General features: G+C 37.6%; 8 protein-coding genes across 13 annotated transcripts; 4 read left to right on the top strand and 4 right to left on the bottom strand.

The window, feature by feature from the left end:
- The first annotated feature begins 15,986 nt into the window (after positions 1-15,986).
- LOC115921620 lies at positions 15,987-21,926 on the top strand. The gene has a single exon (XM_030979240.1). The coding sequence runs from the start codon at positions 16,589-16,591 to the stop codon at positions 18,686-18,688; it is 2,100 nt and encodes a 699-aa protein (XP_030835100.1). The 5' UTR covers positions 15,987-16,588; the 3' UTR covers positions 18,689-21,926.
- Positions 21,927-31,010: 9,084 nt separating this feature from the next.
- LOC115921616 lies at positions 31,011-33,790 on the bottom strand. The gene is made up of 2 exons (XM_030979232.1): positions 31,324-33,790; positions 31,011-31,100 (listed from the first exon to the last, which is right to left on the bottom strand). Exon 1 carries the CDS (start codon positions 33,782-33,784, stop codon positions 31,838-31,840), a length of 1,947 nt encoding a protein of 648 aa, XP_030835092.1. The 5' UTR covers positions 33,785-33,790; the 3' UTR covers positions 31,011-31,100; positions 31,324-31,837.
- A 9,717-nt stretch (positions 33,791-43,507) lies between these two features.
- Positions 43,508-56,685, bottom strand: LOC115921605 (dnaJ homolog subfamily C member 16-like). Of its 2 annotated transcripts, none has more exons than XM_030979219.1 (13): positions 56,463-56,685; positions 55,247-55,313; positions 53,912-54,227; positions 52,928-53,115; positions 51,658-51,921; positions 51,119-51,249; positions 50,511-50,700; positions 49,063-49,248; positions 48,226-48,314; positions 47,293-47,376; positions 46,587-46,655; positions 45,703-45,855; positions 43,508-43,934 (listed from the first exon to the last, which is right to left on the bottom strand). In XM_030979219.1, exons 1-13 carry the CDS (start codon positions 56,624-56,626, stop codon positions 43,565-43,567), a joined length of 2,271 nt encoding a protein of 756 aa, XP_030835079.1. In that variant the 5' UTR covers positions 56,627-56,685; the 3' UTR covers positions 43,508-43,564. The 2 variants fall into 2 exon arrangements, with proteins under 2 accessions (XP_030835079.1, XP_030835084.1); XM_030979224.1 differs by having other exon boundaries at positions 45,703-45,852.
- A 1,864-nt stretch (positions 56,686-58,549) lies between these two features.
- LOC590177 (protein DDI1 homolog 2) lies at positions 58,550-70,622 on the top strand. The gene is made up of 9 exons (XM_030979208.1): positions 58,550-58,688; positions 59,350-59,654; positions 59,993-60,217; positions 61,726-61,852; positions 63,614-63,741; positions 65,305-65,433; positions 66,299-66,402; positions 66,799-66,979; positions 68,214-70,622. Exons 2-9 carry the CDS (start codon positions 59,402-59,404, stop codon positions 68,459-68,461), a joined length of 1,395 nt encoding a protein of 464 aa, XP_030835068.1. The 5' UTR covers positions 58,550-58,688; positions 59,350-59,401; the 3' UTR covers positions 68,462-70,622.
- Positions 70,623-74,553: 3,931 nt separating this feature from the next.
- On the bottom strand, positions 74,554-89,692 carry LOC756509 (something about silencing protein 10). 2 transcript variants are annotated; one of them, XR_004062996.1, is made up of 15 exons: positions 89,578-89,692; positions 84,946-85,147; positions 84,349-84,583; positions 82,780-82,898; positions 81,982-82,083; positions 81,377-81,433; positions 80,443-80,561; positions 79,381-79,477; positions 78,654-78,813; positions 78,237-78,292; positions 77,845-77,957; positions 76,842-76,914; positions 76,229-76,336; positions 74,933-75,079; positions 74,557-74,726 (listed from the first exon to the last, which is right to left on the bottom strand). XR_004062996.1 is itself a non-coding variant. In XM_030979168.1 (14 exons), the coding sequence occupies exons 1-14, from the start codon at positions 89,589-89,591 to the stop codon at positions 74,990-74,992; spliced, it is 1,545 nt and encodes a 514-aa protein (XP_030835028.1). In that variant the 5' UTR covers positions 89,592-89,692; the 3' UTR covers positions 74,554-74,989. The 2 variants fall into 2 exon arrangements, 1 of the variants encoding a protein (XP_030835028.1); XM_030979168.1 differs by having other exon boundaries at positions 74,554-75,079.
- LOC593925 (leucine-rich repeat-containing protein 34) lies at positions 89,688-102,472 on the top strand. 4 transcript variants are annotated; one of them, XM_030979178.1, is made up of 11 exons: positions 89,688-89,757; positions 90,225-90,382; positions 92,778-92,795; positions 94,687-94,720; positions 94,880-95,035; positions 95,757-95,840; positions 96,387-96,515; positions 97,123-97,373; positions 99,767-99,922; positions 101,183-101,309; positions 101,715-102,472. In XM_030979178.1, exons 2-11 carry the CDS (start codon positions 90,270-90,272, stop codon positions 101,883-101,885), a joined length of 1,239 nt encoding a protein of 412 aa, XP_030835038.1. In that variant the 5' UTR covers positions 89,688-89,757; positions 90,225-90,269; the 3' UTR covers positions 101,886-102,472. The 4 variants fall into 4 exon arrangements, with proteins under 4 accessions (XP_030835038.1, XP_030835057.1, XP_030835045.1 ...); XM_030979197.1 differs by lacking the exon at positions 92,778-92,795; XM_030979185.1 differs by lacking the exon at positions 94,687-94,720 and having other exon boundaries at positions 94,846-95,035.
- A 2,197-nt stretch (positions 102,473-104,669) lies between these two features.
- LOC593931 (peroxisomal membrane protein PEX14) lies at positions 104,670-114,252 on the bottom strand. The gene is made up of 8 exons (XM_030979162.1): positions 114,162-114,252; positions 112,236-112,367; positions 111,390-111,474; positions 110,923-111,075; positions 110,130-110,239; positions 108,932-109,034; positions 106,606-106,786; positions 104,670-105,645 (listed from the first exon to the last, which is right to left on the bottom strand). Exons 1-8 carry the CDS (start codon positions 114,183-114,185, stop codon positions 105,297-105,299), a joined length of 1,137 nt encoding a protein of 378 aa, XP_030835022.1. The 5' UTR covers positions 114,186-114,252; the 3' UTR covers positions 104,670-105,296.
- A 14,749-nt stretch (positions 114,253-129,001) lies between these two features.
- Positions 129,002-141,543, top strand: LOC100891226. The gene is made up of 5 exons (XM_030979010.1): positions 129,002-129,915; positions 134,120-134,228; positions 137,915-138,028; positions 138,419-138,497; positions 139,782-141,543. The coding sequence occupies exons 1-5, from the start codon at positions 129,002-129,004 to the stop codon at positions 139,871-139,873; spliced, it is 1,308 nt and encodes a 435-aa protein (XP_030834870.1). The 3' UTR covers positions 139,874-141,543.
- The last annotated feature ends 2,636 nt before the right edge of the window (positions 141,544-144,179 follow it).

Here is a 144,179-nt window from a genome sequence, read left to right as displayed (position 1 = left end):
TCTGATTCGTGTATATCTCGAGTCTGCGGCCCGGGTTGTCCGGGGTCGCGCCATGGTCATATTGGTACGTAACGCCATCTAGCGGTAATTGATTGTGACCGTCTTTTCCTTCTCTCATTTCCTATGTTCAAGTCACGTGGTCTTACATTTGCTTCCCGCCTTGATCACGCACCCCTGCGGAAGATCCTCAGGCATTGCAACATGATTTCTGAAAAAACATGTTCTTGGAAGAGATAAGGTTTTTTGGAGGATAATTTTGCATGAAAATATTTATTGGGAGCTCAACTTCTTTTTATTATATAATTATTACTTGGTTTGAAAAGATAATCATATTTTATATACCGGATTAAACATAAGTTCAACTACTTTTAAAGTAGATATTCATTGATTTTAAAAACTAACTTTATTTTCATTATTGCAAAGTTGAAACTTTGATTCGACAAGGTTATCAAAATTCAATGCTTGGAAACATTCAAAGTAATGATTATTATAAATTACAAAACGCTTAGATACAGCCCCGGCATAGCACCTGAAGAGCTCTCCGAACGCTCCTGTGATGTGTGAGATCACAGTATGGACATGACTTGCACAAGCAGACGATGTCCCATGACATCTCACACATTTCCAGTGCCTGTGTTTTCATCTTCTCTTGAGTTCTTTCTCTTACTTCACTACCGTCAGGCTAAATGTATAATCTATTGTCTCACTATAAACCCCGCACATGGTTTTATTTTGATAACAAATGCAGCGATACAAAAATAAAGGAATCTGTCGCTTGTAAACATAATGGCCCGAATTCACAAATAACAAACCTCGGTTTGTCGACGCCGTTGTATTTTCAGCTGCACACACCGTGGTATGTTCGGCGTTTCAAGAGGGAAAAAATGCCGTCCTTAATTTCATTCCGGGGGGTTTTCAATTTGAAAGTCTGTTTTCTTTGATTGTTAATTAACCCCTATCCTGTGTATTTACAAGCAAATGATTTTAGTTATCAGAATTGGGTCATATCCCTTTTTGAATGGTTTGACATGCCATATAAACTAAACTCATTATAATTTGACAAATAATAGCTTTGCAATTATGTTCATTCTTTATGGGATGTCGTCTGCTTGGGCAGTATTGGTCCATATAGTGACGTCATTAAAACATCGTTATTTTTCCGGCGAATCTCTCGTATATCCCAGCTGCTATGGAGGTGGTTGTACATGTATTTGTATTTTTATAAAAACCCGATATGTAGTTGACCTAAAACTTGCATGGTGGCCATCTGTTAGCCTACCAGTTTCTAGTGATACATTAGTTGACATATTTGTGATTTTCTTTGAATTTCACCTTTAAGACATCAACTAAAAGGCAATTTCAATTACTACGACTACTCCTACTACTACTACTTCTACGACTACCACTACTACTAGTACTACTACTTCTACTTCTACTTCTACTACTACTACTACTACTACTACTACTACTACTACTACGACTACTACTACTACTACTTCTACGACTACTACTACTACTTCTACATGTACTACTGTTACTATACAACTTGTACATCTACTACCAATACTACACTGTTGATCATAATGGTGGAATAATTATTTTTACCCCAATTTATTGAATGATTTTGACAATTATTTATACCTAATAGATCTCGATAATAGTATACATTCTCAGATTTTATTGAATGACAATTGGGGAGTGTTTGTTTTGCGTGACTGCTAAAGCATGTGTGTGCTACTATGCTAATCAAGTAGGGGACCTACGTCCTTAAGTCATAACTGACAGTAATGGGGATTAGTGCCTCATAAAAGGGCACTAATATAGCACATCGACACGTTTTGATCGTGGGGGCTCACAGTAACGAGGCCACTGCTTAGCCAATGAATCATGACTGTACGCAGCGGGCGCTAGGGTACGTCGACGCCCCCACAAACAAACAAAAATTCCAAACAATAAATTTTCAATAATTCATTGCATTTTCCCCCAGTCCCTCTATAGGACCATGCATTATGGTTCAATGCATGCCCACATAGAAGGTTTTTTATGTTGGGGGTGGTAGTACTACTACCGTCCGTCTGAACTAAGAATTTGGTTCTTATTAATTAACATGACACTTTACTTTAATGAGTTTGTAATGTCTGAGATGACTTATTAACTAAGCACCAATGTAGCAAACTAGTTTCCGCCATAGCACCACATAAAGTGTTATTAGGATCGTATGGGAATAACTACGTCTAGTTTTCTCTTTTCACATATACAGAGTGAGTCAAAAAAAAGTTTACACCTAGAAAATTGCTAATTATTCAAAAAATCATAGATGAACATTAAACTGTTATATGTCTTATGAAAGAATTTTTTATCCCAAATCATTTGGTACCATTTTTGTGTGGTATGTGTTCACACTTGGATGAACAGGAGACATTGTTTGCGAGAGTGCAAAAATCGAATTGCGCCAAAGTTGCCTATGTGATGTTTGAATAAAACAATTGGGATTTGGGTTTTGATTCGGTCTTTGCATATCCAAATAACACCCCTAACAAAATTAATCATGTCACACATATCAAATATCGAATATCAAATATCAACAAACATTTGTGCGCGTGTGTGTGGGTGTGTGTGACTTTGCCCTTTGCAAAAAACGTATGCAATGCATTTCATTTGATACATTCAATACATTCTCTCAATCCGCTAATCCCAACATAATTCATACTGAAGGCATCACTTTGGCGCAAGTTGATTTTTGCACTCTCGCAAACAATGCCACCTGTTCATCCAAGCGTGAACACATACCACACAAAAATGGTACCAAATGAGTTGGGATAAAACACTTTTTCATAAAATGTATAATAATTTACTGTTCATAGATGATTTCTAAAATAATTAGTCATTTTCTAGGTGTAAACTTTTTTTGACTCACACGGTACATGCTAGTAACAGCACAAGAAACGAGGACTCAAAGTTGCCCCTATACTACATCCTCCCGCCGCTCCACTCCCCGTTCTTTCGGAATCACCCCCCCCCCCCCAGTAAGTCGTGTTGACCTTAAAGACTCCCCCATAATTCTGCAAACACTTATAGATCCTCTGTTTCCTCCATTTTGTCACCAAAACTGAACTCATCACAAAACACACTTTTCCTCAAATATCCCATATCACACTATCATTTTTTTCGACAGACCTGATTGGAGAAAAAATCATACGCCTGCCTTCTTAGTCAGAAAAGAATGAGTACAGGACCGAAATTCATTCCTTCACTATAAATAATTTGTTTTAATGTCAGTAGAATTACAAATATTATTATAGTAAAACTATTTATGATTAAGCTGTTTCCAGTCCTCGAATAAGCAGTTTCAACAAAGGCGTTATAGACGTTCTGAAAAGAAGAACAAATTGGCATTTAATAATAAAGTGCAAGAATCGACGCGCTCTATTGATTATGCCAATGAGAGGTTCCACTTTTCTTCCTTTTTCTAATTTCTCTTTCATTAATTCACACAATTTTAATCCGGCGCCCCCCCCCCCCACTCTTCTGTACCCCTTTCTCTTTGTGGTCTGTCTGTTTGTATGTCTGACCGTCTCTCTGTCTTTTAGATGTCTCTCTCTCCCCCTCTCTCTGATATCTCTCCTTCCTATTCTACTACATTGTATGATTGTATTACTTTTGTTATACTATTATTCGAGTTAAATCTATTTCTTGTGTACTTTGTAAAGCGCTTGGAAGATGTCTGATATAATTGTCGCAACTTTCACCCAACTTGTCCCCTTCCGGTGTATTACCCTTCCCCCTCTGACTTACAGGGGGCAAGGGGGAGACGGGTCGCGGCTAAAAATAGTCTGCGGGGGCAGCTCAGAAATACATTTGTCTTTGGTGACAATTGTTCTTGATGGTTCCGATGACTAACTGGGGATATCAGAAGCGGGAGAGTACTTTATCCTCCCTGCGGAAGTTACATGAATCGTGTCAAGATTCACGATGAAGTATGTGAGCATGTTCCTGTCTGGGACTGAAGGACTAAATATTTTCAGAGATATATAATCATTATACATTTAGTCATCCTGATTTTGATATGTTTGATGAGTGATATAAAACATTTGCAAGGTTGTATTTATAACAATTTCTTTTCAACATGGAAAACTTTTGTTGAAGAATTATGATTATAGAGATATTTAAATATTTAAAGATATATAAAGTATGTCATACAGTTTGCTAATTCCCCAAAGCTTAAGATAATGTAATATGGGCCCTGTCTCATAAAGAGTTTATATTAATCGCAAATTATTTGCATCTATTCCTTTATTTATATATTCATCTACATATCTTTCCATCTATCTGTCTGTCTATCTTTGATAACTCAGGCTTTCCCCGTTCCTTCACAATCACTTTATTTCTTAAGATTATCAAAGGCAAAACAGACACAATCAAATTATATCTACAGAACCAGGAAAGTCGTTCAAGGGGTAATAATTCTTATTCTCTCAAATAACAAGTATTGTAAAAAGAAAAAATAACGGGCGATGTTTCAAAATAACTATGACCAGATGTTGAATTTGCGGTATAGCCATTGTGCGTGAATAAGGGACTTTTATGAAATAAACATTGGTCGTGATAATCATATTCCGGGTGTATTTGAGAGTCACGCAGTCGTAATTCAATATAATAATTATATGTTTATGATTTTCATATTTATGATTCAACTATTGTGTTTTTTCTGGCACAAAGGTTAAGTCTGGGTCAAGAGATTTTGTTTTGTATTCGCACCTCCATTGAATTACGAGATTCAGGACAAAATCAGACTCAAAGAAATATGAATAAATTAGTTAATACACATGTAACAAACTTCAATTTATTTTTTTAGGGGTCATAATGAGGAACAATTTTTCATGGCCTTGTAAAAGATAGGTCTTTCTATCTCTCTAACATATCCATATCAGTATCAACAAGATTGCGAAGAGGTGGACGGATCCCGGATTTTGTAAATGGGGCACACTATAGGCAACACCCCCTAAAAAAGGGGATAATTAATAAACGAATGAATAAACAAATAGATAAGTATTATTCTAAATGAATGAATAAATAGTTTGATAAATAAATAAATGAATAATTAAATGAATGAATAAAAAGAATTACACCTTTGGGTTATAATTTTCTCGAATAATCTCCAACAAGCAAACATTATGATATTCTTAGGTGCCTTTTGGTCGGAAATTTTGAAGGGTATCATATTTTAAGGTTGTATACCTAAAGTGTATGTCAATTGGGTTTTAAAAGTAAGGGCACAGGCTGAATGAACCCCCTATAAAATATGTGAGTTATAAAAACAGAAAATGGGAGGAAATTATATTAAAACAGCCTTGTGTGAGGTTATCTTTAAGATCTAAGGATGATCTAACCGAGGATTTAACAGTTGACACCAGTCTCGCTCCTATTGTGACGTCGCCTCTGAAGATGTGACAGCCAGTCGTTTGGAGAAAACCCACAAAGACGTATAGACGCAAAAAGAAAAGAAGATTCGCGTGAGACAAACTGCTCAGCACACCAAAGAAGCTAAGATCGTTATCTTTAATATGACTAAAATGTTGAACTTTTAAACTTGTTGCTTGCGTTCCTTACGAAATATGTTTGAATGTGCGTTTCTAGTTAAGTATGCGTAAATGAAAATGCTACTGCTACTGCTGCTGCTGCTGCTGCTGATGGTGATGATTTTTACGATGATGATCGTGATGGTGACGATGACGATGACGGAGTATTGTGATGAGCAGGCGACAGTTGCGTGATGATAAATATCGATTACATTTTTGCGAATAAACAAGATGAATAATGATGATGACGACGACGACGATGACAATACTCATAATGATCAAGAGCATGAAAATGATGCCGACAATGATGGCAACAATGATAATAATGGTGATGATGATGGTTATAATGGTTTTGAAAGTTGTGAGGGTGGCGATGATGATGATAATGTAACAGTTGACACCAGTCTCGCTCCTAATTTAGATGATGTGTCAGCCATTGGGAGACAACCATGCAGGGAAGACGTGACTACAAGCAAAAAAAAGGGAAAAAAGAAAATTCTTGTTATAAAAATATCTTCGGCAAACCTAAGAAGAAGAAAAAATGACATTTTATGACTAAAGTTTTGCACTTTCCAACTTACAGCTTGCTGTTGTTGTTGTTTTTTTTTTTTTTAAGTTTTCATTTGTAAAGTATGCCCTAAAGAAAAAATAAGGATGATGATGATGGTGCATGATGATAATTTAGTTTTGTTGTCATAGGTTTTCTATTCTCTTCTCTCACAAAGGAAATTTTACATAATTTATAAGATTTTATACAATATTACAAATAACCTGCACATAGACCTAAATCAATTTGCAAGTGAACTTTAACATTTCCATACAAGGTTACAAATAAATGTTCATATAACAAATATTTGCAAATGAAGTCACACGTTTACAGAAGAAACATATTGATAGATATCGATTACATTGTTGCGAATAAACAAGATGAATAATGATGATGGTGATGACGACGATGATAATGATCAAGAGGATGCAAATGATGGTAATGATGGCAACAACAGTAATAATGATGATGATGAGTATGATTAAGACGATGATGGTTTTGAAAGTTGTGAGGGTGGCGATGATGATGAGAATGTAACAGTTGACACCAGTCTCGCTCCCAATTTAGATGATGTGTCAGCCATGGAGACAACCATGCAGGGAAGACGTGACTACACGCAAAAAAAGAGAAAAAAGAAAATTCTTGTTATAAAAATATCTTCGGCAAACCTAAGAAGAAAAAAAAAAGACATTTTATGACTAAAGTTTTGCACTTTCCAACTTACAGCTTGCTGTTTTGGTTTTTTGTTTTTGTTTTTAAGTTTTCATTTGTAAATTATGCCCCAAAGAAAAAATAAGGATGATGATGATGGTGCATGATGATAATTTTGTTTTGTTTTCCCAGTTTTTTTATTCTCTTCTCTCATAAAGGATATTTTACATTATTTATAACATTTTATACAAAATTACAAATAATCTTCACATAGACCTACATAAATTTGCAAGTGAACTTCAACATTTCCATACAAGGTTACAAATAAATGTTCGTATAAAAATATTCACGTAAACAAAATTACAGTTTCACATTTCAAACAAATCGCACATAAAGTTTTTACAATTTCGTCGTCCAGCTTACATATAAATGTCCAATTATTTCTTTTCGTTTCCACAATAATATTTCTAAATTTTCTTCAGAGAAAAAAAGAAGGTTATAATAAAAAATAAGGATGACGACGACGATGAAGATGATGATGACTAGGATGATGAATAAGAAGGCAATTGTTTGTGATTATGTGATGATGATAAGATGTTAATGAAAAGGTTGATAATAATTATTATGATACTTAGACTGAATAAAGGCAATATTCTTGTTGAAGTCTGTTTTCTTCCTGACTTTGAAGTCGATCCGGGGGGAGGGCTATCGGGGCACTCGCTCCTTCCCTATTGAATACCGAATGCACATTGTATGCTTTAGGTTAATCTGTTAACCATCACCGCTGCCCCCTCCCCCATCCTCAAAATAGATCGACCCTTCCCCCCCCCCCTTCACCCCCCCCCCCCCCCCCCCCCCATCGTGATATAAATGCATTTGTAGTCTCATCATGGCATCACGTTTCCTCTAGGCAAACGTAGAGAGAGTGTGTCTAATCGTTAATATCCGCTAATTAAGCAAAGGCTTTCCATCTACACGGGTGATAATCACATTCGATGAACACAGGCATAACTTGAATGGTACCATACTGCCAGACAACATGTAGGCAGGGTTTAAAGGGACCCAAAGGGCCCTTGATATCAAGGATGAATGTTTCTTGTGGGCAATATACAGGCTATTTCCGTAATGTAACTAATTGCATACGTCTTTGTGAAGTGTATCGACACTAATCACTTCACTCACCTGTTATGAATAATTGTATTTTGATATAGTCAGAATGTAAAATGCATTATGACGTGTTGTTAAGTAGGGGGATTCTACTTAGCAACAACTAATGTATGCAATTTGAATTCTAGCTACTGGGATAAAAATTAATCGTAACATGTGAATTAAATAATTCGTATCCATGTTTACAATTTGGTTACATTACAAAATGGCCTTTTGTCATACATAGCGTGGTCAAAAACAGTGTTTTGTTCACAAGTTGATGTCTCCTCAATCGCGTATAGGCATATGCGTGTTTTTCGTAAATGACATTGGTAACGGCAAAATTAACGGTCAAGAATATTTAAAGGAGAACTAGCCCCAAAGAATAAGTTTAGGTATTCTGAAAAGGAGATTTATTCCTGCCCTTTGATGTACAAATCCCTTACGAAATAATATGTTTTCTTTATGGGAAAATGTGTACGATTTTGTGACATGGCAAAATATGATAAGAATCTGGAATCGGTGAAAGGCGAACGGGTTAAGCTTTGAGTATGTCATCAATCATTTGTGATTTTGAAAGAGCTTCTACTTTTTACATTATGCTTCATGTTCTGAATTTCCAGCATCTATACATGCAAGCCTGTGAAATTATTGAATGATAGTGCTCTGCTCTGTTCTATGTCATTTTGCCAAAATAATGATAAGATTCATAATTGTTAACTCAAGTACTATATAATAACTTATCCTTCTCAATTTCCAGCCTCCATATTATATGCAAGTCTGTAAGAATGTGATGGGGCTATTCTCTATGGGGCTATAATAGTGATAAGATTCATATAAAGGCTCTAATCATATTAACTCAAATTTTTTAGGGAAATTATGATAACATTTATATTCATGTACATGTTTATGAACTCAAATACACTGAGATCGTCCATATAGCTCATACACACTGTCACGTGTAGGTGCAAGTAGCAAACGACCATAGGTACCGGAGCGTAGGGAAGACGTTCCTAATTCTCCGGATTAGTGGGGTCAGTCAGTCCCGTGTGTTGATGCCACCACACCCAGTCTTCAATAATTAGTATGCTTGCTTCGAGACCGAAGGGTGATTCCCCTTTAGTCGTAAAGTCGGTGTTGAATTCTAGGAATAAATATGCATCAGTACATAATGGTCATGTTCATGTTCAATAGTGTTATCCTTTGTTTGTTTTGTTGTTTTGTTTGTTTGTTTGTTTTTCTTTTTTTCTTATCGGTCAATGCGTATTTGTTGTGAGTCACCTTAATGCCTTCTTAAATGGCTCAACCGGTGCATTACATGTCCTTCTTTTTATTTGTGTTTGTTTGTTTTATTGGTTGGTTTCTTGTTGATGTTTGTCCTATTTCGTTGTCTGTTATTTTGATTGTTTACATATGTTGAGATTTTACTGCGTCCTGTTTGATAGAAAATGAGGGAGATTTGGGAGAGGGGAATTTAAGAAAGAAGGTGAGCGAGGAAGAAAAAGAAAGATATAGATGGAGAGGAGGAGGAGGAGGGAACGAAATATGAGAATTAAGCAATTCAGAGACAAGAAGAAGAAGTATCTATATAATCTTGAGAAATCTTTTAACTGCTGCAATTGAGGAAAATTGAGCGTCTCCTTATCGAAGTCGTCCCGGAAAAATCAAATTGATGTAAGTTATTCTAAGACGAAGGCGTGGCAGTGTGAAGTTCACACGTTCATTATAGCTCCAATGAAAACGAACGTCTGCGGAACTTAAGATAAATTAGATAAAATTAGACAGAAATGAGATAAGATTATATAAATTGATGAAGAGGCCGTATGGGTGAAACTATGCGTCAGGGATAGTATGGAGAATAAAGTAGTATAACTTGGACTCGATCTTGATAGCAAGTTGTACTGATATCAAACAGATGAAAGAAAGGAACGAATAAATGATTGAGACGAATTAGACAATAAATATAACGAACTTATGATGTTTTTCATTGAATTAGTTTGTTCTGAAAGTAGCAAATTGGTCAATCTTGATAGCAATTAAGTTGTATTGATATCAAACAGACAAAAGAAAGAAACAGATAAATACTTGACACGAATTATACGATAAACATAACGAACTTATGAATGTTTAAATTGAAGTCATTGAATTAATTTGTTCTGAAAGTAGCAAATTGGCAACTGTTTATAAATACCTTTTGTACAGTATGTTGATTAGGACGTAATGAAAAAGGTAGATTTTTGATTAAAATTCATTATGACCCAAACAAAAGCTAATTATTCGTTTTTAATATATTTATTTGATCTTTCAGCCATGTTGCAAAGCAAAGCAATTAACCCGTGTGATAAATTAGCCATATTATAGTATGGTTCTTAGTTCCTAAGGCGTTACAGCTAGAGGAAGTTAAACGGTTATACTAATGGCTGGCAACAATAGCGGTGACACCAGCAGTGACTATAATTATGCTAATACGTCAATCCTTGTTATGTTTACTAGCTTTCGCAGTTCATATTTCGGTGTTATTGTTGACGCTGTTGTTGTGGTGGAATTGTTGTTGTTGTTATTGTTGTTGTTTTTCGGTATTTTTTGTTTACATGAATGATGTATTTTTATTAGATCGGGCCCTGTTTTACAAAGACTTGCGATTGATCCAAATCGATCGCAAGTCCTCTAATCAATCGCAAGTTTGCAATCTCTTATCTCTTATGTACATAGTGGCGATTGATACCAATCGCAAATTTGTTGCGATTAATATCAACTCTTTGTAAGACAGGGCCCAGGTGAAGATGATGTGACACGGTAGAGGAGCGGTTCCGAAAATGCATGTTAGAAGCACCTGTCTATAAATTATACTGATTGGTCGATAATGTAATGCATAGGAACGATATTGTATTGTGAGATTTTGGAATCATCATGATCAATGCAAACTGAGTGAAACTTTGTGAAATACAAACAATGAAAAGCACAGTACATAAAGCTACCAAACATGAAGCATCACAATTTCCCCCAAATCGTTGAACTATTTCTAATCATAGCTGAAAGCATTTCAAGATCAATCATATTCATTGCTTCTCTGATATAAACAAAAAAGACATGGAAGAAAGTAAACGTTACTTTGAACACGAATTTTCTTCCACAGGAGCATAAAAACAATAAGTTTTAATTGTTTTACCTATAGGCCATGTTTTTCAAAACTCGAACATCTTTTTATATCAATACCTCTAACAAAAGACAGAAAAGTTAGGGATCACTTAGGAGACATTCCATTTCGTCCACATTCTAGTAGATAATGATTTAAAAATGGACTGCCTTTTTCCAGATTTCTGTTGTCAGTTTAATTTAAATAATCCCATTCTTGGCGCATTATGTTGAAATACCTTAAGTAACAAGCGCTGGAATTAGCAATGGCCTTGTCGAAAAACCTGAGAAATTCTAAACGTCATCGAGTCTTTGGAGTAGTGCTTCTGTGAGGGATTTAAGCAGGGTTTCAGGAGCTATTATTGGGCTCCCAAAAAGTAAAAATACCCTCATGTTTGAACTTGTGTCGGATGTGATCAATTAGTGAGATATGACGAGTTGGGGAACACAATGGTTGTTTGTCGCTATGTAGGAAAACAATGAACATTCTCAGGCCAAGGATGCATAAAGGGAATAAACAATGTCCAAACCCGTTCCATATTTGATCTAATTTTATCATAAAGGACTTTATATAGACTTTATATAGATAGATATGATCGAGTTTTCATTCAGAGCAATAAAGATCAGACCGCCCCCCCCCCATCCTTTTGAGGGTTTTATTTATTTATTTACTTCCTTATAATTGATTTCTTATTTATCTATTTGTTCAGTGTTTTATTTACATATTTATTAATTTATTTTTCTAATCATCTATCTATTTATCTATTTATTTATTTGTTTGATTATCTATCTATTTATCTATCTATTTATTTATTTAAATATTCAATGTTTAATTTATTTACCTATTTTGTATGTTTTTAATGTTTCTCCATCAATAGAAATAAAAATTGAATTGTAAATAAAATGAACTTATTGATCAAACTGTATATAAATTGAACAAAGATTTATGTTTCGCAATACAGTTAACAAACGGTTAAAAAGAGTCTCTAACACATGTTTCTGCATTTCATTTTCAGTAACATAGTGTTCAAATATAAATAGTTTCATATGAATAAAGTACAAAACGAGTGTGGCGGAACCTATTAAAATCCTGCATGAATGTCCCTTCCAAAGCATTGCGTTTTAATATGCACGGAAATATTGCCAATTATATACGAGTGACTCATGTAAATGTTAATCGCTGGATTATATTATAAGTGCCTCAACTCCAAACAACTCCTATAGGTTAACGAAAATATCCGAATCGAGAGTTGAAGATTTGATTTGTTATTTGTAATTTTAAAGAAATAGTATAACAATTATTATTAATGTGAGCCACTACCCCCGTAACTTTATGTCAGTAAATGTAAGATATTGGAAGACAAAGGTAACGATACTCCGTTCTACTTTAATTCATATTTTGAAGAACTACAGTGCGGTGAATTGAATTTAAGGAAAAAGAGAGAGGGATTTTGTTTTGTAATGGTACACATCAAAGGCCTTTTCCCTCAGTAACAAAAACTTCAAAGATGATTGAGATGAATACGAGACGACAGAGATCAAAACATGAGACTAATGTAAGATATTGGAAGACAAATGTAAAGATACTTCGTTTTATTTTTATGAAGGACTACAATGCCTTGAATTAGATTTAAACCTTCTCCATCAAGAACAAAAATATTTTTGTTTAATGGTACAAATCAAAGACCTTTTTCCTCAGTAACAGAAACTTCAATGATGATTGAAGCATGAGACTGATGAAAACAAGTATGGTACAGTGAAGAGCTTGCTAAAACAACAGGGAAACAAGCAAGACGTTAAGAAGTTTGGGAAGAGACAAGGACCATTTGTAGACCATTGCAGACAGAGACAGAGATACAGATACGGATACAGTACAGTGGGACATACGGTCGCATAATATCGGCATACTGAAAATAGCTGTAGTTTGATGTACAGGGAGAGGGGAAGAGGAGGAAAAAGGTGGTAAACTTGATATTATCTGAGCTATTTTTGTAAATGATTCCAGTATCAATCATTTCCCAAATAATTAGCACTACTAATATGTTACAACATTCATTTCCGTGTTTATTTTGGGTGGGGTCAATCTTATTATACTATAGAAACAATGACCAATATGTGAGGCTAAAACGTAAAATGCGGTATACCGGTATGTACATTTAAGAAGCTTCTTCTTACAAAATACGCTATGGAACTATACCAACAAGATAAGACGTTGCCTGATGAACAATGAGCTTCAACTTGAAAACATAGTAGGCAGCGTAACATATTTGTGGAAGGAAACAAACAAGACATTAATGGCCAACAATAGGGGACACACGCCCCTGCAAGGCGTTCAAACTCTGCGGTATCACCATGATGCGGTTGTGGCGTTTTGTCTTCGGAGATTATGGATTGTCTTCTTTGCCATGTCTATATGTCCGCTTTTTTGGGGGAAGGGTAAGGGGTAGGGGATAAGTTAAGAGAGAATCGAGTGCCCAATTGATCCTTCTTTCTAAATCGATTTTTACCGCTCTCCATCGAAACCTACGTTGCCGTTTTATAATTAGGTCCTCCTTGACATTGAATAGGGAAACTGTACAGTACAAGAAGGACGCTTTAATAGCACCCATCACCTTTAAAGGTATTAACATAGGGTGTAGGATTACCTAAGCATTTTATGCATATATTTTCCAATCATATTACAAAGCACTTGTAACCTTTTAATTCTCAAGGAGTTTATAAAATACAAGCCATGCTGTTTTTAATAGACTCCTCCACTTTATATCACCACTGTGCCAATCTAAAATTATTTATTTGAGTATCATTTTCGTATCTTTGGTTAATAATATGTTATTGAATTTGTTATTCATTTAATGATGTTATATTATGTGGACAAAATAAAAAAAAACTTTGAAACCTTCCCGCAGGCCAAAGAAAATATAAGAATGTACGAATACATTACAACATAGTAGATGATACCATGTAATATCTCCCTGTCCGAATGGAGGAACCGGAAACACGATTTTTCATGGAATAATCCACTGTTGGATTTCAAATTGTCTTTTAGACGGGGCCGGAAATATTATTTGTCTATAGCCATTATACAGGGCGTCGACGAATTCGCATATTGACAGTGTAACCAAGAGGATTAATTCTGATACAGAGGTTTTTTTTAAATGTGCCCCTCAATTGGCGCTCCGAAATCATGTTCAATCACTATTAAAGTTCTTTCGACATGACTAATATTATGATTATTGTTACCACATTATTACTACCACATTTCTTTATGTTGAAGAAAAAGAAAGAGGTGAGCTCTATCTTTCAAAAAGGCCATTGAGGCGTGTCAGTGATGAACCGGGGCGAGGATGCTCTATTCTCTCCTATCTTGTTGTATGCATTGTTTGATCTTCTGGGAATCTTTAACGTATTAACGTTCATGAATCGACTTCCATTTTAGGCAATCCATTCGAGCACATTGTTAAACTTGCGAACAATAGAAGACAACGATAAGCTGATAGGAGCTATACATGTATACTCTGAGCTTCTGGAATATGCCCAAGTGTAAAGAAGACATATCGCGTAACAGAGAAACGAATACTTGTTCATCTTCGTTAAGAAATTGATATATACTTTTAATTGATAATGTTCTTGGCTATTGTCTGCATTTTCTTCGATTGGTGTAGATGGCCAAGACACTTAATTCTAAACATATTTCATCAGATATGTCTGTACAAAATTGGCAATTTCCAGTATAACCGACCCAAATAATTGGAAACACATTATAGTGGGTGGCTACTGGACTAGACAGTAAGTGACTAAAGCAAGCGTTTAGATATATTGGTGGATAGACAGTAAAGATTTCTACAGACAGACAGACAGTTAGATGTATAGATAGATAGATATATACCAGGGGGGGGGATGTTTCACAAAGATCCTAAGTTGAACTTATCTCTAAGTTGGACTAAAAAATTATGGAAAGCCATTAGCATCTTTGAAAATATTTTGTAAAAGTTATTTTTAAAGGCATTAATTGTTTAATCAAATCATTCATATTTTCTATCATCAAGGAGATTTCATGTTCTGGATGTGGAATTTATAAAAAGTTTAAAATACTTGAATTTCTGCTGTTGAATATATTTCATTTTAAGACTCCAATGGCTGTCCATAATTTTTAAGTCCAACTTAGAGTTAAGTTCTACTTAGGATCTTTGTGAAACACCCCAGGTAGATAGACGTAGAGACATTTGATGATTGATTGATTACGTTATGTAGGAATGTAAAGAACAAGAGATAAGTACATTATGTTGAAAATTTAAATATGTTCTAGATTTACCGGACTATTATTTGTCTAGATGAATTTTAATACGACTAGTGAATGGTTTCAATAACAAATCAATTGAAAAATAATAATGATAATAAATAAATGATAAGTGGTATTAATGGTGTGATAATATGGTGATATTTCTTGGCATATAGATGTATAAGTAAAATTAAAAGTGAAAGCTCGAACGCACTTTCAACATTAACATTCCCTAAATGAACAAAAAGTTGGTTAAAAATATGTAGTGGAAAAACCTACAGAAATACCAACTTAAGACAAAATTTAAGCAACTCTTGCTTAAACAAGCTAGATATGTACTTTCATTCGAATTTATTTTATACTGAGTGTAATTTGAATAAAGCATTGAAACATTTCCGTCTAGATATTTTCATATCAGACACGTTAGTGAGAGAGAAAGAGAACATGTCATAGAGAGAGAGGGGGGAAGAGAGAAAGACACTGTAGCATATAAAATACATTATAGACTTCAAAAGTAAATCATAGTTACAGGAAAAACATTATATAACGCAATAAGGCTGTCAAGGGCGCCCCAAATTTGCTTGCAAAGTTACCCTTGCAGAGAGTGAGTCAGTCTCTTTCAATAAGGGGAGGGGTAACAGCGCGGAGAGCACCATAAGGAGCTTATCGAAAAGGGGGTAACAAGATTGTTTCTTCGAGCGTTTCGCGATGAGTAATACTTTGCTGACTTAACCGTGCGCTTTATAATGACCCGCCGAGGGTGAAATAAATCATTAAGCCATTTTGCTCAGCTCTCGTCGGTGGAAGCACACGCTGTTCTCATTAACTCCCCGCACATTTGAGGCGACAGGGACCTTTTCAGAAATATTGTCAAGCGTCAGGAAACTATCTCAGAGACATTTTCTTCACATTGTGTATAGTTTGTACAGAATTCGATTTGGAGCGGTTTCGTTTGTGTTCCGGAGAAGATAACAAGTGCTGGATTTTATCTTAAGAGTTTTGGGAGGACTTGTACATGATTCGCTCTCTAGAAAAACGATCATTTTACCGATGAGAATAAATTTGAAGCAGGACAATTACTGTTGAAGCTGGAAGTGTTGAAGTGTGCACTTTATTCCTGAATCAAAGAGTTTTATTTCTGTGTTTCCTCCTGGATTTACTGGAGAAAACTTAGACTATTTCAACCGGGAGGCGGGATTTCAATATTGTGCTAATTTTGACGAACTTGGAAAATACTTTGAGGAACCAACCATGATTACCAAACTCGCTGCTCATGCAGCGCTTTACATCACGGCGCTTTATTTCTCACTCTACGCTGTAACAAGTGGGAATGCTCAGTGTGTCGAGAATGGAATAAGTACAAATATTAGCAGCGAGCTAGTTATAACAGGAGGGAGTGTGTCCCTTTCCTGCTATGTGTCGGGTGCTAATGGACAAACGATATCGTGGGTGAGCCCCGCTGACGATCTCCTCTCCGTTGACGCCGCCATTTCAGCGAGCGCCGTGTCGAGGTTTACGATCAGCGCCAATAATGCGAACCCGGACTGCGGGGTCTATAACCTGACCATCACGAACTTGACCATGGCCGATGCGGGAACGTACTCCTGCCGACCGACGACGGGTATGAACCCGATATCGACCGAGATCGTTTCTTTCGGATACGAGCCGGCGTCGACCTATCCGGAGTGTCGGGTGACGGGAGGTAGTACCCTTGTGATGGCTGGAGACATGCTCGAGTTCATCTGCGAGACAGAGCCTGGTTTTCCCGTATGGGATCTCGCCTGGGAAAGCTCACAGTACGGCACGATCACGCCGGCGCCCACCACTTCCAACACGACCAACAGCGAACTGAAAAGTATCATGTCGTCTCTCAACGCCACCACCGATGAGAATGGAAAGATAATGACCTGTATCGCTAGCTGCCCTGATCCCGAGTGCTTAGATAAGGTTGAGCGGAACTGCAGCCTCGGGCAAATCGTCGTCGTCGACAATCCCGTCGACGAGTATTTCTTCGTTACCAACCCTTTGGTGTCGGTGACGAAGGGTGCAAATGCTAGCATCGAATGCCAAACTACGCTACCCGGGACGGAGCTGCAGTGGTTTCTTCATGAAACTGTGACAGAGAACTACGTCACTGAGACGACACCTACCGGGCAATCGGCGACCATCTACATCACGGACGTTTCGAACAGAACCGTCGAAAACCCATTCATCTGTTCCCTAAGTATTAATGGAGCTATCATCTCAACGAGAAAAGCGTTGCTAACATTCGATCCCCCGCCGACCACGGACATGCCGACTACGGTGATGCAAACAACGATGTCGACCATGGGAGGGCCGACGGCGGCTTTAAATGCGACAGAATTTGCTCCAATGAACGTAACAGCTACGCCTAGCATGTTGGTGAATACGACACTGAATGCGACAAGCCAGCAAGGTAACATGACAACGACTCCACCTTCAACCAATGTGACGGCTACTCAAGCTGTTGGTAATACGACGTTCGGAACGACTGCCGGTCCGACAATGAATGCTACGGCAGCAGCAAACACTACTCAACAATTCACCACACAAGCGCCTTTGTTGCGGACGAACACAACCAGTCTGAACACAACTCAACAGCCACAGAATACGACGCTGCCATCCACAACGATGCAGGAAGGCGCTAATACGACGGCCGGATCAGACAACACTACAGGAACCATGCAGCCCGTTAACCCCACCATCGTTCAACGCACTGTGTCAACGGTCCAATGGTGGAATCCACTGACAACTCTCTTCCCGCAACAAACCATGTTCCCTCAACAACCTACGAATGTGCAACCACGAGATCCGTCAACAGCCGCGTCAACAGCCGCGTCAACAGCCGCGTCAACAGGCGCTCCGACAACGCCAGTTGCGTCAGGTCCGACTAGCGCCATCGCCGCATTCTTCACACTCCCAGTTATCATGGGAATCGCCGCGGTCGGTGGTCTCCTCCTCATCTTCATCGTCGCGGCTATCGTCTGCGTCCTGACGTCGAGGAATCGACGCGGCGGTGGGCACGACGTCGAGGAACTAACCGAACTATCCAAGCGAACCTCCAAACCGATCCGACTTGATCCGTTTGAGGTTCCCGCCAACAGGACAACCGCATCCGATCCGACTTTCGCTGCTTTCGGGAAGGGAACGTCAACGCAAGACCTTATCAACATTGGAGATGAAAATCCGTCTAATGCGCAACAGAATGGTAGCAACAACGTTGGGAGAGGTAACAAGAACAACGGAAACGCCGACACAAGGCCACTCACTGCCAATGATATGCTCAGTAATGGTCTCGATAACCACGGAATGTCCGATTCAATTCTCTAATCGAACAATGGCAATATTTCAATTAATTGTACTCTGCCTTATTTCAAAAGATGAAGAATGTTATCTGCTTCTTTTAGAAGAAATGAGCTTCCAGTTCGAGACGTATTAGTTTCCTGTGCACAGGGTGTTGCCCTGTGGTCTAATTGTTTATACCCCAGTCACATTGACGAGACCGATATAGGATCGATAACAGAACGAACCAAAATGCATTACATCAGCTCGCCAATAATATCGATCTATTTGGAGTTAGTGTGGAGTAGGTTTTGCGCTGTGACTGAGTTGATATATCCCAGTCACACTGCGAAGTCGACTCCTCACCTAATCCAAACCGATTCATTCTTGGCCTTTCGGAGTATTGAAGAAAACAAAATCTGTCACTTGTCGTTCTGGTGTCGGTCCAGTTGGTATGACTGGGGCATTGATTTATCATGCAACACAATATCATTTAGTATCAGTCGTATGATATGACGAGTTTTGAAAAAAATCAAGCCTTTCTTTAGAAATATCACCCAATACATTTGTGAGCATTATCAGATCTTCCATTTTCCTTTAAACTCTCACAGTAATAAATCAATATCTTTTATTATCATCCGCTCATCATTATCTATACAGGGTAACCGAATGCAGTAGAGAGTATTGTATACAAAATGTATTTTTTATCAAATTTCTAAGCTGCTCTTTTTATAGTTAATCATTGATTAGTTAGTCTATAGAAGGTGTTTTGACAAATTGTTCCTTTAATTAACAAACGTTACACGTGGACATGATCAATTTGTATACATCGTTGATTAACGTTGTAAGTTAATCATCGTGATTTTGATGACTGATATCTCATCACTGTATAGTCAGAGAAGAATTTGATCAAAGATGAGATACTAGATAGGTAATTTGCAGTTGCGTATCTATAGCATTGCTTCGAATTCATACCTTGCTCTATATCATATCGAAAATCTATTACTCTTGGCCTATTTGATACAAGGCGTTAACACAAAAGAACTGATTCTAATTGCCTAAGGAATGGTACACAAAATACGATGTTTTTTGACAGACGAATACAAGAAAGGTATAGCTGTACCTCTTAATTTTTGCTCCTTAATGGGAGGAAACAGTTCCCTCATTAATGATGGATGTAATAAGTCATCTTATTTTTCATAACACAGCAAAGAACTTTCTTTTTAGGGGCAAGATATTACATCCTCAAACAATGACTCTTTTACTGCCAAATGACGGGGAGGAAATAGGCTTGAATGGTTTCTTGGCATGTTCGTCATTGTGATAATGGATCAGAACATATATTGGATTCCTTTAAATCTCGAGGTTAGTTGCAAAACATTAACTCAATTTTGGAAGAAAAAACTCTTATTGATAGGTATATGCAAAACAGATAGATAATCCTATGTCCTGATATCATGCATTAATGCCTTTGTCATTGATTGGTGAAAAGCAACAATATTTTTAACTTTTCAAGCAAAAGCTTTTTTCTTCCGATGAGGCATTTTCGCGACATTTCAACGGGTGTCTCACCTGTTTCATAACAGAAATATACTTGGAAAAAAAAGAGTCACGTTGTTAAATCTTTTGCCTCCCCCTTCCTCTTACCCTTCATCGTACCAACAGACAACTATGTTTATAATCTTAAATCGTATCGTCATCATGACTTGACATAGCACAAGGGGCCCGGAGGTATATTGCATAACATTTGCTAAAATTCGTCATGAGATGGTCGCTAACTTCCTTCTGTTTTAGTTGCTAAAAATGACTTATGTGGTTTGGTTTGAGTGTTGTCTAACAGCTGTCACGTTCACCTTTCCACCTCTCCCCCAACTTCCCCTGTCTCTTTCTCTATTTATTTCTCTCCCTCTCTCTCTCTCTCTCTCTCTCTCTCTCTCTTTCTCTCGACCCCATGATTTCGACGGATGACACACGCACACACATACACGTTGTCATATTTTTGTGGGGAAATTAATCAATTGGGTGTTTGTGTGAATATGTCAGTGTGTAACATTCTTCTTTCAAACTCTTTTTTTTTCTTTTTTTCTTGCTCACACAATATTTAAAGGCTACCTTATTTTTTGCCCAGGGTGGTTTCCCGACAAAGCAGTAGCCTGGATGTATCCAGGTCCCTAAACAAAAGATGATATAGATGAAACATGAACAGCGAATGATGACAGAATTAACCCCACAAAATACAAACAGTTGAGCAGGCTTGACTTATGTTTGACTCCTGAACTTTTGTATTCTGACCAAAAAAAAGTTTTGTTATTCATACATGTTTTCTACATGTTCTTTGTGTGTGGGTAGTTATTTCTGACTTTAGTCTATTAGGAACATTTATATGGTGACTTCATCCATTTGTTTATTGTAAATTTGATATATTCAGAAGATCATATTGTAAATCTCATCCTTACGCAAAAAAATGATCAATAACAGACATTTTACATGTTAGTTATCTAGGTCCTATTTCAACAAATTGTTCGCTTAATTTCATAACTTTTGCTTGATGATTATTACATCGACGACATTGTCGTCATCATTGTTCGCTGAATCACATTTTGATTAGATGTTATCATTTGAGGGCAATTTACATTCGTTTTATTTATATTTTAATTCAATTAAATCATTAGGTATTTACCTATCACTCACCATGATCATCACCGATATACTGATCAATTTGATAGATTATCGTGATAATTATTATTATGACATCACAATACCATCTTGTCCGTCAACGGTGCCACGATGTTTCATCTTCGTTTTACATCCAACAACTCATGCTTTCCTTTCCTAAAATTCATCATTATACATATACTCGCATTTCATTACTTTAATATGTTCAATCCATGATTTTAAATGTGTCTTTTTTATTGATATTGTCGTTGAAGATGAATTCTTAATTTGTAATGGATAATGTATGTTATGATAACGATAATGGCATTGTATAGCGCTCTTACGGTTGTTATATACCAAAACGCTTTGTTTTTAATGTTCTATCATTTGCACAATGAAAGATACGTTAAGAATTTGTTTAATGTATCTTTCATGATAACTGAATGCGATGTCGACATTGCGTTCAGTAATTATGACTTTATATCGCATGAGTTTGTAAATAGCTTAATCTAAATTTATCTTGCTATACAAGCGTTGTAAATAAGCAAATTGTACTGTATTTCGCAAATTATGAATCGAGATTTTGATGTAATATTTTTCATTGATTAAAATGTTGATATCGATGTATAAACAAGAGTCAAGTGTAATCAATTATTCATACTATGTGATATGTTAACAAACCAAGAGAAAATGAGATAGAGTGAGAGGGGCGAGTCGTGTGTGTGAGAGAGATGGGGGGGGGATAGAGAGATGATAGAGAGAGGAAAGAGAGAACGAGAAGAGAGGGGATAGAGAAACAGAAGAGAGAATGAGAGAGAGAGAGAGAATTAGAGAGAGAGAGGGATAGAGAGAGAGAGAGATAGAAGGGGAGATAGATAGAGAGAGAGAGAGAGAGAAAAGAGAGAGAGAGAGAGAGAATGATTAAAAGTTAGTGGGGTGGTTGAGACACAATAAAGGGAAGAGAGAGAGAGAAGAGAGAATCAGAGAGAGATAGAAGGCGAGATAGAGAGAGAGAGAAAAAAAAAGAGAGAGAGAGGGAGAATGAATAAAAGTTAGTGGGGTGGTTGAGACACAATAAAGGGAAGAGAGAGAGAGAGAAGAGAGAATGAGAGAGAGATAATTAGAGAGAGAGAGAGAGAGAGGAAGAAGAAATAGAGAGCGAGATAGGAGATAGATGAGGATAGAGAGGGCGTGTGGGTGACAGGAGGAGAGGGGTTTTGATCATATAGCGAAACAGTACGATTAGATAAACTTATGAACACAATTTTGTTATCCTGATTTATTATGGTAGTTGTACTCACTGAAAAAGTCAGAAATTAATGTGGGCGTAGACGAGTACGGGCATCAATACTTATATCTTACGGAGAAGCATAAGTAGAAACAAGGAAGTTGAAATTAAATGAAGGAATATAGCGTCAACATTGTTTTGGTGATTTGACTGATTGATTGACTGACTGACTGACTGGTTGATTGATTGATTTACTGATTGATTGATTGATTGATTGATTAACTGGTCGGTTAATTTGACTGATAGGTTAATTCAATACCAAATTAATTATCCCATTTCAACTCATGCGAATTGACATCCAAGTCATTATTTTATCAAATTATACAAGACAGACGTGGGCAAGGAAAAAAAAGGGGGAAAATAATAAACTTCGAGAAAAAAGAATTGAATGGTATAGAGTATAGATATAACATATAAGATATTTTTTTTTTGTGGGTAAAATGTAAATTAGGAATAAGGCCTATATCTACACCTATATTTAATTTTTCTGAGGTTTTCAAAATTGGTTGGAATATTGATAGCTCCCCCCCCCCCCCATCTCGATGCACCAAACAAACTCATTAATATCATTCGTATGTGATCTATGCATCGAAAACATGTTAATTCACCTTTCTGTACAAACGTGAGAAAAATCAGCTGGTAACAAGTGGTGCAATGCAATGTCTGCAGATCGAAGCTCTACTATAGATCGAAATTCTTGAATATATAACAATGAAACGCCCTTGAAGCATTGTCCACCCCCTCTCGGCCCCCACCCCTGAATAATGAGTGGGGGGAAAGGGGCTTAGTTGTCCTGCTTTTGAAAGCAAAAGGGGATATCCTCATTCCATCCATTTGGAAAGATGTAGACCGTACTGAGTAAGTCTACTGATGAGGTCATCCCTACGTCACAATGGTCGATCGATTGGAAAGCTCCTTCCCATTACAGAACAATACAGATGGCAGTTTGAAGAGGTGGGCGAAAGCCTTGGATGGTACGGGACTTTGTTCCTGAGACACCGTTTTTAACAATACTGTATTGTGACGTCACTGTAAGTAGCCGAACGCCCAGGAAAGTTTATTCAACCTAATTTCAGGCCCTTGTATTATAGACCGCCTACTTCCGGGGAACTACTTCTAGTAGAGTTCATAGTATGAAGTCCATTTTATTATTTAAATTCTTCCTTTTCTCCTATAAAATTCGCTTATAACTCGGTCTCATTTGATCACAATTTTCAACCGTAATTCCTTCTATCCGTTCTTGTTCCCATTCCCGCTTTCTCTATCTACGCTGTGCATTGTACAATGAAAATGAATGGTAAAATATTGCACAACAAGAAGGCAACATTATGTCCGACCAACTTCTGGGTTGTTCTAGTCGATGTTTTTTCCCCTTCAAACTCTAGTAAAATGTGATCGTGATTGGGCAAAAAAATATATACAAATTGAGGATAAATTTGGCCCAAAATTGAACGGACACATAAGTGCTCTCATGTTGGGCAATTTTTCCCATCATGATTGTATTGATTAGAGAACGTACTCATTATACTGGATAGAATTGTTACTTTTTTCTAATTCAATACGTTTGTTCAGAGCTTAAGCCTATTAAATGAAAAGATAAAAATGTTATTGCATAATTATCAGGGGAATCCTACAAGGAGCCCCTAAAACTTTCCGTGCAATGTGTAATTCAATAACAAAACACGGACCTTCGAATAATTCAAATAGTTACATGACTGTTAATCTTTATGACGTGCTAATGAGCAAGTCATGTTTTAGTCATGTTATTGGTGTGTATCATATTTTCAGCGACTCATCAGCTCGAGCGTATCAACTTTGGAAAACAGGAAACCCTCTCCCAAATCCGATTTTAATCTGAGAGATCTCGATTTCTATTGTGTCTTCAGCTTCTTCGAGAGCACGAAAATCATGCTTCCTGATTCGGAAGCCTCTTGCAATATCTAAGGTGCATTGAGGCCTAAGATCGTGTCACCAGATTGAAGAAAATGTTGATAGAATTGGCTATGGGTAATATGACGTTGTATGATAATACTGCGAGATATAAGGCAAATAAGGTGTTCTATCGTTACATCTACCGGTATATTATTTAATGTAATTTTTTGAAATCTACATTTTGTTGCATTGCAAACATACATGTAATCAATTATGAATAAAATAAAAAAATAAGATCAAATTTTTTTCTTTCAACATGAATGTTTTTATTCAATCAATATCCTAAAAAGTACGTCTTTTCTGATTTGTTTAAATGATTAAAAAAACAACAGCAAGTAACGTATAAGTCTAGCGCATATCACCTACACGTATAATGCCTACTTTTTTTAAAGCATTCGTATGGCCTCCTGTAAGGGGGAGGTAAATGGAGGGGGTCTCCCACAATTATTTTGGCATCAACTAAATAATAAATTGATGTTAAGCGTATGAGTCCGATGATAGTGTAATTTCGGCATTTACCCCCCCCCCCCCTCCCCCACATCTACAAATTAATCCACCCTATCTGCAACTCCAGAAGACTCAGACGAATATTTTGGAGGACCAACCAACCAAGTACCAAGCACTCCCACCAACCCGTCATTAGGGACTTTTAGATTTGCACAACGGAGAACGTGGACTGCCCTTTTAAGGCACTGGCAGTGACGTCACATTGCCTTAAAAGGGCAGTCCACGTTCTCCGTCGTGCAAATCTAAAAGTCCCTATTGAGGTGGATTGACATTCCTGTCCTTATCCTATAATAGCTCGAACATTATTTTTTAACGCAGTATACTTATGTACATGTATCATCATTTCCTTTGCTGATCTTCAATTACCGTGAATCCAAATATCATTGTATTCAAGTACTTAGAAGTGATGACTAATCCTGCAAATATATTAAGTCTGTGGCCAGAGGACTTAGTCCTTTTAAATTACAAAGAAGAACAGAAAATGGATAATAGAGAAAGAGAGTATTATGCCATTGTGATTATAATACAATGTATTGATTTCTTAATCACGCATTGATCTTCAAAAAGTTAATAATATTAATCGTATAAGCCATTGGATCATCATGTTTCATATGAGTCATGCATATTATTAACTAAATGATTGGATTGTAATATAGAATAGCAATTTAAATCCATTCTTCTTCACATATTGTTACAACAATCGCGTGGCATTATGTTCATAGCAAGCCTTTACAATAATTCGTTTCATGTTTATCTTTGTCCATAAATGTTATTTGACAATAGCGGATATTCAATTGAAGAGATATAGAAGGCGATTCCACCCCGGGACTATATGCATGAATCATGAGGTTATTTGAATGGCACGTCGCTGTGAAGCCCCCAACCGGAAGCCCTTACACAACAAAGTCAGTTATGTGTATTGTCTTGTCTTTAATATCCATCATCTCCATTCATCATCAATGGAACAATCGTTAGAAGATATTGTTTAATATCTATCTAAATTGCTTTCTTTATATCCGAGATATATCATTTTATGATTGAAAAAGCGTCCTGCCGCGTATCCATGTTGTTTTATCTCTTTTGGGGAGGGAATTACTCAAAGAGTAAGCACTTTCTTGCGAGAGGAAGGAGGAGGGGGGGGGGGGGTGAAAATTCGTCATCCGTAATGGAGCATTAAAATATACGCACGAAGGGACAAAGTACATAGATTTTGTTGTTGTTGTTGTTGTTGTTTTCTTTTTTTTGGGGGGGGGGAGGTGATAAATGATACCGTATGCACTTCTTTTACACATATTTGGGGGCATCTAAGGGCACTGAAAATATTTGGTGGGGGCGTGTCTTCAGCATCTATGGCTACACCAAAGAGATTGTCAGAGTTGACCATGTTTGTGAAAGCAATGCTAATATTATGTATGATGTTAATGTCCATATTAATGAAGGACTGACGATATTCACTGTTGCCCATAGGCAAAGTTGGAATAATGTATCCTAACTCATTTTCATGAAATCATTATTAGTATCACTATAGCGATATCATTTTCTATAAATCATTATGATGATAACATGTATTATTGATAGATAAAGTTCACATAGGCCTATCTTCTCAGAACTTTATAGATCAGTAACAATATAGATCATACAATACAGTTCTGAAAAGATATAACACTCATCTAGTTGGCGTTTAATTCAGTGGACCCACACGTAATAAGCCTAGATTTTAAGTAGGTTCACTTTTCATTTCTGTATTTTAATGATTAAAAGAACATTCTTTTAAGTTAGTATTTACTATTATTCAGGATATTTACTTCCATGTTACCTAAAGAAATAGTAATGCTTTGTAAAATGTATTATGCTTTGTTAACTTTTCATGGAATATGAATAAAAACAACCAATAAAATCAAAATCAAAATTTATGGGTAAAAGTGTACTTTCTTACAGTAACCTAAAGTAGAAAACACACTTTAATCCGAGGAATTCGTCCTTTTTGTTAATTAAAAAATAATAATAATCAAGAGTGAAGCTATCTTGTATATTTCAGTTGTGAAAAATTCATGGCACAACTCCTCCCTACGTGATTTATTAAGTCGAGCAGAGAATAAACAAGCATTTCCCATAGCCATGTTAAAAGCCAGAGCCAGGGGGCCCTTGATTAACGGAAGTGACGTATTCCGGTCACGGGATTAAACGTTGACAGGGGTCAACTCATTAAATACCCCAGTCACATCAACTACACCGACTCCAGACTGACCTGAGACCGAACACAAAATTACATTACCCCCAGTAGGCAAGAATCGGTCCGTTTAGAGTCGATATTTATGTCGTTTGGGCGGTGTGACTGATGTATTAAGAGACCCTTTCTATTCTGAAAGCTCTGTCTAAACATAAAAGTCGGCCGGATTTTAGGTAAGACGTGTATACTGAGTATGTCAGTCCCCCTTTGACGGTGCCTCACATCATCATCACTAATTAAGGATATTCAGCGGCAAAGCGAGGACATAGTTGCAATGAGGGGGCAACGGCATTTAATATGAGGTGGTCTTTCATAGGCGGATGATTAAATGAATTAAACTATGTCAACGATGAGGAGGAAGGTTTGGGAGGGGTAGTACCATCTCCTCCCCTTCTTCGCTGCTCTCCCGTTTCCAATTTCGTCGTTCGAGGGAGGGGTGGCCCCTGTACCTTCTGTAGCTACGCCATGCATGAGGAGACTGTTAATTATCATGCTTAGAGATCATCCTAGCATTTCCCGCTGAAACAATGCGCGCTTGCTTCGCCTCATTTCCATACAATAAGCTTTGGATTTAGTATAATTTGGAAAAAGAACGTGCCTTTCTTAACGCATTATGGAAAAGAAGAGAAAAGACTTGACATGATTGAATATATCCCTTTAGAAAATACTTACAATACATGTTCTTGCTTATTCTTTATTGCTGTTGTGAATTTATGTTCATGATTTGTTATTGTTATTATTATTATTATTATTATTATATATATTTTTTTCAACTATTGTTCCTCTTTATGTTTAAAAGGGCCTCATTGGAAGACCACTATTATTGGTGATAATGAGTCGCCCTGTCTAAATATCATAAATGAATGAATGAATAAATAAATAAATAAATAAATAAATAAATAAATAAATAAATGAAACCTGAATATGTTGACATTGTTTTACTTCCCAAACGGAACTCGTTAAAATGAAGACAGAAACTGAAGAACCAAGCAATCACACCATCATTCAAAAAGTAATATTTATCAAGACACGTCTTAAAATACGTCATAATCCCTACAACCTTAAGGATCCTTGGACCTCAACATTTATAAAGGTTCTACACTTGCCATGTGCTTCTTTAAAAAAATTAGACTTTTTGAGATAATCTTGGCAAGGATAAGTGACCTTTGATAAATTAGTCGATAGCCTAGAAATCAGTAATCTTGCATCAGCAAGGGAATGTCAGATACCCTTACCAAGATTTGTAATTTTTTAAGTATGTAAAAAGTGGTTTGTCCCGATTTATGTTTCTTGAGAATGTGACATATTAAAGTTTACATCTATAAAAGTATTCGGCAAAGGCCCTAATTCAACCAGACCATCGTTCATTCTTGAGTTACGAAGAACGCCCAAAACAATGATTTGTCCCGATTTATATTTCTTGAGAATGTGACATATTAAAGTTTACATCTTTGAGTATTCAACAAAGGCCCTGATTCAACTAGACCATTGTTAATTCTTGAGTTACGAAAAACGCCCCAAAACAATCAAAATTTGAAAGGGGTATCAATAATTTAGTTGTTAACTATATCTATTGAGATAATTTTCTTTATATGGACATCTTTGGACTTATTTATTTGTGATACGTTTTTTTGTTGCTCTATGACAGAAAGTATGTGGAATCTTATCCATTTTACAATGGACTTTTCTTAGTATGTGGCCATCTATCTGATACTTATTCTCAAGAAGAAAAAAGGAGACGTCAGTTTTGTTCTTCTTATTTGTTTGTTTATTTCTTTTCCACTTTTTATTTTTGTTATTGTCTGGGAGAATGATCTGGATGAATGTTTTCTGTATACAAGCTATACGGATCTTTAGCGTATGCTGCTTTACGGTTGCTTAGCTTATAGTTATGATATTAAGCATTATTAAGCATAAAAACAAATTAAAAATTTAGTAGTTATTGCACAACGATGAACGATCATTTTATATGTGTAACCTAAGCTTCCTATAACTATCGAGGATATTGGTGGAAAATTGCAAGTGTGTATTTTTTGGTAGCAGTTTCAACAAAATATCATTCTGTCTGACATGTGAGAGACGGTAGCAGAATATTTGTTTGCAATTTCTGTTAGGCCTCAATTAGCCTTCAAGTATGTAATAAACATTCACAAACACACAACAAAAAAGACAAATTTCGAAACATTTCCTCTTTTTTTTCTCTCTCTCTCTCTCTGTCTCTCTGTCTCTCTGTCTCTCTCACTTTATTTCTCTCTCTCTCTCTATTGCGTTTGAAAGTGAAGGCCAACTCTGTCTTCATTCAAAGGCTGTTGGACTAAAAATAACTTTGGGTGATTAAGACGATTGAGGCACATGGAACATACTGATTATAAGCTCAATTCTGATGTGCAGAGAATTTCATAATCCTCGTAATCCTATTGCCTAAGCGGGAGAAACTGAAAGTTCTGCTAACCAATATCAAATGCGACGAACGTTTGAGGTTCGGGAATGGAGTTTTAAAGGTACTTTTGATCAATAAGGCAAGAAATTATGATTGCACATTGATTGACTACAAAATAATGAATGTTCAGCATCATGGAATGATATACAGCCCATCCAAACATGATACATGTACTTGAAATGGCTATCGCGAGTCTGTAGATCTTTTAGATCTGTTTTCTTTTAGATAATTTTGTTCGTTGTCATACTCTCTAACCCCTCCACCCCACCCCTAGAAAAATCTCTCTCTCTCTATTCATCGTCCCTTCTTTCCTTTTTCCACACCCCCTATTTCATCACTATCTCTCTTTATTTTTACTTTGACACCCGTCCATCCTCTTTCCCATCCCCTCATATCTCTCTCTTTCTCTCTCTCTTCCTCCCTTCCCTCCTTTCCCATCTTCCCTTCCCCCTCTCTCTCGGCTCTCCCTCTCTCTATCTCCCACCTTCCCTCCTTTCCCCTTCCTTTCTACTCTCTCTCTCTCTTTATCTCTCCCTCCCTCCCGCCGGCCCTCTTCCCTTCCACTCTTCATACTCCACTCCTTTAATTCTTTCACAAGTTTTCTCCGTCTGCACCCCCAGGTTGCTCCCCACACGCCCCCTCTTGACAGGGGTAAGATGCCGTCTGTCGGGGGTTAGCGGAACGTGCAGCTCTTACTCATGCTTTCATTAATCCTAGTCAAAGATTATATTCCCTCAACATGAGCTGGAAAACAGCTAAAAATAGACCCCAACATATATGGTTTACACAGTTTTTATATTCATTCCACGGTACCGGTATAATGGCGCTATAGTTTGCCGTTGTTTAGGTATGTGATTGGTAATACTGATGTAAACTAGAAATGATATACAAGGAAGATATCAACTTCCAAGCATAAATTCAAGTTTTATTCCGCAATTGCATTTACTACTGCAACTTAGTATTTGTGGGTTTGTATATAGTATATATTTTCACCTACTGCGCTACTGCCACTATTACTACTACTACTACTACTACTACTACTACTACTACTACTACTACTACTACTACTACTACTACTATTACTACTACTACTACTACTACTACTACTACTACTACTACTGCCACTATTACTACTACTACTACTACTACTACTACTACTACTACTACTACTACCACCACTACTACCACTACTACTACTACTACTACTACTACTACTACTACTACTACTACTACTACTACTACTACTACCACTACTACCACTACTACTTCCACTACTACTACTACTACTACTACTACTACTACTACTACTACTACTGTAACTGCCACTTAAAATGAGGGTACCAACGTATAAACGGATGATGTTGAATAAGTTATGAACGATGTTTTATTCTCCAACAGTGCCGTGAAACTGTAAACAAACAATGCACAGAATACAATAAAATCAATCAATCAGATCAAAGTAGGATCTATGAATAGTCTATACAAGTTATGTAACAAATCACTTGAAAGTATTATATACTGATATATTATACTGCGTATAATAACAAATATAAATTCTACATCTCATCTTAACTGACATTGTCTTGACCGAGTATACAGACAATCTAACAATAATATTTCTCTTGACTTACCTCGTTGGCTGGACATTATCACTTTTAGGCAGCTAAAAAGTAAATTATCAATGAAGAGGGCAAACCGAACGAAGAACATCTTAACGAAACACAAATCAAAAAGCATAATGAATTAAGAACATCGCGTTGCTATGGTTGCGCGCATGGATAGGCAGAAATTAAAGCATACTTAGCGTATATCATACACGCGCATCCTAATTAAGGGCACGCTTACAGGTATATCAAAATAATTATTGTCAATAACAATAATAATAATAACAAAGCTTCTCTATCAACAAATTATACAAATCTTTTAAACTACTAAAATGACTAACTTGTCATTTTAAGCCGGCGGCAGCCACACTCCCACCAAAAATCCTTTATGATTTTTCATATTCGATTCTTCTAAAATAAGGCCCCAATTTGCCTATGATCAGTCAAAAGTGGAATACTCCTAAAAATAAAATACAATGAAACTACGTTCAACAGTCACCAAAAAAATGGTGTGAAAACTAACGAAACATCAAAGATAAAGTCAAGTATTGTAAGTATCGCCATCTCTTCCGCTGATAGAGGTCTTCTCTCTCAAATTGGTAGACTGTGTTTCTTGCTTATCGTGTTTTCCTTCGGAAGTTGGCTCTTTGAACGTCTCGTCGTGAAGACTAGTTGGATGGCACTTACTGCATATTTTGCATTCACTCCTCTTCGGACATTCCTTTGATATGTGACCTCTGCAGAGACACCCAAAGCAAAGTCCTCCCTTCTTCACGAATTCTCTCTTTTGCTCCATTGATTTTCGACTGAATTCACTGCACTCATCCAACTCATGATACTGTCGTTCGCAGAAGATGCAGGTCTTCTGGGTAGTGCTTGTCTTGCCAGCTGTGGAGAAGGTTATCCTTTGTTGCCGAGATGCTGCTTCTTCGTTTTCATCCTGTATCTGGATGTGTTGATCTCTGTCTTGTCCTGTCTTTGTTGCCTCGTACGTCACATGAGGATCGTTTGCAACATCAGCTTCCTCTGCTAGAAATGAGACAAAATCTTCAAATGATGGATATCTTCCACTGCCTTTCTTGAGCTTCGCTACTATGCGATTCCATCTGTGTACAATCCAATCGGGAAGTCTCGTGCAAATCTTGCTCATCTCCCGCATGTCGTTCAGGATGTCCAAGTCTTTGATTTCTGATGAAGCTATAATTATAAGACATTGTTGTAGGAAATCTGAGAGTTTCTGAAGGCCCTTGGGATCCTTATTTCCAATTCTTGGCCATGTGTCAAGCTTTGATCGAAAGGCTTCCGAAATAGTGAAGGGGTTGCCAAAGCGCTCCTCGAGCACCCTTCTGGTCTGTTCGTATGCTTTCTCTGACCTCAGCAAGAAGAAACCGCTGACAGCATCTCTTGCTGGCCCTCCGATGTATCTTCTGAGGTAGTGTATCCTTTCACCGACTGGGATTCCTCGACATTCGATTAACGTTGTGAAGGCTGACAACCAGTCAGGGTATTGGAGAGGATCACCCATGAATATAGGTGGCTCAGGAATGGGCAACCTACTAAGTGTCATCGTCCGAGCAAGCGCCTCTATAAGACCGTCATTCTGTTGAGCCATATTTGAGGAACAAACTGGATGGAAGACTGGTGTCTCAGGATTCAAGGCCTTAGTCTTTGGCGATTTCTGATCAGAAGGGAGTGGATCATCATCGGCTCTGGAAATTCCATACTCTTGTGAGTTTATTTCCTTTACGATTGTTGCACCGTTTACATGTTCAGGTGATCGAATCAGCTGCCTTGATGATCTCATAGTAACGGATGACGCTCCATCATCTTCTTCCTGTTCATACGCTCTCATCATAGCCTCTTGTGCCTTCAGTTGTCCTTGTAGGCGTTCCTCCTCTATTTCCCTGCGTAATTGTTTCATCTTGAATGAAGCCTCTTTCCTGCGAGCATCTTCATCCATCTCAAGGCGCTCTAACTCACTCTGACGTTCATTCTGACGCCTCTGAGCAGCAAGCTTCTCGTGAAGAGCTGCTGTTTCGGCTGCAACAACTGCCTTCTTAGAGGAGATTGTGGATGTCTTCGATATCTTGGAGGCAGTTGATTTCTTCGAGAAGGATGGCTCTTTAGTGACAGATGGTTCCTTTCTAGAAACAGCAGTTACGATTTTTGAAATCATGTCAACAATAATTGGGGAAAGCTCATTTAGATGCTTAGCTATGTCCTTATTCGTTTCTCCTTGGATTTCTTCAAGCTCATCTGCTACTCGTTGGAGTGAATCGAATCGTGCAGAGATATCAGATTTTCTAAGAGAAAGTTCATCGTCGTTTATGGGGACTAAAGACAGCAATTTGTCAGTGTCATTTAAGATTGTTAGAATGTCAAGATGCTCTGAATAGAACCTTCCTTCTAAGTCTTCTTCTCTGTTTTCCATTGCTTTTTCTGTGAGTTTCCTTGTACGAGTGGAACGACGCACATCCTTGACAGACATAGTTTAGGTCTAGACTACTATCAATTATGTCTTTCTGAATACAGTATATCAATGTTTCAAGTTGCCGATCAGGTTCTGTGTTGCGCCTGACTGCGATGGCGTGAGGTTTACCAAGGTTTCAAGCCGTCACTCAGTTGCCGATTTCCCTGTGTTGCGCCCGACTGCGATGGCTCAACTTGAAGGGAACGAATGCTCTGGTTGACATCGAATGGCTTGCGTCTTGATCGAGGTTTACCAAGGTTTCAAGCCGTCACTCAGTTGCCGATTTCCCTGTGTTGCGCCCGACTGCGATGGCTCAACTTGAAGGGAACGAATGCTCTGGTTGACATCGAATGGCTTGCGTCTTGATCGAGGTTTACCAAGGTTTCAAGCCGTCACTCAGTTGCCGATTTCCCTGTGTTGCGCCCGACTGCGATGGCTTAACTTGAAGGGAACGAATGCTCTGCATGGTTGACATCGAATGGCTCAGCTTGGTACGAGTACGACGATCATCGACTGGCTGTTGGACAGGTTTCGATGTCCATCGAGTTTCACTGTAACTGCCACTTAAAATGAGGGTACCAACGTATAAACGGATGATGTTGAATAAGTTATGAACGATGTTTTATTCTCCAACAGTGCCGTGAAACTGTAAACAAACAATGCACAGAATACAATAAAATCAATCAATCAGATCAAAGTAGGATCTATGAATAGTCTATACAAGTTATGTAACAAATCACTTGAAAGTATTATATACTGATATATTATACTGCGTAGAGTAAAGTACCCGGTAATCGGTCAGCTCCGGTTTTCGGCCAATTGGTTGGATACATGGTAAAATCACTTTAAAATACATCGCATAATAGCATAACACATATCCCACACATACCATACCATGCCAGTGTCACTGAAGAACCACATTTGCAATGAAAAATATATCCTAAAATATCACATTTTAGCGATGTAATCGGCGGTCCCGCTACCCAAATCTGAAAAATCAAGTTTCTTACGCGTGTATGTAAGAAATATGGGTACCATAAAATGAGCTTTATTTCAAGTATTTTTCAGATATAGAGCCCGATTTTGTGCTGGTCGCAAGCTCAAAAGTATCTCATCGCATGTATTAAATCAATGCAGCCGTTAATAACAAATATAAATTCTACATCTCATCTTAACTGACATTGTCTTGACCGAGTATACAGACAATCTAACAATAATATTTCTCTTGACTTACCTCGTTGGCTGGACATTATCACTTTTAGGCAGCTAAAAAGTAAATTATCAATGAAGAGGGCAAACCGAACGAAGAACATCTTAACGAAACACAAATCAAAAAGCATAATGAATTAAGAACATCGCGTTGCTATGGTTGCGCGCATGGATAGGCAGAAATTAAAGCATACTTAGCGTATATCATACACGCGCATCCTAATTAAGGGCACGCTTACAGGTATATCAAAATAATTATTGTCAATAACAATAATAATAATAACAAAGCTTCTCTATCAACAAATTATACAAATCTTTTAAACTACTAAAATGACTAACTTGTCATTTTAAGCCGGCGGCAGCCACAACTACTACTACTACTACTGCCACTATTACTACTACTACTACTACTACTACTACTACTACCACTACTACTACTACTACTACTACTACTACTACTACCACTACTACTACCACTACTACTACTACTACTACTACTACTACTACTACTACTACTACTAGTACTGCCACTATTACTACTACTACTACTACTACTACTACTACTACTACTACTACTACTACTACTACCACTACTACTACTACTACTACTACTACTACTACTACTACTACTGCCACTATTACTACTACTACTACTACTACTACTACTACTACTACTACTACTACTACTACTACTACCACTACTACTACTACTACTACTACTACTACTACTTCTACTACTACTACTACTACTACTACTACTACTACTACTACTACCACTACCACTACCACTACTACTACTACTACTACTACTACTACTACTACTACTACTACTACTACTACTACTCCTCCTCCTACTACTACTACTACTACTACTGCTACTACTACTATCCCTAGTATAATTGCGGTGATATAGTTTGCTGTCATTTAGGTATGTGGTTGGTAATACTAATGATGTAAAGTGGAAATGATATTCAAGGAACATATCAACTTCCAAACATAAATTCAAGTCTTGTTCCGCAATTGCATTTATTACTGCAATTTAGTATTTGTGGATTTTGTGCTACTACTACTACTACTACTACTACTACTACTACTACTACAGCTACTACTACTACTACAACTACTACTACTACTACTACAACTAATACTACTACTACTACTACTACTACTACTACTACTACTACTTCTACTACTACTACAACAACTACTACTACTACTACTACTACTACTGATGATAATAATAATAATCGTAATAGTAATAACATTAAGGAGAAGAAGAAGAAAAACAAGAAGAAGAACAAGAAGAAGAACAAATAGAACAAGGAGAACAAGAAGAACAAGAAGAACAAGAAGGAGAAGATAACATAACGAAGAAGAAGAAAAAATAATAATCATAATGAAAATTAGCACAAACCAAAGTCAATATAAATAACATATAAATTCACATTTATTGTGCATGAACTATCAAATTCCTCGAATTTCATTAACATATTTTGCATTAAGACATTTTTCATCAAGTATTTACAGACAGATACCCATTATAAATACATATTTATGGTGAAGTTTTCATTCACGAATTTCAAACCAATAAAGAGATTACATCAGATAAATATTACCATATCACCAACTTCAATTGTGCATTGAAACATAAGGCTGTATTAACTTGAAAATGGGAAAATGTAATATGTAAAACCTTGTATACTTAGCAGATGCATTTATTGGATAGAAGGTTGTCAAATGCATATATGTGCCAACTGATGAGCAAGATTGTAATACAGATTTTTTTAAATCTCATTCTGAACTAATTTCCAGCAAATAAACAAGCCAGGCCAACCCCTAAAACAGATCTTAATAGCATGTTGTAAGATAACTTGAGAATTAAGATTGTCCTTTACAAGTTAACAGAAACGTGCCTCAATTTGATTTTCTGATGTTGATGATGCAGCTGAGGTGTCACGCCCTTTTATTTAAAGGTAGTGTATCCCTTTTGCAGCCAACATCTAATTCTGTATAATTTTGTAGGAATTATGAATATGTCACGTATGTCCTTTCTGTGAAATTTAAAAGTTAGCAGTGTCCTAGTATTCAAACTGGGCAAGGAAACCTGTTTACACTATTGAGTGACTGACTGACTTCTTTTTTTCATTTCGTAATAACATGTATAAAATGAGCTGTAAAGGGTACATGAGCATTTGTATACATCAATAACCTAAAACCTAAAATTCCCAACGGTCGATATAATTTAACAGTAAAGACAATTACCAATTCTAAACTTTTCAGGGGAGTTTTTAGTTAGTATTATCTCTTGTTTATCAAAGGATTCACCCAAGTTTATATTTCCAGCCTGCAAAAGAGACACACCATATTTAAAATAATCAATATACACAACTTACAAAATTCCTCAATCTTTCCAATCTTTGTACTCAGAACTTGGATATTTTCAATTTGTCCTTTTTTCAAATTATTGCTGTTTTCTCTACCTCAGACAATCATGTTTTTATTTACATTCGTTTCTCTTATTTTTCTTCAAGAAAAATATATTTTTCAGTAAATAAACTAGGACTTGAAAAATTGAGGTAAATTCTATAGATAATTAGACTTCCTTATTACATCTGATATAGCAGTGATTACATCTTGATAAGAAAAAAGAAAGAAATTATGAGAACTTGACTTCTTGGCAAAAGTGAAACATAACCGAAAACAATAAGAGGAAAGAATGACATAATACCAACTAACAAGATATGAATTACCAACCAGACAAGATAAATAACACATAATGAAACTGTGAGAAAAAAGTGAAACATTTTTTAACTTACAAATAACCCACTTATTGCATTTGCAAGAAATAAATCATCTAGGAAAGACAATCGGAATATCATTACTACAGAAAGAGGATAAAATAGCAACTAGCGATCAAAAAGTTGACACCAAATGTTGCATTATCTGTTACTGTAGTTATATCTACAAACGAAAAAAAGGAAAACACTAACAAAAGTACTTCAAAAGTACTTCAACTAGCAACTATTAATCTATAAGTTTTAAAAACCAAATGCTGCATTATCTATTTCTAGTTAGATCTATGAACAAAATAAAGGCAAAAACTATCAAATATACCTTAAAATCCCATTATTAATACCCTAAACTAACTACTCTGCACCTTTTTTTTTCAAGAAAAATACCGCTATACCTATGTGAAAGGAGAGACAATAATTTTGCCGTGCTTGTGAAGAAAGAGAAATGGCACCTAATGGATCTTACTCTAAAGTGGCACAAATTGGCCATCATTTTTTCTATTATATTGCACATGACAAGGTGATACACAAAAGAAACAAATCTACCACCCCAAAACCCCAAGATATTTAAAGATAAAGATGAATTAATCCAAGCAAAAGAAATGGGTAGATGGATGAAGGCTTTCAAAAAGTTGTTTTAAAGAAGAAAAAAAGGGTTTCTCTGACCCAACATGTTCAAACCATTCAAATTTGCATTCACTTCATTGACATGATCTATGGCAATGATTAACATATAGTTTGCAGTACATGATCATGTTTCCCTTTAAAGAAATTCTGCATAAAGTTTTTTTCTTTCAGCTGCGAATTATATTAATAATAATAATCTGGGTTAGGTAGCGCTTAATATGAATACCGTCTCTAAGCGCGCTACAGATCTTATTTCCCCCATCATTGAATTCATTCACGCACAATGTGCACCATCTCCACTCCCTGGTTAATATTCCTACTGTATGGTCATGGGCAATTACTAACACAAATGCTTTCGTCATCCTACCGGGTCCCCATTTCTCTCTTGGGTATTGAGTGGCAAATGTAGATTAATGACTTGCCAAAGGACATTAGTGCCGTGTCAGGGATCGAACCACGACCTTTGAATTTCAAGTCACGTGCTTAAACCACTCGACTATGAAACTTCTAACACAAATGCTTTCGTCATCCTATCGGGTCCCCATTACTCTCTTGGGTATTGAGTGGCGAATGTAAATTAATGCCTTGCCAAAGGACATTAGTGCAGTGTCGGGGATCGAACCACGACCTTTGACTCTGTTCAGAGCCAAAAGGGCTTTAACTCTGTGTTTAAGTATATGAGTTAACACCCTTCTGGCTCCAAACAGACACACATGTACATACACATGTACATGACATACTGCCAGGAGTCAAAGGGTTTAGACATCATTTATTCTTGAAAGCGGACTAACTTTAGTCCCTGGTTTAATCTACGGACTAAGTATGGAATGCCAAGTGTCTATGTGCATGAATATATTTTCTGAATAATTTGATATGTCCCTAAATTACCATAATAACATAATTATATCATGGTTATATTGTTGTTTATTAATTATGTTATTACATTTTATTTTAATTTAGTGACAGATTAAATTATTCAAAAACATATTCATATGGACACATGGCATTCCATACTCAGTCGGTGAATTAAACCAGGAACTAAAGTTAGTCCGCTTTCGAGAATCCACCCAATGGGTTTAGAAATTTTTCATCATAAGCACCAAGAGTTGAAAAAAAAAAAATTGTTAAACAGAAATGAAATAATTTACTTCTTTTAAATCTCAACCTATACATTCATTGTGTGTGCATGTATACCCACAACAAAATAGTAGAAAAATTCACCATTACAGTAAATATCAGAATCGTAGGATAATCTTAGTGATGATGCTCTTGCATATCACAATTAGTCACCGAAAGTTGTTACTACATTGACAGTGAATACATAGGAATCCTTAACGAGTCATCAAGTTTTCATTTTTCCCCCCCTCAGGCAACTGCTTGAACAACTCAGTTTGACGATAGATACATGTAGGTCAATTTAATCTTCAATGTTGTTTTTCATGACGAAGGGTTACAACTGTTCACAATCGGTTGAATCCACCCACATTCAAATGGTTGACACATGTCATGTCCCGTTTATTATCATCCACACACGATAACAGATAACAAGTAACCCTGATCGCCTCCAATTTGAAAACTAAATCTACCAATAACATTGTTAAGAAAATTCACACTTTCAGTGCCATGGCTGGCAAATCCTGCCGAACGATTTGAGCATTGAAGAATCTCATTGCATTCACTACCTCGAGTATACCAACGAGAGTGACCCTAGACCCGACAAAAGAGCAAAAAAGGATTATATTACCCTAAATGACTAAGAATCATTTGGTTTGTAGTCGGTGTGGAGTCAGTTTAGCTCCATTTGTCTACTAGAAACAGATTTTTTTAATAACTCTATCAACTGAAGTTTATAGCCTGGAGGAAGCTATGATTGCCAATAAAATGAAGCATTTTCAGTCAGAATTTTACTCTTTAAAGTTCATTTATGACAGCTGTCTAAAGAAAAGCACAAAGTGGCCTAGAAGGGGAGAAGGAAACACCTGAATCACCACGTACAAGGTACGGTGGGGGGGGGGGGGGAGGGAACACATCTAATTAGATGACTTCATCTGACTAACATGCTTAGTCATTCACAAAGTCAGGGAAGAAATACAGTACAGACCTCTTAATATCAAGACAATATCCATGGAAGAGGCAGTCACATTTACACCCCAGTCACGCAACAAGCCCGACGCCAGACCCACAACAGACAATAGAAATAATTACATTACACCCCACGGCCAAAAGACCATCGCTTTGGAATCAGTCTAGAGTTGGTTTGGTGGTGCGAATGAGATATCAAGTGTGTCCTGAAGAAATCTTTTTTTAATGAAAGCAATTAATGGATCAGGGTCCCATTTCATAAGACTTGCTATCAATAACAAGTGCTATTGTTCAATTACAAAGTCGCTAATACCCAATCGAATGTAGTTATTCAGTAGCTTATAACAGTTATTTAAACTTGTTATTGATAACAGATTTGTTGAAACAGGGCTCAGAGTCCCACTGAATTCAAAAATATTTCAGGAAACAAATAATGTAAAATTTGTGTAATATGCAATACAAATCTTTATAGATAGATTCTGCTCAGACACATTCATTGTTGCTATGCCAAGCATGTTTTGGGCAAGCTTTTGGAGTATCATGATCAACTTTACTTGAAGAAATAGGCAAGAATTTAAGATTCCTTAGCCAATTGGTCCCTTGCGTTTTCCGAGTAGAATAACCCAGCCATTATGAAAACTTGTGAGACATATCTTAACAATTTGCCATAGAGATTTAGCATTTGTTATTGATAACAGATTTTATGAAACACGGCCCTGCTTTTCTTGGTCAAGCAGCCATGGAAGGTTGCAGCTGTCTTCATGGCTGTACACTCATCTTTCTAAACAGGAAAACAATATATCTCTTACATTTGGTTTTGCTGCGACAACAAGTGTAGCCATTAAAGATTACCATCCACACAAACATACACACAAAAACAAGAATAATGCTGTTGAAGGGACAAGAAACTGACAATGTGATACAATTTACCAATCATCTACAAATTAATATTCAGTATCAAAATGTGTAAAAAGAACATCCTTCATGCTCTCAGCTGTCTAATTGAAAATTAGAGATAACATCAAATTATAAACGAGTTGTCAAATGTACATCAATTGCTATGCATACCTCAAAGCCTTCCGCCCCGCTTATTGATCTCCTTTAGTTTACTATAATAATAATAATTATTATCATTATTATAATGTCCCTATGTGCTTTTAAAGAGCTTTGGTAATTATTAACCTAGCTTTAGCTCTGGCAGCCGTTATCTGTACACAGTGTATTTCAAGGAATAATCCTAAGGTACCCATTTACCTGACCTGGGTCGAGTGTGGCAAATGTAGATTAATGTCTTGCCAAAGGACCTTAGTGCCACAGTGGGACCCGAATCGCGAACCTTGTGAACCACAGTCCGAGGACGTATCCACTCGACCATGACAGTTTTCATCCAGAGCAGTTTAATGTCACCTCTTTGTGACATTCTTTTTTCTTCTTTTGATCCAGAATGCTCTGAATTACAAATCGTACATGAGCGGAAAGTTCAAAAATTGCTGACATTTTAAAATCCATTTCTGTTGCAGAACATCGTGCCGCGTACGAATAAGAACGAATAAGAGCGATTTAATAGAAGATGATAATTGCACTCTCTAAAAAGGCAATGCGTTATTGACAATTCATATTCACTATTTTAAAGTACAAATGGGTAAGTTCTTGTTGATTTTTTGTCATTTTCATTTACACTGTTGATTCCATATAAATTTTCATCTTTTTGTTTCAATATGAAAGAGTAAAAATACACCTTATTGTTGCCAATTTTAGGAGGAACATATGATAATTTGACCTTTTGACCTTTAGACCTTTAGAATACCCTGAACATGCACTCTCTCTCTCTTGAGAATGCCCTGATTCACATCCGAGCAATATTAACAGATCCTGCAGGGTTGCCCAGGGGAGAATTTTTTTTTTTTTTTACACCATCAGTTTACAACATATTTGCGTACTACCTAAAATACCTCCTCAATGCAACATTCTTGTTCAATAATCCTATGCTGTTGAGTTAAAATACCATGTATTTTGTGTTCCTTCCGGGGGCAATTTTGTATTTCGTATGTAGGAACAAAGCTGTGGAATGATCTGCCAGATGAAATTAGATTAAAAGCATCAAGGTTATCTTTTCGGAGACATCTTTCCACCTACCTTCAATGTAAATGACGTGGGCTCAATCCCATCCCCCTTCGTATTTTCCTTTTATATTACTTGTCTTCCTTTTATATATGTATACACTTCCTTGTTAACGATTATAGCGGCCTTAAGCTTTTACAGGATTTGTGCATGTACGTACATGTGTATGATTATTTTTATTAGTACATCCTTTTCATTTTTATGAACACATTGATGATTTTATTTTTTCAAAGATTTGTCTTCTTTCATTATAATGCTTTAACGCTTAAGCTTTTTTATTTTTATTTTTTCATTTTAGTAAAGAAAAAAAGTTACACGATATTGTATTATTTTGTTGTATATATGTAAATACAAAACAAACAAGTTTTACATTCATATGGAAAAACAAATTAACAGAAAAAATCTTGCCAAAGAATGGAACTAGGCTCGACTAGCACTTGTGCTAACTTCTAGTTCCCATTAACAACTTCACCTCTTAGAAGTACAATAAAACAAAGACAGTGGATACAATTTTCACAGAGCTGTTTCGAGGTTACAAGATTTTTTACAGTTAACACCTTAATTATTCAAACCCCTTGAAAATTGGATAATTTTTGCGTGTTTCGAAACTTAAGAATGAGCGGTAGTCTAGTTGAATTAAAGCCTTTGTTGAATACTTTTAGATGTAAACTTGAATTCTCTGTCACATTCTCAAGAAACATAAATTGGGGAAAATCAATTTTTCACATATATGTACTTAAAAAAATTACAAAACTTGGTAAGGGTATGAATAATTTAGTTGTTATCTGTATATGCTTTTTGATTTGACCATCAGTGACAACAAGGCACAGCCCTGTACACTATTAGGAACTTTAATGATGTTGCAACCTCATACCAGTATTTGTTGACACATATTGGCACCTGGGTTGCAGATCGTTTTCAATTGCACACACTTTACCTCTTAGAAGATACAAAAATCTGACAAAATTCAGTCCATGTTTGGCCATTCCGCTACGTCCATCTTCCGCAGCTCTCCGTCTTGTAAGCGATCTAACCATAGGCAGAACCCGTGAAAGATATTCACCCCTCCTCCTCCTCCTACTCCGTTCCTCCTGGCCCCCTCATCGTCGCTATCGTTGAAACCTATAAAGTCTGTATCCATTTCTCCGCTGTCGCCGTGACGATGCCGGAGGTGAGGGTCGCGGTCCGAGGAGGTTTTTGGCGCAGTGGTGGGATGGAACACGGAGTATTGCTTCTTGGAAGGTCGGATGGCAAGAATGGTCCCGACCTCCTTTCCAGGGACTAGGGTACGATACCAGAACGTCTGCTTGTCGATGCTAACAAAGTTCAGAGGCAAGCTGGACGTAAAGTGGAAAACAAAACAGATAAGAGGATTAAAAACAGTTTGTTTAAAGGTAAAGACCAGTTTTCGAAATGCCCCCCTCTCAAAAAATGAAATGGAAGCTCTTATTACCAATCATGTGAAAGAATATGTTTTGACTAATACGTGATGATACAAATTTTGCCGGGAAACTGCCTACTAATTGATATATTTGGTAAATTATCATATCTATCCGGCCTGGATAGATATAGCGTAGTCCCATATACATCTTTCTGTGTACAGTGCTTCACCAAGACTGGGCCAAATTTCTTATCATTTTGATGATTCCAGAACCTTGCAGTGCACACCAATACTTATATGCTAGATGATCAACCTTTTTTGAACGTTTCCACAACGTTTCTTTCACAATGCAATAGCATGACCAGAACTGGTCTATACCTTTAAAGTTACAAGGAAGGACAGTCTGTAGGAATATATATCTTATAACACAAACTCTTTCTTCAGTTTTGTAAATAAAACAGTGCACCAATTCAGATATAGTGCATGTATAAAATGAAGGGCAAAGGCATCGGCAACAAAATATCCTCGAACAATGGATGTTCATCCCAGATGACTAGCACCTAGGGAGGGCTAAAAGTTACTGGAGTGATCTTTGAACTCACAAAAATCTGAAATTTTTATTTTTGCCCTGAAGAAAATTTGCAGTCAAATATGTTTTTTTACCTGTATAAAACAAATCTATTCCATTATAAAAACTAAGAAAATGAAAGTAAATGTTATTTTCTGTACAGCGCGAATGGGAGAGGAGCTCGCAAGATACGTCACAAAACTGTCAATTTGTGTTTAATTGGTCGCAACTTAAAAAATAAGAACTTTTTTTTTTTAAATTCTGATTTTGCTCAACTTTCCCTGCTGACTTGTTCCTCTTATTTTCTGCTTCTATCAAAACCAACTTAATATCAGGGTGGAGTTCCCCTTTAAGGAGAAACATGTAATTGTCTGAGGGCTGATTATTTAATTTTTCCTGAATTATTATTGACACTGTATTAAATTGAACCTGATGAGAAAACCGCTTGCCCATGGAAGCGTTGTGGTCTAGCAGATATGTCACAGGACTGTGGATCACATGGTTTGTGGTTCGACTCCCACCGCGACACTAATGTTCTTCGGCAAGTCATTAATCTATATTTGCCACTCCACCCAGGTCAAAATGAGTACCTGGTACGAAAAAAAAATTACTTGAATGCTTTAGCGCCTTCTAATGGCAGCTCAGCTACATACAAGGTAATAAACATAATACCTTGGTATTAAAGTCATCGTTTAACAATGTTAAATCTGAGATGCATGACCCTACACATGTTATTCGTGTTTGTGATATGGTGTAATATTGAAGCTCTAAAAAAATTGCCATACTAGACTCATTTTCCCCAATAGACTGTAGTGTTATAAAAACCGTTAGGAAAACAAATTTTTGAATTTCAATTTCCAATCATAAATATCTTGATAATCAGACAGGCGATCGGCTTGTAAAAGTCAAGGGGTTCCTGACTGACCTAAAGGTTTATAATTATCATTGCAGCATGAGCTAAATCCAGGATTTTGCTCCAGAATCTGAGACAAAGTTACCTAATCCCTTTAAGCGCAGTAGAATATATTCATGTAGTAGCTGCGCTACATAAATGGACTCATTATTATCAATCAAAATCCTTGTCTCCTATGAGTATCTACAAACAGGTACATGTAAGGTTTAATATTAATAAAATGTACAGACATTGATGACCTACCGTAACGGATAACTTCCCAATTCTTTTGAAAGCTGTTGGCAGAGTGATGATCTCGAAGAATCTTTCACCAGCAGGATGAGATGCCATGAGTTCCTCTTCCTTTCTATCAGGTTTGCGTACTCGTGTCGACCAAGCTCTTTCATTGAAACACTCCTGAAATACAAAAGAGTTCAAGGTCAAATTAAGAATAGCAGCAAACAGGGACATTAGAATGAACTTCTTGGGTAGGTCCTCTTTTTGTGCCAGATGTATTACAAGATAAATATACAGTCAAACCTGCTTTAGTGACCACCTGTCTACAACAAGCACATTTTTGTTTCCCTTGAAAATGGTTTCTCATTGAAACATGTACTAAAGGAACCTGTCTACAAAGACCACCTGTCTACAACAAGCACATTTTTGGTTTTCCTTGAAAATGGCTTCTCATTGAAACATGTACTACAGGAACCTGTCTACAAAGACCCCCTGTCTACAAAAAGCAAATTTTTTATTTCCCTTGGGCGGTCGCTGTAGACAGGTTTGACTGTATATATAGCAGGATGAAATACAAAGAATGAATTGTTCAGATTAACCCATTGGCTAAGGGGACCAAGAGGGTTCCTGTACTAAACCTATGGGAATGACATCATTCAGTAGTCAATGGGGTAAAGTATGGCAGCAAAGAGGATATTAACATTTTTAGAAATTCATATTTTCGCTAATTGTACCATATAATATGCATAACAAGATAACCATGTACAATGAGCTGAATTTCTCTGCCTGTCTGTCAGGTTTGTGTACTCATGTCGACCAAGATCTTTTATAGAAAGACCCCTGATATACATAGCCTCTGAAACGTGATCACAAGCAAAATACCAAGAAGGAAGGTTCAGCATTCTACTCACCGCTTGGCTCGTGGCTGTGACCTTTCACCTCCCTCATTGTTTTCTTGGCTCGCTTCCTTTGGTTCTTTGCTGAAATGCAATTTTGGGGAATTAAAAGTCACTGCAATATATTGTTACTTTTTTTTTTAAAGCAAGGAAACAGATTCAATTGAACAAGCTTCACATTTGCAAGGGACACACACGTCATGCTGATGACACACTTTTTTTATTTTCTTCACCACCCCCTCCCCCTCCCCTCCCCCTCCCCTCCCCCTCCTCCTCCCCCTCCTCCTCCTCCTCCCCTCCCCCTCCTCCTCCTCCTCCCCCTCCCCCTCCCCCTCCTCCTCCTCCTCCTCCTCCCCCTCCCCCTCCCCCTCCCCCTCCTCCTCCTCCTCCTCCTCCTCCTCCCCCCTCCCCCTCCCCCTCCCCCTCCCCCTCCCCCTCCCCCTCCCCCTCCCCCTCCCCCTCCTCCTCCTCCTCCCCCTCCCCCTCCCCCTCCTCCCCCTCCTCCTCCTCCTCCTCCTCCTCCTCCTCCACCACCACCACCTCCTCCATCCTTCTGACTGCCCTCATAACTTGCATCCTAATTGAAATTCCTATCTCCTTCTAAAGAACTTGAATAAACATTACCAAATTGGCTTCATTCAACAACTCCCTCACACCAATCACAGTCATCAACAGCACCAAAGTCATCAACATTGACATCGCCATGGTAATGTTCTCTTACCTTCCTCCAAATAGACCAAGGAAAGCTAAGACAAAGCACCCGAAGTAGATCACCATCATGAGCATCAGAAGACTACTGCTCTCCCTGTATGATTGAAAGAAAATACTTGGTGATTAATATCAAATATCTTATTAGAGTCAGTAGGTAAAGTACATTCAATTATCCCCCATTATATCACTCAGTCAATCATGTTTTTTCACTTTTGTTTAAAGTAATTCTTTGTTTCGTTGTTAATTGAGGTAAATATGTCTCTCCTGCAGCACACAATGTGGATTGTACTGTACTGTATGTAGCGGTTATATGCTTCAGAAGAAACTCCAGCTACTGTTTGTCAAAAATAAACATCAATACAAATTTTATAATTACACCAGATTGAAATAAAGATGCTGATAGTGGCACTGAAGGGCTCAACATTAATAATCCGATCAGAAAACCTTATAACTGCATTTGGGAAACTCTCAATTTGTTTGTGCACCTTACTGCATTTCATCAAACTGTGGGGCATCACTATATGTACGTAAATACTTTTAAAGGCATCGTTTAACATTGTTAAATCTGAGATGCATGGCCTTACTTGTTATCAGTGTCTGTGATTTATTGTAATTTTGAAGCCCTAAAAAAATTGCGCTCCAAAATGATCATGAAGTGCCTTAAAAAAATCTTTGAGTGATCGGTTTTGCCATACTCATTTTCCCCAATAGACTGTAGTGTTATGAAAACTGTTAGAGACAAATTTTCAAATATCTTGATAATCAGACAGGTGATCGGCTGGTAAAAGTCATGGGGTTCCTGACTGACCTAAAAAGTTATAATTATCATTGCAGCATGAGCTAAATCCAGGATTTTGTTTCAGAATCTAAGACAAAGTTACCCAATCCCTTTAAATACTAGCAAATGTACTTATGGATGAACATCACTTCAAAAGCTGCTTACCAGGATGAACCAAATATGAAGTTATATGCTGCGTTATACAGGTCCGTCATCTTTTGCGTTAACTCTCTGAATTTCCGAATTGGCCAAGCCTGCAAGATAATACAAGACAGAATAGAAGTTACATCATCATATCACATTTCACCATGGAGGAGATGTTTCGTAGCTCTAGTACAATACTTAGGAGCCTATTTCATGGATAACACTTTTTGTTTTTAATACGTCAGGAGGGTGGAAAGCAAGCCCCTTATAGTCCTGATTACTATTTTGTATTGGTATATATGCTGAAAATAGCAGACACATGCAATTAATTTGGGAATATTCATGAACATTTACAAGACTCAACTTTCTGGAATACTCATGAACAAGTACAAGACTCATCATTCTTGAATATTCATGAACAATTACAAGACTCAACTTTCTAGAATATTCATGAACAATTACAAGACTCAAATTTCTGGAATATTCATGAACATTTACAAGACTCAACTTTCTGGAATATTCATGAACATTTACAAGACTCAACTTTCTGGAATATTCATGAACATTTACAAGACTCAACTTTCTGGAATATTCATGAACATTTACAAAACTCAACTTTCTGGAATACTCATGAACAAGTACAAGACTCATCATTCTTGAATATTCATGGACAATTTACAAGACTCAACTTCCTTGAACTATTTCAAGAACTGGTGGTTTCGATTTGGTGTCAGGGGGCTCATAGAGGGGGCACATTTATTTGTGTGCAATTTGGATTTGAAAGGGGGCACTACCCCCCCCCCTTCCCCCCTAATCCACCACTACCGGTAAAAAAAACCTCTTGAACCCCTCATTTACCGGAGCATTTTCATCGTTGAACTGTGGTAGGATCCCTTTGTGGGCAAACTTGGAGGTGCCATCGTTGAGTCTGTAGAGGAACTCCTTGATCCCTCTTCGCTCCATCGTGATGTCTTGGCCCTCCCAACCGTCGGGGAGCCAGGCATGGCGGATCTGGTTCCCTCGCTGTCTCCAAACAATGGCAACCTAGAATGAAAAGACAAATTATTGAGAAACATGTAGATGTTGGCAATTTCCATTTCTTGACAGGTGTGTCTGTAATCCAGCTAAAAGTCGAAGTTACAAACTGATTCAGCCGAGGACGCAGGTTCGAAACCAAGTCACGTCTTTCGGATGGTAACGTTAAAGGTCGGTCCCGAGACGTAAATAATCATATCTGATTGATACAAGTCTGTAAAACCTAATTACACACATAAATACGCGAACAGCTGATTAATTTCATCTTTTCTAAAGATGCACACAGCTACTCTTAGCGTCAGGGGAGTATATGAAAATAATCTTTTCATAGATATTTGGTGCACCTAGCAAGACCGCCTGGAGAAAAAAAAAGAGGTCATCTAATTGACCTTCTACTGATAAAGAAGGTTCTATTGATACAAATTATATACCAGTCCAAGGACCTTCAAAACATGGATGCAGAAGCAATCAACCCAGGTGATGTAAATGGTTACCTGGCTGGAATTAATTCCTTGAAATGCTAGAGCACCGTAATGGCAGCACAGTTAAAGCCGGGGTAATGATCTCCAAGTTTGGAAGCACTTAAAGACCTAATTGTAATTCGCGCTTTATAAAAGCTGAGTATTATTATTATTATTAGTATTAAACTTGCCTAATATGTGTGCTAATCTGCACATGAGGCAAGTCAGTTCATGTGCCAACCGGCAATCAAACTGAACACATAAAGAATTAACTAGTAAAAAATTAATCTATGGTTCATTAAAATACAGATTCTGGCTGAATTACAATCAGTTTACAAGATAAAACAAACTTCACTTGCATACCAATGTAACAACTACCACACAAACTGTTTGAACATTCCAAAATAATACAATATACAGACAAACCTGCTTTAGTGACCACCTGTCTACAACAAGGACATTTTTGGTTTCCCTTGAAAATGGTTTCTCATTGAAACATGTACTAATGGAACCTGTCTACAAAGACCACTTGTTGTGTTTCCCTTGGGCGGTCGCTTCAGACAAGTTTGACTATAGTAACTAAAGTAATTAATTATTCTTAAAATAGGTTCAAAATATTTTAGGACTTACTGGAACAGCATGTAGGACCATGTTGGTCCCCCATGATCCTCCTTTTCTTATCTTAATTGAGAGCTGATTTGGTGAGGTAACCACCTGTCCGTGACATTGAAGGGAGGTCTAATCCCCCTGGCAAAACTAGTGCAGACGGGCTTTAACGTATAATGAATGAATTAATAATGAAGGACTTACTGGAACTGCATGCAGGACCTCCACCATTAACCCTTCCATGGCTGCTGCTACCTGCTCCTGATTCTCAAACAGCATGTAAGTCATCTTGGCTTCATGGGGCCATGAGGGTGTACTCATCACCATGTCTCTGAACGAAGCTCGGAACGGCTCGTGCTCTGGAGTGGCCTTTGTGATCTGGATGACGCACAATCTGAAATAGAGACACATTATTTTTTAAGGCTGTGCACAACAGTGTAATGAGGTACCCGAGTACACTCCCAGGCTTACAAGCGAATACTCGAATATTCGGACGCCATGTTTTTTTATAATTTTTTTGAATTTTAGCTTATAACAATTACCATAACTTGTTTTTTGATAACAAGTTTAGTGAAACAGGGCCCTGGGCAGAATACAGCCAACCTGTTATTAGCTTAGACCTTACATTACGTTGTTCCATTCTCAATAGGACACCAATCTATGAGTTTCCACCACTGTCTTGGGATTTTGACTTTCACTTTTCACCTTCGCTACATTATCACCCTTTGAGTTATAACTACTTTGTACTTCTACTGCTTCTATACTAATAAAAACTTGTGTGCCGATTTGGAAAGGACTGATGCAGTACTTACTTTCGTCCTACCAGATTTGGAGTCTCTGGACACATTTCTTCAAAGAGAGTTTGGGAGGAGAGCCTCGGAAGGTAGAGGTATTTGTTGTAGTTCAGCAAATGAGTCAGTGCTTCCAAGGTCATATGTTTCTCCTGTACAGCAAGAAAAGTATCAAAAGTCAACGTTACTATCATATACGGCACTAATGTCCTTTGGCAAGATATTAATCTACATTTGCCTCTCTCCACCCAGGTGTTAAATGGGTACCGGTAGGAAGGAATTCCTTGAATGCTGTGAGCGCCGAAATGGGGCCCAGGAGTCAATAATATTAGACACTGTATGCCACAGACTCCTGAGAACGTTTTGTGTATCTATGAGTGCAAGACCAGCGTAGCATTGAGCCCTGTCTTTATACATGTACAAGGATTTAAGAGGACTGTTGCTGAGCTAGCACCATGAGCGTCCCTGGACGGTGTGTGCGCTCTATAAGTTTACACTATTATTATCATTAATATTATCATTATTAATAGCGTTATGGTAACGTTAAATAATGATATTACCTCAACCATATCCACACTCTCTTTGATATTCTCCTTAAACACCAACACCTTCCCCGTCCTGTGCTGCACCCCAACGTGCTTTAGAACCCCGTCTGTGTTGGAATACTTGGCAGAGGTAAAGCCGAACGTCTGGTGCTCCCTGAAGGCAAAAGCACCGACCTTGAAGATGATGGGAATGTCTCGGTTCCGGGAATAGAGCAGGACCCGGGGCTTGTTCTCATTGTAGAAGTTGGCAAAGAAGTCTTCGTAGTTGTTATTATGGACCTGTAAATGAGAAGAAGTAGAAATGTAGTCTGTATTCCGTGGTTATGAAATAAATCACTGCACTACAAAGACGACACAGAAATTTATAGGTTGTTGCCTTTCTCCTGCTATAGAGTACCGAAGCTGTGACGTCATAAAAAAGAAACAAAATCAAATTTTAGAATTACCATCACGAGCCAGAGCAAATAACACTGAGTTCCTATAGGAAATATATATATTCAGATGGTCATTTCTCAGCCAATACTTAATATATTCAATTGGTTAATGAGGTTTGGACATTATTTTTGATGCTCTTTTGGAAAATGAAGAACAAATTGAGAATTTCTAAAACTTCACCACTCTTTACATGCATGACTGAAAGACAACACTTTTTGTTTCTCTTGAACAAAAATGTTCATAGAAACTTGTCTATTAGAAACCTGTACATAAAGACCACCTGCCTATAGAGAACAATTATCTGACTCTGTTGAGTGGTCTTTGATTTCACTGTTATTATAGAAACCTGAACATAAAGACCGCCTATCTGTAAGACCCACATTTCTTTGTTTCTCTTTAATGGTCTTTTACACCGGAGTGTTGGCTCAGTCAGTAGAGCGTCTGCCTCACAACCGGGAGGTCGTGGGTTCGAACCCCGGCCGCGTCATACCAAAAGACGTTAAAAGAGGGGAGTTGCTGCTACCTTGTTTGGCGTTTAACAATAAGGGATAGAGCAACGTCAATCTGGCGCTGCTCAGTGGCTGCCGGGCTCACGATCAATTGGGGAAAAAGAATTCCCGTTTCGGTTTAATAAAATTTGGACTGGACTTTAAAAGATTATTATTATAAGCAGGATTCACTGGACAAGAAATACAATGACACTATGCCTCTTGAACTACATGTAGGCTGCTTGGTAACAACCTGAAGATAAAGAACAACACTTCCTACAAAGATCAGCTTTCTCATATCCCTTGAGTGGCCTTCATAATTTTATAGCTTTTACTGTACTAGAAATAACATGAAGACATACCTCTTGAATAAGGCTGCTTGGCAGCAACCTGTCTACAAAGTCTCTCATGGCCTTCAAGGTCACACTTCCTTGACCATAGTCCGTCACTTGACCGTTTATGATACCCGCAATGGCTGGACGATGACGTATACCAAGCACTGAGGCCAGCCTGCGGTCACTGTCAATGTTGACCGATCCCACACCGACACCTGGATTGTGCATCAAAGTAAGCAACAAATTCAAAAAAATTAGGTCTATATATATATAAAGAAAGAATTGTCTAAATACATTGCAGGAAAAGCCAAAGTAACTGAAACTTACTCAGCAGGATATACATTTACAGAGATGATAAGTATGTTGACAGTGGAACAATCATTTAGTTCAGTATGCCATTTTTTATCTGATTGTATATTCTTCAATACAAACATGAATGCAATCAGGTGATGTACAGCTATTAGTCATAAAAGAGGGACCTCGACCTTATAATCAAGAAGTAATGCCTTATGAAAGGACACTTGTTCATACACAAGCTTGGTTTATAATAAAGTAAGACGACTGGGTTAGGATACCACTGGTTTATCCATCCATGTCCATCTAAACAATGTAATTTTATATTGCGATGGATAAAACCCTAAACACCTAATGTAAAGCCTATCTTGTTTATTCTCCTCACCCGAAATGAGAACTCCTACTCACAGTTCAAGTTTTTGTTAAAAAAGTTTCTGTTTTCAACATATTAGTTTGCTTAATTATGTCTTACATTGTACTACCCTTTAATATATATCTTTTATTATTGTAATATGCTTTGTATTGTATTGTTCTATTATTGCACATTATGTCCTGAAGTATGTTAAACTTTAACTTATGTGTATTTAATTTCTTTCTTAAATTACTTTATGGTCGTATGCCCACAATTATACAATTTCCACACAACTGTGTCAGGAGTGTCATTTTTGACAGACATGGCGCATTATAAATGTTCACTATTATTATTATTATTATTACCCCATGACTCGATTTCCGGAGTAATGTCGGACCACATCCTCTCGATGTTCATGCAGTTGAAGCAGAAGCTTCCAGTCACAAAGATCAGGTAGGGTTTGTCTGTGCTCTGAGGCAAGATGCCATCCTGCAGCCTTGACAGAGTCACCCGGCGAGGGTCGTTGTTTCCAGAGTTGTGGAAGTTGAATCCCCCGCCAAAGTTGTTATTCTGCTGGAAAAATTGGTCCGCAAACGGATCGCGTTGCCTGCGCTGACTCTCCTGCGGATCCACTATCCCAAACTGGTCATATTCTCTCCGCTTTGCTTCGTCGGACAAGATCTGTAATCAAGACACAAACATGGTCATGAATGATGCATTTACCTTCTAATTGAAACATTTGAAATACTGAATTTAGAAGCTTGTTTACATACACTGTAATAATGCTATAATATAAGATAAAAAAACATGCTTCCCTTTCTTACAGTGCCTATTTTTTTTTTTTTTCCTGTCATCTTCTTCAATCTCTCTTCTTTTTGAACATTTTTGTTGCTGAACAGTTAAGTTAAATTTACACCTGTGACATTTTGTTGTTGGATTTCCTGATTGATATAAAGATCTTCATGGGAAACAAACAGCACTCTAAATAAAATATTGAATGGCATAGAAGGTAAGGCCCATCAGTTGGGGCCACAAATGTAAAATCCTGAATTTCTTATTTATATGGCAGTGGAAATTATTCATAGTGTTTATTCTCATAGTATAGTCATTCCTTTCACCAATCTACATGTAATTCCTACAATTTGTTACTTCTTCATGTGACATGCCACGCTCAATTTGATCTTAATTTGAATTATATTTAATTAATAGTCTCTCTCTCTCTCTCTCTTTTCATTACAATTCATTGTATTTAGTACAATTTAATTACATGGTATTTACTACAACAATACTCACTAGTGCAATAACCTATAACTTTGATATCTATCAGACAGATCATGCAGTGTGTGTGTGTATGTGTGTGCGTGCGTGTACAGGAGTGTGTGTATGTGAGTTAATGTAAGTACATTATTTAATTTTTACTCTTTCTACTAAAAAATGTTCAGTAGTAATTAGTATTCTGTTATTTTGATATAATCACTGGAGACAGACTTTTACATAAGGCCCGGCCGTTCTATTTTGTCTCCAAAGCAAAGACTTTCTTTAACGTTCTTGTTCTTCTCGTCTTCTCTGCTTATATTATTCTCATGCAATATAGTGATAGTATTTTGAAACTTTTATATGTTTGTTTACCTATAGATATGTATATTTTTAAGGAAATTATTGAATAAAGTGAACTGAACTGAACTAAACAGCATAGTTACCTCATATGATTGCTGGATCTTGATGAATTTATCGGAGGCATTAGGATCATCACTTTTGTCTGGATGCCTAAATTGTGCGATATAAGGAGAGAAAATTTAGAGGTAAGTCAGAAGAGCAAAATTAAGAATATCTTTAAAAAATAAAAAAGAAGCAGATTTGACTTGCAGTATGACAACACTTCTTACACCATGTCAAGCTTAAGATTTCTGCAAAGCAATCAAGCCATATCGGAAATGACTCAAAAGACAGATTCTTTAAAAGATAAATGATTCTACTTACTATAAAATATATAATTTGTTCTCTTTATTATAAATGCAAAAAATAATAAAAAATATCATATTTGAGTTCAATATTCCATGAAAGGTTTAACCCCACAACAACACTACAAATGCCCATCTTAAGGGTTGTTCCCCTTTTAGTCTTTACCGGTAGGGGAACTGGTCCGAGAATAAGGACCGTCCGCACAAACGACGATCGTCTTCGTAAACGCGGACAGACGCCCAGCAAAAATAAAGATCGTCCACATTTTTGCTGACGACTCTGATTTCTGATCCGCACGTTTAGCGATGCTAAGAAAATGGGTTTCGCTATGATTTTCTTGATGCATTTTACATGGACTTTGAACAGAGACAGTCACGTTATGAGCGATAAATCCTCAGGAAGATGGACAACCTATAAAAGTAGAGGGTGAAATGGGGGTATTTTATTACACAGAAACTGTTTTTTGCATCGCCAGTGCTGCAATGCGCTGCCAAAGTTTTTTAAAAAAAAGTCCTTATTTTCAAGGACGCGTTTTGTCCGTGTATACAAGGATATCCTCATTTATGAGGTCGTCTATACAGACTAGATCTACCTCAAATGATGATGCAAATGATAATGTCAATAATTTCAAATTTGATCCTTTGCTTTGCCTTTGGCTTTGTCTTTGAAATACTTACAAAGTCTACTCAGCTCAGCTTGATAGAGGCACACACAATTTGTAATTTAGCAGTCCACAGTCAGTGGGCATAGCTTAGCTTGGGCCTTATGACACCTACCCCCCCCCCCCCCTCCCCCACGCACACATACACACACCACTAAAACTACACTTAACAAGCCACCGCCCCAGCATCGATCGCATCAGCATCATTAATCGTCACACAAAAACAGGACAAACCTCATACACACACGATTATGAGTACGTGGGACAACAATAAATGGACATGTACACATTACCATTCGCGAGCGAGCTTCTTGTAAGCTCGTTTAATCTCCGGCTGAGATGCTGATTTGGAAACAGATAATGTCTTGTACGGATTTAGAGAGCACTCAAACAGACCAGCAGATACAATTATCAAAAAGAGGATGAAAACCGGTGATTTCGCCATTTTGTTCCGCATTATTCGTAGATTTTCGCAACAATGACATCAATAAAATAGTCTCATTTACAGTCGTTTTCTAGCAATTGGCCTTATGTACGGGGGCGGGGGGGGGGGGGGGATTCCAGCGATGTAAACCTTCTTTTATGTTTTCTCCTGTTAATTTATGCAAAATCAATGACTTGAGGGGGGATTCCAATGACGATTTCGAAAATTGTCTGAGGCCAACTCCATTGTTTACTATATAGTCTAGTCCTATCTAGCCCCCGGCCCCCCTCTCCCGCCCCCCCGCCCCCCTGCCCCCCCCCCCCCCCACCCCACCCCAAAGTGAGACGCTTTTTATTATTTACATGCAATGCGCGGGTGGATCCAGGAGGCAATCACCCCCACCCCTTCAAGACTCATTAAGGCCTTCCAAACATTACTACAGTCCCTTTTTCCTCCCTCCCCCCCCCCCCCCGGCTCTCTCTCTCTCTCTCTCCCTTTGAACAGCGGGTATAATGGTGGGCCATCGGGTTTCCAGAATTATAGGGGGCTTATAATTGGGGGCTCCGGTACTTCTAAAAGGCCAAAATAACAGTAAAATCGTGAAACTTTCTAACAATTTTTGATCACATCTTTTCTAACAGTTCTCTATGATTTGCTAGATTAAAACCAATCAGAGGAAAACATTTCACTGGCCAGTGGAAACAAACCGCAGTTGATTCCATTTTAAGAATCACTCCATATGAATATAATTGGAGCAGATTCCATAATTATTTTTGAGTGACTTCAATTACAAAGAAAATGGTCTTTTTATGACTCGATCATGGCAGTGGATTTCAATTTCTCTGCATCAATAAACAACAAATGAAAAAGAAGTGTTAGGACTACGAAATAAGGACTACAAATTCCCACTATAAATAATTACCCATTCTAAGTGAATGGTCGGGGGAGGGGGTCAATTATTTAATTTTGGTTTGTTTCTTTTTTGTTGTTGCTGTTACATGTTGCATTCTAAGCTGTCCTTTCTTGTATATTAGTCTTTCAAATCAGAAGTGTGCTTTAGTAGTACAAATTAGATTCCATGCATGATTTAAACAAGCTCGTGCGATCTCGATGATGAATTGTTGAATATGTTATTTAAAAAGTAGTCGCAATATGATGTACATATTGAATTATGATAGTATATAAACCAGAAGCGATTTATTAGGGAAGAGGGGGATGCTCAAGCTCAGCCCTACATTTTGCCCTCACTCCCCCCGGCCCCCCCCCCCCCCCTCCTACCCTCAAATTAGTCTTCTAGAACCGCGCTTCTGGCCTGTCCCAAATTCTTGGTGGCAGTACTGGCAAATATATGTTCTTTCACAGTGAATTATCAATTCATTAAGCAACGCTTACACTCCACTTTTGGTGGACGTTTCTAATATGTCATCCTCCGCCCCCGCCCCCGCCCCCCCCCCCCCATCCCACCCCTTATAGCGGCCAATTGTATTTCAGTTTATAAAAAATGCCAACATTGATCCTATCCTTATTTATTATCGTTTGTATCATTTTTAGTATTCATGTTATTATTACTATTTTTATCATTATTATTATTATTACTATTATGAGTACGCATCACCATCATCATCATCAGCAGCATCATCATCATCATCATCATCATCATCATCATCATCATCATCATCATCATCATCATCATCATCATCATATCATCATCATCGATCATCATATCATCCTCATCACAATTAAATATGTAGACGTTCAAATTATATGCCTAGCTCTCTGAGGCCAGGCCGTATGGTACTATGACAGCAGCTTTTTTTTTGTAGGTCTGTGTTTTATTATTATTTATATCTTCATAATCAAAGATGAAATATCGAGAATGTTATAGTAAGTTGTTCGATAATTTGTAGAACTCCCTTTCATTAGCTTTGTAATGATCACATGTACTGCCCTCTAGAGGCTAATGTCACGCAACTCTAGCAACTCGATTCGACAGTACAGATATTCGGCAACAACATAACTTACACTAAGTGCAGTCATATTAGTATTAAAATAACAGTTAGACTTCAGAACTGATTCAGAAAAGTTATCCTAAGTTGTGAGTATACCCAAAGTTCCATTATTATTTTCACTTTCATGACATTTAATTGCTAGGCTCCGATTTCGCTCATGAATTTATTGTGACTGATGATGAGGTGAAGTGATTCATTCCGATCGTGCGTGAATCAGCTGAATGAATGCGAGAATGAATGCGAGACTACAGTCACTAGCTTGGCCTGGTCGTAGCTGAGCTGAGCCGAGCGCTGATATGCCGCTGAATGTGGAAATGCTATATTATTGCATGGAAAGCCAACAGTTTGAGTGAAAAGAAAAACCTATATGTTTTGGCTTTCCCGTTTTTTAGCGGAAAAGAAGAAGAAGTGGGAAAAGAAAAAGAAAAGGAAAAGGGGAGAAGGCCGAAGGAGAACAAGATAGAGAAGAACATAATTTTATTCTAATGATCATCATCATGTCATGATGATTCATGAATGAAGAAAAAGAAGAAGATTTTTTTTTTAAATGGGGGAAAAAGAAAACAGGAAGAAAATGAATTCATTAGACTATAAACAAGAACAACTGGACAAAAGAAAAAGAAGAGAAAAGACCTTCCCTCAACAACACGAAGCAGTCTTTGTCTTTTGAAAGTTTGAACAACAAATTGAAATTTTAAATTTAGGCCTCTACAGTGTTTCTAACTTGTTTTTTCTTACAAAACACAGACATTGCATGCTAGTCACAACGGGACTGTAACACCACAACAACAACAACAAAATGAAGGTGAGCGTGGCTAATTTGGAGGGCGCCCTCATCAGTCTTGAGGTGAGTCCGGAGATCGAGCTCGAGAACTTCAAGGTCTTGGTGGAGATGGAGGCAGAGCTCTCGTCGAGTCAGTGCGTCATTCTCTACAACGGAAGGCCCATGTTGGATATGAAGAAGACCTTGAGCGGGTACGGTGTTGCTGACGGTGATGTCCTCCTGCTCCAACCAAGGATGATGATGCCCCCACAGAATCCGCAAGCACCTGGTAAGAGCAAGACCGCCAGATCGCCTTTTGTTTCTGGAGGCTTCTTATTTTCATGTGTATACTATTTGTACAATCTGATGTTTTATTTGATGTTCAAGAATAAAATGATTTTGAATTGAATTTTTGGAAGTTGATGCCTTTGTTTGTAGAGAGTGGTTTTGTTATTGTGAAGGGTTCTTCTTGAATAAACTATTAAAAAAAAAGGTGATTTCCTTGTGACAATTTTTATGTACCCTTTTTGAGCCTTGAGCTCTGTTCTATTTTTTGCTCTGGAGAAACATAAATTTGATTGTTCCCTTAAAGATCAATTTGTTCATTTGTGTTCACTTCCTCAACAGGCCAACTGCCAGACTTTAGCAACATCAGAATACCAAGACCCTCCGCAGCGCCTGCGCCGACTGGGGCGGGGCCATCCAGTGGAGCGGTTCCAAGACCTGGAGGCGGAGCCATCGAGGAGGACCCAGCTAGACTGATGGAGATGCTGAAGTCCAACCCAGCCGAGAGGGCTATCCTGAAAGAGAGGAACCCACCGCTAGCAGAAGCCCTGGATGAAGGCAATCTACGTAAGTTAAACAGGGTTGCTTTTGCTGAATCTGAACAGTTTTATTGGTAGAGCAAGGGATGAATAAAGGAACAATATATATTCTTGTATTATTTAAAGCCCCACTGCACTACTTATAGCTACTGCGCCCTCTATACAGTAGGCCTGAGTCAAAACGGGTCCCCGCCTGGGCCCCGACCGTCGGGTTTCGGGTTTTTCAAAATTAAATTTCACACTGATATTTTGAAATATAGAACTAAAAATATGCAATTCACAAACTTATATTTCAATATAATCAAATAAATATGCTTTATAAATAAATGGATATTGTTTCAGTTGACGGTAGGTGTTTTTATCGCTCTAAAATTGAGGCTGCAAGAAAGGAATCACGCTTCGAGGTACCGATCGAGTGCGTTCAGAAACGGAAGTGGAAATAGATCTATGACCCACTGAAGACAGAGCAAGAAAGTGCCACACACAAGACTGATCAGACTATTGCAATTAAATCGTAATACTAAAGGCATTAATTTAATTGTCAAAATATATCCACAACATAATGGTTTACTCTTGATAGTTTCATGAAGGAAAATAAATTAAAGCTCTTGAATTAACATCGAAGTGCCTTTCGTTCGTTCTAAAAATGCGTGTATAAAATTAACGGCAAGCAGAAGTTACGAGTCAAGCTTGATATGCATGTTTACATCCCTACACCGTCATCCGACCTGATCGCAACAATAAGCATTAAACCAATTAAAAAACATCACGTAAGACTTTAAGGGACTCCAATTCAACAAAATTACCGTAAAATAATTATTTGCTTTGACAAATAATAGTATAGATATTCATAATATCTTACAGAAATAATGATATTTCATGAGCTACGTACTCGATATCGAGTTCATTTTGAAATGAGACGTAGTTGTCATGCAGAGAATGCGGCAGCTCGCAGAGAGAAAAAAAATCACGTAATAGGCACGTAAATATCACGTGATCTCAGGCCCGCGCTTTTTTCCTCTCTCTGCTGCATTACCGCCCTCTACAGTCTACTGCATGACAACTACGTCAGGGTGGTCTAATCCCTTCATGCCAAACTAGTGCAGAGGGGCTTTAAAGCGCAAATGTGAGAAAACATACTATTTCAAATGTCAGAATAAAGCACAAAATATCAAATAAAGTTCAAAATTCAGAATGCTCATAATGAATTGTTGTTTTCCTTTAGCCTTTTGTCGTTTATTCACTTTTTTATCAAACCTAAAAGAAATGTATTCAACAATTCAATATTTATTGTATATTGAATATTGAGGAGGTGCTAGCTTAGAAATAATCATTTACATTGTATGAATTTTCTATTGTAAATATGATACTGACTCCTGTATTTCCTTGGCATTTATATTTGAATATATGCCCTTTTTTCATTTGCTTACCAAGTCAATCCCTTTCAATGCATTATCGTATAGATTTCTGAATCAGTAATCACATTCACCAGAAGTTTCCTGACATATGTTAACGTCCCCCTTTTTTTTCCTGCAGAAAAATTTACAGAGGTGCTAGGTGGACAGCGTAAAGAGAGAGCAGAGCGGGAGAGACAGCGTATTCTGCTGCTGAATGCAGACCCCTTTGATCTCAATGCACAAACCAAGATAGCAGAAGCTATAAGGTATCAACTTAAAGCCCCACTGCACTACTTATAGCTACTTGCGCCCTCTATATAGCAAACAATGCCTAATCGGTGCCTGTTGATCCCCCATGATCTTCTTTTTCTTATGTTAATTGAGAGCTGATTTGATGAGATAACCGCCTGTCAGTGATCTTGCAGGGAGGTCTAATCCCTCCATGCCAAACTATTGCACAGGGGCTTTAAAGCTTATCTGCCATAGTTTACAGGAGGGATTAGAGCGCCCTGCAAGGTCACTGGACAGGTGGCTATCTCATCAACTCAGCTCTCAGTTAACATAAGAAAAAGAGGATCATGGGGGACCAATGGTCACCGATTAGGCATTGTTTGTTATATAGAGGGCGCAAGTAGCTACAAGTAGTGCAGTGGGCCTTTAAGTATCTGAGAGCCATGACTTTAAGCAATTATGGGTGTTATCATTCCTTTTTCCTTAGCTGTTCATGTGTGTTCATCTATACAACATCAAGCTCTGCTTGCTTTGACTGTGCTGGTAGAAAATCTATTAATCTGAAGCAAAATTATTATTTTTCCTCTACAAATCAGAATTTCTCACCTCATATCCAGATGACAGTGCAGTAATGCACCCCCTCCCCCAATTTTAGAATTCTTATGATTAAGGGCTCATGCATAACAGTGTAGACTCTGAAAAGTTCATTCCAGATAATAATAATACTATTCCACTTTTATATAGCGCTTAATACATCCAACAATGTCTCTAAGTGCTTTACAGACATATTATTGCCCGGTCATCGGATTCAGGCTTGCCTGCACACAATGTATGCACTTTTCTCCACTCACTGGGGAGCATTCCAGCCAGGGGTCATTTTACAGATGCTCACAATGCTGAGCAAACTACATTAAATTTTGCATCCTACCGGGTAGGGCTGTGCACAACAGTGTAATGAGGTACCCGAGTACACCCCCAGGCTCACAGGCGAATACTCGAGTATTCGGACGCCATGTTTTTTTATAATTTTTTTGAATTTTTTTGAATTTTTTTGAACTTTTTTGATTTTTTTTAAATTTTTTAATTTTTGGATTTTTTTCCTTTTTTTTCTTTTTTTGCCACTACCATACCACTCGGCAGTTTCTCAGGTCCCTCGCTGAAAACGCATGCAACTTTACTTTGAGTTGCAGTTGAAGGCGCTGATTTAATAAGAATAATAACAGTAAACAATGCTGTTTTAAAAACCAAAGATGGCAGAATAATCCATTTTCCTCCTTGTCCAAACAGAAATCTGGACATTTGGTCCCAGTTTCTGAAAGGTGAGTTTGACAGTGCTTGAGTTGGGAAACATTTTTACCGACGGTACCATGCCAGCGGACGCTGCTCTCCCTGGCACGGGTAAGCGTGGGCCTGGACATTTTTTTTTTTTTTTTTTTTTTTTGGGGGGAATATTCGGGTACAAGAAATCGTACCCGAGTAGTTGTCAACCGTGCGGGTACTCGAGCATTCGACTACCCGTCGCAGCCTTACTACCGGGTACCCATTTAACGCGTGGATGGATAGTGGCAAATGTAGATTAATGTCTTGCCAAAGGACGTTAGTGTCTGGCTGGGATTTGAACCCCGTACCTTGAGATCTGCAGTCGGGTGACCTATCCACTAGACCACAATACCTATAGAGCCGTACCTAAAGACTGGTGTAACGTTTGTTGAGTTATGTGAAAATCTCAATTATGATTGTCAGAACTTCAGAAAAGTCAATGAAATGTCAGTGATTTTTCTTTTGCACCATGTCAGATTGCAGAATGTAGAAGCCAACATGGAAACTGCCATGGAGCATGCACCAGAGAGCTTTGGTCAGGTTGTCATGCTGTATATTGATTGTACGGTCAATGGTCATCCTGTCAAAGCCTTTGTAGATTCAGGTAAGGAAATGTATTGTTTTTTAAAGGCCCACTGCACTACTTGTAGCTACTTGCGCCCTCTATATAACAAACAATGCCTAATCGGTGACCATTGGTCCCCCATGATCCTCTTTTTCTAATGTTAACTGAGAGCTGAGTTGATGAGATAACCACCTGTCCAGTGACCTTGCAGGCCGGTGTAATCCCTCCTGTAAACTATGGCAGATAAGCTTTAAGAAAAGGCTCACTCTCTGTTACTCCTTTCTGCGTTTTGTCTTTCCCTTGTCCCCCCCCTTCCCCTCTCTCTCTCTCTCTCTCTCTCTCTGCTTCTTTCATCTCATGCTGTATATTGATTGTACGGTCAATGGTCATCCGGTCAAAGCCTTTGTAGATTCAGGTAAGGAAATATAACGTCTTTTAAGAAAAGGCTGATTTCGTTCACTCTCTGTCACTCCTTCTGCGTTTTGTCTTTCCCTTGTCCCCCCCCCCCCCTTTCCCCTCTCTCTCTCTCTCTCTCTCTCTGCTTCTTTCATCTCATGCTGTATATTGATTGTACGGTCAATGGTCATCCGGTCAAAGCCTTTGTAGATTCAGGTAAGTAAATATAACGTCTTTTAAGAAAAGGCTGATTTTGTTTACTCTCTGTCACTCCTCTCTGCGTTTTGTCTTTCCCTTGTCCCCCTCCCCCGCCTCTTCCTCTCTCTCTCTCTCTCTCTCTGCTTCTTTCATTCTCATGCTGTATATTGATTGTACGGTCAATGGTCATCCGGTCAAAGCCTTTGTAGATTCAGGTAAGGAAATATAACGTCTTTTAAGAAAAGGCTGATTTCGTTCACTCTCTGTCACTCCTTCTGCGTTTTCTTTCCCTTGTCCCCCCCCCCCCTTTCCCCCCTTTCCCCTCTCTCTCTCTCTCTCTCTCTTGCTCTCTTCTTCGTTCATTCTCTTTGTACCCACTGTGTCTTACCTCCTCCCCTTTCATCCCCTTTCTATCTCTCTTGCCCCCCTCTCCCTCTCTCTACCTATTTCATGGAAGTATATTATGGCATACATTTACGTTTCTCAAACTATTACTCTTCCTGGGCCCCAATTTCACAAAACATGTCATCAGTGACGAGTGACAGTTGTGGTAATAAGCTAGTGAAATCCTCGCTTCTAATTGGTTGTCGATAGATTTGTCACTGATTTTTTTCTTCTTTCATTTGTCATTGAAAAAAGGCTTTGTGAAACGGGTCCCAGTTGTTGTGTAATGCTCTGTACATTGGGATTAGTTAGTTTTCCTTAGCTCTATTGCCCCAAGCACTGCTTCCGTCATGATCTGCTCCATGCCTTCATAAATGAACTATAATTTCTTTATCTCAAATTTTTATTTTTTTGCATTAGTTTGTGTATTTTTAAAGTCTATGGAAAAATCGATGTTTAGTATGTGTCTTTACTGCCAGTTTTCAGGCAAAATCCTGAGTTTAGGGCCTGATGACTTATTTTCAGGCCATACTTTATGTTTTTTGTGTACAAAATAGCTCATTCTAGGTGATTTTCTGGCCCTCTGATCAATTTTAACTAGCATCCCTGCTTTACTCTTTTCAGGAGCCCAGATGACTATCATGAGTCAGGCTTGTGCTGAGAGGTGTAATATCATGAGACTGGTAGATAAACGATGGGCGGGCGTGGCCAAGGGCGTCGGCACACAAAAGATCATCGGCAGGGTACATCTAGGTAAGATTTATCATGACATGGTTTTGGGGTGGTAAATGTCCAGTCCTGTCACATTCATGAATAATAATAATAATTCTCAGCTTTTATATAGCATGATTTACAATTAAAGGGATAGTTGAGTTCTGTTGCAGAGGGCGCTACACAAAATAATTTTTGTGTGAGATAATGAAAAACTGAGTGTCAAATTTGAAAGAACATACAATTTAAATGACGAAATCATCTTTATTTGATCAAAATCGGTTCAGAGACGACTGAAATATCCATAAATATAACGATTTCTAATACTTGTGTACCACCACAAATATTAGATAATTTGAATGCGAAATAGCGCCTTTTGCTTCGTATTTCAGCCAATGGCGATGTTGGCTTTTTTTGTTGGCATTTTCGCGTTAGTTATATTAACCACAACAAGCCGGTCCATGTATTGTTATTTTTAATTAAATAGTTAATTAACGGTCAGTATATTTTTTTGAAAGTGGAGCTGAATTGGTATGATCGTATTGGCTAAATTTCAGACATTTTGGGGTCTAAAATTACCTTCATAGCAAGTTTAGGTTCTAAAAGGGCAGAAATGTCATGGATAAGAATAAGAGCAATGACGGCTGTCTGCACTAGTTTGACCAGGAGGGATAACACCTCCCTGAGTGGTCACTGGCAGGTATTTATCTCATCAAATCAGCTCTCAATAACAAAGAACATCATGGGGGATCAACGGGTACCACTTAGGCATTGCTTGCTATATAGAGGCCGCAAGTAGCTACAAGTAGTGCAGACAGGCTTTAAAGACTAGATGAAATGTTGTTCAAGCTTTGCAGAAATTTTCAAACTATATTTCAGAGTGATTTGTTGTGTTATCTTTGTGCAGGTCAGATTCAGATTGGTGGTATTCACCTTCAATCATCGTTCTCAATCCTGGAAGATCAACCTATGGACATGCTTCTGGGTCTCGATATGCTCAAAAGACATCAGGTAACCTTTCATAGGACCATTCTTAGAGTATAAGGGTTTGGCTGTAAAAACACATTTTGTAGCAAAAGTTTCACTGTTAAAGATAAATTTGAGTTCTGGTAAATAAAGAGAATAAATTCTCACAGAATCCAGCGAAACTTACACTAAATGTTCAAGATTACAAATAAATGACATGTGCCAAACAATTTTGGTAGAAAATGTATAGTGGCTGAGTAATGAGCATAGAAAGATAAGGAAATCCAGGTAAGTAGGCCCAACACCATGTGCTTAACCCTATAAGCCTGGGGGAGGGGGCTTCTAAGGCCCCCCCCCCCCCCCCCATGATCTTGGCTGTGAAACAGCTTTTGATTATTTTACATAAATAATTATTTGACTTGATCATCTTCCCTCCTACAGTGCTGTATAGACCTAAAGAGGAACTGCCTGGTCATAGGAACCACAGGGACGGAGACGCCATTCCTCAGCGAGGCCGACATACCGGTAGTAGACCGTAACAGCCAAGGGGTGCCTATGGACATGAGAGAGGCAGAGGATAGGCATCTAGCAGAGGCACTAGCCAAATCAGCTGCAGAATCAGGTATGTTATTAGGCTCCCTCTAATGAAATGTTATGGTTATATTCATATATATGATAAATAATGTATATATGACCCCCCCCCCCTTTATATTTTATATTTTAAATTGAAGCCCTAGGCATGTGTGTGTGAGTTTATCTGTGAGGGTATGTGTGTTTGTGTGTGATAATGTATGTAGTCTTGTTTGATTATTTTAAATCTTTAAATGTTTTTCACTTTTTCTTCTTTTGGGATACCATGTTACAAGCATTTTGCTTTTCGGTGTTCCTAACCATAATTTTATTTACTGTTTTAAATTGATACACTGTTATTGTTGACCTAATACCAAAAACCTTTGGTGATGTTAATAAGGTACAGGACAAGTACCTTAGACTTGTGCACATAGCTATTTACAAAGTAATGTACTTGGATAATGCACTTCATTGTGATGGACATACCGTAGTAATTAAATGTACATACTGTAGCATCAGTGTAACATGTGTATTAAAGCCCATCAATACAAGTGAACAGGAGGGATTAGACTACTCTGCAAGGTCACTGACAGGTGGTTATCTCATCAAATCAGCTCTCAATAAACATAAGAAAAAGAGGATCATGGGGGACCAATGTTCATCGATTATGCATTGCTTGTTATATAGAGGGAGCAAGTAGCTATAAGTAGTGCAGTGTGGCTTTGAAATCTGCATAGTCATGTAATCTACTAGATGTACTGGTAATGTAATTTATCTAATTGTAATATGTGTGCATATCTGTAAAATGATGAGCATAGCTTTTCTCGAGATTGCTTACAAAATGTCATATTTAGCCAGAGTATCTACAGAAAAATCGCAAATCTTACCATTTTAACCTGGCTCCTCCAAAATTAAAAAATGTCAAGGTGTCTGTCGTAAGAATAGCAGAATAGGGAAATAAGCATGCAGTTAATTAGCCTTTCTAAAGACTACCCTGGGATAAATCAACAGGGCTTTGTGGCGTGCGCCTGTAATCCAGCTAACAATGGAAGTTATAAACTGATTCAGCCGAGGACGCAGGTTCAAAACTGAGTCAGGTCTTTCGGATGGTGACATTTAAAGGTCAGTCCCCAGACATAAATAATCATATATGATTGATACACGTCTGTAAATACCCACTACTCACACACACATACCAGAAGGGTGATCCCAACAAAATTGTAGGGTCGATTATGTTCACATTCAGTGAGCACCTAATTAATTTTCATCTCAATGTTTTTTTTTAGACGGACCTTCAACATCAGGCTCTGGCAGGATCTTAGGGTCACCATCGGGCTCCACCCCCTCGCCGTCTTCATCCTCATCCTCAAGCGCTGCCGCCTCTCGAATGTTCCCCGAAGCGGACGTCAAGAAGCTCGTCGACATGGGCTACCTGCGGGATCAAGTCCTCGAGGAACTCAGGAAAAATGGAGGCAATGTGAACAAAGCCATGATGGGCCTCTTTGCAAAGTCAGTATCGGTTCCAAAACGGTGACCCACTCGCGAGTGTGAACAGTGTCCTCCGCGTCAGGATTTCATTCCGATAATTTGTTACAAGTTTTGATATATCCTGTTTCTGATAGTGTCTTTGAGTTTTCCTCCCCTGATACGTTAGTATCTCAGCGAGTCAAGTGCTTCCAACTGCTATTTCAAAAAAAAAGTTGGGTTCTGGTAAAGTTGAAAAATAATTTGCAAAGTAGAAATGTCCCCTGTATAGGATATCTCTTCAAATTTTCTCATATTCAGATTACGATAGGAACTAGCAGGAAAGTTTGGACCAAACTTCAATGCCACACATGTTTGTAGTCCCATAAACCCGTTTCTCTGTGCAGTGCACGTGACTTCCAGCAAGATCGAGTCTATCTCTTATCAATTTGATGATTCCTAAACCTCACAGTATACACAAATTCTGATGTACATGTACTTCATAATCATCCTTTTCCCAATTGCTCTAACTTTATTTCACAATGTAATTGCATGACCAGAACTCAACTTTATCTTAAACCCCAACAGCATTATGCTATTCACAAAAAATTATTGATGTTGGATTGTTTATTATTACACGTTATGTATGTGTTTTATTTACCCCAAAAGCGGTCGGGTTATTTTGACCAACTCACTGCCGCGGATGACCAAAGCGTAATGCAAATTGACACTAAGGTATATCAACATTAATTGAATGTCCTGATTGAGTTTTTAAAGATGCCTTGAGTATAAGTAATGATTTTTCATGCGTTTATACTTGGAAATGTGGTATTAGAATTTGTATAGAACCTTAGACAAAATGAGGAAAGATTGGTGCAAGTCAGAAAAATAACCAATATGTTTTAACAATTAAAAAAAAAAAATAAAGACGGCATATCCCTTGGTCCCTTCAGAAATGAAGGTTTATACGGTTTTTATTCTAAAAGAGTTACAGTGGTGGCTCTAATATCTAGATATCTAGGTATCCAGCACATAAGGTACCATCACTTGTCCAGCCTTACTATTTATTTTGTGGAGTTTGAGGCTTTGGTCTTAAACTAATTTTATTTGTCATCAGTTTTCCTTTGGCAATACCTCATCACTGGAAACTTACGCACATATGAAATGGTTGCGAATTTCGCAAGTTGTTGAGATTCCCGAAACTTTCATGCAGCAAAGTGATGGAATCACAACTGAGGCAACAATGAGTTGTGCAATTCTTGAAGCTTCTTGCCGTGAAAATCCCTGTCAGTTACTAATCACAGAAGTTTCATATTGTGAAAGTTTCTTTATTTACGGACCAGTATTTGTGACACATTCCAACCGTTCCCAACAATTTATAATAAACATAAGTTCACTGAACTTTTGTTAGTGTTGCATGTTTGCACCACATTCTCAAATACATTTTGCAACACAAGTTGAAGACTGTTAATCATTGCACCGCATACACTCTCCTTTTGTTGTTTTATTACATAGCTTAGAGAACGTAGTGGCATGAAAAGGCGCTTTTGGAACCCTAAATGCATAATATTTCATGATGTTTGTGAATTAAAGGTTCTTTTTTTACCTATCTGAATGAAATTTTAAGACACATTGGCCCGAATTCACAAAGGAGGTTTGTCGACAAACCTAGGTTTATGTGCGTCATATGACGCGTTTTGACTCACATAAACCTAGGTTTGTCAACGAACCTCCTTTGTGAATTCGGGCCATCAAGCGTAATCAAGATAGTTCATGTTTTTACCAGCTCTATATTCTGACAATGTGGTTCTACCTCTACATGTATACCATAAAATGATGGATTTTCATCAATTACGCATTTTGTGTTACGTGCCACTTCATTTTGCTAAGCTACCTTATAAGATGACAAGATTAATCTATTGTATGTTGTGCAGAAGCAACGTTTTAAAGTTTTCATCCATATATATTTTGTTTCAGTGTGGACATGCACACCTAGAGCCTTAGATAACCAAAGAAAATCTTGTTATGGGTAAATCAATGCTTGCAATATTGTCTTGTTTGTGTCCAGCTGGTTATCTCATGGAATTGTGAAGCAAACGCTCATAGCTACTCGTTATTATCGTCACTTTGTACCTTGTAACAGTAATGTGATTAATACCAGAAGCATTTATATCTTAGAAGGGATTCCTTGTTGTTTGGGTTTATTATGTCATTGTCTCTTGAGATTTTTTTTAATATTTTGAAATGGCTCATATTTGACTCGGCACATGTCATTAGTTGTTTCAATCAAATTTACACCGTTTGTGTGTGATATTGTTTTTTAAATTTTTTTGTTTCTTGTTTTATCATCTCTTTAAGAAAAGAAAAGAAATTGTGTTTAATTCATTTTTATCTAAACAGGGTAACCCTCTCAGTAATGTGGCCCTGTACAAATTACAGGTTAGAAAACTTACAAATAAAGAGGAATTTAACCAAGTTTAAATACATACATTGGCTAATATTTCACTCAGCATAAAGCATTTGTTGTTTAAATCAAAAACGACTCTCGTCTGTGTTTGATGTCATTTCATGCCTGAAAAACCCAAATGACTTGTATCCAGACATGTCATTGCGGCGGTAGAGTCATACAGGTAATTTTCTACATTCAAAGATCATGCAAGCAGTTTTTAGTGGTGGAGAGACCAATCAGCCATGTTTTGCCAGATCAGGTCCCAGTCTCACAAAGAGTTACGATTGATCCAAATTAATCACAAGTCCTCCAATCAATGGCAAGTTTGCAGTCTCCCAACTCTTATATACATTGTTGCGATTGATATCAACTCTTTGTAAGACGGGGCCCTGGGCACCATTTCATATAACCAGTTATAAGTTATAATAACCGTTATAAGCTACTGAAATTGCTTTATTTGATCGGCTGTGAGCAAATTTGTTAAAGGGAAAGTCCACCCTGAAATTAAGTTAGTTTTAATAGGAGTAGAAAAATGAGAGAAACAAGTCAGTGAAAGTTTGAGCAAATTCCGATTAAAAATAAGGAAGTTAGAATTTTTGAAGTTGTGATCAATCAAACACAAATTGGCAACTCTATGACGTATCATGCGAGCTCAACTTCCATTTGCTCAGTACTAAAAAAATCTAAAATTTTCATTTTTCCTCAAGAAAAATTTCAACCATACATGCACCCTAAATATAATAATTGCAAATATGTTTCTATACTCCCCCTGCAAGGAACAAATATATATTCCGTCATCAATAACGACGAAAACATGATTTTATGGAATATTATGCACAAAGCAAATGAAGGAGAGCTCGTATAATAAGTCACAGAGTTGCCAATTTGTATTTGATTGATCACAACTTCAATAATTCATAACTTTCTTATTTTCATTCAGAATTTGCTCAAACTTTCACTCACCTGATTTTCTTATTATTCTGCCTCTATCGAAACAAACTTATTTTGGGGGTGGACTTTCCCTTTAAAGAAACTTGTTATTGATTTTAAAAAAGGGGGCCTTTGTGAAACAGGGTCCTGTGCAAATTTATTGAATGGGGAGAAAGGTACTCTCTATTATGTTTTTATGATTAATCTTATTGGCAGTCTATACTTATACAACACATGTATCTCTATAGGTTTTGTACGAAAAGAAGGACAATAATGATTTGTTTCAATTTCTTGTACAAATGCATGTATTCATCAAATGGTTGGACAGTTGCCCAATTCGTCCTATAGATCAATCTGCCAGGCCATTTTCAGTGTGTGTTTGAGTAAACGGGTTTTCAACAAGATCTGTAGTTGATTTAATGTCATTTAATGAATTTTGTGGTGTTCTAACTTATGGACATATCTGACATTTGCTCTGGGCTTTATTTAAGTGTGACGTAGTGTCGTGATCACAACAGCCCAAAACACTGAATTTGCCTTGCTCCAGCCCGTTTCTTAAATGATTTCCTGGTGAACCTCATGTGCAGGCTCTGTTGTTAAGAACCAGTAACCTTGACAACGAGCAAATATAACGTGCACACCTTGGTGCTCTATAGGAGTTTAGGAATGCACATGTGTTTTATTAAGAGTACATGTACACAAGACTTGGTTTGATTGAGTTTTATTTTCAACAGAATAGCCCCATCATTAACCAAATTGGGTTTAGGGTTAGGGTTAGGTTAACATAGGTATAGGATGGGGGCATGTAGGGTTCTGGGTTGAAGTGAAGAATATGACCTGAAATTGACTCTGAAACTTGGAAGTCACTGTAGTGTGTACTATGTATGCTAGTTTTCAAATCAACCTCCTTGTGTATGATGTATCCCTTCCATTCAGAAACCCTCCACCTTTGTTTTGTTGTTGGTTTTTTAATTTAATTTAATTTTTATTAAATTTGCTGTACTTAACATTTTTTACAAGTTACCCATCTTTGATCAATATTGTGTAATATGCCAAGAAGGAGATTGTTATCATGCTTGGCAACATGGAGCAGCTAGGCACCTTTCTCTCTCAATATCTTAAAACAGTACCATGTCGCAGTTATTTGCCCACACACTTTCGTTTTAATACATGTATAGTTTTTATAGCGTCATGTTATTTGTAAGTTTCTTAATGTTTATTTATGGTTGTTGCGAAGTGCGCCCTCTATCTTCTGCTATAAAACGGACAAATTTCAGCTTCACCAACGGAATTATAAGTGTGTACGTTTCATAGGACTTTTCTCTAACTATTAATATTTTGTTCAAAGTAGTTTCGTTTCTTTTTAACTGTAGGCTTGCATTCCACAAATAGTGTTACATCCAAGCTGAACTGATACATTTTTATATACTGTTTATTCTGAAATTGATTATTGTAAATTTATTGTAGTTGTTAGTTTTTTAGAAGACCAATGAACATGTTAATGTCTGATCTATATTTCCTCTCTCTCTACCGTCTCTCTCTCTCTCTGCCGTCTCTCTCTCTCTCTGCCATCTCTCTCTCACTCTCTCTTTCTACCATCTCTCTCTCTCTCTCTTTCTACCATCTCTCTCTCTCTCTTTCTACCATCTCTCTCTCTCTTTCATCTCTCTCTCTCTCTCTCTCTCTCTCTCTCTCTCTCTCTTGCTTGCTTTCTTTCTGACTCTCTTCCTATTTTCCTTTTCATCTAAATTCAAAACAAAAGCAACAATTTTATGAAGTGTTGCATATTACAGTGTTGTACATGCATAAAACAATGACATGAACTAATGTACAAAATACTCTCACTTGTCCTTTGTCTTGCTGTTAACAGAACATATTTGAATCAGTTTATTTAGTCAAATAATAGTAAAAATTTAAATCTGGCTTTTCTTCATGATGCATGACATTAAGTGGGTCAACTTGTTCAGGGTCAGAGGTCACATATATTTAGAAAATAATAATTTGGACTAGGGCCTGTTGCATAAAACTTACCAACAGCTCACCAGCCAATCAAAATCAAGGTTTCCATGGTAGTTACCATTGATGGCAAAGTTACCATTAATGGTAAGTTTTGTGCAATGGGGCCCAGGTCAAAAACAAATTATTCAAAAAGGGATGCTAAAAAGATGTACTGGGCGTTGTGGCGTGCGCCTGTAATCCAGCTAAAAAGTGGAAGTTACAAACTGATTCAGCCGAGGACGCACGTCTTTCGGATGGTGACGTTTAAAGGTCGGTCCCAGACGTAAATAATCATATCTGATTGATACACGTCTGTAAAAACCCAATACACACATGTACTGGGTATCATTTCATGAAACCATTGCACAAGTACTAGTTGACTGGCTACCCATTTCGTGTAATGATAGCCTGCTTTCTCACCTGAGAAAAACATTTCCCCTTATTTCTAAAAAATAAGGCAACAAATGAATGTCATCTCAAAGCATTTTCTACTGAAATTTACCTACAAAGTATTCATTTGTGAAGTCACATGGTGACAAAAACCAACTTTGACCCCTAATGGAAGACATCATAAATCACCCCCCCCCCCTAAAAAAAAAAAGGGTTCATGTTAGAGCAACCCTAACATTGGGGCATCCATGAATTAAAACTTGAGAGCCACAACATGACTCTTGGAGAAAAATTAAATGTCAATAATTTTTCATGATTTTGGTCGCCAACTATACTATAAGTCATAAAAATTTAACATATGAGTTTAAATTGCGTGCGTTTATATAGGACCGGAATGCAATTGAATAGACCCTATAGCAAATGTATTCAAATTTTATGCATATACTTGAGATGATGTTAAAGCTTACAAGATGCTTGCCTGACATAGCAAGAACAAGTACATGCAATCTGAATTTTGAATTTTGATCTAAAACTTGTGATGAGTGAATGTAGTAGTTCATAAGTAGGCTGTGGGTGAAGTGTCCTAAAAATTTGATATACATGTATTTATGAACTACAGTCAACCCTGTCTATTAAGGCCACCCAAAGGAAACAGAAAAAGTGGCCACTGTAGACAGGTGGCCTTTCTAGACAAGTTCTAGAACACACATTTCTTTCTCGAAGGAGACAAAATGTATGACCGCTATAGCTAGATGGCTTTTATAGAGAGGTGGCCACAAATACAGGGTTGATTGTTGTCTATTCTTCAAAGTTGAAGGGATTAAGATAATCTCATCTAATCTTGACACTCTTGATGACCCCAGCCCTGATCCCTGATGCCTCTCCACCGTACCGGTGTAGCTCTGTCCTTGTCTCTCGTACCTGTAAGATGCAGAAGGAGAGGGGTAAAAGGAGGATGGGGTTAGTGATAAAAAGAGATGTACAGATATAAAAAGAAACAAATGGGGGAAAGAGTGAGGAATTAACATGCCAGGAAAGGACAGGAGAGAAAGAGAGATAGGAAAGGAAAAAGAAAAGAGAGAGGGAAAGACGAGAAGAGAGGGAAAAAAGGGACATAGAGAGGATGAGAGAGGACAGGAAAGAGTGGGTACAAGAGAGAGAGAGAAGAAAGAAAAGAGAGAGAAAGGAAAGAAGGTAGAGGGAGGGAGGGAGAGAGACAGACAGGGGGCAGAATTTATACCAAATTAGGAAAAAATAAGAAGTCCAAAATAGAGACATATATCATGAAAACACATGTGCCAATCACACTGATCATCAGCCAGGAGTTACAGGAAAGTTATTAAGATATCTCTCCCTCGAAGCTTCTGAATATTTGTAGAATAAACACGGTTGTACTATTCGACAATTAAAGATACTGTCGCGTGACTCGTAACATATAGCACAGACCCGTAATACAAAACATTTCAGATTACAAATGCTATGTCCCTAATAATGGGCAGGGAAATGTGCCAGTGAGCACAAATTAATGCGTCAATATGGGCTGCCACAATCGACCTGCACTAATTTGTTACTCTTGCCAACTTCCTGACTTTGATGATGAGCCTAACTCTATCTATAGAGAAATATGACCCTAACACTAAACCTAACCTAAAAACCCAATCGTAAGATTCATAACCTTCACCCTACCATGTATCTTTACGAAATAAACCATGTAGAGCGATTGTCGTCTGAGAATGTGTCGGATCACCAACACTATGACACTAATCCTTTCTGTCCCTTCTCTTCCTATGCCCATTTCTATCTCTCTCCCATTCTCTCCTCATTTGTATGCATCACTTCATATTGTATATATTGTTATTTTCATTATCTAGAAGACGTCACTTCAAGCTTACATGTATGTTTAAGACAACCCCTTTTCTGTATATACCATGTCATTATCATACATCTGATTTATATTTACATCTATAAATTGTAAATGTAAATATGTTGATGTATGTGGAATAAATAAACATCTATCAATCAATCAACTACCCAGTAATCAATAAATAGAAATATCTGAGTTGATTTTACCTGTCCCTTTCTCCTGATCTTGGCCTTGCGGAACTTCATCCTATTCTTCACTCTTGGATTCCTGAGCTCCTTCCGCCTGTAGGCCGTCAGTCCCTTGTTCTTAGAAATCTGGGATGATAGAGAAGGAAACATAGGTGTGATTAATAACAAGCAATAACTCTACAACTTCATTGAAAGGTTTTGAAATGTTCGTTTCATTTCTTAAACTGTCGCACCTGGGGCATGGAATAAATACAGATAAATGGTACAAAGATATTTTACAACTAAGACATTGAAGAAGAAGGAAAAAAAATTGGATTTTAAGGAAGGTTCTTTGGTAGCAAACAACACACAATAAAGTGAAGGTAAGATGTCATCAATTGAACAACAACTAAGAAAGACTTAAGTAAAACTATAAACTGTCTCGTAACCGGGAGATCCCGGGTTTAATAGAAACCAAGTCGATGCAGTGGTGCCCTTTGGTAAGGCGTTGATCCTCATTACCAAGTCCCTCAGAGAGGACTTAAAGATGCCAGTCCCCTGGCTGCTTTAATACTGACAAGGATATACATGCTTTCTTAGCAGTCAAGTAAAACAACCATCCCTAAACATCAAAGATGGACTGGTATCATACCTGGTAGGTGATGGCTCTCTTCTCATCTCCATCTCCTTCTCCCTCCTCCTCTTCACCGTCTTCCTCCAAAGCTCTGTCCAAAGAAAGAGACATCGAATGATCAGAAATAATGTTATAAAGAAATTTTGAGAAATGTTGAGATTTTCTCTCAACATCACACCGCTTGAATATTCAGAAGTCATGTTTTTTACAGTGCTATCAACACCCCAAAATAAAGCTTTATAACAAAATTTAAAAAAATTAAAAAGCTGAGTATTATCTTGTTGCAAAAACAGAAATTAGACATAAATGTACAGGGAACAGGGTGCGCTATCAATGTAAACAATGAACATGAAAAGGAAAACAATGGAGCACCTCAATTCTTATTAAAGTAAATTATTCTACAGCGCAGGGAGTGGGACATTTTCTTGTTTATAAAGTCTTTGATATAAGGGAGCATGTGGAAATCAAGGTATCTGGTTGCACACACAGAAATTAGACATACATGTACAGGGTGCATTCCTAATGTAAACAATGAACAAGAACAGGAAAACAATGGAGTACCTCAATTGATTCTTAGAGTAAATCACTCTACAGCTCCGGGATTGGGACATTTTCTTAAGTCTTTTGATATAAAGGGAGCATGTTGAAATAAAGGTTTCTTGTTGCACACACAGAAATCAGACATACACGTACAGGGTGCACTACCAGTCTACTAATGCAAACAATGAACATGGAAAAGAAAAAAATGGAGCGCTTTAATCAAATTTTAGAGTAAATCATTCTACAGTGCAGGTATGGGACATTTTCTTGTTTATAAAGTCTTTTGATAAAAATAATAATATTGATCTTTATATAGTGCCAGTTTCCGCCAGGCCCCGGTTCTCATGGCACTGTACATATTACAATCACAAACATATCACTGATATGAGGGATCATCTGAGCATGCACTACTCCCAACAATTAATAATATGTCAATGTTTATCCTTTGATTATTTAGAAATTGATAATAGAATGTACTTACCCCATTGCAGCCTGCTCTTTTTTCTTCTCTCTCTGTTTACTCTCCATTGCCTTGTAGTATTCTAGAGCCTTCAGCTCCTCTTCTGATAATGATGGAAGGCCCTTCTTCTTTTTCTAAGATGACAAATGAAATTACATCCAATCACGAATGAGAAGTGTATTTTAATCCCATATCAAGTTTAGATTAATATTTTGAAAATATGATTAAGAGGATTGCTCCATGGTCTAAGGCTAACACTATTCAAATTCCTATCAACTTCAACCCTCAACTATATATAATATAGAAATATTTTACCATATTCTACTGGTAGATAAAGACAGACATTATTCCCATCCAGGACATTCGTCCATACAAAATAGAGGAAAAAGTGAGGTTTTAATAAAAACACTTACTTTGGGTAATGCTGACTCTTCTTCAATAGTGATTGTGTCTTCTTGTTTCCTCCTTTCTGAAATGAAAAAAAAACAAGCAGAAAGTAAATTTCTGGGCCCGTCTTATAAACAGTTGCAATTAATCTCATTTTACTTGCGATCTACATCAATCGCAACTGCGTACAAAACAGATAGGAAAGTGTACCCTTGTGATTAATTGAGAGGAGTCTTTAAGTCCTTATAAGATGGGGCCCAGAAAAGTTATTTTGGGGTTTGCTAATCCAAAAAAAGTAATAACCGCATACAGGAATGAATATTAAATTCAATGAATATATGTTGACCCCTTCTCTAAAAAAATATAAAAGTCCTAATCTATTTCCTGCAACTCAAGATTTATTCAACTTTTGATATGCTTTTTTGACATGAAACACAATTTACTCCTCTTTTTCTTGTCCATCTTTTCTTGAGAAAGAAGAAGTTCTTCTTCTTTAGCTGCACTCATCTGTTTGTTCTCCTTTTCTACCTCATCTGCTCGGCTCAGGACGGAATCTATCTCCTCTGCTAACTTCTCATCAACCGGTTGCAATTCAGATATTAGCTGCAAGAGAGGAGATAATGATATACACAGCGCAAAGATTAAAAGTAAATAGTTGGACCCAATACAAATTGGATTAAGGATTTGCAATGTTTCCAACCTTCTTTTTAACTAGAAAAAGGTCGTTTTGATCCCCTCCAAAGCCAACATTTTGTCAAGAAGACGCACAATTAGGGCTGAATTCCCACTAGAAATGTATTTCAAAACATAGTTTAAACCTCTCACACTATTACAGTTTCAGTATTCAGATTCTCAAATTTTATGCTTTAAGCCCTACTGCACTACGTATTGCGACTTGCGCCCTCTATATAGCAAAGAATGCCTAATCAGTGCCTGTTGGTCCCCCATGACCCCCTTTTGTCTTATGTTAAGTTACTGCTGATTTGATGCGATAACCACCTGTCAGTGACCTTGCAAGGAGGTCTAATCCCCCCTGGCCAAACTAGTGCGGACAGGTTCTAAGGATCAATTTCCATTCTTTGAAATCAATATGCATTATGAGTTTTTTTATTGTAAACTCACGACAAAGGAATACACTAGGTACATAATTACTAGAAGTCCCATTATTACCTTTCCAAAAGCCAGGATTCTTCCAATAACAGGATGATGGGCTACTGGAACATGTTTGGCCTTCAAGATCATGTAGAAACTGATGTTCATGCAGTAGCTGTAAAGAGAGTGGATTAAATGCAGGTAAGAACATGACGACCGGAGTAATAAAATCTATAAGGTGTCGTGGTTATTTCGCTGGACTGTCGATCACAAGGTCCGTGGTTCGAGTCTCGCCACGGCCTTAATGTCCTTTGGCAAGACATTGATCTACATTTGCCACACTCCACCCAGGTGATGTAAATGGGTATCTGGCAGAGATTAATTTCTTGTAATGCTTGAGCGCCGTAATGGCAGCCCAGTTAAAGCCGGGGTAACAATCTCCAAGTTTGGAAGCGCTTAGAGACTTAATAGTAATTCACGCTTTATAAAAGCCAAGTATTATTATTATAACGTGCTAAAAAGCCAGCTTACTTTTGTGAAATTTCACCCTTAGAGCATGTTAGTAGGAATAACAGTTTACAATGTCTGCAATCTTATGGTTCATGTCATTACATATTTACAGTATTAGTTATTGTAATGAATTATTAAGCGACACAAATATTTGATGAGATACATACAAAGAATTCTAAGAATATGTGCTTGATACATATGAATGCGCAATCTCATGTCTTTTAAGCATGCTTTATGGTGAATTGTCATGTTACATGCAAAGCATGTATAAGGAAAGAAGCAGCTTACACAATGAATAATACTGTAGGAACTAAAATGGAACCGCTCCTGTTTCAACTGAACTTTCAAGGCCTACAGTGTGTATATTACAGATTGGGAGTGATGTATGCTCCATATAAGAAATTTCTCACTATTATTTTCTAATTCATTATCAACCTAAAGTGATAAAAATCCACTCAATTGATCTTAGTGCAGTGTTGACTGCGCAGCTTAAAGATTCATACAATTTTGCTGCATTTTCGTGTTAACCGAAATATCGATGGCCCTCTGGGCATGTTTAAATTGTATTCTAATATCATGATACAAGATGGCGGAGCTCGACGGGGCTTTGCCGACTCCTACCGGGCCTACCTGAGATAGAGCTGGTACTTGGTGTGGATATACTGGGCTCCTTCAGACCCTTCCTTGATGACACCTCCTCTCTTGATGAGTGTGACCAGAGGCTGCAGACGATCTATCAACTCACGCATCTAATTAAGGAGAGAACAGGGATTAAAAAATAATAATTTAATCACTCAAAAAAGAGGACAGAAATAAAACGTTAAAGGCATCGATTAACAATGTTAAATCTGAGATGTATGGCCCTACGTGGTATCAGTGTCTGTGATATGAAAACCATTCGGAAAACGCAAAATTGAATTTTGATTTCCAATCATAAATATCTTGATAATCAGACAGGTGATCGGCTTGTAAAAGTCATGAGGTTCCTGACTGACCTAAAGGTTTATAAGTATCATTGCGGCATGAGCTAAATCCAGGATTTTGTTTCAGAATCTGAGACAAAGTTACCCAATCCCTTTAAAAGCTCAAAGGGAGTATTGTATTTTTAGAGATGATCTATCAACTCACGCATCTAATTAAAGAGAGAAACAGGATTCGATTTTTTTTTTTGGTTAAATCACTCAAAGGAGAGGACAGGAATACAATGTTAAAAGCTCACAGGGACTACTATCATTTGGGTTTAAAAAAAATAAAAAAGCTTAAATTGTCCTGAAAATTTCATGCGAAATGAATCTGTGATATATCCAAAATAACTTTGATCAACACTTCATCTTACTTCAATCTCCAATATTATGCATAATACAATATACTTTTCTTTTTTGAGAGAGAGAGTGTGCGTGAGAGAGAGAAGAAGAGAGACAAATATATATTTATATATTTAGAGAAAGAGAGAGAGACAGAGAGAGACAGAGAGACAGAGAGAGAGAGATCAGAGAGAAAGAGAGAGAAAGAGAAACAGAGAGAGCATGTTAATGTTGGTACATGTACATTCAATTTTTCATACCTTTACTTTGAAATCTGCTGTAAGTTGTAAAAATTCTGGTGATTCCTTTTTCAAAAGCTGCAAAGACATATGACATGAATACAAATTAGATATGTTACTGTTTCATAAATCAATCATTCATGCTAAACTTAGATTTATAATTCTAATTCTTTAATCACTTGTAATCAAGAAATGAAAAAATATGGCATTCATTTGCTATATATCATATCAAGATTATGAATCGCACAATTGCAAAAAAGATGAAGAAATGATTCAACTCAATTCAATCCTCTTTAGAACAATACTATAGCAGTACATGTATGTTGCATTACTAGGCTGGAATAAAGAAACCCATGACATTTATAATTTATTTTCATATACGTCTCAATGCACTTCAAACTCAACAACTAATGCTCTGATAGAACCATAATACCTCCTTCCCTTCTTTCAAATCAATATAATTCAATTCAATTCTATTCAAGGTTTATTAGAAACATGTGTTGCAGCCCAATGGCTGAATTGGTCATGTGTACAATTAACAGACTCATTACATATTTCAGACACAAAATACAATTACGATTGATTTGTCAATATTGAAATATATGGTATGGAATGGATTTTGTTACCTCTAGCTTTTCTCTCTTTGATAGCTTGCTGAGATCTTTGGTGACCTTCTCCTCACTCTCAAGGTCACCGGAGGTTGTCTTCTCTACCTGCCTGTCACTACTCTGTTGAATTGAACCAATCATACAAATAAACCATGTGTTAGTAAAAAAATATGGTGCATAAATACACTAAAACCTCTCTAGATATATTATTCATAGTACGATGTTATCCTTTATCTTTGCACCGGTAAAATTTCATTGATAGCATTATACTGTACAATTGTAACAAATAAAAAAAAAAAACTTTTGTTCATACTGAATATCTTACTATATATGCTACTCACAGAACTCATTTATTAATGCTGATATTATGAACTTGTTCTTATTCATCAAGATCATTTGTTGGAATGCAAAATGAAAAAAATTATATCAAAAATAAATAACATTACCATAATCCAGGGGTGATAGTGAGCACCCCCCCCCCCCCAATTTTTTTTTTTTCCCCTCAACCACGACCCCCTTGAAAAAAAAAAAGAAAAGAGGATTCGGGGGAAAAATTGGCATCCAACAACATTACCCCCTTTTGAGTAAGAAAAATTGGGAAATAATAGGGAAGAATAGAAAAAATAAGGGAAAAATCTTGAAAATCAGGTAAAAAAAATAAATTAAAAAATTGGGGAAAAGAAAGAAAAAAAAAACGGGGAAAAATCAAGAAACCGATTTAGATCAGGTTTTTATCATGCCTGCATAATCACAAATGGGATTTGAGGGGATTTTTTTTCTTCATATTGTTGGAAAGAATGAACATTTTGTGCACACCTTGAAGATATCCAGACCAAAGTCATCATCTTGTAATGCCTCAGCCATCCTGTTCTGAATGGCAAGGGCTTCTTTCTCTTCTGCCTCTTGATTGGCTGCCTCCTCCAACTGATCCAAACCTACAACAATGAAAAGCATCCATTTTGTTTTCAATAGAAATGAAAACAATGAATGTGTAACTAAAATTAACCCTCATGTGACTAATATGAAGGTTAATTTTAGTTACACATTCATTTATAATTATGTTGACCTTATCTTTATATTTGTTAAGTTATGTTAGTAATATTTTGTTTTCCTGGTAATTTAAGTAATGTTAATTACATTAGTAATATTGATTTTTCTTGAAGTAATTTTGGTTTGTGTACAGCGCATTGAAACTTTTATGTCACAAGCGCTTTATAAATTTTTCGTATTATTGTTGTTTATTTTTATATTTTGTTTTATGTATGCACCAGCCAATGTGGAGAGCCTCTAGACAGAAGTTTTTTAATTCTTTTAGGTGATCCTCAGGCATTGGCTGGTGCTAAATATCATTATGTTAATGTTATATCACTTTGTCAACCTTGTGATGTTTTGTATGTTATCATCCTGTCTGGGAATTTAAAAAAATAAATAAATAAATGAAAGTAGTGACACTCTTAAAATCTGAAATTGGCCCAATTTTGTTGTTCTCAAATGCATATCACATTATGATATTACGTTGCAATGTCCTTTTAAAGGACTTTGGATATCATTATCCAAACTTTTAATAGCTCGGACGACCTTAGCGCTCAGTCCATTCAAGGAATATATTAAACCAGGTACCCACTTACTACACCTGGGTTGAGTGTGACAAATATAGATTAATGTCTTGCTAAAGAATGTGAGTGCTGCGGCAGGGATTTGAACCGCAACTTGTGGTTCACAGTCCGGAGACTAATTTCAACTACACCACAACATCTTCATAAAGCTTAAAGGTATAGACCAGTTTTGGTATGGCGTCATGAATTTGGTTCAAATGAACATATTGGAAGCAAATGCGATTTTACAATATTCAATGATCGTTGTCGCAGTTGAAATCGAGTTTAAAGTGATGAAATTGTAAATAATAAACTCTTTATGTTGTATAGCACCCTCTCAAGACTGGTATTACTTTAGCTTGAAAACAATTTTTCTTGATTACAATCAACTGATTTGCTATTCCCGTTTGGAAATTATATATCAGAACGGCATATTCTGAGATTTTCATGGTCGCAGCTACCATGGAATGGCCTTAGGAGCTATCTGAAATATTACCGGGAGCACCAGTAAATTTTTGATTATTCAATTTCACGAAAGCAAAAGTGTTTTAGGGGCTAAATTTTCTAGCGCTTATAATACATCCACAGGGGCATCCAAAAATGTCAACATTTTAAAGAATTACTATCCATCCAATTTTCAAAATTTCTCAAAACTTTGAATTACCTTTAAGACCTAACTGTGTCAGATGTCAGCATAACTTCATGAAAATAATTGCACATAACATATAAGTCTAAGATTGTGGTGGAAAGGAGTAAAGGCATCGCAGAGTGAAATAGCTTTTTAGCTTACCTGGGAGGTCATCATCTACATAATCGGTGTCATAATAGGCCTGCTTCCTCTTTCCCCAAGCCTTGGAACTGACGTCTCCTTCTCCATCCTCGTCCCCCTCATCATCGTCCTCCTCATCTTCTAGATCGCTTGCCATCTCGTCCATCTTCTCCTGTCTCCTGAAGCGCTGGAGCCTCTCCTTCAAGATGGCTTCCTCTTCATCATCTCCATCATCCCATCCAAGAACCTCTTCCTCCTAGAGCAGAATGAAAGTGGTTGACTTGTGATTACACTAGGGACTTTTAGATTTGCACACCGACAAAGTGGACTGCTATATGTGACGTCCTTATAAGGCATTGGCAGTTACTTAAAAGGACGTCACAGTGCAATAAAAGGACGTCACACGTAGCAATCCACTATGTCAATGTGCAAATCTAAAAGTCCCTATTATGAAGGCTGAATGGAACATGGTAAAATCTGTAAATAAACGATACAGGTAAATTCACAATTTTTTAGCCTGTTTAACTTTAAGCTACTTTTTGGCAAATACATGTCAACATAACCACTCGACCAGGACACCTCTACACATAAGATGTATTTATTTCCCTTTAACCATACCTCATTGTCAGAGCTGTCAGCGGGTCCTAGAGTCCTGCTTACATCTAAGGAGATCTTTTCTTTGTTGGCATGAAATTCGTCAACTTCGTCATAAATGTAGTCTCTAGATGACGGGTCTGGTGCTTTCTCTTTGGCGTATGCTCTCGGGTCGTCGCTGTCATAGTCGGACTCCTCCACCTTCTTGCGAGAACCACCACCTTTCCTGTTAGCAGATGGACAAAATGACGATGTTAGATTTTCAGTGTCATGTTATAAAGAAGGAAAACATGAAAATAATAAACAAATTAAGTCTCAGTCAATCACGATTCACTTGTAAGTTGTGATTCAAGACCAACAATCCAGCATTTCACAGGACAGGTTCATATGTTTTAGCATTAGTTCTAGGCCTAAACTATTCAATTTTTCAACTTACATGCATGCAAAGAATTAGGAATAATGTGCATTAATTTGGATAAACAAACTAAAGACTCAACAACTTTATTTTACTATTGGGAAGACTTAAGTGTTGGTGGTCACAGTAACCCAGCTTCTATCAACAATCGATTCCTAGACATGATCCAGAACTGCAACTTACAACAGATGGTTACCTTTCCAACACGAGGAGATAATGTACTTGATCTCTTCTTAACCAACAGACCAACGCTGATCAACAAATGTTCTCTACTACCTGGTCTTGGTGATCATGACATTGTTGGTGTTGATTCAGATGTAACAGCGAAAAGGAGTAAGCCGGTGAAAAGAAAAATCTACCTATGGAAGAAAGCCAATCTGCTGGGAATAAAACAGGACTGCCGTCAGTTTCAGCAAGAGTTTGTGCACAAATATACTGAACAGAGCTCAGTTCATGAGATGTGGAACTGTTTCAAGATCAGCCTGCTAAACATGACGGACAGCCACGTACCAGCCAAAATGACATCCACTCGCTTTAGTCAGCCATGGGTCACAAGGTCGGTGAAACGGTCATCAAGGAGGAAAAAGCGGGCCTTCAATCATGCCGTGGCGACTGACAGACACGAGGATTTCAACAGATACCGTGAGATCAAGAAATCAACTCAAGCAGCCTGCAAACAAGCTTACAGTGAATACATCAACAACATCATCAGCCCTGACTCCAAGGCAAACCCCAAGCGATTCTGGAGTTTCATCAACAGTAAGAGGAACGACCGTACTGGAGTAGCCCCACTGAAAGACACCAATGGGATTACACAATCAGGCAGCAAGGATCAGGCAGCAAGGAGAAGGCCAACATGCTGAATCACCAGTTTGCATCAGTGTTTAACAGGAATGAGGACATGTCAACCATGAAGGATAAAGGACCAAGTCCATTTCCAGACATGGATGACATCCAGATCTCACCAGCTGGTGTCTACAAACTGCTTTCGTCTCTCCAGGTACATAAAGCTACTGGACCAGACAAACTGCCTGCACAACTACTGAAGACGCTGTCATTGGAAATAACTCCAGTGTTGACTATGCTTTTCCAAGCTTCGCTGAATCAAGGAGACGTCCCAGAGGACTGGAAGAAGGCAGACGTAGTTCCCATCTTTAAGAAGGGAGAGCGGTGCCAAGCAGTCAACTACAGGCCAGTGTCACTGACATCTATTATCTGCAAGACACTGGAACACATCGTATGTAGCAGTATCCTTGAGCACCTTGATGACTTTAACATTCTGTCAGATGCTCAACATGGATTCCGGAAGAGACGGTCTTGCACATCCCAACTTCTCCTCACTATTCAAGATCTTTCCAGTGGAATTGACTCGAGAGACCAGATAGATGTAATCCTGTTGGACCTATCAAAGGCTTTTGATAAGGTTCCGCATGGAAGACTCCTACATAAGATCCACTACTATGGAATCCGAGGTAGTACCCATAACTGGGTTGAGGAATTCCTTGCAAGACGCTCACAGAGGGTATTGCTTGATGGATGCACTTCTCACACCTCTCCCGTTAACCCTGTAAACGATCATCGGATCGGACGCCGATACCGATCCGATCAGGGGTGATCGGCGATTCCGATCCGATCGCCGATCAATTAAAATGATCGGAAAAAAATCGGCAGATTTTTTTTTTTTTTTTTTTTTTTTTTTTTTTTTTTTTTAATGACGAAAATTTTCAAGTTTTTGGCTATCAAATGCTCAAAAAAAAAATCATGGCTGGGATTATTTTGTCATTTGGAGTTGTTGTAAACCATGTTTGTTGATATGTAGTGCCTTTTCATGACTTTGAAATTAATAATATTGGTCTAAGAGCAGAGGCAAAACATGCGGGCCGCCATCTTGGATTATAATGTAGGTATTTTTATTTTTTTAATGACGAAAATTTTCAAGTTTTTGGCTATCAAATGCTTTAAAAAAAATCATAGCTGGAATTATTTTGTCATGTGGAGTTGTTGAAGGCCATGTTTGTTGATATTTAGTGCCTTTTCATGACTTTGAAATTAATAATATTGGTCTAAGAGCAGAGGCAAAACATGCGGGCCGTCGTCTTGGATTATAATGCATACCTACATTATAATTCAAGATGGCGGCCCGCATGTTTTGCCTCTGCTCTTAGACCAATATTATTAATTTCAAAGTCATGAAAAGGCACTAAATATCAACAAACATGGTCTACAACAACTCCAAATGACAAAATAATCCCAGTCATGAACTTTTTTTGAGCATTTGATAGCCAAAAACTTGAAAATTTTTGTCATTAAAAAAAAAAAAAAATACCTACATGTACATTATAATCCAAGATGGCGGCCCGCATGTTTTTCCTCTGCTCTTAGACCAATATTATTAATTTCAAAGTCATGAAAAAGCACTATATATCAACAAACATGGTCTACAACAACTCCAAATGACAAAATAATCCCAGTCATGAACTTTTTTTGAGCATTTGATAGCCAAAAACTTGAAAATTTTCGTAATTTAAAAAAAAAAAAAAAAAAAAAAAAGAAAATCGGCCGATTTTTTTTGTCGATCTTCCGATCCGATACCGATCAAAGGTGCGAGGGTGTCGCTCCGATCTTCCGATCCGATCAGAGCCCCAACTTACAGGGTTATCTCCCGTCCTGTCGGGCGTTCCCCAAGGCAGTGTAGTCAGGCCTCTTCTCTTCCTGCTGTTCATCAATGATCTTCCTGACTGCATATCAGCGAAGTCTACAGTGAAATTGTTTGCAGATGACTGCATATTGTACAGGAAGGTGTCAAGTGCAGATGATGCTGAATGCCTGCAGAAGGACTTAGATGCACTCCAGGAATGGGAAGCAGACTGGCTAATGCAATTCCACCCTCAAAAATGCCAGGTTATGCATGTCTCTAGTAAAAGGCAGACATCCAAAGCCTCCTTTCCTTACTTCATCCATGGAGAGCAGCTACATGTAACAGAAACTGCAAAGTACTTGGGGGTCCACATCCAGAGCAACCTGAAATGGAATCACCATGTAAACGTCACCACCAAAAAAGCCAACTCTGTACGGTGCTTTCTGCAAAGAAACATGGGGGCCTGCCCACAGAAGACCAAGGAGTTGCTGTGCAAGACATTAGTACGCCCTGTGATGGAGTATGCTGCAATATAGACCGAATTTTCCGTCTCTTTCGTTCGTTAGCCTCTTATTGGGGTAGGGTCGGCTCTCTCTTTAGAGACGGAAGCCGTTTATACACATGTCCTTGCTAACGCCACGGCCAGTCCTGGTCGTAGCGTTTTGCCCCCAAAATCCCCCAAAATGTCATTTTACCTCGAGCATGTTATATTGTAAATTAGGCCTAGGCTATAATAAATCAGTTCCACTTACCAACTTGACTGAAATAATCTTGCGTTAGCAAGGACATGTGTATAAACGGCTTCCGTCTCTAAAGAGAGAGCCGGCCGACCCTACCCCAATAAGAGGCTAACGAACGAAAGAGACGGAAAATTCGGTCTAGCTGCAATAGTGTGGGACCCGTCCACCCAGGAGAACATCAGAAAGGTGGAAATGGTGCAACGCCGTTGTGCACGCTTCGTCCTGGGTGACTATCGGCGCAGAAGCAGCGTCTCAGCCATGCTGAATCAACTTAAATGGGTAAGTCTGCAGGAAAGAAGGGCTCAGCAGAAAGTAGGCATGGTTTACAGCATACTCCATGGCCTGGTTGATCTTCCAGTCACCTACTTCATACCCGTTGTTGGTCCCAGCACCCGTGGAAATCCACAGAAATTCCATGTCCCCTTTGCCCGAACTCTGCTATTCCAAACCACATTCTACCCAGATACTATCCGACTGTGGAACTCCTTACCATCTGCTGTCGTCGATTGCACCTCTTTGGAACTTTTCAAGCAGAAGGTGCAACACATCAAGCTCCGTTGAGCTTCAGACTGTTTTTTAGCTGCACATAGAATTCTTGTAGAACCTTTTTACTTGCACTGTACACTCGGCACTTGACAAACACAAGGTACGATAATACGCCAACGGCGGACTGTACTATACTGGAAGAAGAAGAAGAAGAAGAAGAACAATTCTTGCTTTCAGCCATCACACATACACAAATGAAAAGGTACGGGACTAAGCTAGAAAATTCTATTTCAATTTTGTAACTAACAAGTCATTTTGCACTCATCATACAGAGATTTATGAATTGGTAATCATCACATATTTCATTTAATACTCACTTTCGTCTTCCCATGTCAGCTTATGTTTGAATATTAGCGTTATTCAACTTGTGAATTCTGTTCCAAAACACAGCGATTTCGCAAAACACATGTGTCTCCTCAAAGGTGAACGAACTTTCCGTCATAGCTGAGTGACTTTTTCGAAACTAGGCAACAGACGCTGCTGCTGTGCAAACCGTGGTAAGAATCTTAACTATTTTCATATATTTAGAACATTCAGTCCGCTTATTTTCGATGACAACTTTGTAGATATTTAAATGAAAACTTTGATTACACCATTTCAATAGTAATTTAACCAGAAGGCATATCACAGTTCATTTGTGGGGCTGGAAATCGAAACGTGATCACGGCTTCAGCGTTACTGCTTGCAGCACCAGTTTCTGGCATGAAGACAGGCCGGTACACTCGGCACCGCTACCGCTAAGAGTCGGCCTACGTTCGTTAGCAGCTGCATGGTATCTGGATATTTTTATATAGACTCTAGACAGAAATAACCGTCTGGTATGGGGAATTCTTTAATAATTTAAAATTTGTCAACCTTCTCCATACACAGACAGACAGTACCTCTTATATGGCTGGCACAATTGAGGGGGGGGGGAATAATTAATACTAATAATTTATGTGTTTTTCTAATTTTGCCTCTTCAGATCCAGGACAAAGTTTGTACAAGAAATCAGTTAGACTTAGAGAAGATGGATCCAGCTGCGGTACAGACACGATATGAGGATGTGTGCATGGAGTTAGAGGTCAAACCAAATCCTTATATCATGAAGGTGTTGGACAAGGAGAGAGATGAACAAATCATGTAATTATTGATATTCTTTTTCTTCTTCTTCCTCTTCTTCTTCTTCTTCATCACCTTCTTCTTCTTCCTTTTCTTCTCCTTCTCCTTCTTTGTCTTCTTCTCCTTCTACTCCTTCTCCTCGTTCTTCTTTTTCCTTTACTTCTTCTTTGTCTTCTTCTCCTTCTGCTCCTCCTCCTTGAGTCATCCTTCCCCTCTCCCTCTCCTTTTTCTTCTTCTCATCCTCCTTTATCTTCCTTTTCTTCTTCTTTTTCTTCCTCTTCTTCTTCTTCTTCTTCTTCTTCTCCTTCTCCTTCTCCTTCTCCTTCTCCTCCTCCTCATCATTCTCCCCCTCCTCCTCCTCTTCCTCCTCCTACTCCTCCTCCTCCTCCTCCACCTCCTTCTTCTCCTCCTCCTCCTCCTCCTCCTCCACCTCCTCCGTCTCCTCCTCTTCTTCTTCTTCTTCTTCACCTTCACCTCCTTTTTCTTCTCCTTTCAATTTTATGAAATCATATGATTTTGCAATTCAGATGGTTCCATCGCATTAAAAACTTCTTTCAGATGCAGATCAATTGAATGTTAAAACTGTTTGTCATCTTTCAAAAATAGTAAATCACTTTTAGAGTGTGATTTTGTAAATGTTCTCCTTTCATCCCATTTTTAGGTACAGCTTTCTAAATAGTATAATTGAAAAATGCCCTCTTGTCTTTCAAAAGTACTTTATTGTAGAAACACAACAACTATTAATAAAGCCTCTGCTATTTCCCCTTTTTAGGCGTGTTGTCAGAAAGTAAGTCAAGAATTCCTTCAAACCAGATTTGCTTGCAGCCAAAATAAGAATATATTATATATATGGCATATATGCTGTCATTGCTTGTGGACAAAAGAAAAATATGCACTATTATCAATACTAGCAGCATTGCATGCCATTTCTTAATTTACAAGTGGGAAATTTGGGAAAATATTCATTTTAAAAATCTATAGAAAGTATATTCCTAAAATTATGTTATTGATCAAATGTCAGTATTTATTTATATATTTATTTACTTTTTTCACAGTATATAATTTATTATCATTACTTAAGTATTATAATCTATTCTTTTTTAAACAATCTTTTTCTTTTAATTCTTTTGTTTGAATATTTTACTTCCTTCTTTAGAGTTTGGTTACAGTATAAATGCTTGGAAAATTACATTTCTGGCATAAAGTACCTTCCGCAATTAACATGTGATATTATTTGCAATCTCATTTGTAGTATTATCAAGATACTTTTCATCACATGATCTGCTTCATACATTAATCATATATGCTATCTGTTCATGATCTCATTCAAACATGCCAGTGCCGCAAAAAATGGCAAAAGGAACAGGTATAAAGTCGATAATATTTCAGCATTTTGGTAAAAAGGGAATTAATAGTTTAATACACATGCTCATCATGTTTCTACCGTATTTGTTTTATCATATGGTGACTGGAAAAATTATTGTCTTTTTTTGGTAATAAAGTCCTCTTAGTTTGAGAGACATGGAAATTTTGTGAGTTTCATTGAGTTTCATAATTCTATGTTCTCTCTTCGAGGCTTTATAACATTTCACATTCTTACTTGGTGGATGGCTTAATTGCTCATAATTTCATGTTATTGCGAATTGTATGAAATTCATAAATCAACGAAACCTGCATATAAAGGCAATGTTGGTCTTACTGGACAGGTTGTCTTTCCATACACATGTATGTCCCTTTAGACTAAGTACATGTTTCAATGAAAAACTATTTCCAAGGGAACAAAAGAATGTAGTCTGTATGGTACTTAGGTAATCTTTCTATACAGGTGGTTTCTAAAGCAGGTGTGACTGTAAACGTGTACAAACTTTTGTATTTGAAGATACAGAAAATAATAGAGGTCCTAAATTGATCATGATGAATTTAAGACATCCAATTTCATAAAGGGTTTCTTTTGACTTTATAACTTATAATAACACATCAAATCTGTCAATTGTCTAATATTTCGAACTTTGGGTGGTTATATGCCGGTAATGTCTAAGTTATTAATGAAGGGTTTCTTTTTACTTTATAACTTATAATACTTTAACGCTTATCAAATCTGTAAATCGTCTAATATTTCCAACTTTGGGTGGTTATATAATGTCTGAGTTATTCATAAAGGATTTCTTTTGACTTTATAACTTATAATACTTTAACGCTTATCAAATCTGTAAATTGTCTAATATTTCAAACTTTGGGTGGTCAATTTCTCAGTTGATCAATTAATCCAGTCACTTAATTCTCACTCTTTAAATGCTGCTTGCTTAATGTTTTCATGCTTAATTGCCAGCTTTATAATTCTATAAATTTGTTCGCCTTGCTTTTAACCTTTGCTTGCTTGTATTTCAAATTGTGCATGATCTTTCTGCTAATGAAGGTGGGAGCTTACTGAAAAGTAAGTAATTCTGTTTTGCTGATGTTTGCTGTGAAAGTTTAGAATATCTTCAGGGTTTGTTTCAAGAGTGCATAAAGAAATAACAAAATATATTCCTCTATATCTGTTATGAATGTCAAAACTTTTATATTGTTTTCCTATTTTTGTGTGTGATGTGTTTTTATGCTGCATAAGTTTTATACCTCATTGATATTATACACATATAGCCTGCATTATAAGCACTAACAATGTAGATTACTAAATATCAGTTAGTCAATATCTACTATTTAGACCAGTGTATGTAGGATAGACTAGATGATCATAGCTCATCTAGTTCTATAGCATTGTATGCTTCTTTATTTTGTATCATATACTGTACCAGTACATACATGTATGTATTATGTATAGGATGTTATTTATTCCATATTTGATGAATTTATGAGGACAAAAACAGTACTATCACTTTCAGATATACATGTATATTCATAAAGGTACTGTACACATTATTCAGAGAAATTTAACACCATGTTTGTTTGTAAATACATTTGTAGTTTCCTTCATGTATTATATATGCATGATATATACCACACCACCTCCTGTCATTTTAGGAATCTTTCCAAGCTTTGAGTAGATTAATTGTACCACAGCTTTTTATTTTACTCAAAAAATTCACTTGGAAATCATTTCCAGCTTGTTTCTTCACCGTTGCTTTTGCCCGTCCACAAAACATGCAATTTTTATTCTCCTTGTAGAGCAATTAACTATATGTACATCATGATAGATTGTGAATAGTTTGAAAGTATATGTGTTAAAAGGCTAAAAGTAGAATAAAGATCATTTCTTGACAAAGTTGACAGTACAATGTACAATTTAGTTTACAATGATTCAACTTTCTTAAGTTTCTTTTGTACATCGATCATCAAATCATAAGAGCAGGGACCAGTTTCACAAACCCTTTTTTCAATGACAAATTATAAAATCAGTGACAAATCTGCTGATAAGCAATCAGAAGCAAGGATTTCACTAGCTTATAACAAAAACAGTCATTCAATTCTCGCTACCCCAAATAGCGATTCTGCCGAGATCCGGGGAAAATCCTGAAAACGCGCATTGCATTATGGGATAGCTTTTCGACATTACAGCTTCCTGTGCAGGCGTTCGTGATCACAACCCTCTCTTTCATGGTAGAGTTTAACGGCCTTTTGTGCTAAAGTCACTAATTCTGCCCGAAGCTTTCCATTGCATATTATAATCTGTACAAATTACACTGATTGGCATCGATTTTAGCGTGCGTGAAAACTCTGCACAGCGAACACAGGCGCTAGCGCCAGCGGGATGGGACTCTATACCGGAAGTTGTAGTGACGACCCGAGAGAGTGAAAATTACCTCGTCTCGCGAATTTCGAGATTTTCGTACCTATTTAGGGTAGCGAGAATTGTCACTCCATGATGACAAGTTTTGTTAAATGGGGCCCAGATCAGACCCAAGGAATACTTAAACTAAAATCCAAATTGCTTGCAGTCCTCTCCTTTTTCAGTGTGATTTCACAAAAAATACTCATAGCATTAATTATCACAGAAAGAGCTAAGGTAACTCTTAACCTCTAGCTCCCACCCCTGATGAATGTAGAATTGGAATGTATATATAGTTACAATGTAGATCAGTGTGCAAACAAAGATCACTAATTAAGAAAAGGCAATTTAGAAATGTATGGCTTAATTGAGTGAACATTATGAAAGAGAATTAAGTTTTAGCCTTCTGTATGTCAATTATCAAAACAGCACATTACCAATTTGTTTGATTGAATGTACTCTGGTAGCCTAACTGTTATGTTTTCTAGCTGTCTCCATCAAACCTCTGATAGTTGTTGACATTATAATGTTATCGACCTTTAACCTATGACCTATCTAGTGACCCCAAAGACTTCATGGATATGGAGATGCCGTTACCCATTTGTTTGGTTGAATGATCTGGTAGCCTAGCTGTTATGTTTTCTAGCTGTCTCCCACAAACCTCTGATAGCTGATATTGACATTCAAATGCTATTGACCTTTAACCTGACCTATCTAGTGACCCCAAAGACTTCATGGATATGGAAATGCCAGGGAACAACCACCTCCTGACCGATAAGATGCTTCAGGATGAGGATGCATACGTTCTCCTGAAGGTCCTTGCAAACAACACCTACGTCACTGGGCTGGACATGAGGTATAACCAGATAACGGACAAGGGTGCCGAACACATTGCAGAACTACTTAAGGTGAGTTGGAGGGAGGCCATATCCCCAGTCAAAATAAAATAGTATAAAACTATATTTAAAAAATATATTTTATCACTATTTTTTCTCTCTAAAAAATAGACAGAAAATAGAAGAAAAAATGTTTATAGATATTTAGCCTTTATGTTTTAGAGCGCTTTAAAAAAAGCGAAAAAATATAAAATTATACAGAAAATATATGAAATAAATTAGTCTAAAACTATGTTTTTAAAAAAAATTATGAAAAATATATTTTCTCACTATTTTATACCCTTGGGTTTATGTCGGTGAATATAAAAACAAATTAATAAATGAGGAGGACAAAAAGAGGAAATAGATTGAATGATTTCAAGACAACATGAAGAAAAGATGATAGGATCTAACCCCACCCTAATCATTGGCCTTGTTAATTTACATTCTAATTACCTATGTTTATAGTAGGACTGGTGTGTGCCTTCTCTATTCTTGGACCCAAGCTGTCCCACCAGCTCCAGGGATGCCTTTATTTGTTGCTTGCATAGTGCTGATGTACTGAAGTATTTTGTACCTTAATTTTCCCATACACCTATTGAATAATCATGTTACACCCCCTTCCCTCCCCCCTCCTATTTTTATGTTCCCCTCCAATAATTTACCTCTACCAGTCTTCCATAATGATTTGTTTTAACCATTAAACCATATTCACTTTCTGTGTTTTTATCACTGACCCTTGCTTAACCTACAGGAAACGTGTGCTTTGAAGAGACTCAGTCTGATGTGTAATGATCTGGGCCCTGAGGGTGGTGCTATCATTGCCAATGGTCTTCAGGTAGGGTATTATCCAGATCTTAACTCCTGAAATGATTAACTGTTCTATTATCTTCTTGCAAGACCATGTTTTCTCTTCAAAATGTTATGATAAAGTCTACAGTCCCTGCCTCAATCTGTAGAAGTTTCCACTTGAATTTTTACTCCCCAAAGGCCCAATTATATAGAAGTGTACATCATGTCTAATAAAATTACGAATTATTTGATTATTTCCTGCAGAGAAGGTGAGTTTGTATAGAAGGGATTTTATTTCCATTGATGCAACCAACTACCACTTTTTATCACTCATTAATTGATTGAAATAATTAAACTATATAGGTTGAAAATCTAGTATGCAACCAATGCAATGACAGGTTGGTCAATTATTATATCTGATGGAAATGACCAATAATACAAATTTACTATTCTGAATTTCCTTTTGATTAAAAGAATAAATCATAAATTAATAGTTTGGTAAATTCTTAAAACTTAATGAGACCATATTATATGTATGTTTTGTTATTTTGTGTTTTCTTTATCTGCAATATAATTTTGTCTCTTTATCTAGCTCAACGAGACACTTCAAGAGTTAAAGCTAAATGGTAACAAGATAGGGAACAAAGGAGGCATGGCACTCGCCGGTGTCTTGCAGGTCAACACAGCTTTACAATCACTGGATCTCGGAGATACAGATCAGGTAAGTTGAAATAACTGTTATAAGCTACTGAAATCATGGCATTTGATTGGCAAAGAGCAAATTTGTATATGTTATTGATAACAATTTAGTTTTATGAAACAGGCACGAGTCAGAGGCGTATCAACATGGGACTGTTGCACTAGTTGTCTTAATTGCAGTATGATATATTTTTCTTGGTTCTTATAATACATCACTAAGTCACTAACATGGTTCTAGGACACCTACCCCCTGGACCAGTCAACTACCCTGTAGGACAACTACCACCTACGGCAACCACCCTCTAGGACGACTACCCCCTTGGACAACCCCCCAGTAAACTACCCCCTTAGGACAACTACCCCTGGACAACCAACCCCCGGACATCCATCCTCTAGGACAACTACCCCCCCCCCCCTGGACAACCATTCTAGGGGGTAGTTGTCCTAGGAGGGTAGTTGTCCAGGGGGTAGTTGTCCCGGGGGTAGTCATCCTAGAGGTTGATTGCCCTAGGGGGTAGTTGTCCTAGGGGGTAGTTGACTGGGAGTGGATGTTCAGGGGGTAGGTGTCCGGATACACACTAACATATGTATCCTCATTATTTTGAATCCCTTTCATTACACATAACCAGGACACTCAGAGCATGATTGCCTTCACCACGGTGCTCAACTACAACAGCACGCTCAAGGCGCTGTGCATGAACCGCCCTCTGTTGTTCAGTCAGCAGGAGGAGACGACCATCCACTTCGCCAAGATGCTGAAGGTCAACAGCACCCTCACCGAGCTTCACCTCCAGAAGTGCGACATCAAGGATACGGGAGCGGAGAGGCTGTCAGAGATGCTGGTGGAGAACATTGGTCTCAAGTATCTGGATCTGGCATGGTGGGTTGAGATATTTGAAATTATTAATATATTAAATTAAGGCCTGCTATAAGGAAAAGAGTACTACACATTCAAAAGAATGGTTTGGAAAATCTATCACTGACTGGAAGAATAGAGGGGAGAAGGAGTAGGGGTAGAAGGAGGATTCTGTGGATGAGTAGCTTAAGGAGTGGGATTTCTGAAAGTGGAATTGATCTCGGGAAGAATGAATTACTTCATAGAATATGGGACAGAGAGTTGTGGCATTCCATATGGTCGCCAATGTCTCAGGACATGGCACGTAAAGAAGAAGAAGAAGAAGAAAAGAGGAGCTATAAGGCATGTTTCTTCCAGGGGAAATATTTCAATTGGCTTTGGTAGACACTGGTCACTCTACAAATCGTCATCCCACTTCTGGTTGGGCAAGTAGTAAAATTTGCAGACAGATGATCTTTTTAGGCATAATCTCTGACACATTTTTAGTGGGTAGGAAGTTACAGGTCCCCCCCCCCCCCCTCATAACCCTCATGATAGAAATAATTTTTATGCCTCCGCCACCGAAGGTGGTGCCGGAGGCATCATGTTTTCGGGTTGTCCGTCCGTACGTCCGTCCCGTTTGACCGTTATCACAATATCTCAAGAACCATTTAAGATTTAAACTTAAGACTCGGGAATAGTATTTATCACCATAGGAAGACGATCTGATTAGATTTTGGAGTACGTAGGTCAAAGGTCACAGGTCACAGAGGTCAACTTATGAAATTCCTTGTATTGAGTTTGTTAGCGCGATATCTCAAGAACCATTTGAGATTTAAACTTCAAACTTAAGGATAGTATGTACCACCATAGGAAGACGATCTGATTACATTTTGGAGCACGTAGGTCAAAGGTCAAGGGTCATAGAGGTCAACTTATGAAATTCCATACATTGAGATTGTTATCATGATATCTCAAGAACCACTGGAGATGTAAAAACTTCAAACTTAAGGATAGTATGTATCACCATAGGAAGACGATCTGATTAGATTTTGGAGCACGTAGGTCAAAGGTCAAGGGTCACAGAGGTCAACTTATGAAATTCCATACATTGAGATTGTTATCATAATATCTCAAGAACCACTGGAGATTTAAACTTCAAACTTAATGATAGTGTGTATCACCATAGGAAGACAATCTGATTAGATTTTGGAGCACGTAGGTCAAAGGTCAAGGGTCACAGAGGTCAACTTATGAAATTCCATACATTGAGATCGTTATCGCGATATCTCAAGAACCACTGGAGAATTTTCACTTCAAACTTAATGATAGTATGTATCACCATATCATAATATCTCAAGAACCACTGGAGATTTAAACTTCAAACTTAATGATAGTGTGTATCACCATAGGAAGACAATCTGATTAGATTTTGGAGCACGTAGGTCAAAGGTCAAGGGTCACAGAGGTCAACTTATGAAATTCCATACATTGAGATTGTTATCATGATATCTCAAGAACCACTGGAGATTTAAACTCCAAACTTGTTTAAATTGCTCTATGGCGGAGGCATCATTTTCGACTGCGCGCAGTCAAAATTCCATCTAGTTTCACTAGGCATTTTTTTTGTCAGTTAATTCCTCAGAAGGTAAATTTTGGATCATTTGATGTCATGGCGAACCAACCTTTGCTCTAGCAGCATTTGCTACAGGCTATTTTTTTTCTCATCGAAGACATTTGTTCTCTTTACTAGATTTCCTGTTAAGTTTAGGGTCCGGTGTTGAAGCTAGGAATCTGGTTCATTCGGGAAATTGACTGAAGAACAATTACCATCTGAGCTTATGTCAAAGAACAAAAACCAAATGTTGCTCTTAATTTGTTCCATCTTGACCAGAGAGAGCCTTCGGGTGAGGGAAATGTAAGATAATGGGGGATGGGTGGAAAATGTAGAGACATGTTGGTCATAAAAACCTGAAGGGTAATCCTGGTTATCGACAATTTCTCCCGTTATTGGATAAACACCTGATTGGTGTCGAATTCCCCATTAGAGCCAACTATTATACATGTATGTCTTAATTAACTGTTGCCTCTGTCGTTGAATACATGTATCAGGCCTGATAATCACCCAATTTAAATCGGTTTCCCGATTTGTTTTATTTTTTCCTGATTAAAAAAAAAAAATCCCCCCGATTCTTCTGATTTTATCAGATTTTCCCAATTTTTCCCTTATTTTCTCTATTCTTGTCTATTCTTCCCTGTTTTATTTTATTTTCTTACTCAAAAGGGGGGGGGGGTGGAATGTTGTTAGATGCCATTTTATTCCCCCCCTACCCCCGAGCCTTTTCTTTTTTTTTTACTCACTATCGTTAGGTGTTAGTTGTTAGTGCTCACTATCGCCCCTGATGTATGTAATATGTATTGAATCATTTTAAAACCAGTAACAAGATCCGAAGAGACGGGGCCAAGTACCTGTCACGGGTCCTCATGAAGAACACTCCCTTGGAGGTCCTGGACCTGGGTCATAACTGCATCGAGGATGACGGGGCAATGGACCTCAGCAGAGCACTGACAGACATGAACTCAAACCTGCACACGTAAGTCATTTCATAATACAATCAAACCTGCTTTAGTGACGACCTGTCTACAACAACCACATGTTTTGTTTCTCATGAAAATGGTTTCTCATTGAAACATGTACTAAAGGAACCTGTCTACAACAGGCACATTTTTTGTTTCCCTTGGGCGGTCGCTGTAGACAGGTTTGACTGTATAGGGTTTGTGAATTTTTATATTTTCTGTCTGAAGCCAGAAGGGCGTTAACTCATATACTTTTTAACACAGAATTAACTCCCTTTTGACTCTGAACAGACATTATTAAAACCTTTCATGCTGCAGTTGGCAATCCTCAACCAACCTCCACAAGAGACCATCATTTTATGGTACTGGTCCTTTAAATTTTTTACATCAACAACTGCTTTCTATTTGTGGGTTGCGAATTCTGCCGAAGAGTTTGAATGCTATACAATGCGTTTCAGCTCACAAAAGGCAGGCTCTTTCTTACTGCAACAGAAATAGGCACATACATCATGAGGATGTTTTCTGCATAAATTGCCAATTAAACGAAGAATTAAATTCTTGAACATTCAAAATTGCAAAATTCAGCATACATAGTCAATGCTCAATGCAGTCTAGAAAGTTTCTATTCTCTCTGTTCATGATAATTACTTTTGTATAGGCATAAAATTTGAAAGGGACAATCCTGATTATTTGTGGAAAGCTTTAAGCTTGGGTCCAAAGAAGTAGAAGGCTCTGTCACCCCAAACCATGTGCAAGCCAAGCCAAGTCTGAAATAGAAAGTTGACAGGGCTTGAAATCATGCAACAGCTTTAAAAAAGTGGCAATCAACTCTATTAAGACACCTCCTCTAGTCCATGATTTAAATAATTTCTCGTTTTCCGTCAAGCTAGTTATCAGACTTACTTAGAATCATCCTGTCACGCGTCGGGTCGGTGGTCGCATTACCCGACCTTTTGTGACAACATATGAAATGTTGGGGGTATTGTTTGTGAAATAAACCCCCCTCATCTACAAATGGTCTGGTCTAATTTTGTAAAACCCTACCGCAAATCTATGAAAGATTGCATCATATCTTCCCTTTTCATTTGACGAAAGGTCGTGTAACGCTACCACCCGACCAGACGCAATGACCCGATGATTTGAAGTATTAGCCTTTTCACAGATAGCAACACCATAGCACCAAGACACTGTGCCTTATCCAAGATCATAAATAATATATTAACTGCTTATTTTACAGCTCATGATTTAAACCATTTCTTTTCTCTTGTTCTCTTCAGGCTAGTAATCACGAGTAACAACATCAGAGCACCAGGTTTGTGTGCCATAGCCAGTGCCATGGAGAATAACCCTAATTTCAACAGCGTGTTTATCTGGGGGAACCATCACGAGGAAGATGCCTGTAATGTAAGTTGGAAGATTGCTTTCTTCATGAAGAGTACTGTTAATTGAGATATTTCTGCACACAAAACTGTCTTGAATTTGCAATTTTGCAAAGTTTTATGACTACCTCAAGTCTGTAGTATAGGAATGTACAAAGAGTGAATTGCATTCCCATCTTTCTCTTTGCCGTTTTGGAGACCCATCTTTCAATAAATGGTACATTGCATTTTTAATTACAAGATTAAATTCATAACCATTATATTAATATTTTGTGGCTTTGACCATAATTCAAAGTTCCATGAATTCCCGAGTCTTGATTTTTTATTGACAAGAAACAGGTAGGCCTACATAGCTTCAATGTTCTTTTTTTTTAGTGCACATGGTCACATCATCATTTCAAATTTTCTTTTTATAACATTGATTTTTCAGGCGTTTCACAGGCTGATAGAGGGCGGTAATCTAGAACCGGAGAAGACGGACGTCAAACCTTACGTTGTCGATGGCCAGGTCTATCTTTCCGAGCTATCACATGGCCTTCGGAGACATTACTATTGGACGCCGTTCTACGGCCCCGATGTGAAAAATGATAAAAAGATATAATTCAGCTTCATTCTGAGTTTCCTAGACATCACAAGTACAGTGACTGAAACCTGTCTATAAAGACCACCCAAGTAAGACAAGGAAATTGGTCTTTATAAGCAGGTAGTCCTTATAGGCAGGAGGTCCTTATGTACAGGTTCATTAAGTAAATGATTCAATGAGAAACCATTTTTGAGGGAAACAAAAATGAGGTCTTTGTAGACAGGTGGTCTTTCTATACAGGTGGTCGCTAAAGCAGGTCTGACTATATTCGTGTGAATCATTGTAAAACCAGAGGCTATCACATGCATGATACTAACTTGAATAAACACCAATCAAGTTTGCGAGGGGTCTAGAATTGTGAAACTTCATGCCATGAAATAATCAATCGGACTAGACAAAACACTATTTAAAAAAATCATTTCAGGAAAGTTTCTTATTTCCACAAGAATGGCCATTGTTTCAGTTATACAAAAGTTTCTGCTTTTAGAGTAGTGGGAAAGGTTTGTGGACTGTATCTCATAAAGGTTGCGATTGAGCTTGTAATGTGGCAAGATGCACTTTCCTTTTTAAATAGCATACGCTAGTTATTGTTGCACGAGGCATTGTTGATTACTCAATCTACATCTGTACCTCTTGCAATTTTGGCTTTCGTGCAAATACTCTGTGATTCAGTGGTAGGCATTTTTTCCCATCAACTATGAGTCTCTCAGTAGTTGACTTTATCATGTGCACTCTGTTATATGCACTTCTAAGTCCCCCTCCTGCCTTTATCCGCTGAAGGAAACTGCTTTGCCAGACACAGAATCTTATTGTCCGTCCAAATCAATTATGCATATATTTTATAGAGATCTTGATGTTAACCGGTAGTTTATAGGTGTGTGCATTTGCAGGGATAACGGGCAAAGAGAAGATTATTATTCTAGTTTATAGTATTACAGCAATTTACTACTTTTTTTATTTAATTTCAATGAATATTTATTTTTGTCATCACAGACTGTTTTGGCATGGTGCAGACACAACGTGACTTCGAATTCTAGTGCTATGTATGGTTTGCTAATTTTATACACATTTACTTTGCATGCGATAATATTCCTATCCCACCAAATCTTGTTTTCCATTTCCATTCCACTTTCTGTACGCCTGAACCTGAAGCTGGCTTGATGTGTCAATTGTGATAGAAAACAATTTTACTAAAATTGTTAATATAGATAGTAATATTGTGTGTGAATGCATAACATAATTATTCATTTCCAAATGTCCATTCAAGAAAATGGCAGTGCCTATTTCAGCAGTAAAATGTTTGTTACCTCAATATGAGTGAATTTGCATTGTATTACTGTTAAAAAAAAGAGAATGTTATGCAATTTATCTGATTCCATCCACTCTTATACCTTGAAAATTCTAGTTATGATACATGTACAATTGTTCACAATCTGCATAATATTGTTCTTATATACATGTATATGTAAATAAAGTGTATTATATAAACAAAATATGTCATATTATGAATGCTTTACTTTGTGGAAATTGAGTAATAAAAAAGATAAAATTATATCAAGGCAATTTCATGTATAAAAGTAATAGCTTTATTGCAATTTGTACATAATTACATGACGCACATCTTTAAATCGGGGGCCACTAATGTATTCCCTGAATATGTCGATTTTTAATGTATTCTTGGAAATAGTGAAGAAGGTAATACTGATAGGAGCTCAGCTGGTTATTTAGATATCTCTTTGGTGCAGAGCCCATTTCAATAAATAATTGAGTCTTCTAGCTGCACTAAAGCCATACTGGCAGTTTGGTAAAACGGAACTTCATTTTACGAAAAGAATGCTTTCAAAAAAGGGTGTGTCATGTTCACTATTTTTTTCCTACATGATAAGAAAACAATCTTCACTTAAAGCCCCACTGTCCTCCTTGTAGATACTTGTTCCCTCTATATAGAAAACAATGCCTAATCGGTGACCATTGGTCCCCCATGATCCTCTTTTTCTTATGTTAATTGAGAGCCGAGTTGGTGAGATAGCCACCTGTCACTGACAACGCTGTGTGGTCTAATCTCTCCTGGCCAAACTAGTACAGCTGGCCTTTAAATAAAGCACCAAATGCTTGTTATGTATTTTTGACGATCTAAGCAGGAAGGGAGAAGGGGTCAAATCAACCTCCATGATTTATTGGACACCTTGATTTTCATCATTTGCTATCACACTTCCTACAATGTAAAAAATTATTTAGGATTTTTGCATCATTTCAATGTCTTTGGATTAATATTAATTGAAGTTTGAATCTCGGAATAAACAAAACAATGAAAATTGTGAAATGCCTACAGTACAAATAGCATTCTGCATATGAAATCAAACATTACAAACTAAGAATTGAATACATTCTTTGGCCTACAAAGGATTACACATAAATGTATGATGAAAAGTAGCTCATGCACACATTGGTAGCAATAGGCAAGTATAATCGGACAGTTTTATCATTGTATATCGGTACACCATTTTTCATTCTGTACTTTCACATTTTTCTCAATTGCTTATGAAGGTATAGACCCAGTATTGGTAAAATTGCAGTTCAAGGGTTTTGGGTGCAAAATATCCATCCGATATTGTTTAAATATTGCCTTCAGAGGTTTAGATGGCAATACTTCAACCTAAATTCGCAAAAAAAAGAAATATATGCCCAAATGTTTCGTTCGCGATATCTATCCAGGCTGGATCGATATGATAATTTACCAAATATATCAATTAGTAAGGCGGTTTCCCGGCAAAATTTGTATCATCGAGTATATGTCAAAACATATTCTTTCATATGATTGGTAATAAGAGCTTTCATTCATTTTTTGAGAGGGGGGCGTTTCCAAAACTGGACTATACCTTCAGAAATTAGTTTTCCAAATGCTTATCCTCCACATGATTGGTTATTGAAAGCATCAAGCTAGACAAAATAATGATTTGATGAACATTTGGATAGGCATTCATACAAAGGAATCCAAAATGTATTTGTCTTCAGAGCGTGATGAAATCGTACTATCTCTTCTTAAAGCCCTACTCAGACATGACGCATAAACCACTTCAAAAATTCTGCCGCTACATAAATTCAAGATTATAACATGAGTGGCAAGAGCTGAATGTTGCTGTGTTCACACAATAGCCCATTCATGATCTATGTGTAACCCGTCGAGTGATTAACTCACGGATGCCAGTTAGAATTGATCAGAGGGCCTGAGAATCACCTAGAATCAGCTATTTTGTAAAGAAAAAAGCCTAAACTATGATCTGAAATAACTTGCCAGGGCCTGAAAACTGGCATCCCTGATAACACTATTTTACCAATGCAGTTTTTGAAGCGGTCGCCGCAGTGATTATTTTTAAGCAGTTTTTTGCTTTGGGTCTGAATGGGTCCTGATGAAGTCGTTTCGCAGCCTCAAGCTGTTCCCTCTAAAGTGGGCGTGGCTTGACTATCGATTGGTTTCACACTCCCGTTCACAGGCTCGTCGGGGGTGGGGCTTGGGTCTTTCTGGACGGCGTCCTCCGCCCCGTTCTCCGTGATTGGCACTTTGACGGGCGTCTGGGCGGGGTCAGCGGAAGAGGAGTCGCCGTTGGTTACCGGCTCCCCACTGAGCAGAGGTGGTGGTGGTGGTGATGATGAGATATTGCCGTTGGTAGCTTCGGTGGAGAGGGGAGGGGGTGAGTTGCTCTTGGTGGACGACTGATCGCTGCTGCGCTGCCAGCTGGGTATTGTTGTCCTCTGGGGCGTCGACGGGAACTGATGCCTGTGATGCATAGTAGAATAATGATAAATAACATGTATAATTGTATATAATAATAATAATATTCCGCTTTTATATAGCACCCAATACATTGATACAACAATGTGTCTAAGCGCTTTACAGATATATTATTACCCCGGTCATCGGGTTCAGGCTTACCAGCACACAATGTATACACATTCTCCACTCCCTGGGGAGCATTCCGGGCAGTTGCCATTTTACAAGCGCACATGTATCTTCAAAGGGAAGTCTGCATAATTGTGAAAACTTTTTTATAGAAAGAAAATTCCTACTTGTATACGCTTGTTTCTAATCATTCACACAACAAATTGAGACGGGAAAATAAAGTATATACATGTATTTCTCTGGAGCAAAAATATAAAAGTCCACTGTAGGCTGGATAAATGAGTAGAAAATGATAAGGAAAGATTTTTATGGCATGGAACTCAACATAAAAGACTGATCTTATTTTAGTTATCTTTATCAGAGACTACATATATTTCATAATTGTATCTTATATATTTCTGTTTTATCTTGTAGACTGATGGTTTATGTTATCTTAAATGTTTGAGCAAGGAAAGAATATCATTAGGGGCAAGTTCTCTTTTAATAATATCTACTTACATTGTAAACTGTTTTAGCAAAATGTATTAAGGACATACTATTAACAAGGAGGTTTTTTTTTAATTTTAGACGCTGCACAGAACTGCCCCAATTCCAGTAAAACTTTTAATGGCCATCTGTACTAATTTAGCTAGGAGGGATTAGACCACCCAGGAAGGTCACTGACAGGTGGCTATCTCATCAACTAAGCTCTCAATTAACATAAGAAAAAGAGGATCATGGGGGACCAACCGGCACCGATTAGGCATTGTTTTCGACATAGAGGGAGCAATTAGCTACAAATAGTACAGTGGGCCTTTAATTAATTAAAACACTTCTGCTGCATGCTCTTTCACTGACCTGCTTAGAAGCAGTCCTTTCAAGGACATGATCTCCGACTTGATCTCTGTAGTATCCGTAGAACGTCTACCGTTCGACAGTGCTTTCCCTGACACGACCTCAGAATTGAGGGTGGTAAGCTGCTGTTCTTGTTTCTCCATCAGGCCCTGAATGGTACTGATTGATTTCTCCATTGCTGTGACTGCATTTAAATAAAAAAGATAATTTTCATTAAAAAAACATTGATGATTAATAATCACAAAGGCAGGCTCACGCAAGGTGTATTTCACTAAGCTGTAACGCCAATAGACTGGTTTACTAACATTCAAATTTATGGATGTTTCTTTCCTGGGGACCTCCTGATGAGTTATTCTAATCCATTAACCTGGTATTAATGATTGAACTACAATACTTGGAAAGTTGGAATTCAGTCTGCATACAAAGCCTTGAGCAAGCATCCAATATGTCAAGAACAACATTTGTTTAAAAAGTATCCCAAGTTTTGTTAATATGTTAATAAACTGGTCTAATGATTGTTCCACTCAATAGAATAAAACCTTACAGATAGAGACAGACATTGTTTGAAACAATGTTCGGTGCAACACTGGTATGGCGATCTACACAAGCAAACAAGTGCATACATGTATAAAGCGCAAACTGGACATCGGTCTGACAACTTCAGTTGCAGCCGTCTCTATCTCAAGGGGTCTACTGTTCGATGCAGTCTTCAGCATGAAATGGACAACAGTTGGCGTGATCACTGCTAATTAAATAATGCCTCATGTAAACCACAGGTAAAACCACAGGTAAAACCACAGGGCTGGAGTGTTTGTGTCTTATCTCACATTCACACTTAAAAGATGTGAGAATGCTTATTACGCACACTTCATTCCCTTCCCCACTTGCTATTCATTTACATGTATAATAGTTTGGGTTTTTTTTCAGTTAAACTTAAATCATAAAAATGATACAAAATTGATTCAGTCTTGATAAAAGCCACATGAACTGGACACAGAAATGTGTATATGAGACTAAACAAACATATGGCATGGTGGTCTGAGCAGATTTCATCTAGACAAATCAAACAACTACTGATGTGCTGGTGTTTGGGCCCAAACCCAGCAATAGAAGTCAAGTATCATTTGCATTACGATTTACGGCAGACCTTTAAAATAAACACCTATCGTACTCAGATCGAATCAGTGTGCTCTGATAGTTGTTTACTTTTCGCCTTGGACTTTGATACAGGGGGAAGATGCATTGAATGTAATGTACACTTAATGTTGTTTTCTTCTTTTTCAGTCTACGGTATCACTCGACTTTGATACAGTGGGAAGATGCATTGAATGTAATGTACACTCATTGTTGTTGTCCTTTGATATGGCTAGAGTATTTCCCTATTACATGCAGGTCTCTCTCAGCACATTTTTTGCAAAACATGTTTTTATGATTATGACTTGAATGTGGGTTACCAGTAAGTTTAAATATAGCACAAATACTATAATGAACTTTAGATAAACAAGTACTACTTAAATGAAATGAACAAGGAAATTTGAACATCCCAGCTCTTTGCATGTTTGCATGTTTAGAGCACTATTCGAGACAAGGTTATTTCTACTGTATTTGTGGTTCCTTGCACACAGCCCGCCGTAATTCATCACCATCTTCGAGTTCACAATACATGCTTAATAAGGTGTCACAATGAACACATCTAGGCCCTGTTTCATCAAACTTTTTATCAATAATATCTGCCACAGATCTATCACAAATATGCTCATAGCCAATCAAATGTAAGGGTTCCAGTAGCTTATAACAAAATCATATTTTGTTATCGATCACAAGTTTTATGAAACAGGGCCCAGATATAGGTCTCCATGCAGGTGGACAACCTACAACAAAACAACCTCTGGAAGAGGCATACAGAAAAACGTTCATAGCAGTGGAATTTTTAACTCTGTTTTGTATGGCCATACTTGCTAATGCTTTTGTGACCATCTGTCCAGATACACCACTTGCCTAAAATGATCACATCCTTTCTATCCCTTGAAAAGGATTTTGCAATACAAATGTGTATCTAAATCAACATATTTCCTAATGAGGACTGTAAAATAAAGACAACCTGCTTATAAAGACCACTTTCTATGTCTTTACTTTATAGTGGTTATGTGTAGGTTTTTGACCACTTGCCTAAATTGATCGCATCCTAGGCATCCTTTGAATAGTGTTTTTCAATTAAAATGTGTATTACAATCACAATGTTTCCTACTGGGGACTGTAAAATAAAGACAACCTGCTCATAAAGACCTTCTAGTGGTGTTTATGTGTAGGTTTTTATCTATAAATGTACCTGCTTGTGAGACATTCTTGTTAAGTTCTTCTATCGAAGCTTCCAATCTATTCATTCTCTCCTTTTCTTCTTTTCTGCTCTTTAGCCATGGTGAAACTAATTTCTGCAAAATAAAAAACAAATATAAAAATGTAATCAGCAAATGAAAGTAATATTCTCCCAAGTACCTCTGAACAATTCAATTCAATTCAATTCAAATGAGGTTTTATTCAAGACTTGTCAAAAAGTCCAAAGACTAAAAATGCAAGTTAACATCAAACATACAATTGCATAAAAAAGCATAAGACAGACATTTGGGTTCTCCAACTACAACAATATAGCCCATGTTTCTCTTCACTAAAGGGGCTTTTCAAAAAGAATACAATACGGAGTAAAAAACACTAATATTAAATAACAACAATACAAACAACGTCAACAACACCAACAACATTTCTACAGTGCTGAATGTAAACAGGAGAAGGTAGTCAGTCTCCATGTGACGTGTACAAGTCTCGCACACAGCACTCCCGTAGTGCCTTCTAGAAATCACCCCTAGTCGCTAGGAGAGTCTCTGGATGATAGAAACATAAGATAATGACTTTTCCATATTGGGCGATTGGTGGAAAATGCAGAGCATTACATAAGGCCTGTTGGTCATAAAACTGAAGGCTAATCCTGGTGATTGACAACACCTGTTAACACTCGAATGGTGTCGAATTCCCCATGAGAGCCCACTACTATGCATCTTTGATGTTTCTAAAGGTATAGACCAGCTCTGGTCATGCAATTGCATTGTGAAAGAAACGTTATGGAATCAATCAGAAAAGATCATCTAGCATATAAGTATTGGTGAATGCTGCAAGGTTGTGGAATCATCAAAATGATAAAAAATTTGGCCCAGTCTTGGTAAAGTTACAAGCACTGTACACAGAAAGATGTATATGGGACTACGCGATATATCTATCCAGGCCGGATTGATATGCGGTTTCCCGGCAAAATTTGTATCATCACGTATGAGTCAAAACATATTCTTTCACATGATTGGTGATAAAAGCTTCCATTTCAATTTTGGAGAGGGGGGCATTTCCAATAATGGTCTATCCCTTTTAGCCCTGTACTATCATCAACCTGGCTGTAGCCACGCCAGCGACGCTACCCTGAAACCCTGAGGCTTGGCATTCAAATAAATATGAAAAATGTGAAGCATAAAAACACGTACCATGATTAATTTGTAGACGCCAAATGACACCCCACTGATGATGACAGCTATGGCCGCGTAGTCCCTCCAAGTGGTTACCCTTGAAGGAGAGGGTGGCTGCATGTAAGGTACTGCAATATGAAGAGAAAAGTCATTTGTACTTTGGTTTGGTTTCACGGTTTGTTTTATCTGACTGCTATTATTAAAGGGATTGGGTATCTTTGTCTCAGATTCTAAACAAAATCTTTGATTTAGCTCATGCTGCATCAATACAAAATAATAAACCTTCAGGTCAGTCAGGGTTCCAATGACGTTTGCAAGCCGATCGCCCGTCTGATTATCAAGATATTTATGATTAAAATTCAAAATTTCAAGAAATGTTTTCCCAGCGGTTTATATAACACTAGTCTTTTGGGGAAAATGAGTATGGTAAAACCATTTTTTGACAAGACAACCTGATTATAAAGACCGCATACTTGGTTTACCTATAAGATTATTCCCTATCGACACTTTTTAAAACTGAATCAACCTGTCAATATAGACCTACCTGCAAAGACCACTTTTCTTGTTTCCCTTCAGCAGTCTTTATAGCCCCACTGTACTACTTGTAACTACTTGCTCCCTCTATATAGAAAACAATGCCTAAGCGGTGCCCGTTGTTCCCCATCATCCTCTTTTTCTTATAAATGTTAATTGAGAGCTGAGTTGATGAGATAGCCACCTGTCAGTGACCACCCTGGGTGGTCTCATCCCTCCTAGCCAAACTAGTACAGACAGCCTTTGAATACAAGTTTCAGTGTATTATAATGCTTACCCATCTGTTGCTGAGGTACAGCACCAGGATGTGTTGCCATGGGAACCTGGCCTTGAGGGGGCGGGGCTGTAGGGGTTTGATTGGCAGGTGGTGCAACGTCTTGCCTGGTTCCCGATCTATCAATGGCCAATTCAATCTCTGCATCTTTCACACCTAGATATGCATTCAAGAGAACAACATTTTCTGGTTTAGCCCTTCTTCTTCCTCTTACTCTCTTCGTACAAATTCATTAGCTAACCAACTACAGTAAAAACCATGTGAATTATAATAGTACTTTAGATTTGTTTACTATTAGTTTTGTTCATCTTTTAAATTACCAGTTTCGCCGATTGAATTCAGTTTAGTGCTGCTTGGTTTGATACCATTGAAGTGATTTTTTTGCTCCTTCAACATATTTTTTTCTTCTCACAGACCAGTTTAAAGACCTCTAATACCAAATTAATAGCATGATTAACCTGCACACTTACCCTTTTTCCGAAGGAAAGCCTTTTTCTGGGCCATTGGACTCGACCTAACTTGTGGATTGAGCAAGAACTTCACAGCAGTCTCAATCTGTGAGAGGACGAAAACATAACTGTCAGTAGATTTTTAAATTTTATTTTCAGTCATTTTCATAGAATCAAATAGCAAAGTATACAATCACATTGTTGGATCACATTCATATAAAAGTTTTATGGCATTATAGTGAAAGAAAAACCTGAAGCGAAATCAATTGGTCATCTACACAAACTTTTTACCCCTAAATAAGACTCTGAAACCCTAAAATGTTGATAATCTTAGTTACCACATTAAACATGTTGAGAGTTGCAATCAGATTCATCATTCTGTTAAGGCTACAACTAAACTATTTTTATCAAAATATCATTGAATTACATATTGTGGCACATACACTGCGAGAAAACATAAATGGTTTCTAGAAAAACTATTGAGGGTGAATTTTTTTAGAGAGAAATTTTTCCTTTTCCTCTTTTATATTATTTTGCTTTGAACATGTATGCACATTTTGTAAACACATTGGGGAGTAATAGAAGATTTATAAAAAAAAATTAACAGAAAACTATTGTTTGTTTGTATTAGTTTGTTTTGAAAGGAAGTGAAAAAGCAAAGCAAAACCAAAGCAATCTGAAATATTTACAAAATATTTCATTATCAAAGTCAAAGCAACAACAAGATTTTATCTTCCACATCAAGTCCAAATGCACATAATACATTCAAGAAACAGTGCATTTTTTTTTGGCTGTAACTTGCATCCCAGGTGCTTAGAAACAAATATGAAAATTAACATTAAAACAAAAATCTCTGCTCTTTCCTACCATTTTTTCTCTGGGAGCTTCAGGAGCAGCCTCTGGACTTGAAGCTCCACCAGGAGCTAGGCCATGAGCTGGAGCAGGAGCTGGAGCCATTCCCGGGCCATTTTCATTCACAGCAGGATTCCCTGCAGAGCCCTACACAGATGACATAAATTGTTTTACATACAATGTTAATTATGAACTTTAGAAGTGAACTGAGAAATGAACTTCTCTGGAATAATCTTGTACAGTCAAACCTGCTTTAATGACCACAAGTATAGAAAGACCGCCTGTCTATAAAGACCACATTTTTTGTTACCCTTGAAAATGGTTTCCCATTGAAACATGTACCAAAGGAACCTGTACATAAAGACTACCTGCCTATGAAGACCACTTTCTTGTCTCCCTTGGGTGGTATTTATAGACAGTTTTCACTGTATAACAGAAGGGTACTCCTTTAAATGGGGCAATTTCAAACAATGAGCAAGTAGGACACAAAACCAAAGTTGATGGGGTGAAAGAAACAAAACAACAAAAAAGGGCCTGAAGATCCAACATTAGGAAAACCAGCAAACATGTTTACATTTCCTGCAAAGGGGTTAACTGAGCTCAAATTGAAAATGTGATACATTCAAGTCCAAGACAAGAGTGAGTACTCAGAGTAGGTTCTAGACTCCTCATGAGAACTTGAGAAAGATTCTTCGGGTGACTACTGACTAGACTACCCTTAAAAATTCAGGCATGGCTGCGGAAAAGTGGGGGGGGGGGGGGGGGGGGGGGGGTCACTGGGAACACGCATATGCGTACTCTAAATGAAGAGATAAGTCGTTATATTATTTGATCAGAAAGGCTTCCCCTTCACAATTATATGAATTTTGCATCAATTCACTTTTGATTCTTCGGTGTGACTACTGACTAGACTATTTTTAAAAATTCAGGCATGGCTTTTGAACTCAGTGTGTCAAAGTTATGGCTGGGAAAAAACTTCCTTGTTGCTGTTGTTGTTTCTTTTGTTCTGTAATACAAGTCAAGTCATCAATGATATTTGGTCTTTTGTAGACTGTCCTCCCCACCCCCCCCCCCCCCCCACTCCGTGAACGGAGGGATACCATGCATGTTCCCAAACTCTCCGGCTCGTTATAAATGAAAAAGGTCTACCCGTATCGACTTTACACACCAGACTTTTGCTGAAAAGGGGGGGGGGGGGGGGGGGGGGGGGTGCTGAAAAAGGCTCGTATAACAAAAGAAAAAGGTCGACCTGTATTGACTTTACACACCGGACTTTTGCTGAAAAGGGGGGGGGGGGGGGGCGGGAGACTGTCTCGCAAGTGGGAGAGATTCAGAGAGTCTCCCAAATAATTTGGCAGTGTGCCTCTACTATTTTGGCTCAAGAAAAATGTATGTGACAAAATGACGTTGAAGCACTACTCATTGTGTGGAGTAAATGGTGGTTTCCTAATTGAAAATCATTCCCAACATGCAACATACCCCAGCCCGCGCCCGGCCGGTGGCCAAGACAATATAAATTACACATTCCTAACGGCTTTTAACGCTAGTTCCACTTCCAGCACAAGGAGGGCACTGATGACTCAGGCCCCGCCTTGATAATAATAGTTGCGACTGATTCATACACATCTGTAAACAAATAAAATTCCACACACTCAATGACTCAGTCTACGACAGAACGCGACGCGACCGGCCGACTCTCAGTCTCAGTCTCAATTCAACACACACCGTGGCCGTGGCCCGTGGGTCAATAGCGCTATAGCCTCGATACTCAGCCAGAGTTCCCCGTGCACAGCTCATCAATTACCGCTATCAAATTAGGGAACATAGACAAATCAATGAATGTTCACGTTTCCATGCTTCTTAAAAACATGATTTACTAACAAAATTACATTCAACATGAATACATAATATTATCTTTCGCAAATGCCAAATTTTAATTACCTCTGTATCCCTCTCAGCTGACATTTTTAACAGCGAAATATGCTCAGATGTTGTGTGGCGTACCTAGAAAAACGAGGGAGGCGGAGCTAATACGGAACGTTTACACACGTTGAGGGCAGCATATTAGAAAATGAAAATCACACAATGGGCCAAAGAGGAATAAAAGAACTTATTTATTTATCCATAACATTTGCAGTTTTATTTTTACAGGACAGCATTGTCAGTTGCAAAGCTGCTTTCTACATTGGCCCTGCTGGCCTAGAAAATTGAAATTAAAGACAAATTAAAATTGGTAAGCTTTATATATACACGTATGAAATAATGAAGGAATAATAATGAGGGCGAATTCATAGACTTTCGTTGAAAATCAGAAATATACTATATACAAATAAATACAACCACAAGATAAACAAACATACATCACCAACAAAAACAACAACAATAACAATAGAAAGATAACTTAAAACTACGTATAGTCGATTCTTTTGGTGACTAAACATTTTTTTTTAATTTTGCTGTTTGGGGGGGGGGGGTAGTAACGGGGTATCCATACAACTAATGAAAACGTACTTGGTGTATTTTTTTATACCGTGAAATTCGTGATTGTAATTTGTAAGGATGTTGTAAAAGCCTCCACTGTACGTTTTAGTTGTAGTAACCCGTAACCACCCCCCCCCCCCCCCAAACAACAACATCAACAAAAATGTTTAGTCACCAAAAGAATGAGCGGGGGTACAAAACACGAACTTCCTCCTTTTGGCCAATAAACAAATAATTATTTCGTAATTTCATGATATTTCATCCGCCGAGAAAGTAAGGTGCCCGACACAGGGGCGGATCCAGCCGGTGGCAGGGGAGGGGGCCCAATTCGTGAGTAAATATTTAGCGGCGAAAATAAGCCGGCCGATTATTCGCAAAGTGTGGGGGGGGGGGGGGTAGTGAGCACTAATTCATTTATTTTTTTGCTCCCGAAAATTTGAAAATCGCGCCGGCCGATAATTCGCTCAGGGCTGAATTCGCTGAAGAGCACCTAAAACAATTGTAAAACAAACTGTTTTTAGTATTATTATAATCATGAAGTTTTTATCGTTATGCACATAATCAAGAAACTAAGGTAACCTGTTTAGTATTCAATTCCATAATGGTGTTTTAATTATTATGATCAATCAGAAAGATTCGATTGTCGTGCACAGGGGCGGCGATCCCGGGGGACGGGGGGGGGGGGGGACACGTCCCCCCAAAGGATTATCCCCCTGAAAATTTAAAAAATTGCAACAAAATAAAGTGTATAGCAAATACTGACTAAAGACTACAACAAACTTTAAGGCTCTGGAAGACTCAAGAGTGCAGCGTTTAGACAAATAAAAATGCAAAAATCTTCTCGCTCGGTAGCTACGCTCCCTCGCATATTCTTCAGAGTGTACAAATAAATAGGCCTATTGTCGACGGATAGTCAACCTGTTCGAAACGTCGAGCCACTCCCGCGACTCATCCTCTCTAAGCGCTATAGTTCTCCTTAGAACTATAAGATAAGAAAGATAACCAACAGTCTTTTTCAAGACTATAAAAAAAATCCTTTTCAGGACTACAAACCCTCAAGATAGATTACCGAAAGTCCTTTTTCAGGACTCCTCAATCCTCCCTCTCTCTCTCTCACATGGTGCACCCGCAAGCCTACTGTATACCGGACTGTATACCTCTACATCACCATGCAAGCCGGTACTTAGTAAATATTGTAGAAAAGTGAAGTGTGAAAAAGGTATATTGCTTGTTTTTATACTATTGTTTTGCTAAGGAATGTAATTTATTAATACAACAAAGCTTCAAAAACATGTGAGGGGATAGTAACTTCCATCACCGTCACCCCTCTTGTTCACTATGCTCCCTCGCACTGGCGTAATGATTGGGGAGCTTGGGGGCAGTTGACCCCCGAATAAAATTCAAACGTGGTTTAATTCTAATTCGATACCAGTGATTTACAAATGTTGCTGAAATGGCATGGTTTTTCCCTGAACTTCCGGAGGCTCTGCCCCTTGGACCCCACCAAGGGCCCTAAGGCGTGCCCCTGGTTGCTCATCTGACCGTAATTAAATGCCTAAAAACCCTGAGCTTCCGGGTAAGGCGGGCCCAGGATGCTCATCTATCCGTTATTAAATGCCTAAATCTCCGCCCATGACCCCCGCCGGGGCTTTGCCCCTTGACCTCAAGCCAATTTACGCTCCACTTACTTCGCTCGCTTTGCTCTACCTGACCGAAAACATTTTAGCCCCCCCCCCCTTGAAAAACGTTCCGCGGGACCTACATGTACCATGTAAAAGTGGGGGTGATGCGGTTTGTTTCTTCTGCCCCGTCCCCCCCCCCCCCCCCAAAAAAAAAAAAAAGAAAAACGTTTTTGCTCATTACTACACTGCTCCCCGTCCCTAGCATTTCGCCCCCCCCCCCCCCTCCCGGTCATGAAAAGAAATCGCCGCCCCTGGTCGTGCACTAATCAAGAACCTAAGGTTACCTGCTTACAACTCTATTCCATATGGTGTTTTAATTATTATGATAATCAGAAAGATTTGATTGTCGTGCACTAATCAAAAACCTAAGGTTACCTGCTTACAACTCTATTCCATATGGTGTTTTAATTATTATGATAATCAGAAAGATTTGATTGTCGTGCACTAATCAAAAACCTTAGATTACCTGTTTACGATTCTATTCCATATGGTGTTTTAATTATTTTGATAATCAGAAAGATTTAATTGTCGTGCACTAATCAAGAACCTAAGGTTACCTGCTTGCAACTCTATTCCATATGGTGTTTTAATTATAATGATAATCAGAAAGGTTTGATTGTCAAGCACAAATAATCAAGAACCCAACGTAACCTGTTTACAATTATATTATTCCAAACGGTGTTTTTATTGTAGCTTGTTTTATATGCTAAGGAGTGTAATCAATCCATCGGAGTGAAAACGTGATTGGAATTAGTACATACCATCCATGATTGTGCAAATCGATATCTGGGGCAGGCAACCCAACGTTCGGTCAGATTTTGGCTTTATATTCAAACAACGTTTTGCGTATAACTTTGTAAAGTTTTGTTAACAAAAAAAAACCTATAGACGCCGGGCCCTGTATATATTTGAAATGTTGGTTTATTTTGCTGAGAGAATATAAAAAAATTGTTGCTGAGAAAAAGTCATGTTGAAGAAAAATGGTCTAATGGAAAAAGGAATAGATTACCCTTTTCTGCTCATTATTGAATACAGGAAGGGGAAGTCCACCCTGATATTAAGTTAGCTTCAATAGAAACAGAACAATAATTTGGGTTTTCTGTTCTACGCAGAAAATCTAAATTTTGTATTCTTTCATCAATATTCGACTTTAAACGCATTTGTTTTGAAAACCCTTGCAGAAATATTTCTTAAATTAGATACTCTTTCACATTATGATACAATTTGAGTCAAATTTTGCCAACAAACTTGTGGGGCTCCCAACGCTTAAGAGGCTCTACCCTAAAGTTGATAGGGGAGCACTCTTGGTTAAAAGTTCATTTATTCACCAAACATTTGATTCGATTTGATTACTGAATGCTTGTAACAAGTATGGATAAACAAATAATAACTTTAGTGTAGATAAACAAATCAGTACTTTAGGAAAAAGTTGGCATTGACAAAACAGAACATTATGGCCCTTCGCTTGTATCTTTACAAGAAACTGAGCTGTGGAATTTTGATTGAATATCTAGTGATTAATTCGGTTGATTATGCAGGTAGGAATTAATACACTTAAATCTGAATAAGAATTAGTGTGATGCCTATAATAGCTGAGCGTTCATTTCTTGTTAAATCATTCTGCTAGCTAGATCGAAGCCTTCACCCAAGCAAGAAAAATATCAGCATCCAAGTCGGATCTCTCATCTCCTCCGATCGAGAACTAATATCAGTCGCACATCTTAACCATAAGGTAAGCTATTTGTTTACGACTAGATACATTACATTGCGATATAAAAATACAATACGGTGCTTCCATCTGGGTATTTTATTACCTTTGAAATTTTCCGAAGAATACACATGGTATACTGATCATGTTGATCGGAATTAGCCGGATCTTTTCGTTCATATTCACCTCATTTTGTTTCCATTCAACCCACTTTTAAAATTTCGCTTGAAAATATTTATAGATCCTCTCGGAGCTTATCTGCAAGCAAGAATTTGATACAAGAAATAATCATTTTGATATTTTTTTTTGTAACCGAAAGACTTGGACAAATCTGAAACTCTTTTTATTTTACTGGCATAGAATTTGGGAAATCTTTTTCAAAATGTATATAATAAGTGTAACACGTTTTTCACACATAAATGTAAAACAAACCAAAAGATGAATAATTAGAATTGAGTTCCTGCACGAACATGTAACTAGGAAATGATGACTCTAGTTGGAAAAAATATTTTTAGGTATGAATTTATTGTGCTTCTAACATTATTTGCCAGTATTTTATGTAAATCTTTTTTGTACTTGTACTGTTTGAAGTAAGAAATATTCCAAATGATATTATTTGGAAAATAGTAACATTACCTTTTTACAAAAAACAGTGTTTCATCGAGAATGGCAAGACGCCTATTTATTGAAAATTTATAATTTGATTACAAATTGTATGTGAAATGACTTTACATTAATTAATAAAAAGGTGAACGCACGACAGCTCTTATTTGATTTTAAATATACTAAATTAAAGAAAGCCTTTCCGTAATGTTGGTTAGATAGATTAAGTGACGTCAATGATTTTTAAAATGAATATGATATTTCGAATCTTATAGAAATAGAAACAGGGCATAAAGTAAATGTTTTTGTTATGAAAGTGAAAGATTACTATCGTTTGCTAACACGGAAAAAATCAAAAGAGCCAATTGTGTCATTTATATTTGAATTCCTTTCTAGTTTTAAGAATATTGACTTTGTTTGGAAGTATGTATTTTCATTGAAAAAAACCTAAAGCAAATTCGAAATAATGAAATTAAACAATTTTATTTCAAGATAATTCACAGGATTCTTGCCTCAGAAGAAAAATTATATAAATGGCAAATTGTGAAAAAATAATTAATGCAACACCTGTGGACAAGTTGATTTAACGTTTCACTTTATGTCATGTTGCAAGGATGTGATCATGTTTTGGGAAATAATATATGATATATCACCTATTCCAAGTAGAACTACATATAAACCAAATGATATTAGTTGTATAGGTAGGGACATAGGCAACACGAAAAATAGTCTCCTGAATATAATTTTAAATTGTGTGCAATATGCAATTCAGAAATGTTACGTTACAAAGATTGTCAATGGTTATGTTTTTTACCCGCATGCTTTTTTTTAAATTTCAAGTCGTTGCTAAGATTTTGTTTAAGGAATGAATGTGTTAGCAAAGAAAATAATACTAAGCTGAAATAACTGTTGAATATACTAAAATATACAGCCAATAATATTTTTCAATCAATCATATCTTTTGAAATTATGGAAATAAAGACCTCGCTTGAGCAAAGGGAAAGAATTCAAAAGCTAGCGAAATAGCTTAAATCAATGTCTTGTTATACAAGTTCTTCCCTATATATTAGTTCATTTATTGTTTTAGTCTATCAAGACATATCATGAAACCCATGATCGGCGCGTACGCAGGATTTTTTCAAGGGGGGGGGGGGGGGGGGGGGTTAACATTTTTAAATCGGGCCGAAAAATTCGCATCGACTCAGCCAGCCGCTGAATAAGCGGGGGGGGGGGGGGGGGGGGGGGGGGGGGGGGGGGGGGGGGGGGGGGGGGGGGGGTAAGAGGACACTTTTTTTTTTTTGTCTCGAAATTTGAAAATTTGACATTTTGCTCCGTTGGGGGGGGGGGGGGGGTAAGGTCACCTTTTTTAGGTCAGCCAAGGGAATAATATATATATATTTTTTTATTATTAAAAAAAACAAAACAAAGGGGGGGGGGGTTTAAGGGGGGTTTATACACATAAAAATACCAAAGGGGGGGGGGGGGTTAACCCCCCAAACACCCCTCCCCCTGCGTACGCGCCTGCCGATGATTAACTATTCATACTTCAAACAACTTTTAAAAAGTGGGACATTTTTTCTGACTCACTCTGTAGTACAATGTAATTTATGTCAGGTTTCCGTGATTTTTCATAATGAAATAAAATTACACGCTCTAAACAAAAAAAATTATCAAAGCCTGCCAAATGACAACTTTGAAGAATTATTCGTGAGGCTTACAGTTAGAGCTCATTACAATCATTTTCACTTTCGTTTAAGCTAAGCTCATCATGGCATCGAAGACCATTACCGCCCTGCTCCTTCTCTTCGCTCTCATAGGCGCGGCGAGTGCCGCGGCTATAGACTCTGGGAATGAAGGTGACAACGCGTTAGGCATGGCCATAGAGGCTCCCTCAAGTGATGATGACATGGTGAATGAAGTAAAAACTCGTAAGCAATTAATTTGGAATTCATAATTCATTATAAATTCATAAGACTGGGTGAAAGCATGAGTTTATTTAATGTGCAACGTAATGCTTTTATTTATTGTTCCTATTTTATGCGGTGATAATAATCAAGGAGACATATTTTGTGAACATTTCATTAACTTTACAGTTTTAATACTCACACTTCTGATACCACATTCCCGTTCAGCCATAATCGACTACAAAAATTTCTTTTTCATTCATGCTTACGGAATGAATTCTATTTGATTTAATTTTGTATATGAATTGAGAGCATATAATATTGTGATTTTTTTTTCTACAATTGGATTTAGCAATCTTTTTATAACCCATATTTGGAGTTGTCTCATTTTCGCTCGCTGGACCACTGCCTGCACAAACGTACGTAGCTTGTTCGACGTCACTACCAAAAGGCTACCAAATTTATTTGCACACATTTGTCACGGGGCCCACATCCAGCATGCCCACATCTTAACTACAGGCCATCTTTAATGCAACATTTCCTTTTGTCCCGTGATTTCACATCTAGTAAAAAGATATCATGGCATAAAAATCAATAATCAAACCAAGTTATGCTTCTTTTTTAAGTTAAAACTGTGGAATGACACATGTGTACCACATTTCGACTTTGTCCTCAATATTATTATTCAACAGGTCCATGCTTGAGCTCCGGCTTCAAGCTCCCTTGAGCTCCGGCTTCGAGCTCCCTTGAGCTACAGCTTCATTCCTGAAGAATGTTAGTATTAACATTCATGATGTTCTTGTAATGACTCTAAGTCCTCACGAGCGATAGGAAGCAATAATAAACAACACATACAGTATTATAAGATGGGTAGAAGAATCCCTGCAATCTGATTGGTCAATTACCATGTAATTATTTTTACTGGATGCACGCTATATCGGTGATCGATACCACCAATATATTGTAACAAATCAGTGTTTTAGTATTGGACGAAGGTTAAGCATTTTCTGTTGTACGAGCATGCGCTATAGCAATATGGTGCATCGTTGATTTAGCAATTACCAAACTGAAGGAAAATGAGCATAAATTACATATTTTGATTATGTTGGTGCAATTATCATGTTTCTTTTGGGGATATTACTTGTATAGTAGTAATCTAATCAGGAATAAGGGGTTATACTGAAGATTATATGTGAAAATTTTATGGGATTAGCAGAAATATTGTGTTGAAGTGTTGTTTTACTAACGAGGACATAATTGTTCTTTTACACGTTTATGTATAGCGAAATTGTTACGATGGTCAGGGTTGTGCATCTAGGGCTTTCCACTGCACTGTATCCGATACAGGCCAGCCTCACCGAGGCTGGCCTGATAGTTGGCCTGATAGTTGGCCTGATAGTTGGCCTGATAGTTGGCCTGATAGTTGGCCTGATGGTTGGCCTGATGGTTGGCCTGATGGCTGGCCTGACAGTTGGCCTGGCCCTACCTTTAATTGAGTCTTACATCTAGTCTACTACCAGTCTTGTACTTGTGCTGAGTTTACCCCTGTATGGTGATTGGATCGCATTAAAGGATTTCTACATACAACTCATGATTGGTTTGATTTCTTGGAGCAGTGAAACCGTAGTTAGACGAATGGACGAGAATCAGTGACAGGTATTGACAAAGCATGATTGACTGCTCGAGGGATGTTCAATTGATTGATGTTGTGCTCAAGACGTTTTTAGGTGACCGATTGCAGTCGATGGACGAATGATTGTTGAGATACGTGTGAGCAGTAAATAACTCCAGCCATTAAGCTACGGGCATATATTTTGTCCAAACGGACGGAGAGCGCCTGGCCAGACACGGGCATCCTGACAAATATTCCGTGTCAAGCCAAGGTGGCGAAATCGTGTCCGCCACAATATATATATATATTTTTAATAATTCTCTTTTTTTCTTTTTTTTAAAATGTGAACCCTTTGATATTCGTACGTAATGTTGATGTGTTGGACTCTGTCAGGAATATTTGTATCCTTAAATTTACGTTCTTTAAACGATAAATTATACATTAAACATAATTGAAAAGCATGGTCGGAACCACTAATAAAGCCATAGGGTGGGGTATGGAAGCAAGTGCCCATGTGGCATAAAATAATATCGAGGGATTTTAGTGCCCGGGCAATTTTAAGCTATTGCCCCTCCCCCTGCCAAAACATATGTATTAATGACCATTTATTTCTATCCCTATTTATGTTACTATAATTAGGAAAGTATATGCCTTTTGTTTTTTCGGTTAAAGCATGAATTTTCTTTCCTAATTTTGCTCACTACGTTCGCTCGATTAAAAGAGTAATCTACACTTGACTGAAATGTTTCGCTTAAGAAACCCGATCACACAATTAAGTAGGCCTACTTCGAGACCCAATGATGAATGCTTCTTCAAACAAAAACAGACAAATAGTTATTTTAAATAATGTTATTAGTGAATCACTACGATATGAATAATGTCTCGAATAGAAAAGAGTATGGACAGGCGCGTGTCGTGACATGATAACCAACATACATCTTCTTTTTTTTTATTTTTTTATTTTCCTCTTGTCAGAGGTACTTTATTCATTTACAAAAATAACCAACACACAAATCATTACATCATAACAAAATTTTACATTCACTTTAAGTATTTTCTTAAACTATTAAGAGAAAATCTTCAGTGATATAAAATATCCCCGAAGATTTTCCTTAGTTCCCAGATGCTATTTCAAAAGCTCTCAAAAACTCTCCAAAAAAAATACTATGTCCCGAGAGCCCCTGAAACAACATCCGAGATGTTATCCAAGAGTAACTCGTATTTAAAAACATGCCATATGAAAAAGCTGTTGTATGGTTTACCTTGAAAATAATTTAACATATACATCAAATAGATTGCGTATTGAGCATATGCAACGATTGTATTTATATCTGATCCATTTGCATGTTTGAAATCAAAACCAGCAATTAATAATTCTTCGTTTAATATAATTTTTTCTTTAAAGTTCAATTCAATCAATTCCACAATACGTTTCCAGAAAAGCTTTACGCTCGGGCACTCTAAAAGAACATGAACGAAAGATTCTGCTGTTTTACAAAAAATGCAAAGGTTTTCATTTACAATTTTCCATTTGCACAGATTGTATTTAAAGGGTAAAATCCTATGAAATGTCTTAAAGTTGAGTTGTTTTATTTTATTGTTTTTCAATGTCTTAAACTTAAATTTTAATGTATCTCTCCAATCAAAATCAATGACAAGGTTCAGTTTACCTTCCCAAAATGTTAATACAGCTGGTTCTCTTTTCTTAAAGTCACACAATAGGCTATAGAAATGGCTAGATTTCATTGAAGATAGTCTTATAAAATCAAGTGTTCTTATTTCGTATAAGTCGCCTTCGAATTGTGAATTTGTTTTATCGTCATGTGCGTAATTAACATCTTGAATTCTTTCGATCCACATTTTTGGGATCGCATTTTTAAGCTTCGTATACATAAAATCAACTAGCAAAGAATTTGAGCCGAGCACTCTACAAATATGTTCTCTTGGCCGAAAACGTCCATTTTCTACAATGTCATTCATTGTTATAATGCCTTTTCTAAACCATTCTTTAAAAAAGAGAGGTTTGCTCTCATGTGTAATATTACTATTGTACCACAATACTTGATTTTCAACATTCATAACTTGTGGAAATTGTGGAAACATCTTCTTTATCTTACAGGAACGTGGCATCTTGTATTGGAGATTCAAAAGCAAACACTTGCACACGCACCTGGGACTAAGTGGACTTAACTCAATCATCTGATATTGCAATTCAATTTCATAATTCTTCTTCTTGTCATGAATAGATGACAACTTGTTTGATTACGTTTATTATCAATGAGGCACCCTTTTCTTTCATTTATTTGTATACTAGCTCATATGTATGTATTACTCTGTTATCATATCGGATGTAAACATGTAATTATGCATGACATACTGTTAACTTTTTTTTTTTTTAATTTTACATATTGGAAGAAATAAATGAGAGCTATATGCTCTCTCAATCAATTGTTCACAATCTCTTATCTCTCATACATATTGCTTTAGGGTATGACTATTCAAATTCTAACCGATGTAAACGGTGTGTCACCATTATACATTTTTTTTAAAGAAATAATAATTACCAATGAAAACAGAGAGATTAGGTGTCATTATTTATTTACTGAGGAGACAATATGATATTATTTTGTAGTTTTCGACCCACAACGGAGGGTTACAAAGAGTCAATACATCATACCTACTTTTTTTTTTAAATGCGCCATCAAATTCTTCATTTACTCTTTTGTTTTGGCGCTTTAATAATTTAAATCATTGAACTGGTCCATTGTGTTGTTTTTGTTTCTTTTCTTTCGTTCGGAAATGTTATAACTTAATTCATTTTGTTTCGATTTGGATTGTTTGTTTTCAATACGTTTGTCAATTTTGTAATTATGTTGTAGGGCCTCCACGCGGAAAACAGTATTTAACTACTGATGGAGCCACCCTACTAAAAAAAGACTAATAAATACATAAATACGTTCAATGTTGGTCTGTTATAACTGGGTCATGCCTTGATGCCTTCATCACCTCTATTTATATTTGTGGGATAAAAGCTTATCAATGAATTTCATTCATTAAAAGGCATTTGTATGAGAAATATTATCCAGTGTCATGCGTTGCCTAATTCTCCCTGAATAAAATCAAGTAATATGATTATATCGGCTGAAATGTCCCGTTTCTGTATACATCGACATTGTTCCGTCTGATTCCTCTCTATCTTTCTATCTCTTTAGATTAAACTTCATAGCTTTCTTTCTAACATTAACTCTCTTTTTCTCTCTCCTTCCCTAAGGCTTCCTCGCTCTCTCTTTCTCTCACGTTCGCCTATATTCCACAAACTATTATACATGTATATCGATTATCTACATTTTTATTTTCATTTCTTCATCCATCCAGGAGGTCGAAGTAGATGGAGAGAGAGAGAGAGAGAGAGGAGAGAGAGAGAGAGAGAGAGAGAAAGAATCTTTAGATATAAATAGAATGTGGAAAAGGTGGAGAGGAAAAAATATGAGAGAGAGAGAGAGAGAGAGAGAAAGAGAGAGAGAGAGAGAGAGAGAAAGAATCTTTAGATAGAAATAGAATGTGGAAAAGGTGGAGAGCGAGGGAAAAATACAGAGACGCAGGGGGGGGGGGGGGTTAACTCCCCCTTTTGCATTTTTAATGTGTGTATTTTGGAGGAAACCCTCCCCCCCCCCTTTGGTATTTTTTTAAAAATTATGCCAATGGTTGACCTAAAAAAGGTGACCTTATTCAGCGGCTGGCTGAGTCGTTGCGATTTTTTTGAGACCAAATAAAAATTAAAAAAATGTCCTCTTTTTTTTAATATCCCCCCCCCCAATATTTCAGGTGGGGGGGGGGGGGGGATGGCCTCTACAATCACCCCCCCCCCCCAACAGTTTAATGATGAGAGCCCGATGAGAGCCCGATGAGAGTAGTTAATGGTTATTACTCGCAAGATGACCATCAATATACACATTTTGCTATCACATTTTCATAATTCGTACATATTTAAAGAGAAAACGAAGTAAATGAGACAACCGTATATGAGACAAGAATAAATTGAATTCTCGCTCTACGGCTTCATCAGGAATTTATCAATTTATTCGATTTATTCAATCAACAGCATCATACAAAGCCGCAGCGTTAAGCGAAGCGCAAAAGTGCAAAGAAAAAGAAGTAAAGAGTGGGAGAGAGAGATAAGGAGAGACAGAGGGGATAATAACCCAGGTAGCAAGTCCATGTGGGACCCACATGGGTCCCATATTCTCTGAAACATATGGAAAACCATCTGGGGCCCTTAGGTATCTGCACCCAAGAAGCATAATGGGACCCATATGGGTAAACCCATATGAGACAGGTGGGACCCAGATGGAACTCATACCAAACTGGGCCCATATGGGTATGCCCAGCTTAATCCCACCTGGTACCCATATTGGTTAACCCAGATAATATCTCCCATGTGGGTTAACCCAAAATTTTCCCATTTGTTACCCATATGGGCATATTCATATTCTACCCATATGTGTACGCCCAGCTCATTCCCATCTGGGACCCATTAGGGCGGGCCCAGATAGATCCCATATGGGTTACTAAATATTGGCCCCATATGGGATACATATTATGGGTTCCATTTAGCCCAGATGGCACAAGTTAGTGACCCACCTTGCTACCTGGGAAAAAGGGAAAAGGGGGAGAAACGGGCAGAAGAAAAAGGAAGGGGGAGAGAAAAGGAAGAAAGACAAGAGAAAGACGGTTTTGTCCAAATGGCAGCATGTAGGAGACGAACCTTTCAGTTTGTTCCCTGATTCATACTCAGTGTCTATTTTGTTTTATTGAGTTCATCCATTTCTTTGTTTATTTATATCTCTACATGTGAAACATTTTGAAGAGCTATTTTCCGAAAGGAGCAAAATCTTTTGATAATGATATACATTTTCCTCTATTTACCCTGAACAAAATTATTAACCTAAATTAGGAGAGAAATTATGAACACATACATCTTTTAATAACAAATTTACATAGACACCTGAACAAAATCGAGTAAACAAAGAGTTCTTTCTTAAGTTACACACATGTATCTAGTGCCTCTTGAAAATAAGCTCTTTGTATGTACATAAACAAGCAATCCAACAGAATACTCCAGTTCGATATTTTGGAGAAAGATTATTATGTCACAACTTATTTTTGTTTTATTGAATAGCTGATGAAGGCCTATGTATTGTATTCAAACGTAACATGCATAAGATAGTTGATGTTTTTTTTAAGGTTAGAATGTTATTAAATTTGAAGTTTTGTTTATAACACCCTTCCAATAATAGTGCACCTTCTAAGAATGGTTGTAGTTTTTGAAGAAAAAAATAGTGCTCTCGTCAGGGCCTTAGGGTAATATTATGCTAATATTTTAGAGCGTATCTGGTATGATAAGTATATCTGGGTGAAGAAGGAGATAATGGAAGTTTTTTGTTTGATAGTTGGAACGTAAGTTTTATATTATGTTTTTAAGAAACAGACAGTTTGTATGAGATCAGGAGAGGAAACTTTCTGTCATTTTGAGAACCAAATTTTGCATCAGTGATATTCTGTTTCATTGAATTGAGTTTTCCGCACAGAGGATTCAGTTGGTTTAATTAAAGAAGGAAGAGAGTCAAATGAAGAACCAAAAGCAATATGTTTCTCATTTACTAATGAGAACTATGTTTTTTGAAATCTCCTTACACAGAATATTGGAATGGGTTTTTCACGATGAATGTTGTTTGGAGACATCAATATTCTTAAAATGTATGTTTCTATCACCAGAAAATAAAGAATTTTCTGTCTACATGAACTTTCCTGGTTGCTTATTAATGCATTTGCCCACTGGTCACATAATATTTTCACAAATTGATATCCCTCACTATTGGATTTTGTTGTTGGTAATGTCTAAATTTCCTTTAAAAATAGATGATATCAGTCTGGTAGGCCTACACTGCAGGCAAGAGTCAGGACTAACATTTATCATGTTATTAATGTTATTACCATTCTTATATTCTCTGAAATGTTATCTGTGTTGAGTTGGAAGGGAGGGGTGCAACCTGCCACACGCTTCTAGCTCTTGGTTGCTTTGATCCATTGCCGAAAATATTTTGGCACCTATCACCCCCCCCCTACCACGGATACAAATCGACACCCCTGTACGTATGTATTGTATTACCTCTATCATATTCCGATTAGCATGATTAGAAAAACAATGAAGTTCAATTTTTCATGAAGGGTTATCTCTTATTGACGATCATAAAACACATCTATGTGGGTAAGATTAAAAACCCGTATCTATATCTTGGTTTCAAAGTCCACATTTGTCGACTCAAAAGATTGTCGCATATAAACAAATGGATAAAGGCACTTAAGAATTAATTATAAAAACAACCACTACGTTTAGTATGAAAGTCTAAACATGGGTGATATTTGAGGTTGTCAATCAGGCATCGAAAACGATCCACAACAAAAATGGAGTTTAAAAAAACTACACGTCTAGCAGTTTTTCTGTGTCTCTTCTCCGCTGTGCTGTCTATTAATGTACAGCATGGAAAGCACGAAAGGCTCAAGAAATCTACGAAAATGGAGGAGGCGGTGATGCATCCCAAAAAGATCTACCAACGAGCATTTACACCGCCAAAGGAATCACCCCGCAAAGGCGCTTCTGCTGCTGACGACGACGCTGATATCGGCGAAATCTCTCAAATGCTCAACGACGAGTTTATGCGGCGAATGGAACTGGATGATTCTAAAATGCATGATTCCCTAAGAAATCTACAGAAATGGAGGAGGCGGTAATGCATCCCAAAAAGATCTACAAACGAGCATCTACACTGCCAAAGGAATCACCTCGCAAAGGCGCTTCTGCTGCTGACGACGACGCTGATATCGGCGAGATTTCTCAAATGCTTGACGACGAGTTTATGCAGCGTATGGAACTGGATGATTCGGAAATGCATGATCCTCCAAAAATCAAGAAAACTGCAAGACCACTAGAGGGAATGGACTTAGATGGTATGCATCCAATTAGGCCTGGAGTAGCTGGAGTTCAAGCCAAAGATGCAAAGCCTGTTGATGATCCAGCCATCAGGGATTCTGATCTATTTTCCGTCTTGGGACAGGATATATTACAGCAGTTTGACTTTGACGACAGCGCCATGCATCCCAGAGGGGTTGCTAAGCAACCGTCTCGTTCCTCTACAAAGTCCAGAGCTCTTGAGATGGACGAGCGCGTCATGCATCCCCATGCTGCCAACAGGGAGCAGCAAAAGGACACTCCTGCGATAGAACCATCAAAGGAGGAAGATCCTGACATCTCAACCGAGCTTGGTGAAGATTTCATGCAACAGTTTGAGCTCGATGACAGTCTCATGCACCCAGTCGATGGCCGCGTAGAGTGGAAGAAGTCGTCTTATTACAACGGCAGGGATAAAACCGCAGGCCTTCGAATGCATCCGAAGGCGGCTCCTCATCAGCAACAAGGTGCGGAGGATGTTGTGAAAGAAGACGATGTGGATGATGAAATCGATGCCGATGAGGAACTCGGACACGATTTCATGCAGCGTAAGGAACTAGATGGCTCTGGCATGCACGATCCGAATTGGCAACATCGGGAAGATCCTGAGAAGTTCCAGAGGATCAGGAGGAGTAATTCCCGTCGCTTAGACCGGGGCATAGGCTTCCCACTACACGCTTCTTGTGGATTGAATTGGTAAGAATAATAAACGGAATTCTAATATTGAAAACTGTCGTCTGCTTTTATGACAATCAAAAATAATACAGAGGGAATGACAATTTTATTTTCAAAGTGGATTGGGCATTTATCACGAAAGGGTATACCATTTTGGGAAAAAGGGGCGCTGACAAAACTCCACTGAAAAGGCTCAGTAAATTTGTTTAGGCATTCTCTCTTGATCTCTTAACCACCTTTAATTAAATATTTTGTATCTAATTATGAATATGATTCTCGTCTTCCTACATGTACGTATACAACTAATTTACAACTTCTGAGAAATGTGAGGACTGGTGTCCCAAACGATTGCAGTGCTCCCCATCTGGGTGCATGTTTTTGGGCCTTATAGAAAATTATGATTTGCAATTTGATAGATCGTCAAAAAGTCATAGAAATGGCAATATATTACAATTTGACCCAGAGGCCCGGAGCGACATCCAAAGTGAGGGGGGGGGGGGCAACAAAAAGGGCATATTCTGGAGAAAAAAGGGGCACCTTCAAAGGGAAATCTCAAAGCGAAAACAAAAATCAGACGTGATGGTGTGAAAATTCATTTAAGAGCGAGGAAAAAAATCTAAGATTAAAAAATTACATCTTATAAAGAGGAAAGACCCAATCCTGATGGGGTTATAAGCACATTCGCATTACGGAAGACTGAAAAGGCCTTTGATAAGCAACATAATTATAACATCTATAATTGCGAGCGAGCGTAGCGATCGAGCTTTGGGAGAAATTGCTCTTAGTCGCTTGAAATTAAGGGCACGTTTAATGATGAGAGGAAAAGGGGACACGTATCGAAAGGGATAAGACACTTATTAAAAAAGAAAAGTACAAAGGCTAATTATCAGAGGTGAAAATGGGGCACTTCTTACTCCTAAAAAAAAGGAAAAGGCACTTATGAGAATGGGAAACGGGCATTTGTCGACGGAAAGAGGCACCCATCAGATTTTAATAGGGGCATTTAGAAGAAGCGAAAAGGGGCATTTATGAAAAAGGGATAGGTTTCTTATTAGAAAGGAAAAGGGGCACGTATCATTGTTAAGAGGGTAATTATCAGATGTGAAAAGGGGCACTTATCGCATCTGAAAAGGGGCACTGACCATATATTAAAAGAGGCACTTATGAGAATGAAAAAGGGGCACCAATAATAAAGGGAAAGTTAGAAAGTTACCCGAGTTAAAAACGGGTAGTTATTAAAAGGGGAAGGGGTACTTCTTACAAAGACAAGGGGCACTTAAAGCAAAGGGGCACTTATCGTACCTGAAAAGGGGCAATTACTAGAGATTAAAAAGGGTACATATGAGAATGAAAAATGGACACTTATTGCAAAGGAAAATTGGAACTTGTCGAAGGAATAGGTGTACGCGTCAAAATAAAAGGGGCACTTATCAGCTAGAGTTGGACAGGGGAAGGCACACTTTTACAAAATAATAGGGGCACTTGTCTAAGCAAAAAGGGCACTTTTCCTTTGTAAAACCGGGGCATATTTAAAGGTCGGTACTTTAAAAAGTTTAGGGGGCATTTTTGGGGTACTTGAAAATGTGGGGGGGGGGGCACTGTGCCCCCTGCCCCCTCCCCGGGAGCGCCGCCTCTTATTTAAAACCGGGGCATATTTAAAGGTCGGTACTTTAAAAAGTTTAGGGGGCATTTTGGGGGTACTTGAAAATGGGGGGGGGGGCACTGTGCCCCCTGCCCCCTCCCCGGGAGCGCCGCCTCTTATTTGACTCCATGCAGTTATGCAATATTTTATTCCTTAGTCCCCTCCCTGCTTCTGTTTTGTTAATTTGTTTTGGTTTTCAATTGAAGAACTGCGCTGTTCTTTGTTCATTGCTGGCCTCGATACTGTATATGATTATTAACGCCTAACTATTTTCCCTCTATCCATCCCATGTGTTGAAAATGCAGGGCGGTCACAAATTTGATATCCTCATCCAACCCTAACCTAGGATCGCACCCTCGCCCCACCCCCAACACCCCCAATCGGCCAAAGGACGTACCTTAACCCCTGTGAGCGGCGACATCGAACTCTTACCTACATTTTGATCAGCTGGCTAAGGCGAACTCTTAGTCTGATTCAAGATGCAGTCATTTAATCATCTCATTTAAATCCTCAAATTATTACACATATTCATTTATATTATACATTTAAAACTCATTTCATTAATAAATCATTGTCAACTAGACCCTAATGAAAAATAATTTCAATCGTTACTATAATTGAATTTTACCTAGCAGTTATGTACAAATTTATACATAGAGAAAACTGAAAAGAGAACAAGCCTCGCTCCCCGTGGGTACGGTGGACGGACGGACCATTATGTACGTACCGGTACTTTTGTAAACAATAACTTATTGTGTGATATAATCATTGCAAATACCGGACTAACTGTCTCGTGATCTCGTGATGGTTAGTGCGAAATACTCGAAGCTACATGAATCGGAAGACGACGGCCTGACATTATCAGATAGATATTTCAGAAGAGGCGGTTTCTTTGGCAAAATGTTGAAAGGAGGAGCTGTATTTTTACTCGTCGGCATTTTGCTGGCATTGTGCAGCAGCATATTCGTGGACGGGTTTGGATACCCGTTGCATGCATCATGTAAAATCGATTGGTGAGTGCATGCGGATAAGCGGATTCAGTTCAGCTCAGCTCAGCTAGCCCAGAATCAGAGCATTTGCAATTTGCATCATGTACAGCTAGCAGCTATACAGTATATATGCTTCTCTGTGTTGAATTGCACAAGTCAAGAGCGATTGATAGAAAGGAAATAAATTTGAGGGTTAAAACCAAACCAAACTGAGTGAATTATACATGTATGGCCATGGAAAATGAGGGGGCAATTTGGAAGAGTTTAACAGGGTGGCTCACAAAAAAATATGTACTAACAAGTAACATACTAATTTCAATAACATGGGGCAAATTTCGGCACTAATACACTTTCGCACCAGGCCAGGGGTGCTCCATTTTGTCACACGCCTACATGTATTTTGCGTAGAGAGTCTATGGAGCTGGAGGAAGCCAATGAATGTGACAGAATGAAGTACAGTGTTGTAGGCCTACATATACTCCTGCAGTGGCGGTGTGAAGTACTTCAGTGCCCAAATTTTAACGATACTCTTAAATGAGATCTTTTTAGAAGAAAAATGATACAAATTTTGCTACAACTGGTTGAGTATTTTTTTCTATCTTCAGATGCATTTTTGTGAAAAAATGTTGAAGACATCCACTGGCAGTGCTCTTTTTAATAATGTTTTTTTTGTTTGTTTAATTCTGCTGTGACACAATTTTTGTTGTTGTTCAACCAATGGAAAAAGACTTTCTGTTGTACAGGTAAGACAGATGAATCAATGAATTAAATTCAATTACATTTATAAAGTGCATTTTCATGAGATACAAAGTGCAAAAGTATCATTATTTAGTTTAAAAAATGGTAATATGCTTGAGCTTTGGGAAAGCTGTAAATAATAGTAAGATTGAACAGAAACATAACATTCCATACACATTTTCCCTTCTTTTAAAAATATTTGTATTGCCTTATTTAACACAGACATGACATTGATTATACAAATTGTTTAAAGTGCCGTTTTATTGATCCTGAACAAATTTCTTCCTACACTATTAGTATTAGCATGTGTCACAAAGTGCTCCCTAAAACAAAAACCTGTCTATCAAATTTATCAAGCTTGGAAATGCCCAAAAGAGCCCCGAAAATCAGAAAAGAGCCCCTGTAAATTTGCATAGAGTTCAATGCAAAACAAATTTTGGAGTGTTAATTTCATGCAGGCAAGCTTGAAAAGTAGCCCCAGAAAAATAAATATTAATTTTTTCCCTGATTTTTCATGTGGAAAAATGTGAAAAGATTCTCCAGTACTAGTGAATCTGACACCCACATTCATTAGAAGTATGCTATTCTATTTTATTTATTTATTTATTTATTTATTTTTTGTTTTGTTGGGGGGGGGGGGGGGGGGGAAGGGCACCCTGTAAATATCAGCGCCAAGTGTGTTTTGTTAAATACAGGTACATGTACATGTACATGTATACTATCAGGAACTCAGTCAGTATACATGTAGATATACTTGTCCGTAATGCACCCCAATGTGATATGTTATTGTTGAAATTAGTGAACTGTATTGCATTTGCATCAAATTATTAATAATTTCTCTCTTTTTTTTGTACAGGGTATTTGGAATGAACTGTTCCTCAGTTTCTAAGGCTCTCGAGCAACAGATCGCGAAGTGGAGCACCAAAGATAATTGCGCTGACGGAGGAGAGAAATGCCTCTACAAAGTGAGTTTTCTTCTTGAAATTCTGTTTTTCTAGTTTCTTTATCTTATTCCCCATATTCTACTTATTATTATGTTGTACTCCCTCCTCAGCTGTTCCTGTCTCTGCTGCTTCATCGCACCTTCTTCTTCTGTTTTTTTTTAATCTCCTTCTCCTTATGCTGTTTTTTAAAGTTTTGACACATTGACAGACTCATAAATGTATGAGCTAGGGTCTTTATTTGTTTTTCAAAAGTTTGTAATGATTACCAAGATAACCTTGTTTCAGTAAAAAGTTTTTTGGCCTTTAAAGGTATTATGTCCCTTTTGCAGCTAACCTCAAATTTTGTAGAACTTTGCAGGAATTATGAATATGTCATGTATGTCCTATCCAGGGCTCAAATTAATTTTTTGTTCACGGGGGCTCTTTTAGTGCTGACGGGGGCTCTTATTTTAATACAAATTTCCATTGAATTGGTACCCATGAAACTCCTAAATTCCTTGTTTTTTATCATTATCATTTATTGTCCACGAGCCGCGTAGCGGCGAGGCAATTTTTGTTGTTGCTATTTTGAACCCCCGTAAAGACAGTGATGTTTTCCTGACATCTACTAACATGCGGAGCATCGTCCACGAGCCGCAAAGCGGCGAGGCGATTTTTTGGTGCTATTTTGAATCCCCGTATTAAAGCGATATTTTCCTGGCATCTACTAACGTGCAGAGCATTTTTTTGGTGCTATTTTGAACCCCCGTAAGTGATGCCTTCCTGGCATCAGGCGCGGATCCACGGGCCGATTCTACCGGCCCAGCCCCCCCCCCCCAGCCTCCCAAACCGGTAAAAAAATAGGATAGTAACATAAATTTTACCTTTAAGAAAACACCAAAAGAACGCCCCCCCCCCCCAGACCTGCCAGTGATATAAATGCGGCATCAAAATATTTGTGCTTCTCTGACCGTAATTAAATGCCTAAAACTCCTGAGCTTCTGGGGTTTCCGCATCCTGAACCCCCCACACCAATTTACCCTCGCTACCCTCTACCTGATCGTAAAAACTTTAGCCCCCCACTTTGATAAACGTTCCGCGGGGCCTGTGTATATAATATATACGCATACAACACTGATCTTTCTGATGTCTTTAACGCGACATATCTTCTTCTCTTCTCTTCTGTGATTCAAATTGATGCGTATATTTGTTTGAATAAGCACTGCTATTCACCCGAATCTTCTTTGTAAAAACAACTTTTACAAATCTCAGCCATACTAACTGAGATGAGACTTTCCATTCAATTTGAAATACTCATTAAAGAATACACTTCTCCTAATCTGAAAGTGATCTTACAACACAGTGGCAGAATTGCATGGCTGAGATTTGTAAAAGTCTTTTTTACAAAGAAGATTCTGGGGAAAAGCATTGCTTATTCAAAAAAATCCTTGCATCCATTTGAATCACAATGATCATTTTGTCGCATGATCCTTTTATTAAATAACCTTGTTTTCTTTTTGTTTGCAGGGGGAGAAGAAGCTATGCCACGTTAAGAAATCATAAAGATCAGTTGTATTATGCGTATATTACCTATGATAACAGAACAAAATGTTGATTATCAGAATGTCATTTTGGAATACCTCTATACAAATACCCGATCTTACTGGGCCGATACCACATTATCTTTAGCCCATTTCAGTATTAGTATGAGCCAATATAAAGTTATTATTCTTTATTCAGTTCAGTATAATGCTTTTCCTCAAAAATACTTTCGCTATTTTTTTTTAGGGTTGAGACGCTAAGAAATGATTTCAAAATGTACATTACACAAACCCTAAACCATTGCATAATGATGGTGGTTCTCTCTCTCTCTCTATTTATTTTAATCATGCATTATCAACTACATATAAAGCAGCAACAAAAAACTTAGGGTTATCTGGGGTAGGTGAAAGTGAGAGTTAATGCTAAAATGGAGCTTCACCCCCCCCCCCCCCCCCCGAAAAAAAAATTAGTGGTCCTCCTCTCCAACACCCCCCCCCCCCACTTTAATATTCACCGGCCGGCTGAGTAGGTGCAAAAATGTTCCCCAAAAAACTGGACCCCCCCCCCAAAAAAAAAAATATATATGTGCTCTTACCCCCCCCCCCCCCCCCCCCCCACTAATTCGCCGTTCGCCGGCTGGCTGATTCGCCGCTAAATATTTTCTCAAGATTTGGGCCCCCCCTCTTGCCGCCGGCTGGATCCGCCCCTGCCTGGCATCTACTGACATCTATACTGTGTAGGTCTGGACACATGATGGCATTTTTCTATGCACATCACATTTTCACTTGGCAGCCCAAGGGGCAGGGGGGGGGGGGGGGGGGAGGGGGGTGGTAGGAGGGTTAAACCCCCTAAACCGTCTAGATCCGCCCCTGCAACATCTTTGGTCTTGTTCTTCTTCTCGATATTGATTTACTGGTCGAGGTACATAATTTGCTGGTCTTTTAGAATCACCAGATTTCACAGGATTCACACTTTTCACAACAAAAACTTCTGCATATTTCAGTCTTTGCGTGATCGTCTCCAGCTCCAGCAGATATTGGGCGTCAGCCTGCAAACCTGTACTACTGGCGCAGTATAGCCACTGCTGACGGCCGCACAATATAGTGCGAGCTTCCATTTTTTTGTATCGGTAATAGTCATAGAGATGGGAGAGCTAGCGCCAACTTAGTTCCATTTCATTGGTTTAAGGTTTGAAAATTGATACTCAATATTGTGTTAAAGTTATATCAGAAAAGATAATCTTTATCTTATAATTCCATGTGGGCGATTTTTAATTTTGCAATCGCCCCCGTGAGCAACCTGATGGGGGCGATTATGGAGCTCAAGGGGGCGAATCACCCACCGCCCCCGTGTATTTTGAGCGTTGGTCCTATCTGTGAAATTCAAACGTTAGCAGATCCTAATATTCAAATTATACAAGGAAACCCGTTTACTTGCTAGACTTCACTGTCAGACACTATTGAGTGAGTGACTGGCTTTTTTCTTCTTTGGTAATAACATTCATGAAATGAGTTGTAAAGGGTACATTACTACATGAGCATTTGTCTACATGTACATCAATAACCCACTTCTTGTGATGGCCAAAATTAAACTGATTGAATCTTTGTGCAGCATAAAACGTATGACCATTCGGTACAATGGTCTGAAAATCAAGACTATTACTTATTGTCTCTATAGCTCCTAAGTCGATTTGACAACTGATAGTCGTTATTTTCCGACTTGAAGACATTTTCAAGCCCCACCTTTTTTAGGGAAGTTCTAAATTAGTATTATCTTTCAAATGCCGTTGGAATTTAACCTTTTCATTTTTTTGGCCTGCAAATGTGACATAGTACCTTTAAACTATAGTTTTGAATCCTAGATTCCTCTCTTTTGCTGGAAAATTCTGTGTGAAAAGTTTTCAAAATAGACTGTATTCCTGATTTTACCTCGAGAGATTCCTAATATTTGCTGTGAAAGGTTGGCAGGTATGTTATAAGTGCTAATGCTCATACTAATATGTTTGCATGTGGTCCATTCAAGTACTACAAGGTGCCTGACACACATGATAACCTTGATAAAAATTCATATAATTTTGGTGGATTTTGGTAAGGCCCTACTTTCGTCATGGTCAACTACTACTACACAGTTTCAGTGTGAACTTGACCTATAATTTTACTTTTGTCAACATTGTTGAATCTTTTCAGCTTGTATCCTCCAATGCTACGACCCTACTTGCCACTCACGAGACACCGGAGAACCACTACTTTGATGACCTCAGCTTCCAGTTTACAAAGGGCTCTGAAACCTGTAAAGTTTATGTAAGTATCAAGGCCTCTAGGGAATAGAAAACATGCGGAAACATATGAAATTCAGCTAACATTTTTTTGTCTTCCATCTACTTTCATCTGTGGCAAGAATGAAAGAAACCACATTCACAAATTAAAATCATGTCTGTAATCATTGACAAATCTTTTATAGGGATTTTCAACTTCAGAAACATTGTATGCTGTGCTGGACAAATTAACTAATTTTTATATTTTTATAATAGATAATATACCAGTATCATGTCTCTAATCATTGTAATCTTTAATATAAATGTTCAAGCTCAGAAACATGGTATGCTGTGCTGGACAAATTAACTATCTTTTATATTTATAAAATAGATCATATATCAACATCATTTCTCTAATTATTGAAATCTTTAATAGGGATTTTCAACGTCAGAAACATGGTATGCCGTGCTGGACAAAGGAACCAACTACTGTAATCTTCACAACTTGATCACAGGTATGTTTTGTGTAGGGTCATTCATTGAGGTGGGGGGGGGGGGGGGCAAAAATATATAACGGTATGAGATCTTCTACTACACATGGAATATGAAATCATCTGTTGAGAATTTGTATGCAATAATAGTGCCCTACCAGAATAATTTTTGTGTCAGTTGCTTCTCTCATAATCTTTGCTAAATATGTGTTTCTTTAATCACCCGCTTTATGTGGACATCACATGTATAATGTTAAATTTTAATTTTTGGGTCTATCAGAGCTGCCAACCCTCCCGGATTTTTCGGGAGACTCCCTGAAATTCCACCAATCTCCCGATAGCCCAGAAAAGTTGGCTATGCTTTGAGCATAATGATAATAACAAACAACAACATGTCTTTTTTAACCAGGGTAACCTCATTAGTATTAAAGGAAACCAAAACCTTCATACTAAGTTACTTTTATTGTAAAATTTAAGATATTTGAAAAATATCAGTGAAAATTTGAACAAAATCGGGCAAGGAATAAGGAAGTAAGAGCTTTTTTAAATGACTAGTCACTAGAGGGCGGTATTCAATTTGATGACATCATCTGTGAACAACTCTTCATGCCTTTTGTACATCAAATTTCATGTTTTTCCTTCTTTCTTGTGATTGAGATAATGTACTCCCCTGAAAGCAAGATATAGAATGCAAAATGATATTCTACTTCACATGTTATGAAGTAGGATCAAGAACACAAATAAATACGAAGAAAACAAAAAAATTGTGAAATTTTATGTACAAAAGGCATGGAGAGTTGTTCACAGATGATGTCATCAAATTGAATACCGCCCTCTAGTGACTAGTCATTTCAAAATGCTCTAACTTTCTTATTCCTTGCCCGATTTTGTTCAAATTTTCACTGATTTTATTCAAATCTTTTAAACTTTACAATAAAAGTAACTTAGTATGAAGGTTTTGGTTTCCTTTAATACTGTTCTTCCTGAGGGCCCTGCCGTCATATTATTATCACAGCTTTAGCTGAGCTACCAGGACAAGGCACTCGAGCATTCAAAGAATATTTTCCTAGGCCCATTTTCTTCCTACATCGGGGTGAAGAGTGTAACAAATGTAGATAAATATTTTGCCAAAGGACCTTTAATGGTGCCTCAGCAGGGCTTGAACCATGAACCATGTGATTCACAGTCCAGCAACATATCCACTACACCGTGACACCTCTTAGTTGCTTACTTATCTTTGTGTTATGGGCCCTCTAATAATCGTCTTACTATCTATTCCTTTTTAAAAATTTTGTCTCAATTTATTAGGAAGCGGTTTGAACAATACACCTGGCTACAAAGAAACGACAACGGACAATATCTGTACTCAGTTCTCGTCTGCAGATTGTGATGTTTATTGAGGGACTCGCTAAATCACATATGTTCCTTCACATCAATTAAAAGCATAGAACACTGACCAGTCCAACTGAATAGAAGATGTCATCGAATATAAGGGTTTACATCTAGCAAATTATCTCCAAAATTTAATTTCACTGGTTTTTAATAAAAGATGCACCTATTTGCTGAATATAATCTTGCAAAGTACTAATCAGAGCACAAATCATGGGCATACATTGTCTGCATTTTTCAAAATTTCATACTTTTTATGTGTTTTGTTGTGCAAATTTCTTCCTTTTGCTGGGAAATTTTACCGTGCAAGGAAAGCAGCACCAAGTGATGTCATTAAATTATGTATGATTAGTCAATTCATATAGATCAAATATATAAGTAAGAGATATATACATGTAGATTTATTCCTTAAAGGTTTGACATATATGTATATGTATGCATTGATTGTAGCTATAATTCATGCTCAATTTCAAATGCAAAAAAATCTTGTTTTAAAAATTTGTGCAGTGATCTATGCCCGATACTCATTCTAATAAATAAATGTAGCAGTAAATGCTAGAAATATTATAGCAATTGCGAGCAAATACCAGCAATGTACAGTCAAATCCGTCGTAGTGACCACCTCTATATAAAGGCCACCTATGTAGTGGTCTCCTCCTCTCTAAGAGAAATGTGTGGAGTAAAATCTGTCTAGAAAGGCCACCTGTCTACAGTGGCCTCTATTGTTAACCTTGTATTGCCTTAAGGCTTTATAGACAGGTTTGACAATTTAAAATTTTCTAGTTGACTTGACATTTTGAATAGAGCAGATCTGGAATAGAGAAATAAGTTGTAATACTTTTTGTCAATTACTTATATTGAATATTTTTATCAAGGATTTCACTTGATAACATGTTTCTTTTTTTCCTCACTGAAATGCTAAGTACTTAAGATTGTTTATCAGAGATTGTACTTACATGTAGAATGTAACACTTGTTAGAGGTGCAGGGTCAGTTAATGAATTTAGCCTTCCAAATTTCAATACTTAATACATAATACATAATATACTGTCTGTAACATTTAGCAGAAACATAAGTGAATTTTAGTGTAAGAAAATATCAACTTCATTATGTAGTCTACTTGTGTTGTTTGTAATTCTTTTCATATAGTTTTATAACAAATAAAAGTAAATTCAGATTACCTAGATTAACTTGTCTCATATTTAAGGAAGTAAAACTTCATGCACACATAATAACTACATCATCATTTTATGATGCACAAGTTCTTGAGCGCGCTAATTTTCAATTTTTTAAGGACATGTTTTTTTTAAATACCGGTATTCATTTATTTGATTTTCATATTCTTGTTCATGTGAGCCTGTGCAAACAACATCTGAACTTTTACTAGATCCAGGCAATATAAATATGTTGTATTACACTGTATTTTATTATTATTATTATTATTTCCACTTTTTTTTAATTTTAAAAATCATAATAATATCAAAGTAATAATAATTATTAATATTATTATCACTATTGTCATGTATTTACATTTCGGTAGGTCAGAAATTACTTTATTAGGAGGAGTTGAGAGGTATGAACGGAATATGCAATGCATGTGTAGTGTAAATGTCATTAGAATTCATGAATATGTTTCTTATATTAAACATTTGGTACAATTAATAAAAACATTAAGAATTGCAGTTTGTTTCCTCTTTTCATTTATTGAGTTATACTGTACATTATCAATACCTACTACATGAAAAGTTAGCACTGAGAAAGGATCCATACTCATAAAACCATACTAATTAGCAACTAAATTCTGACTGGCTATGGCAGCCCAATTAGCAACTTGATAAGATTTCATGAATCTTCTTGATACATAATGCAATTGAGTCTTGTTTTGAGCTTAAATTTACCAATGGTTGATTGAAAAATACAAGGCATATTTAAAGAGCTTAATTCCAAAAGGAGCTAAATCCACTTTCGGTGAAAATATCAGAACATTGTTCACTTTAGTACCTGTCTTTCAACAAATTTATTTACCTAAATTTGGGGAGCAATTATGAAAAAATGCACTTTCTAATATCACTTTTCCGTATACGTCTGTACAAAATCTGGTAAACAATTTTGCTTTCTGAAGTTACAAAAATGGATTTAGCTCCTTATGGAATTAAGCTCTTCATTTGTCTATTGGAATAGCTGAACATTAAGTTTTCAAAATACCATATATTTCATATACCATCACATAAGACTAAATTATGATATTGATTATTTCATGTTGCAGCTCAGATTTAAACGTACCCTTCATTAAAGTATAGATCAGTTTATACCGTAGTACATTTCTATTACTCAGGCTAGCAAAATTCTTTACACTGAATGACCAAACAGATGATTTTCCTTTAAATCTAGTGTTCTCTATGATCGGTACATGTACATGCCCAATTATACTTGTATTTTTATATACATGTATTCATCAACATGTTCCTCATGCAAGATATGCATTAAAATGATTTAAAAAAAAAATCAGAATCATGATAAAGATTCTTCCCAAAAGTAAGTTACAATTATTAAACTGACATATCGTATGGGAAGAGATGGGACTTATTCTGGAATGTTTGAAATGCTTCATTCAACCTACAGAAGAATGGATTTGCTCTGACATTGGTAGTAATGTCTTATTTAGGGCGTTTCTTCTGTAGCCATCTGAAGGTCTTAAATCGATACTGAACTGATCAACTTTCTGGGTACTGCTTAGTGCACAGCGCCATCTCATTGTCAACTTGGCAACAGTACAAAATATAAAATTTCCACTTCGAACAAATAGGAAATGGAATCTTGAACGCGAGAACCATCAGCTCAGCTAGCCAGTTACAAGTAACTTACGGGATCATACTGCTACAGCTGACCAGAGGGGATTTTGCGGTAGTGCTTCTAGTAAAATATGGCTTTAATAGCGAAATTTCAGAACAAATATCCAGGGAGTTAATCAATCTACTGACATTGTAACATTTTGGGAATCAAAAGAATGCTGTTTGAAATTCCATTTCACTTTTGACATTGCTGGTTATGAAGAATTGTTGACCATTGCATACCTGCCAACATTTGAAAATGAGAATTAAGAATTTTTAGCGCGGTATGTCTTCGAAAATAAGAAATCTGTACACTCAACAGGCGTTCGCACATGCAGCGGCAGTTTTTAATCATGCAGCCCTTCAACGCACGCAATACGTGAACTCTAACATCGCGTCAAAGGATAAAACAAGCTTAATTTGGCTTAAGCAACACCAACAAAAAAAAAAAAAAAAAAAAAAAAAAAAAAAAAAAAAAAAAAAAAAAAAATCGAAATTTTGAGAAAAAAAACAGAATATTCCGGATTTTGGGGTCCTAAAAATCCAGAAAATGGAATATTCTGGATTATTCGGAAGGGTTGGCAGGTACGCTGAATTCAATTCGGTGTAGCGATTGTCCAACACAGCTCAGTTACGGCAACATTTGACATGCATAGATCAAACTATACACAGTACATGTACGGTACGCCTCGCCATCGCTGCCCCACTCCACTGGCACCGACTCACCTCCGGTACCGCACTGCAGCGTGCGTTCACTCTGTATACCATAGTCCCGACACACTTCTTCCAAATACTGGATTAGACAATTGAAAAGTTAGTACGGTACGGTAAACTCCATGAATCCATCAAGCAAGCGTATTCCTTGGGATTGGAAGACATTATAAGTAAAACTGACAAACTTTTTGCAAGTTTCCATTCACGATCACACGTCGAAGCTAACTCGTTCGCTCAAAATTTATCGCTGGTGAAGTGTGCATGTTCTGATCTTGTACATCGCTTGTATTGGTGTGTGTGTGTGTGTGTGTACGTGTATGGAGAGTACATGCCAGGCCAGACGCTACACACACACACACATAATGCTGATCTCTACGCTGTAGATCAGTGGCACAAATACGCTGCAAAATCGTCATTACAAGCCAAATGAGCTTCCGCGGCCATCAACACACACACAGTATACTATACGAGAGCTCTCACACAAATCGCGGCAAATGGTAATACAAGCCCAATTTGGCTTAAATTTCCAAAATGCGGAATCTCCCGCATTTTAAGGTCCTAAAATTCCAGAAATGCGGAATATCCCGGAAAATGCGGGAGGGTTGGCAGGTATGCCATTGTCATAGAAAAAAAATAAAATAAAAAAGGCTGTAAAATAATCAAAATCAAAATGATAATCATTGTAATTAAAATCAAATGGGAATAAGACGTCTCTTAAAGCAGGACTGCAGTACTTGAAGCTACTTGCACTCTCTATACAGCTAACAATGCCT

This window comes from Strongylocentrotus purpuratus, unplaced genomic scaffold (genome assembly GCF_000002235.5).
Source record: "Strongylocentrotus purpuratus isolate Spur 01 unplaced genomic scaffold, Spur_5.0 spur5_contig_816, whole genome shotgun sequence".
Taxonomy (NCBI): Eukaryota; Metazoa; Echinodermata; class Echinoidea; order Camarodonta; family Strongylocentrotidae; genus Strongylocentrotus; species Strongylocentrotus purpuratus.
The sequence above is the reverse complement of the archived record's forward strand: the minus strand, read 5'-3'. Positions and strand labels throughout refer to the sequence as shown.

Bases quoted from the DNA above. Each gene is read 5' to 3' on its own strand.
- LOC115921620 (XM_030979240.1), top strand. From the start codon at position 16,589: ATGATTACCAAACTCGCTGCTCATGCAGCGCTTTACATCACGGCGCTT.
- LOC590177 (XM_030979208.1), top strand. From the start codon at position 59,402: ATGAAGGTGAGCGTGGCTAATTTGGAGGGCGCCCTCATCAGTCTTGAG. The intron at 60,218-61,725 runs GTAAGTTAAACA...TTTTTCCTGCAG, and splicing joins CCTGGATGAAGGCAATCTAC to AAAAATTTACAGAGGTGCTA. The intron at 65,434-66,298 runs GTAAGATTTATC...ATCTTTGTGCAG, and splicing joins CATCGGCAGGGTACATCTAG to GTCAGATTCAGATTGGTGGT.
- LOC756509 (XM_030979168.1), bottom strand. The intron at 81,434-81,981 runs GTAACAAAATCC...ATGTCTTTGCAG, and splicing joins CAAAGAGAGAAAAGCTAGAG to CTTTTGAAAAAGGAATCACC. The intron at 78,814-79,380 runs GTAATAATGGGA...CCTCTCTTGCAG, and splicing joins GAATCCTGGCTTTTGGAAAG to CTAATATCTGAATTGCAACC.
- LOC100891226 (XM_030979010.1), top strand. From the start codon at position 129,002: ATGCATCCCAAAAAGATCTACAAACGAGCATCTACACTGCCAAAGGAA. The intron at 129,916-134,119 runs GTAAGAATAATA...TTTTTTGTACAG, and splicing joins GCTTCTTGTGGATTGAATTG to GGTATTTGGAATGAACTGTT. The intron at 138,498-139,781 runs GTATGTTTTGTG...TCAATTTATTAG, and splicing joins TCTTCACAACTTGATCACAG to GAAGCGGTTTGAACAATACA.
- LOC115921605 (XM_030979219.1), bottom strand. From the start codon at position 56,626: ATGCGGAACAAAATGGCGAAATCACCGGTTTTCATCCTCTTTTTGATA. The intron at 53,116-53,911 runs GTAATAATAATA...TGCACAATCCAG, and splicing joins TCCGGAAATCGAGTCATGGG to GTGTCGGTGTGGGATCGGTC. The intron at 51,250-51,657 runs GTAATATCATTA...CTTGCTGTACAG, and splicing joins AGAGTGTGGATATGGTTGAG to GAGAAACATATGACCTTGGA.
- LOC593931 (XM_030979162.1), bottom strand. From the start codon at position 114,185: ATGTCAGCTGAGAGGGATACAGAG. The intron at 111,475-112,235 runs GTAGGAAAGAGC...GTCCTCTCACAG, and splicing joins AAGCTCCCAGAGAAAAAATG to ATTGAGACTGCTGTGAAGTT. The intron at 111,076-111,389 runs GTAAGTGTGCAG...ATGCATATCTAG, and splicing joins GGCTTTCCTTCGGAAAAAGG to GTGTGAAAGATGCAGAGATT.
- LOC593925 (XM_030979185.1), top strand. From the start codon at position 90,270: ATGGATCCAGCTGCGGTACAGACACGATATGAGGATGTGTGCATGGAG. The intron at 95,841-96,386 runs GTAGGGTATTAT...CTCTTTATCTAG, and splicing joins TCATTGCCAATGGTCTTCAG to CTCAACGAGACACTTCAAGA. The intron at 96,516-97,122 runs GTAAGTTGAAAT...ACACATAACCAG, and splicing joins ATCTCGGAGATACAGATCAG to GACACTCAGAGCATGATTGC.
- LOC115921616 (XM_030979232.1), bottom strand. From the start codon at position 33,784: ATGTCTGTCAAGGATGTGCGTCGTTCCACTCGTACAAGGAAACTCACA.